We start from the raw sequence: 142,657 nt of genomic DNA, 5'->3' as shown, positions 1-142,657 counted from the left end.
TCTACGTCACCCAGGATGGACAGACAAGCACTAGATGTTGAATGTCCAGACCCCTCAATTGGTGGCATGCTAGGGAGAAAATACATCATTTACAAAGTTCTGGATTGTGAGACACAAAATACTAAGAATTAGAGTATGGAACTTAACTTTTGAGCAGCTTCAGGTGTCATCAGAGACCTCCTCTCTCGGCCATGAAGACATGGGAGAAGACAGATCCACAGTGACAGCCGCCCTTGTCCACCTAAACTGTTCTGGAAGATAGTTCAGAGCCGGCGCCAAATTTGGAAAGAGTTCTTTCTATTTCCAAGGACAAAGAACTGTTTCCAGCCTGGCACCAACAATCTCTGTCCCCACGCATGAAAGACGTGGGGACAGAGATAGAGAGAAAGGAGGTTAGGGAACTTGTATGAACTGTAGCTCAAATGAACAGGATCAGCTATAAAGCTGAAAAATATGGTTGATTGATTTTTTCCTACGCAACTGATCATGTAACTATGGTAGAATTGAAAAGATGGCGAGAAATTGCAAGGCTGAGAAGAATAGAAACATAGACCTGGAGATCCTGGACGAGGGTGGCAGTAGAAGCAGAATCTCAGCAGCAGCAGCACTGAGCTTGATCCAGGATGAAGTGGCTGAGCGCTCTCCTCTACGTCACCCAGGATGGACAGACAAGCACTCGATGTTGAATGTCCAGACCCCTTCGGTTGGTGGCATGCAAGGAACGAAATACAGCATTTACAAAGTTCTGGATTGTGAGACACAAAATCACCAGAACAAAAGTATGGAACTTAACTTTTGAGCAGCTTCAGGTGTCATCAGAGACCTCCTCTCTCAGCCATGAAGACATGGGAGAAGACAGATCCACAGTGACAGCCGCCCTTGTCCACCTAAACTGTTCTGGGAGCTAGTTCAGAGCTGGTGCCAAATTTGGAAAGAGTTCTTTCTATTTCCAAGGTCAAAGAACTGGTTCCAGCCTGGCACCAATAATCTCTGTCCCCACGCATGAAAGACGTGGGGACAGAGACAGAAAGAAAGGAGGTTAGGGAACTTGTATGAACTGTAGCTCAAATGAACAGGATCAGCTATAAAGCTGAAAAATATGGTTGATTGATTTTTTCCTACGCAACTGATCATGTAACTATGGTAGAATTTAAAAGATGGCAAGGAATTGCTAGGTTGAGAAGAATAGAAACATAGACCTGGAGATCCAGGAGGAGGGTGGCAGTAGAAGGAAAGTCTCAGAAGCAGCAGCACTCGGCTTGATCCAGGATGAAGTGGTTGAGCGCTCTCCTCTATGAAACCCAGGATGGACAGACAAGCATTACATGTTGAATGTCCAGACCCCCTCAGTCGGTGGCATGCAAGGGAGGAAATACAGCATTTACAAAGTTCTGGATTGTGAGACACAAAATCACCAGAACAAAATTATGGAACTTAACTTTTGAGCAGCTTCAGGTGTCATCAGAGACCTCCTCTCTCAGCCATGAAGACATGGGAGAAGACAGATCCACAGTGACAGCCGCCCTTGTCCACCTAAACTGTTCTGGGAGCTAGTTCAGAGCTGGTACCAAATTTGGAAAGAGTTCTTTCTATTTCCAAGGTCAAAGAACTGGTTCCAGCCTGGCACCAATAATCTCTGTCCCCACGCATGAAAGACGTGGGGACAGAGACAGAAAGAAAGGAGGTTAGGGAACTTGTATGAACTGTAGCTCAAATGAACAGGATCAGCTATAAAGCTGTGCAACATGGTTAATAGATTTTTTTCCCTACAACTGATCATGTAACTATGGTAGAATTGAAAAGATGGCTAGGAATTGAAAAGGCTGAGAAGAATAGAAACATAGACCTGGAGATCCTGGACGAGGGTGGCAGTAAAAGCAGAGTCTCAGCAGCAGCAGCACTGAGCTTGATCCAGGATGAAGTGGCTGAGCGCTCTCCTCTACGTCACCCAGGATGGACAGACAAGCACTAGATGTTGAATGTCCAGACCCCCTCAATTGGTGGCATGCTAGGGAGAAAATACATCATTTACAAAGTTCTGGATTGTGAGACACAAAATACTAAGAATTAGAGTATGGAACTTAACTTTTGAGCAGCTTCAGGTGTCATCAGAGACCTCCTCTCTCGGCCATGAAGACATGGGAGAAGACAGATCCACAGTGACAGCCGCCCTTGTCCACCTAAACTGTTCTGGAAGATAGTTCAGAGCCGGCGCCAAATTTGGAAAGAGTTCTTTCTATTTCCAAGGACAAAGAACTGTTTCCAGCCTGACACCAACAATCTCTCATACAAGTTCCCTAACCTCCTTTCTCTCTATCTCTGTCCCCACGTCTTTCATGCGTGGGGACAGAGATAGAGAGAAAGGAGGTTAGGGAACTTGTATGAACTGTAGCTCAAATGAAAAAGATCAGCTATAAAGCTGAAAAATATGGTTGATTGATTTTTTCCTACGCAACTGATCATGTAACTATGGTAGGATTGAAAAGATGGCGAGAAATTGCAAGGCTGAGAAGAATAGAAACATAGACCTGGAGATCCTGGACGAGGGTGGCAGTAGAAGCAGAATCTCAGCAGCAGCAGCACTGAGCTTGATCCAGGATGAAGTGGCTGAGCGCTCTCCTCTACGTCACCCAGGATGGATAGACAAGCACTCGATGTTGAATGTCCAGACCCCTTCGGTTGGTGGCATGCAAGGGAAAAAATACAGCATTTACAAAGTTCTGGATTGTGAGACACAAAATCAAAGGAACAAAAGTATGGAACTTAACTTTTGAGCAGCTTCAGGTGTCATCAGAGACCTCCTCTCTCAGCCATGAAGACATGGGAGAAGACAGATCCACAGTGACAGCCGCCCTTGTCCACCTAAACTGTTCTGGGAGCTAGTTCAGAGCTGGTGCCAAATTTGGAAAGAGTTCTTTCTATTTCCAAGGTCAAAGAACTGGTTCCAGCCTGGCACCAATAATCTCTGTCCCCACGCATGAAAGACGTGGGGACAGAGATAGAGAGAAAGGAGGTTAGGGAACTTGTATGAACTGTAGCTCAAATGAACAGGATCAGCTATAAAGCTGAAAAATATGGTTGATTGATTTTTTCCTACGCAACTGATCATGGAACTATGGTAGAATTGAAAAGATGGCTAGTAATTTCTAGGTTGAGAAGAATAGAAACATAGACCTGGAGATTCAGGAGGAGGGTGGCAGTAGAAGGACAGTCTCAGCAGCAGCAGCACTGAGCTTGTTCCAGGATGAAGTGGCTGAGCGCTCTCCTCTACGTCACCCAGGATGGACAGACAAGCACTCGATGTTGAATGTCCAGACCGCTTCAGTTGGTGGCATGCAAGGGAGGAAATACAGCATTTACAAAGTTCTGGATTGTGAGACACAAAATTACCAGAACAAAAGTATGGAACTTAACTTTTGAGCAGCTTCAGGTGTCATCAGAGACCTCCTCTCTCGGCCATGAAGACATGGGAGAAGACAGATCCACAGTGACAGCCGCCCTTGTCCACCTAAACTGTTCTGGGAGCTAGTTCAGAGCCGGCGCCAAAGGTGGAAACAGTGCTTTCTATTTCCAAGGTCAAAGAACTGGTTCCAGCCTGGCACCAACAATCTCTGTCCCCACGCATGAAAGACGTGGGGACAGAGATAGAGAGAAAGGAGGTTAGGGAACTTGTATGAACTGTAGCTCAAATGAACAGGATCAGCTATAAAGCTGAAAAATATGGTTGATTGATTTTTTCCTACGCAACTGATCATGGAACTATGGTCGAATTGAAAAGATGGCTAGGAATTGCAAGGCTGAGAAGAATAGAAACATAGACCTGGAGATCCAGGAGGAGGCTGGCAGTAGAAGGAAAGTCTCAGCAGCAGCAGCACTGAGCTTGTTCCAGGATTAAGTGGCTGAGCGCTCTCCTCTACGTCACCCAGGATGGACAGACAAGCACTCGATGTTGAATGTCCAGACCTCCTCAATTGGTTGCATGCTAGGGAGAAAATACAGCATTTACAAAGTTCTGGATGGTGAGACACAAAATCACCAGAACAAAAGTATGGAACTTAACTTTTGAGCAGCTTCAGGTGTCATCAGAGACCTCCTCTCTCGGCCATGAAGACATGGGAGAAGACAGATCCACAGTGACAGCCGCCCTTGTCCACCTAAACTGTTCTGGGAGCTAGTTCAGAGCCGGCGCCAAAGTTGGAAACAGTGCTTTCTATTTCCAAGGTCAAAGAACTGGTTCCAGCCTGGCACCAACAATCTCTGTCCCCACGCATGAAAGACGTGGGGACAGAGATAGAGAGAAAGGAGGTTAGGGAACTTGTATGAACTGTAGCTCAAATGAACAGGATCAGCTATAAAGCTGAAAAATATGGTTGATTGATTTTTTCCTACGCAACTGATCATGTAACTATGGTCGAATTTAAAAGATGGCTAGGAATTTCTAGGTTGAGAAGAATAGAAACATAGACCTGGAGATCCAGGAGGAGGGTGGCAGTAGAAGGAAAGTCTCAGCAGCAGCAGCACTGAGCTTGTTCCAGGATGAAGTGGCTGAGCGCTCTCCTCTACGTCACCCAGGATGGACAGACAAGCACTCGATGTTGAATGTCCAGACCTCCTCAATTGGTGGCATGCTAGGGAGAAAATACAGCATTTACAAAGTTCTGGATGGTGAGACACAAAATCACCAGAACAAAAGTATGGAACTTAACTTTTGAGCAGCTTCAGGTGTCATCAGAGACCTCCTCTCTCGGCCATGAAGACATGGGAGAAGACAGATCCACAGTGACAGCCGCCCTTGTCCACCTAAACTGTTCTGGGAGCTAGTTCAGAGCCGGCGCCAAAGTTGGAAACAGTGCTTTCTATTTCCAAGGTCAAAGAACTGGTTCCAGCCTGGCACCAACAATCTCTGTCCCCACGCATGAAAGACGTGGGGACAGAGATAGAGAGAAAGGAGGTTAGGGAACTTGTATGAACTGTAGCTCAAATGAACAGGATCAGCTATAAAGCTGAAAAATATGGTTGATTGATTTTTTCCTACGCAACTGATCATGGAACTATGGTCGAATTGAAAAGATGGCTAGGAATTGCAAGGCTGAGAAGAATAGAAACATAGACCTGGAGATCCTGGACGGGGTGGCAGTAGAAGCAGAGTCTCAGCAGCAGCAACACTGAGCTTGATCCAGGATGAAGTGGCTGAGCGCTCTCCTCTACGTCACCCAGGATGGACAGACAAGCACTCGATGTTGAATGTCCAGACCTCCTCAGTTGGTGGCATGCAAGGGAGGAAATACAGCATTTACAAAGTTCTGGATTGTGAGACACAAAATCACCAGAACAAAAGTATGGAACTTAACTTTTGAGCAGCTTCAGGTGTCATCAGAGACCTCCTCTCTCGGCCATGAAGACATGGGAGAAGACAGATCCACAGTGACAGCCGCCCTTGTCCACCTAAACTGTTCTGGGAGCTAGTTCAGAGCCGGCGCCAAAGTTGGAAACAGTGCTTTCTATTTCCAAGGTCAAAGAACTGGTTCCAACCTGGCACCAAAAATCTCTGTCCCCACGCATGAAAGACGTGGGGACAGAGATAGAGAGAAAGGAGGTTAGGGAACTTGTATGAACTGTAGCTCAAATGAACAGGATCAGCTATAAAGCTGAAAAATATGGTTGATTGATTTTTTCCTACGCAACTGATCATGGAACTATGGTAGAATTGAAAAGATGGCTAGTAATTTCTAGGTTGAGAAGAATAGAAACATAGACCTGGAGATTCAGGAGGAGGGTGGCAGTAGAAGGAAAGTCTCAGCAGCAGCAGCACTGAGCTTGTTCCAGGATGAAGTGGCTGAGCGCTCTCCTCTACGTCACCCAGGATGGACAGACAAGCACTCGATGTTGAATGTCCAGACCGCTTCAGTTGGTGGCATGCAAGGGAGGAAATACAGCATTTACAAAGTTCTGGATTGTGAGACACAAAATTACCAGAACAAAAGTATGGAACTTAACTTTTGAGCAGCTTCAGGTGTCATCAGAGACCTCCTCTCTCGGCCATGAAGACATGGGAGAAGACAGATCCACAGTGACAGCCGCCCTTGTCCACCTAAACTGTTCTGGGAGCTAGTTCAAAGCCGGCGCCAAAGTTGGAAACAGTGCTTTCTATTTCCAAGGTCAAAGAACTGGTTCCAGCCTGGCACCAACAATCTCTGTCCCCACGCATGAAAGACGTGGGGACAGAGATAGAGAGAAAGGAGGTTAGGGAACTTGTATGAACTGTAGCTCAAATGAACAGGATCAGCTATAAAGCTGAAAAATATGGTTGATTGATTTTTTCCTACGCAACTGATCATGGAACTATGGTCGAATTGAAAAGATGGCTAGGAATTGCAAGGCTGAGAAGAATAGAAACATAGACCTGGAGATCCAGGAGGAGGCTGGCAGTAGAAGGAAAGTCTCAGCAGCAGCAGCACTGAGCTTGTTCCAGGATTAAGTGGCTGAGCGCTCTCCTCTACGTCACCCAGGATGGACAGACAAGCACTCGATGTTGAATGTCCAGACCTCCTCAATTGGTGGCATGCTAGGGAGAAAATACAGCATTTACAAAGTTCTGGATGGTGAGACACAAAATCACCAGAACAAAAGTATGGAACTTAACTTTTGAGCAGCTTCAGGTGTCATCAGAGACCTCCTCTCTCGGCCATGAAGACATGGGAGAAGACAGATCCACAGTGACAGCCGCCCTTGTCCACCTAAACTGTTCTGGGAGCTAGTTCAGAGCCGGCGCCAAAGTTGGAAACAGTGCTTTCTATTTCCAAGGTCAAAGAACTGGTTCCAGCCTGGAACAAACAATCTCTGTCCCCACGCATGAAAGACGTGGGGACAGAGATAGAGAGAAAGGAGGTTAGGGAACTTGTATGAACTGTAGCTCAAATGAACAGGATCAGCTATAAAGCTAAAAAATATGGTTGATTGATTTTTTCCTACGCAACTGATCATGGAACTATGGTAGAATTTAAAAGATGGCTAGGAATTTCTAGGTTGAGAAGAATAGAAACATAGACCTGGAGATCCAGGACGAGGGTGGCAGTAGAAGGAAAGTCTCAGCAGCAGCAGCACTGAGCTTGTTCCAGGATGAAGTGGCTGAGCGCTCTCCTCTACGTCACCCAGGATGGACAGACAAGCACTCGATGTTGAATGTCCAGACCTCCTCAGTTGGTGGCATGCTAGGGAGAAAATACAGCATTTACAAAGTTCTGGATTGTGAGACACAAAATCACCAGAACAAAAGTATGGAACTTAACTTTTGAGCAGCTTCAGGTGTCATCAGAGACCTCCTCTCTCGGCCATGAAGACATGGGAGAAGACAGATCCATAGTGACAGCCGCCCTTGTCCACCTAAACTGTTCTGGGAGCTAGTTCAGAGCCGGCGCCAAAGTTGGAAACAGTGCTTTCTATTTCCAAGGTCAAAGAACTGGTTCCAGCCTGGCACCAACAATCTCTGTCCCCACGCATGAAAGACGTGGGGACAGAGATAGAGAGAAAGGAGGTTAGGGAACTTGTATGAACTGTAGCTCAAATGAACAGGATCAGCTATAAAGCTGAAAAATATGGTTGATTGATTTTTTCCTACGCAACTGATCATGTAACTATGGTAGAATTTAAAAGATGGCTAGGAATTTCTAGGTTGAGAAGAATAGAAACATAGACCTGGAGATCCAGGAGGAGGGTGGCAGTAGAAGGAAAGTCTCAGCAGCAGCAGCACTGAGCTTGTTCCAGGATGAAGTGGCTGAGCGCTCTCCTCTACGTCACCCAGGATGGACAGACAAGCACTCGATGTTGAATGTCCAGACCTCCTCAATTGGTGGCATGCTAGGGAGAAAATACAGCATTTACAAAGTTCTGGATGGTGAGACACAAAATCACCAGAACAAAAGTATGGGACTTAACTTTTGAGCAGCTTCAGGTGTCATCAGAGACCTCCTCTCTCGGCCATGGAGACATGGGAGAAGACAGATCCACAGTGACAGCCGCCCTTGTCCACCTAAACTGTTCTGGGAGCTAGTTCAGAGCCGGCGCCAAAGTTGGAAACAGTGCTTTCTATTTCCAAGGTCAAAGAACTGGTTCCAGCCTGGCACCAACAATCTCTGTCCCCACGCATGAAAGACGTGGGGACAGAGATAGAGAGAAAGGAGGTTAGGGAACTTGTATGAACTGTAGCTCAAATGAACAGGATCAGCTATAAAGCTGAAAAATATGGTTGATTGATTTTTTCCTACGCAACTGATCATGGAACTATGGTCGAATTGAAAAGATGGCTAGGAATTGCAAGGCTGAGAAGAATAGAAACATAGACCTGGAGATCCAGGAGGAGGCTGGCAGTAGAAGGAAAGTCTCAGCAGCAGCAGCACTGAGCTTGTTCCAGGATGAAGTGGCTGAGCGCTCTCCTCTACGTCACCCAGGATGGACAGACAAGCACTCGATGTTGAATGTCCAGACCTCCTCAATTGGTGGCATGCTAGGGAGAAAATACAGCATTTACAAAGTTCTGGATGGTGAGACACAAAATCACCAGAACAAAAGTATGGAACTTAACTTTTGAGCAGCTTCAGGTGTCATCAGAGACCTCCTCTCTCGGCCATGAAGACATGGGAGAAGACAGATCCACAGTGACAGCCGCCCTTGTCCACCTAAACTGTTCTGGGAGCTAGTTCAGAGCCGGCGCCAAAGTTGGAAACAGTGCTTTCTATTTCCAAGGTCAAAGAACTGGTTCCAGCCTGGCACCAACAATCTCTGTCCCCACGCATGAAAGACGTGGGGACAGAGATAGAGAGAAAGGAGGTTAGGGAACTTGTATGAACTGTAGCTCAAATGAACAGGATCAGCTATAAAGCTGAAAAATATGGTTGATTGATTTTTTCCTACGCAACTGATCATGTAACTATGGTAGAATTTAAAAGATGGCTAGGAATTTCTAGGTTGAGAAGAATAGAAACATAGACCTGGAGATCCAGGAGGAGGGTGGCAGTAGAAGGAAAGTCTCAGCAGCAGCAGCACTGAGCTTGTTCCAGGATGAAGTGGCTGAGCGCTCTCCTCTACGTCACCCAGGATGGACAGACAAGCACTCGATGTTGAATGTCCAGACCTCCTCAATTGGTGGCATGCTAGGGAGAAAATACAGCATTTACAAAGTTCTGGATGGTGAGACACAAAATTACCAGAACAAAAGTATGGAACTTAACTTTTGAGCAGCTTCAGGTGTCATCAGAGACCTCCTCTCTCGGCCATGAAGACATGGGAGAAGACAGATCCACAGTGACAGCCGCCCTTGTCCACCTAAACTGTTCTGGGAGCTAGTTCAGAGCCGGCGCCAAAGTTGGAAACAGTGCTTTCTATTTCCAAGGTCAAAGAACTGGTTCCAGCCTGGCACCAACAATCTCTGTCCCCACGCATGAAAGACGTGGGGACAGAGATAGAGAGAAAGGAGGTTAGGGAACTTGTATGAACTGTAGCTCAAATGAACAGGATCAGCTATAAAGCTGAAAAATATGGTTGATTGATTTTTTCCTACGCAACTGATCATGGAACTATGGTCGAATTAAAAAGATGGCTAGGAATTGCAAGGCTGAGAAGAATAGAAACATAGACCTGGAGATCCAGGAGGAGGCTGGCAGTAGAAGGAAAGTCTCAGCAGCAGCAGCACTGAGCTTGATCCAGGATGAAGTGGCTGAGCGCTCTCCTCTACGTCACCCAGGATGGACAGACAAGCACTCGATGTTGAATGTCCAGACCTCCTCAGTTGGTGGCATGCAAGGGAGGAAATACAGCATTTACAAAGTTCTGGATGGTGAGACACAAAATCACCAGAACAAAAGTATGGAACTTAACTTTTGAGCAGCTTCAGGTGTCATCAGAGACCTCCTCTCTCGGCCATGAAGACATGGGAGAAGACAGATCCACAGTGACAGCCGCCCTTGTCCACCTAAACTGTTCTGGGAGCTAGTTCAGAGCCGGCGCCAAAGTTGGAAACAGTGCTTTCTATTTCCAAGGTCAAAGACCTGGTTCCAACCTGACACCAACAATCTCTGTCCCCACGCATGAAAGACGTGGGGACAGAGATAGAGAGAAAGGAGGTTAGGGAACTTGTATGAACTGTAGCTCAAATGAACAGGATCAGCTATAAAGCTGAAAAATATGGTTGATTGATTTTTTCCTACGCAACTGATCATGTAACTATGGTCGAATTGAAAAGTTGGCTAGGAATTGCAAGGCTGAGAAGAATAGAAACATAGACCTGGAGATCCAGGAGGAGGCTGGCAGTAGAAGGAAAGTCTCAGCAGCAGCAGCACTGAGCTGGTTCCAGGATGAAGTGGCTGAGCGCTCTCCTCTACGTCACCCAGGATGGACAGACAAGCACTCGATGTTGAATGTCCAGACCTCCTCAGTTTGTGGCATGCAAGGGAGGAAATACAGCATTTACAAATTTCTGGATTGTGAGACACAAAATCACCAGAACAAAAGTATGGAACTTAACTTTTGAGCAGCTTCAGGTGTCATCAGAGACCTCCTCTCTCGGCCATGAAGACATGGGAGAAGACAGATCCACAGTGACAGCCGCCCTTGTCCACCTAAACTGTTCTGGGAGCTAGTTCAGAGCCGGCGCCAAAGTTGGAAACAGTGCTTTCTATTTCCAAGGTCAAAGAACTGGTTCCAGCCTGGCACCAACAATCTCTTTCCCCACGCATGAAAGATGTGGGGACAGAGATAGAGAGAAAGGAGGTTAGGGAACTTGTATGAACTGTAGCTCAAATGAACAGGATCAGCTATAAAGCTGAAAAATATGGTTGATTGATTTTTTCCTACGCAACTGATCATGGAACTATGGTCGAATTGAAAAGATGGCTAGGAATTGCAAGGCTGAGAAGAATAGAAACATAGACCTGGAGATCCTGGACGGGGTGGCAGTAGAAGCAGAGTCTCAGCAGCAGCAACACTGAGCTTGATCCAGGATGAAGTGGCTGAGCGCTCTCCTCTACGTCACCCAGGATGGACAGACAAGCACTCGATGTTGAATGTCCAGACCTCCTCAGTTGGTGGCATGCAAGGGAGGAAATACAGCATTTACAAAGTTCTGGATTGTGAGACACAAAATCACCAGAACAAAAGTATGGAACTTAACTTTTGAGCAGCTTCAGGTGTCATCAGAGACCTCCTCTCTCGGCCATGAAGACATGGGAGAAGACAGATCCACAGTGACAGCCGCCCTTGTCCACCTAAACTGTTCTGGGAGCTAGTTCAGAGCCGGCGCCAAAGTTGGAAACAGTGCTTTCTATTTCCAAGGTCAAAGAACTGGTTCCAACCTGGCACCAAAAATCTCTGTCCCCACGCATGAAAGACGTGGGGACAGAGATAGAGAGAAAGGAGGTTAGGGAACTTGTATGAACTGTAGCTCAAATGAACAGGATCAGCTATAAAGCTGAAAAATATGGTTGATTGATTTTTTCCTACGCAACTGATCATGGAACTATGGTAGAATTGAAAAGATGGCTAGTAATTTCTAGGTTGAGAAGAATAGAAACATAGACCTGGAGATTCAGGAGGAGGGTGGCAGTAGAAGGAAAGTCTCAGCAGCAGCAGCACTGAGCTTGTTCCAGGATGAAGTGGCTGAGCGCTCTCCTCTACGTCACCCAGGATGGACAGACAAGCACTCGATGTTGAATGTCCAGACCGCTTCAGTTGGTGGCATGCAAGGGAGGAAATACAGCATTTACAAAGTTCTGGATTGTGAGACACAAAATTACCAGAACAAAAGTATGGAACTTAACTTTTGAGCAGCTTCAGGTGTCATCAGAGACCTCCTCTCTCGGCCATGAAGACATGGGAGAAGACAGATCCACAGTGACAGCCGCCCTTGTCCACCTAAACTGTTCTGGGAGCTAGTTCAGAGCCGGCGCCAAAGTTGGAAACAGTGCTTTCTATTTCCAAGGTCAAAGAACTGGTTCCAGCCTGGCACCAACAATCTCTGTCCCCACGCATGAAAGACGTGGGGACAGAGATAGAGAGAAAGGAGGTTAGGGAACTTGTATGAACTGTAGCTCAAATGAACAGGATCAGCTATAAAGCTGAAAAATATGGTTGATTGATTTTTTCCTACGCAACTGATCATGTAACTATGGTCGAATTGAAAAGTTGGCTAGGAATTGCAAGGCTGAGAAGAATAGAAACATAGACCTGGAGATCCTGGACGGGGTGACAGTAGAAGCAGAGTCTCAGCAGCAGCAGCACTGAGCTTGTTCCAGGATGAAGTGGCTGAGCGCTCTCCTCTACGTCACCCAGGATGGACAGACAAGCACTCGATGTTGAATGTCCAGACCTCCTCAGTTGGTGGCATGCAAGGGAGGAAATACAGCATTTACAAAGTTCTGGATGGTGAGACACAAAATCACCAGAACAAAAGTATGGAACTTAACTTTTGAGCAGCTTCAGGTGTCATCAGAGACCTCCTCTCTCGGCCATGAAGACATGGGAGAAGACAGATCCACAGTGACAGCCGCCCTTGTCCACCTAAACTGTTCTGGGAGCTAGTTCAGAGCCGGCGCCAAAGTTGGAAACAGTGCTTTCTATTTCCAAGGTCAAAGAACTGGTTCCAGCCTGGCACCAACAATCTCTGTCCCCACGCATGAAAGACGTGGGGACAGAGATAGAGAGAAAGGAGGTTAGGGAACTTGTATGAACTGTAGCTCAAATGAACAGGATCAGCTATAAAGCTGAAAAATATGGTTGATTGATTTTTTCCTACGCAACTGATCATGGAACTATGGTCGAATTGAAAAGTTGGCTAGGAATTGCAAGGCTGAGAAGAATAGAAACATAGACCTGGAGATCCTGGACGGGGTGACAGTTGAAGCAGAGTCTCAGCAGCAGCAGCACTGAGCTTGTTCCAGGATGAAGTGGCTGAGCGCTCTCCTCTACGTCACCCAGGATGGACAGACAAGCACTCGATGTTGAATGTCCAGACCTCCTCAGTTGGTGGCATGCAAGGGAGGAAATACAGCATTTACAAAGTTCTGGATTGTGAAACACAAAATCACCAGAACAAAAGTATGGAACTTAACTTTTGAGCAGCTTCAGGTGTCATCAGAGACCTCCTCTCTCGGCCATAAAGACATGGGAGAAGACAGATCCACAGTGACAGCCGCCCTTGTCCACCTAAACTGTTCTGGGAGCTAGTTCAGAGCCGGCGCCAAAGTTGGAAACAGTGCTTTCTATTTCCAAGGTCAAAGAACTGGTTCCAGCCTGGCACCAACAATCTCTGTCCCCACGCATGAAAGACGTGGGGACAGAGATAGAGAGAAAGGAGGTTAGGGAACTTGTATGAACTGTAGCTCAAATGAACAGGATCAGCTATAAAGCTGAAAAATATGGTTGATTGATTTTTTCCTACGCAACTGATCATGGAACTATGGTCGAATTGAAAAGATGGCTAGGAATTGCAAGGCTGAGAAGAATAGAAACATAGACCTGGAGATCCTGGACGGGGTGGCAGTAGAAGGAGAGTCTCAGCAGCAGCAACACTGAGCTTGATCCAGGATGAAGTGGCTGAGCGCTCTCCTCTACGTCACCCAGGATGGACAGACAAGCACTCGATGTTGAATGTCCAGACCTCCTCAGTTGGTGGCATGCAAGGGAGGAAATACAGCATTTACAAAGTTCTGGATTGTGAGACACAAAATCACCAGAACAAAAGTATGGAACTTAACTTTTGAGCAGCTTCAGGTGTCATCAGAGACCTCCTCTCTCGGCCATGAAGACATGGGAGAAGACAGATCCACAGTGACAGCCGCCCTTGTCCACCTAAACTGTTCTGGGAGCTAGTTCAGAGCCGGCGCCAAAGTTGGAAACAGTGCTTTCTATTTCCAAGGTCAAAGAACTGGTTCCAACCTGGCACCAAAAATCTCTGTCCCCACGCATGAAAGACGTGGGGACAGAGATAGAGAGAAAGGAGGTTAGGGAACTTGTATGAACTGTAGCTCAAATGAACAGGATCAGCTATAAAGCTGAAAAATATGGTTGATTGATTTTTTCCTACGCAACTGATCATGGAACTATGGTAGAATTGAAAAGATGGCTAGTAATTTCTAGGTTGAGAAGAATAGAAACATAGACCTGGAGATTCAGGAGGAGGGTGGCAGTAGAAGGAAAGTCTCAGCAGCAGCAGCACTGAGCTTGTTCCAGGATGAAGTGGCTGAGCGCTCTCCTCTACGTCACCCAGGATGGACAGACAAGCACTCGATGTTGAATGTCCAGACCGCTTCAGTTGGTGGCATGCAAGGGAGGAAATACAGCATTTACAAAGTTCTGGATTGTGAGACACAAAATTACCAGAACAAAAGTATGGAACTTAACTTTTGAGCAGCTTCAGGTGTCATCAGAGACCTCCTCTCTCGGCCATGAAGACATGGGAGAAGACAGATCCACAGTGACAGCCGCCCTTGTCCACCTAAACTGTTCTGGGAGCTAGTTCAGAGCCGGCGCCAAAGTTGGAAACAGTGCTTTCTATTTCCAAGGTCAAAGAACTGGTTCCAGCCTGGCACCAACAATCTCTGTCCCCACGCATGAAAGACGTGGGGACAGAGATAGAGAGAAAGGAGGTTAGGGAACTTGTATGAACTGTAGCTCAAATGAACAGGATCAGCTATAAAGCTGAAAAATATGGTTGATTGATTTTTTCCTACGCAACTGATCATGGAACTATGGTCGAATTGAAAAGATGGCTAGGAATTGCAAGGCTGAGAAGAATAGAAACATAGACCTGGAGATCCAGGAGGAGGCTGGCAGTAGAAGGAAAGTCTCAGCAGCAGCAGCACTGAGCTTGATCCAGGATGAAGTGGCTGAGCGCTCTCCTCTACGTCACCCAGGATGGAAAGACAAGCACTCGATGTTGAATGTCCAGACCTCCTCAATTGGTGGCATGCTAGGGAGAAAATACAGCATTTACAAAGTTCTGGATGGTGAGACACAAAATCACCAGAACAAAAGTATGGAACTTAACTTTTGAGCAGCTTCAGGTGTCATCAGAGACCTCCTCTCTCGGCCATGAAGACATGGGAGAAGACAGATCCACAGTGACAGCCGCCCTTGTCCACCTAAACTGTTCTGGGAGCTAGTTCAGAGCCGGCGCCAAAGTTGGAAACAGTGCTTTCTATTTCCAAGGTCAAAGAACTGGTTCCAGCCTGGCACCAACAATCTCTGTCCCCACGCATGAAAGACGTGGGGACAGAGATAGAGAGAAAGGAGGTTAGGGAGCTTGTATGAACTGTAGCTCAAATGAACAGGATCAGCTATAAAGCTGAAAAATATGGTTGATTGATTTTTTCCTACGCAACTGATCATGTAACTATGGTAGAATTTAAAAGATGGCTAGGAATTTCTAGGTTGAGAAGAATAGAAACATAGACCTGGAGATCCAGGAGGAGGCTGGCAGTAGAAGGAAAGTCTCAGCAGCAGCAGCACTGAGCTTGTTCCAGGATGAAGTGGCTGAGCGCTCTCCTCTACGTCACCCAGGATGGACAGACAAGCACTCGATGTTGAATGTCCAGACCTCCTCAATTGGTGGCATGCTAGGGAGAAAATACAGCATTTACAAAGTTCTGGATTGTGAGACACAAAATCACCAGAACAAAAGTATGGGACTTAACTTTTGAGCAGCTTCAGGTGTCATCAGAGACCTCCTCTCTCGGCCATGGAGACATGGGAGAAGACAGATCCACAGTGACAGCCGCCCTTGTCCACCTAAACTGTTCTGGGAGCTAGTTCAGAGCCGGCGCCAAAGTTGGAAACAGTGCTTTCTATTTCCAAGGTCAAAGAACTGGTTCCAGCCTGGCACCAACAATCTCTGTCCCCACGCATGAAAGACGTGGGGACAGAGATAGAGAGAAAGGAGGTTAGGGAACTTGTATGAACTGTAGCTCAAATGAACAGGATCAGCTATAAAGCTGAAAAATATGGTTGATTGATTTTTTCCTACGCAACTGATCATGTAACTATGGTAGAATTTAAAAGATGGCTAGGAATTTCTAGGTTGAGAAGAATAGAAACATAGACCTGGAGATCCAGGAGGAGGGTGGCAGTAGAAGGAAAGTCTCAGCAGCAGCAGCACTGAGCTTGTTCCAGGATGAAGTGGCTGAGCGCTCTCCTCTACGTCACCCAGGATGGACAGACAAGCACTCGATGTTGAATGTCCAGACCTCCTCAATTGGTGGCATGCTAGGGAGAAAATACAGCATTTACAAAGTTCTGGATGGTGAGACACAAAATCACCAGAACAAAAGTATGGGACTTAACTTTTGAGCAGCTTCAGGTGTCATCAGAGACCTCCTCTCTCGGCCATGGAGACATGGGAGAAGACAGATCCACAGTGACAGCCGCCCTTGTCCACCTAAACTGTTCTGGGAGCTAGTTCAGAGCCGGCGCCAAAGTTGGAAACAGTGCTTTCTATTTCCAAGGTCAAAGAACTGGTTCCAGCCTGGCACCAACAATCTCTGTCCCCACGCATGAAAGACGTGGGGACAGAGATAGAGAGAAAGGAGGTTAGGGAACTTGTATGAACTGTAGCTCAAATGAACAGGATCAGCTATAAAGCTGAAAAATATGGTTGATTGATTTTTTCCTACGCAACTGATCATGGAACTATGGTCGAATTGAAAAGATGGCTAGGAATTGCAAGGCTGAGAAGAATAGAAACATAGACCTGGAGATCCAGGAGGAGGCTGGCAGTAGAAGGAAAGTCTCAGCAGCAGCAGCACTGAGCTTGTTCCAGGATGAAGTGGCTGAGCGCTCTCCTCTACGTCACCCAGGATGGACAGACAAGCACTCGATGTTGAATGTCCAGACCTCCTCAATTGGTGGCATGCTAGGGAGAAAATACAGCATTTACAAAGTTCTGGATGGTGAGACAAAAAATCACCAGAACAAAAGTATGGAACTTAACTTTTGAGCAGCTTCAGGTGTCATCAGAGACCTCCTCTCTCGGCCATGAAGACATGGGAGAAGACAGATCCACAGTGACAGCCGCCCTTGTCCACCTAAACTGTTCTGGGAGCTAGTTCAGAGCCGGCGCCAAAGTTGGAAACAGTGCTTTCTATTTCCAAGGTCAAAGAACTGGTTCCAGCCTGGCACCAACAATCTCTGTCCCCACGCATGAAAGACGTGGGGACAGAGATAGAGAGAAAGGAGGTTAGGGAACTTGTATGAACTGTAGCTCAAATGAACAGGATCAGCTATAAAGCTGAAAAATATGGTTGATTGATTTTTTCCTACGCAACTGATCATGTAACTATGGTCGAATTGAAAAGTTGGCTAGGAATTGCAAGGCTGAGAAGAATAGAAACATAGACCTGGAGATCCTGGACGGGGTGACAGTTGAAGCAGAGTCTCAGCAGCAGCAGCACTGAGCTTGTTCCAGGATGAAGTGGCTGAGCGCTCTCCTCTACGTCACCCAGGATGGACAGACAAGCACTCGATGTTGAATGTCCAGACCTCCTCAGTTGGTGGCATGCAAGGGAGGAAATACAGCATTTACAAAGTTCTGGATTGTGAAACACAAAATCACCAGAACAAAAGTATGGAACTTAACTTTTGAGCAGCTTCAGGTGTCATCAGAGACCTCCTCTCTCGGCCATAAAGACATGGGAGAAGACAGATCCACAGTGACAGCCGCCCTTGTCCACCTAAACTGTTCTGGGAGCTAGTTCAGAGCCGGCGCCAAAGTTGGAAACAGTGCTTTCTATTTCCAAGGTCAAAGAACTGGTTCCAGCCTGGCACCAACAATCTCTGTCCCCACGCATGAAAGACGTGGGGACAGAGATAGAGAGAAAGGAGGTTAGGGAACTTGTATGAACTGTAGCTCAAATGAACAGGATCAGCTATAAAGCTGAAAAATATGGTTGATTGATTTTTTCCTACGCAACTGATCATGGAACTATGGTCGAATTGAAAAGATGGCTAGGAATTGCAAGGCTGAGAAGAATAGAAACATAGACCTGGAGATCCTGGACGGGGTGGCAGTAGAAGCAGAGTCTCAGCAGCAGCAACACTGAGCTTGATCCAGGATGAAGTGGCTGAGCGCTCTCCTCTACGTCACCCAGGATGGACAGACAAGCACTCGATGTTGAATGTCCAGACCGCTTCAGTTGGTGGCATGCAAGGGAGGAAATACAGCATTTACAAAGTTCTGGATTGTGAGACACAAAATCACCAGAACAAAAGTATGGAACTTAACTTTTGAGCAGCTTCAGGTGTCATCAGAGACCTCCTCTCTCGGCCATGAAGACATGGGAGAAGACAGATCCACAGTGACAGCCGCCCTTGTCCACCTAAACTGTTCTGGGAGCTAGTTCAGAGCCGGCGCCAAAGTTGGAAACAGTGCTTTCTATTTCCAAGGTCAAAGAACTGGTTCCAACCTGGCACCAAAAATCTCTGTCCCCACGCATGAAAGACGTGGGGACAGAGATAGAGAGAAAGGAGGTTAGGGAACTTGTATGAACTGTAGCTCAAATGAACAGGATCAGCTATAAAGCTGAAAAATATGGTTGATTGATTTTTTCCTACGCAACTGATCATGTAACTATGGTAGAATTGAAAAGATGGCTAGTAATTTCTAGGTTGAGAAGAATAGAAACATAGACCTGGAGATTCAGGAGGAGGGTGGCAGTAGAAGGAAAGTCTCAGCAGCAGCAGCACTGAGCTTGTTCCAGGATGAAGTGGCTGAGCGCTCTCCTCTACGTCACCCAGGATGGACAGACAAGCACTCGATGTTGAATGTCCAGACCGCTTCAGTTGGTGGCATGTAAGGGAGGAAATACAGCATTTACAAAGTTCTGGATTGTGAGACACAAAATTACCAGAACAAAAGTATGGAACTTAACTTTTGAGCAGCTTCAGGTGTCATCAGAGACCTCCTCTCTCGGCCATGAAGACATGGGAGAAGACAGATCCACAGTGACAGCCGCCCTTGTCCACCTAAACTGTTCTGGGAGCTAGTTCAGAGCCGGCGCCAAAGTTGGAAACAGTGCTTTCTATTTCCAAGGTCAAAGAACTGGTTCCAGCCTGGCACCAACAATCTCTGTCCCCACGCATGAAAGACGTGGGGACAGAGATAGAGAGAAAGGAGGTTAGGGAACTTGTATGAACTGTAGCTCAAATGAACAGGATCAGCTATAAAGCTGAAAAATATGGTTGATTGATTTTTTCCTACGCAACTGATCATGGAACTATGGTCGAATTGAAAAGATGGCTAGGAATTGCAAGGCTGAGAAGAATAGAAACATAGACCTGGAGATCCAGGAGGAGGCTGGCAGTAGAAGGAAAGTCTCAGCAGCAGCAGCACTGAGCTTGATCCAGGATGAAGTGGCTGAGCGCTCTCCTCTACGTCACCCAGGATGGAAAGACAAGCACTCGATGTTGAATGTCCAGACCTCCTCAATTGGTGGCATGCTAGGGAGAAAATACAGCATTTACAAAGTTCTGGATGGTGAGACACAAAATCACCAGAACAAAAGTATGGAACTTAACTTTTGAGCAGCTTCAGGTGTCATCAGAGACCTCCTCTCTCGGCCATGAAGACATGGGAGAAGACAGATCCACAGTGACAGCCGCCCTTGTCCACCTAAACTGTTCTGGGAGCTAGTTCAGAGCCGGCGCCAAAGTTGGAAACAGTGCTTTTTATTTCCAAGGTCAAAGAACTGGTTCCAGCCTGGCACCAACAATCTCTGTCCCCACGCATGAAAGACGTGGGGACAGAGATAGAGAGAAAGGAGGTTAGGGAACTTGTATGAACTGTAGCTCAAATGAACAGGATCAGCTATAAAGCTGAAAAATATGGTTGATTGATTTTTTCCTACGCAACTGATCATGGAACTATGGTCGAATTGAAAAGATGGCTAGGAATTGCAAGGCTGAGAAGAATAGAAACATAGACCTGGAGATCCAGGAGGAGGCTGGCAGTAGAAGGAAAGTCTCAGCAGCAGCAGCACTGAGCTTGTTCCAGGATGAAGTGGCTGAGCGCTCTCCTCTACGTCACCCAGGATGGACAGACAAGCACTCGATGTTGAATGTCCAGACCTCCTCAATTGGTGGCATGCTAGGGAGAAAATACAGCATTTACAAAGTTCTGGATGGTGAGACACAAAATCACCAGAACAAAAGTATGGAACTTAACTTTTGAGCAGCTTCAGGTGTCATCAGAGACCTCCTCTCTCGGCCATGAAGACATGGGAGAAGACAGATCCACAGTGACAGCCGCCCTTGTCCACCTAAACTGTTCTGGGAGCTAGTTCAGAGCCGGCGCCAAAGTTGGAAACAGTGCTTTCTATTTCCAAGGTCAAAGAACTGGTTCCAGCCTGGCACCAACAATCTCTGTCCCCACGCATGAAAGACGTGGGGACAGAGATAGAGAGAAAGGAGGTTAGGGAACTTGTATGAACTGTAGCTCAAATGAACAGGATCAGCTATAAAGCTGAAAAATATGGTTGATTGATTTTTTCCTACGCAACTGATCATGGAACTATGGTAGAATTTAAAAGATGGCTAGGAATTTCTAGGTTGAGAAGAATAGAAACATAGACCTGGAGATCCAGGAGGAGGGTGGCAGTAGAAGGAAAGTCTCAGCAGCAGCAGCACTGAGCTTGTTCCAGGATGAAGTGGCTGAGCGCTCTCCTCTACGTCACCCAGGATGGACAGACAAGCACTCGATGTTGAATGTCCAGACCTCCTCAATTGGTGGCATGCTAGGGAGAAAATACAGCATTTACAAAGTTCTGGATGGTGAGACACAAAATCAAAGGAACAAAAGTATGGAACTTAACTTTTGAGCAGCTTCAGGTGTCATCAGAGACCTCCTCTCTCGGCCATGAAGACATGGGAGAAGACAGATCCACAGTGACAGCCGCCCTTGTCCACCTAAACTGTTCTGGGAGCTAGTTCAGAGCCGGCGCCAAAGTTGGAAACAGTGCTTTCTATTTCCAAGGTCAAAGAACTGGTTCCAGCCTGGCACCAACAATCTCTGTCCCCACGCATGAAAGACGTGGGGACAGAGATAGAGAGAAAGGAGGTTAGGGAACTTGTATGAACTGTAGCTCAAATGAACAGGATCAGCTATAAAGCTGAAAAATATGGTTGATTGATTTTTTCCTACGCAACTGATCATGGAACTATGGTCGAATTGAAAAGTTGGCTAGGAATTGCAAGGCTGAGAAGAATAGAAACATAGACCTGGAGATCCAGGAGGAGGCTGGCAGTAGAAGGAAAGTCTCAGCAGCAGCAGCACTGAGCTTGTTCCAGGATGAAGTGGCTGAGCGCTCTCCTCTACGTCACCCAGGATGGACAGACAAGCACTCGATGTTGAATGTCCAGACCGCTTCAGTTGGTGGCATGCAAGGGAGGAAATACAGCATTTACAAAGTTCTGGATTGTGAGACACAAAATCACCAGAACAAAAGTATGGAACTTAACTTTTGAGCAGCTTCAGGTGTCATCAGAGACCTCCTCTCTCGGCCATGAAGACATGGGAGAAGACAGATCCACAGTGACAGCCGCCCTTGTCCACCTAAACTGTTCTGGGAGCTAGTTCAGAGCCGGCGCCAAAGTTGGAAACAGTGCTTTCTATTTCCAAGGTCAAAGAACTGGTTCCAGCCTGGCACCAACAATCTCTGTCCCCACGCATGAAAGACGTGGGGACAGAGATAGAGAGAAAGGAGGTTAGGGAACTTGTATGAACTGTAGCTCAAATGAACAGGATCAGCTATAAAGCTGAAAAATATGGTTGATTGATTTTTTCCTACGCAACTGATCATGGAACTATGGTAGAATTGAAAAGATGGCTAGTAATTTCTAGGTTGAGAAGAATAGAAACATAGACCTGGAGATTCAGGAGGAGGGTGGCAGTAGAAGGAAAGTCTCAGCAGCAGCAGCACTGAGCTTGTTCCAGGATGAATTGGCTGAGCGCTCTCCTCTACGTCACCCAGGATGGACAGACAAGCACTCGATGTTGAATGTCCAGACCGCTTCAGTTGGTGGCATGCAAGGGAGGAAATACAGCATTTACAAAGTTCTGGATTGTGAGACACAAAATTACCAGAACAAAAGTATGGAACTTAACTTTTGAGCAGCTTCAGGTGTCATCAGAGACCTCCTCTCTCGGCCATGAAGACATGGGAGAAGACAGATCCACAGTGACAGCCGCCCTTGTCCACCTAAACTGTTCTGGGAGCTAGTTCAGAGCCGGCGCCAAAGTTGGAAACAGTGCTTTCTATTTCCAAGGTCAAAGAACTGGTTCCAGCCTGGCACCAACAATCTCTGTCCCCACGCATGAAAGACGTGGGGACAGAGATAGAGAGAAAGGAGGTTAGGGAACTTGTATGAACTGTAGCTCAAATGAACAGGATCAGCTATAAAGCTGAAAAATATGGTTGATTGATTTTTTCCTACGCAACTGATCATGGAACTATGGTCGAATTGAAAAGATGGCTAGGAATTGCAAGGCTGAGAAGAATAGAAACATAGACCTGGAGATCCAGGAGGAGGCTGGCAGTAGAAGGAAAGTCTCAGCAGCAGCAGCACTGAGCTTGTTCCAGGATGAAGTGGCTGAGCGCTCTCCTCTACGTCACCCAGGATGGACAGACAAGCACTCGATGTTGAATGTCCAGACCTCCTCAATTGGTGGCATGCTAGGGAGAAAATACAGCATTTACAAAGTTCTGGATGGTGAGACACAAAATCACCAGAACAAAAGTATGGAACTTAACTTTTGAGCAGCTTCAGGTGTCATCAGAGACCTCCTCTCTCGGCCATGAAGACATGGGAGAAGACAGATCCACAGTGACAGCCGCCCTTGTCCACCTAAACTGTTCTGGGAGCTAGTTCAGAGCCGGCGCCAAAGTTGGAAACAGTGCTTTCTATTTCCAAGGTCAAAGAACTGGTTCCAGCCTGGCACCAACAATCTCTGTCCCCACGCATGAAAGACGTGGGGACAGAGATAGAGAGAAAGGAGGTTAGGGAACTTGTATGAACTGTAGCTCAAATGAACAGGATCAGCTATAAAGCTGAAAAATATGGTTGATTGATTTTTTCCTACGCAACTGATCATGGAACTATGGTCGAATTGAAAAGTTGGCTAGGAATTGCAAGGCTGAGAAGAATAGAAACATAGACCTGGAGATCCAGGAGGAGGCTGGCAGTAGAAGGAAAGTCTCAGCAGCAGCAGCACTGAGCTTGTTCCAGGATGAAGTGGCTGAGCGCTCTCCTCTACGTCACCCAGGATGGACAGACAAGCACTCGATGTTGAATGTCCAGACCGCTTCAGTTGGTGGCATGCAAGGGAGGAAATACAGCATTTACAAAGTTCTGGATTGTGAGACACAAAATCACCAGAACAAAAGTATGGAACTTAACTTTTGAGCAGCTTCAGGTGTCATCAGAGACCTCCTCTCTCGGCCATGAAGACATGGGAGAAGACAGATCCACAGTGACAGCCGCCCTTGTCCACCTAAACTGTTCTGGGAGCTAGTTCAGAGCCGGCGCCAAAGTTGGAAACAGTGCTTTCTATTTCCAAGGTCAAAGAACTGGTTCCAGCCTGGCACCAACAATCTCTGTCCCCACGCATGAAAGACGTGGGGACAGAGATAGAGAGAAAGGAGGTTAGGGAACTTGTATGAACTGTAGCTCAAATGAACAGGATCAGCTATAAAGCTGAAAAATAAGGTTGATTGATTTTTTCCTACGCAACTGATCATGGAACTATGGTCGAATTGAAAAGATGGCTAGGAATTGCAAGGCTGAGAAGAATAGAAACATAGACCTGGAGATCCTGGACGGGGTGGCAGTAGAAGCAGAGTCTCAGCAGCAGCAACACTGAGCTTGATCCAGGATGAAGTGGCTGAGCGCTCTCCTCTACGTCACCCAGGATGGACAGACAAGCACTCGATGTTGAATGTCCAGACCTCCTCAGTTGGTGGCATGCAAGGGAGGAAATACAGCATTTACAAAGTTCTGGATTGTGAGACACAAAATCACCAGAACAAAAGTATGGAACTTAACTTTTGAGCAGCTTCAGGTGTCATCAGAGACCTCCTCTCTCGGCCATGAAGACATGGGAGAAGACAGATCCACAGTGACAGCCGCCCTTGTCCACCTAAACTGTTCTGGGAGCTAGTTCAGAGCCGGCGCCAAAGTTGGAAACAGTGCTTTCTATTTCCAAGGTCAAAGAACTGGTTCCAGCCTGGCACCAACAATCTCTGTCCCCACGCATGAAAGACGTGGGGACAGAGATAGAGAGAAAGGAGGTTAGGGAACTTGTATGAACTGTAGCTCAAATGAACAGGATCAGCTATAAAGCTGAAAAATATGGTTGATTGATTTTTTCCTACGCAACTGATCATGTAACTATGGTAGAATTGAAAAGATGGCTAGTAATTTCTAGGTTGAGAAGAATAGAAACATATACCTGGAGATTCAGGAGGAGGGTGGCAGTAGAAGGAAAGTCTCAGCAGCAGCAGCACTGAGCTTGTTCCAGGATGAAGTGGCTGAGCGCTCTCCTCTACGTCACCCAGGATGGACAGACAAGCACTCGATGTTGAATGTCCAGACCGCTTCAGTTGGTGGCATGCAAGGGAGGAAATACAGCATTTACAAAGTTCTGGATTGTGAGACACAAAATTACCAGAACAAAAGTATGGAACTTAACTTTTGAGCAGCTTCAGGTGTCATCAGAGACCTCCTCTCTCGGCCATGAAGACATGGGAGAAGACAGATCCACAGTGACAGCCGCCCTTGTCCACCTAAACTGTTCTGGGAGCTAGTTCAGAGCCGGCGCCAAAGTTGGAAACAGTGCTTTCTATTTCCAAGGTCAAAGAACTGGTTCCAGCCTGGCACCAACAATCTCTGTCCCCACGCATGAAAGACGTGGGGACAGAGATAGAGAGAAAGGAGGTTAGGGAACTTGTATGAACTGTAGCTCAAATGAACAGGATCAGCTATAAAGCTGAAAAATATGGTTGATTGATTTTTTCCTACGCAACTGATCATGGAACTATGGTCGAATTGAAAAGATGGCTAGGAATTGCAAGGCTGAGAAGAATAGAAACATAGACCTGGAGATCCTGGACGGGGTGGCAGTAGAAGCAGAGTCTCAGCAGCAGCAACACTGAGCTTGATCCAGGATGAAGTGGCTGAGCGCTCTCCTCTACGTCACCCAGGATGGACAGACAAGCACTCGATGTTGAATGTCCAGACCTCCTCAGTTGGTGGCATGCAAGGGAGGAAATACAGCATTTACAAAGTTCTGGATTGTGAGACACAAAATTACCAGAACAAAAGTATGGAACTTAACTTTTGAGCAGCTTCAGGTGTCATCAGAGACCTCCTCTCTCGGCCATGAAGACATGGGAGAAGACAGATCCACAGTGACAGCCGCCCTTGTCCACCTAAACTGTTCTGGGAGCTAGTTCAGAGCCGGCGCCAAAGTTGGAAACAGTGCTTTCTATTTCCAAGGTCAAAGAACTGGTTCCAGCCTGGCACCAACAATCTCTGTCCCCACGCATGAAAGACATGGGGACAGAGACAGAAAGAAAGGAGGTTAGGGAACTTGTATGAACTGTAGCTCAAATGAACAGGATCAGCTATAAAGCTGAAAAATATGGTTGATTGATTTTTTTCCTACGCAACTGATCGTGTAACTATGGTCGAATTGAAAAGTTGGCTAGGAATTGCAAGGCTGAGAAGAATAGAAACATAGACCTGGAGATCCAGGAGGAGGCTGGCAGTAGAAGGAAAGTCTCAGCAGCAGCAGCACTGAGCTTGTTCCAGGATGAAGTGGCTGAGCGCTCTCCTCTACGTCACCCAGGATGGACAGACAAGCACTCGATGTTGAATGTCCAGACCTCCTCAATTGGTGGCATGCTAGGGAGAAAATACAGCATTTACAAAGTTCTGGATGGTGAGACACAAAATCACCAGAACAAAAGTATGGAACTTAACTTTTGAGCAGCTTCAGGTGTCATCAGAGACCTCCTCTCTCGGCCATGAAGACATGGGAGAAGACAGATCCACAGTGACAGCCGCCCTTGTCCACCTAAACTGTTCTGGGAGCTAGTTCAGAGCCGGCGCCAAAGTTGGAAACAGTGCTTTCTATTTCCAAGGTCAAAGAACTGGTTCCAGCCTGGCACCAACAATCTCTGTCCCCACGCATGAAAGACGTGGGGACAGAGATAGAGAGAAAGGAGGTTAGGGAACTTGTATGAACTGTAGCTCAAATGAACAGGATCAGCTATAAAGCTGAAAAATATGGTTGATTGATTTTTTCCTACGCAACTGATCATGGAACTATGGTCGAATTGAAAAGATGGCTAGGAATTGCAAGGCTGAGAAGAATAGAAACATAGACCTGGAGATCCTGGACGGGGTGGCAGTAGAAGCAGAGTCTCAGCAGCAGCAGCACTGAGCTTGTTCCAGGATGAAGTGGCTGAGCGCTCTCCTCTACGTCACCCAGGATGGACAGACAAGCACTCAATGTTGAATGTCCAGACCGCTTCAGTTGGTGGCATGCAAGGGAGGAAATACAGCATTTACAAAGTTCTGGATTGTGAGACACAAAATTACCAGAACAAAAGTATGGAACTTAACTTTTGAGCAGCTTCAGGTGTCATCAGAGACCTCCTCTCTCGGCCATGAAGACATGGGAGAAGACAGATCCACAGTGACAGCCGCCCTTGTCCACCTAAACTGTTCTGGGAGCTAGTTCAGAGCCGGCGCCAAAGTTGGAAACAGTTCTTTCTATTTCCAAGGACAAAGAACTGGTTCCAGCCTGGCACCAACAATCTCTGTCCCCACGCATGAAAGATGTGGGGACAGAGACAGAAAGAAAGGAGGTTAGGGAACTTGTATGAACTGTAGCTCAAATGAACAGGATCAGCTATAAAGCTGTGCAACATGGTTAATAGATTTTTTTCCCTACAACTGATCATGTAACTATGGTAGAATTGAAAAGATGGCTAGGAATTGGTAGGCTGAGAAGAATAGAAACATAGACCTGGAGATTCCTGAAGAGGGAAGCAGTAGAAGCAGCATCTCAGCAGCAGCAGCACTGAGCTTGATCCAGGATGAAGTGGCTGAGCGCTCTCTTATACATCTCTTCAAAATTCCGCTCGGTGATGTGTCATTCTGTGATCACATACATGACTGAGTTGTTTGATCTGCTTTGATCCCTGGGTTCTGATTGAAATCACTGATTTTCCTCTCGTGATCTTCGTCTTAAAGTTCTTTCTTTGATCTGGCTTTGATTCAGAAACCGAGATTGTGTGTCCGGGCAGAGTAGGGACAGCAAATATGATTGCATTCATGAAGTAGGGGCCGAGTGGGAGGTACGATATCCTTCATCACTGTGCTTGACAGTGGGCCTGTCATATACTGTATAAAATCGTCAGCAGTTTGCTCACATATTAAGTTGTTCTCTTCTTTTGTGTACAAAAATAAAGTAAAACCACAATAACTGATTATTGTGATACAGTATCAATTGAAGTATATTCGCTCATCATTTCGGTGTTTGTTTGTTTCACGTTGGCATCTGAAACCAAAAATGTTGGGTACATTTTTAACAAAGGTTGAAATTCAAAGTCGGAATAACAGAAAACGAATAAATACAGAGACGTATGCTTTTGTCTTTAAATCTGGTAAATGTACTTTAGGCCATTGAAAGGTCATTGGAACTTCACAAGCTTTATTTTTAGGAAAGGGTTTTTCAGGTCCTTCATTGGTCAGATTAAGAGGACATCTCTCGTGTTGCAGCAGCAAAAGGAACAACAAATCATAAATCATTATTTATTTGAAAAGGGCAGCACAGTGGTGTAGTGGTCAGCACTGTCGCCTCACAACAAGAAGGTTCTGGGTTTGAGCCCCGGCTCCAGCACAGGATCTTTCTGTGTGGAGTCTCCATGTTCATGTGTTTTGACCTTCAGGGCCACTGTAGTCTCTGGCACAATTTCCAAGGCAGAAAGGGAATAAAAGAAAACTTAAAGAGGTAAATTAGCTCCAGCAACACTTGAATTTAATCAACTTTGTTAGGACGAGGTGTTTCTGCCTTAATCAGGGTCCTCATTTATATGGATATGTGTACTGTTTTTGGGCTGAAATAAAACCTCATGGATGCAACCAATTATAAACAGCCATATATATCAATAGATCACCTGTTCAAGTAAGCAATCACTTCAAATCATCCACCAGGATTCAGACAGGATGGGGGTCCGGGTGGGGCTGTTGAAACTCTACCTGGGAGATGGACTGGAGCAGCTGGACAAGCGTCACGTAAATCAGTCAAGCGCTCCCAGTTGTCGCCAGTAATTCCGGAAAGGGGGTGGAATAATTTCAAAATAAGAGAGCCAACGAAACGCAGGAACTACATTTCAGACAGTTCAGAATGAGAATCAGCTTTTTGACAAGTATGAGTGTACTTACAAAGAATTTGTCTCCAGTTTCTTGCTCTCAATGTAAACTATAACAATGTGGTTTGAAAGTTCCAATCTCGGCTCCTTTTCTTGGCACAAGTGTTTTTGGTCATTGGATTTGAACATCTGCTAACAACTGGAAAACAAACTGTACCGATATTATGGCGGCAATGCACAACGACTGTGGCTCTGTTGCTGCCGTGGCTCAACAATTAGGAGCAGTGGTTTCACACTTCAATTAGGAGTAGTGGTTTCACACTTCTCTATCAATGTCAAAGTCTACATGAACAAAACACTGACTTGCTCCTAGTGGTTAGGTCAGCCGATTGCTTTCCGCTATGGATGTGTGTGAGTGTCTGTGAGTGTGTGTGTGTGTGGGGGGGGGGGGGGGGTGTATGAGCACATTTTAAGGAGCTTCAGACTGAGGTGCAACACGCATGCTATGTTTTCCGTTCTTTATTCAGCCTCTGGTTTAGACACGGTTTGATTAGGGACGAGAATAGAGAAACACAACTGTTAGAAAATCTATATGGTTAACTAGAATATCATCATTCTACTCTTCTTAGCTTATAAACTCCTTTTATCAAAGCTGGTATATTTAGTTTTTTTTCTTTCAGGTGGTCATTACAAAAGAAAATGATGTCCTGTGTTTCTGTGGTTGACACTGAAAAGAAAGTTATGTAATGTGATTTAAGAGAGGAAACAAATGTTAGGGGCAATGTTTTCAAACTAACTCTCAGAGGTAATACAACAGCAGAAAACCAGGACGCCTACCTTTTTTTCAAACTTAAATTTTACCCGGAATTAATAAAGGAATCTGCAAAACAACACCAAAAAAATGTGGAGAATAACGGAGAATTGCTAATGGCGTCTATGGCTATTATTCCTTCCCGGGTGTGCGTTCTGAAGTGTGTAGTTTACGTACTTTATTATGAAATGTATAACCGGAAATTGATTAATAATCGTTCCTCTTGGCGTTTTCCCACCATGTTTCCTTTTACTTTAGCGCAGTGAGAAGTGGAATTGTGTTGAGAGAGTTTAGACTGTGAACCTGTAAAGAGAGGGGTTCTAGATTTAGAGAATTTATTAAAAGTCGTTCCCCAGTCAAGCACCAATCAATATATAGGCATTGAATAAAAAAGAGGCGGCGAAGTGTCAGTATGAGACTATTTAGTGTGCGTGCGCGCGCGTGCGTTCGTGCGTGTGTGTGTGAGAGGGATTATAATGATGCGTGTTATGCGGAGCGCAGTTTCGTGACGCGTTCAGTCGGGATGTGCGGCGGGGAGCAGTGAGCGTCAACCAGCGTGGACATTCAGCGGCAGCGTTTATTTGGCGCTTCATCAGGAAGAGAAGCGGATCCGCATCACGGGAGATCTTTATTTTCACCAGCGGTCCGTTACCGTTGCAGAGTGAAAATCAGCGATGCGCACCAGTGAACAAAGGATTTCGGGGGAAACGGTCAAAAACATCAGCTGCGATTGAATCCTGACACCTCGACACGTTTCGTCTCTCCCGGCTGAACTTGCCAGTGTTCGGCTTTCATGCCCTTTCTGCGGCTGGGAACGTCAGGCTGAAGCACCGGGCTCCTCTGAAGCTGGAGCTGCGGGAATCGTCTGTGTGGATCGCGCTCATGTGGATGGAGAGAGGAGCGGAGTCCGAAATGTGACATTTTTTGTGTGTGTGTTTGTGTGTGTGTCCTCTCTCCATCATACCTGACAGCTGTGCTCTCCATTCGCTCTCCATTTGTTTTCATCGATTAAGGTACGTGCTACTCAACATTTATCAGATCCAATCGATAGGCTATAGGTCGATGACTGCATGTGAGGGGGAGTTTGTGTCTGAATAGGTTTGTTTATTTGATGCATTTCCTATGTGACGGAGGTGGAAGTTGCATCACTGACAGCAGAAATGTCGATGCACCAAAAGCAAATGTGTACGAAGCAGAAAGAACGTGCCGTGTAGATTTGGAGTACTGGCAAATATGGCCTTGACCTCGAGGGACATTACGCTAAACTAAAAACAGACCATGTGGGAACTGTAGGGTTTTTTTTCTCTCTCTCTCAAGGATAGTTAACCTCGCCTCCATTTTTATCCCAAAATATCATTTCAGGAGTGTCAGTCACACCTCCATTCTTTAGAGGTTGGATGTCATTCTTTATTTTTGGATCTCTCTCTCTCTCTCTCTCTCTGTCTCTCTCTCTCACACACACACAAACACACACGTACGCATACACACACCTCTGTAACAATGGTCTTACTGCTGGTCCCTCAAACAAACACACTCTTCTGGAATCCCCTAGGGACCCTCCCATGTGGTTGGCATTGTCAAGAGAGAGGGGGGTGCTGGAAAAAAAAGAGGAAAAAAGGGGGGGAAAATAGCATTCTTTTAACGTGTGTTTGCATTAAACTGCTCCTTAGGTCAGCTAAAACCAAGGGTGTCCCCCTTTAGTTGATGGGTCCCTCCCACACTGGCCTCATAACAAGAGGAGCACCACTGGAAAGGTTCAAGTCAGCAAGAAACTGGACTCAAATTCCCACTTGAGTCCAATTAGAGAAAGGAAATTTATATGGACATGGACGTCAATAGATGCATTGAGTTTCTGTTTGTTAATAGATAGAAGACAATACATGCGCCACCCCTCTGTCGGTGCACTACTTGTGTACTCTGAGAGCTCCGGAGCCTATTTTGGAGCTCTGTATTTTCCATTATTGGACCATATTAAGTAGAGTGGAGCTGTTTATTGTCAGGCTGCACCACTTTCAGGAGTTAGTTTGCTTCCTCTTGGGAGAAGATGATGCTACTTCAGGGCTGATGCCATATGTACCTTGTTTGGATTATTGTGTGTGTGTGTGTGTATGTGTGTGTGTGTGTATGTGTGTGTGTGTGTATGTGTGTGTGTGTGTATATATATATGTGTGTGTGTGTGTGTGTGTGTATGTGTGTATATATGTGTGTGTGTGTGTGTGTTTGTGGGCTATTTATGTACACATGACACACTGAGATGTTGGAGATGCAGTGTGGTTTTCACATACATGGGAACTTCCCTTATCCTCCCTCAAATGTGCATTGGTGTTCATATGCCCACCCCTCCTTTTCTATCTCTCTCTCTCTCTCTCTCTCTCTCTCTCTCTCTCTCTCTCTCTCTCTCACACACACACACACACACACATGCACAGACATGCACACACAAACATTCACACTCCAGACACAAGGCTTGCTCTAATTCTTCCTTTGCACATCCTGCTGTGCCTTGTGTCTCTTCCGTGCACTGCTCCTCTGATTACTATCACGCCGTCGAACCAAATCTGATACCACGGCTTATAAGATGCTTATTCATGTCGCATGCATGAAAATACATGACTACGGAGGACTGTGGTTAAATGATGCATTCACACCTGACCAGATCATGTGGATGTTGGAAGAGGACGGAAAAAGGGGTAGACCGAGGTGGGAGGGTTGTGATTAAACATTGGCACTGTTAATTGCCAAGTCAATTAGCATATGGTCTTGCTGTGAGCCCCAGTCACATGGTAATGAGGCCTAATTAGGATGGCTAGAGATATGTGAAGAGGCAAGGGGAAATATTTCACCATCACGTTCTCCATGCTGACATTTATGGGCACCAGGGCAGTGAATGGACTCACCCTTCACTCTCATCCAAGTTCTGTCTTTGTTTTACCTAAAGCTTCCTCTCCAGCTCACCCTAACCTCAAATGCGCTGTCCTCCTCTTCATTTCTTTACCGTCCTTTTATCTGCCACAACCAGCTGCAGGGGGATTGGTGGAGGTTAAGGAATGCTAGGCAGACAGATCAAATGATGCAATGCACTTTATGGGTGTTATGCATCTTTGTTAAAAAAAAAAAAGTGATAAATCAAGGGTGATAAATGTATTGCTTCAAATATGCTCAGAAACTACTGGAAATTGCAAATCTCACCTATAATTCAATGGTAATTGTTTTTATGAAGATCCAGCTGTAGCTTTTCACATAACCCAGGAAACACAAAACGATCACTGGCAATAAATCTCTGCATCCTTTCTGTCTGACGGCAAACAAATGAAATTTGCTGCGACAACAAATAGCATGCGTTAGAACAGAGTAGTAAAGTGATTGTAAATATATTTTCACTGTAAGTCTGTGCAAAGGATACATTAAAATTCCACTGTGTTTGCTGCCGTTCAGCTGTGATACTGAATTTGTTTCATCCGGATCAGAGAATTTTTTTATCTCAGGAACAGACTTGAAAGTCACATTTAAATTGGCTGTGCCTTTGCAATTTTCTGCGTGGGAGGTTTTGGACTCCAGCTGAGGGTCCATTTCTGTAAAGTCAGGATATCAGGACTTACAAAAACTTTGTGTAATGTCAAAGTGTTTTTGAATGAGAGTGAGAAACATGTTCCTCCAGGCAAAATGTCAGAAATGTAAAACCAGTGTCAGAGAGGTATTATGGACTGGTACTGAGTGTGTTTGGAGACTGTTTTGAGAGCTTGAGACAGAAGTTGCGAAGGATAGAACACCAGTCTTGATGCTCCCAATTAGAAACTTGGCTTTTACAGCATATGAAGCTTTTTTCTTTTTAGAAGTTGTTTTTAATCCAAAATAAGTCTGCATACAGTTAGACAGCGCATCAGTTGGGGTTAATTCAACATGACTGTTATCTTACATAAGCCCAGCTGCTGATGTAAGATGTACGTCTGTGGACTGACAAAAATAAGAGGTCTAGTAGCTTTAGAAGAGACAGCAAACTGAAGTCCCGCAAGTGCCTCGCTCACCTCAATAACTAGATCAGTGTGTTCTACAAGTTCAAACCCTACACACGCTCATCATGCCTTCCCTCAGTTATTATCCCAGTAGTCGAAATTAAACAGAAGGTGAAATAAAAATGAGAATTGAAGCAAGTCATCAAAATGCAATAATCCTCCCAATTATCACCATGGTAATTAGACGGCATCTGGTTCTGTGCGATGATAATTACAGGAGGTGGTAATTGTATGGGGGGGGGGGGGGGGGGGCTTGCTAGATTTCAGCATCCAGCCTAGAGCAGATTTGAATGACTGCAGTGCTGCACATTTGCACTCTCACGCCTGTTTTCTTGTTGTGTGTCAGCAGCAGAAGCAGCGCTATAAGGAAGGCACGCTGCATACTTTCCACTTTGTGTGAGAATGTGCTGCCGTCTCACACACACACACACACACACACACACACACACACACACACACACACACATGTGCGCGCGCACACACACACACAGAAGCATGCATTAAACATGGCACCAGACAGAATGGCATATTGACATGCATAGACCCAGCACACATGGGGCGTAGTGCCAGCCTGTGTATAATACACAGCATGTATGAGTGCAGCATGAATGCATGTGCAGAATCCAAAATAAGATGGACTCCTCAGTGTCAGCAGGCTGCTTGGCACTCGTGAAGATGATGTCTGAGAAACAGCAGCCATGCAGCAGAACTGGCAGGAGCTGGATCCTTCAGTTACATAAGATGCACAACAAGAATTGAAGGGGGGGGGGGCATGAAAAGAGGAAAGAAGCCAAAATGGAAGGAAGAGGGGTGTGTTTGTGATTCGTTGACAGTGGTAAAATGAGGGAGAAAACGTGTGGAGAAGAGGGTGAGGCGCGTCTTTCACAGCACATCCTCAAATGTAGCAGAGAGATGAGAGTGCTCTGGCTGCTCTGGTGGAGAGGAGGTACTGAAATCCTAAAGAATAGAGGATTTTAAAATGAAGAGGGGACAGAAATGGTAGAAACATGTATGACAGAGGGATGGGTGACATGTCTCACGTCACAAATATGGAGGGAAGACGATTTGACTTTGTGGCATGTGTGCTGTAGGTGTGTGTTATGTCATGCATGTTTATGTGAGCTTGAACTGCATGCATATGATTGTGTGTGTGTGTGTGTGTGTGCACGTGTGTGTGCACGCGCGCGCATTGCCAGTGGCAGCTCTCTGTGTGCATCCTTCAGCTTTCACTTCACCAGTCTGCTAAATCACACTCCAAAAAGCAGCCAGAGAAACCATCTGTGCATGGAAGAGTGACAGGGTGAGAGGGTGAGTGAGTGAAAAAGTGCTCCGTTCTTTCCGTCTCTTGTTGTGAGTGTGGTTTTACAGGCTCAGTCATTAGAGGTTGACAAAGAAGGCGGTGAAGACAAGCCAAAAAAAAGGATACAAAAAGACTGAGGAGGAGCTGTCTACTCAGCTTATTGTGGATGAGTGAGCCCTCTCTTGTCTTCTTTCCCTTTTGTTTAGGTCCTGTAATTTTGTGATGGGCTGTAACCATGGTTATCAGGGGCTCACCAGAAAAACAACACATTCTTTCAAATGTTTTTGACTCCTGTGTAGGTTTGAATGTTAATGTCAGGTGTTGCGTCCGGATCCATCACTGTGTTGTTGTTGTTTTTGTGGTGATTCATCCCTCTATAACACTGATTGATGTTAATTTAGACTAACCAGAGGCTATCGCCACTGCCGCTGCTGCAACAAGGAGGGAAGGACATGGCAGGAAACGATGGGAACTAGTCTGAAATCACGGCAGGAAACAAGGGAGCAAAAATTTTAGTAATGAGGAGGCGTGAAGAGCAATTTTGGAGGGTGTAAATCTCTGAAGGCTACATGAAAGGGCTCTGAACAAATGAATATGCACAAACCACACATTTATATGCATACATGCATTTTTCCACTGTTTTGCCCCCTGGGCTCCTGAAGAAAGTTGTAAACAACTGCTACCTTCACATTTTCAAGAGCGAAAGAGAGAGAGAGAGAGAGAGAGAGAGAGATGGGGACGGATAAATTAAAACCGTGTAAACTACCGGGTGGGCTAACTATGAAGTCAGTATGTGCTGGTGTACGTTTCGGAGAAGATTTGCATCGATCCCAAATTGCTACAGTACCCTCACATACAAATTTGTTCTTAGCCATTAATTTTGCTCCCTGTCTGTTAGACTAAATTGAAAATTGATAAGTCCTATCTATAGTGCTAAAGAAAAAAATTCTACTTAAAAATATTTCATGAATGAGGCCCAATTTTCTTTTTGGGATATGATCTCTTGCCAATGTAATAGATGATTTGGTTAGAAGCTCAAGGAAAATTTTAGTGGAAAAGTAAAATCTTCTGATGTTAAAATACTAGGTAGAGTTTACCATAATCAAGAAGAGTGGGTGCACTATCCAGATAGTAAATCGGTGGAATTATCCTTCTGTATGTCCCTGTTTTCTTCAACTTGAAGAAAATCTAGGGTTATGGAGTATCGAGGGGTTTGCTGCAGCCTGACTCTGCTTGCCCCATTTAAGCTACATGCTGGAGGGACTGTGTTGTGACCTGTGGCCCTGGCTGGTGTGTATTTAAACCTTCCACTCTTCCCTCATGGCCTGGCTACGCATGTCTCCCTGACTTAGTGGCATTTAGAGAAAATATGAAGCTGAGGGTTGCCAGTAACCCGTGCGTATTACATAAATTAGTCTATTTGTGGAGATTTACAAGTAAAAAAAACTACAGTGAGTTTTGAAGTCATCTGAAATAAACAATCAGGCTTCAAGTGTGTGTGCGTGTGCGTGTGCGTGTGTGTGTGTGTGTGTGTGTCCTGCTCTGTGTGTGGAAACGGATAATTGAAAACAATAAGTCAGCTTGGAAAGAATTCTGAAAGCTCATACAGTCAACAGTAACCTGGCAAAAAACAAACAAACAAGTGTGTTTGTGTGGTGGCTTGGAGAACAGATTATTCCAGCGAAGACGCAAATAAAAAGGGAGTGTGTATGTGTGTCTGACAGTTGTGATGAATAAAGGAAAAGGTAGACTGGGACAACATTGATTATGCACAAGTGTTTGTGTTGCAGGCTGTGTATTTGGGCGCATTGTATAATACATTGTCTGAGTGCGAGCTAGATGCCCTGAGATGCCAGATAGTGAGTAGAACTGCTTGTACCCATGAGTAGCCTTCTTTGTATCTCTGCTTTTTCATAAAAATATGCATGATGCTGCAGCTTTGAGCCTGTCAGTGCTCTTGAAAGCAGCTCACAGGCCGAACCTGGCCAAATCCTACAGCTGACATTGTAGAAAAATGGGCAGGGCCTCTGACTCCTTACTTCTTTGTAAATGACCTTAAGGTAGCTGTTCTATTTTTTGCCATGCACCCTAAGGTTGGGGCCAGAGGGCCACTCACTCAGTAAATCATTGAGTCACTTACTCACTGGCGGGGAGGAGATGCTAAGTGATGTGTAGTCAAATGAAGCACAAGGATTGGATGATTTTAGCGATTACGCGGCCCCCCGATGATGTCACAGACCATCGTCTCTGTCTGTCATTTCAGCTGTTCGCCCATCATCCATGAGTGCCGAGGCAGTAGTGACTGACAGACTGAGATGTAATAGTGCAAGACCTCTCACAGTGCGAGATGACAGGATAAAAGACTGAGATGAAAGTGACACTAGCGATGATTACCGTCACCCAGATGATGTCGCAGTCAGTGTGACTGAGATGAAATTTATGACTGCCTGAATAGCTTTGATGTTCTGTGACATTATCTGGGTATCTGAGATCAGAAGCCTGATAGGACAGTAATGATTCTGCACAGTTGTGATGCTATTTGTCTGCAGGCCACATTAGATTTGGATGACATCCCAAAATTTGTTCTAGCAATATTAATCAATTATTTTTGGATTTGTTGGTAAATGTGTGTTGGATATTTGAGAGACAAAATAAAAGCTTAAAAGCCTTAATTATGTTCTAAAGGGGCAGGGCTCTTTCTGCTTTTTACACAGGATGTGTGTGTTTTTTGTTTGGAAAGCTGCAGTCATTTAGCTGCATGAACTACTGTCCTTTGTTTCCTTCTAAAACTCAGCAGTGCTCGATTGTGTGTATTGTCACTCCGAGGCGGATTACTGTGGGAATGACTGACAGCTCAGTATTATTACAAAGATTTACGACCTGAACCGCTCACTTTGCTTTCTTTTTCTCTCCCCACGCTCTACAAACCTTTGGATTTCTCCATTTTTGTCAGAGATGGCATTCCTGCCGGTCTTCCTCATGCTGCTGCTAACTGTGACCCATCGTGCCAGCAGTCAAGACTCCGAGGATTCTGAGGCTCTCCCCAGGGGCTGCGGCTGGGGCCTGGTGCGACCCTATACCCTCCTCTGTGACCTGGACTCCATATGGGGTGTGGCTGTTGAGTCGGTGGCCGCTGGTGGGGCATTGGCTGCCATCTTGCTAGCCTTAGTCCTGCTGTGTCGTTTACACCATGTCAGCGAGGCTGAGAAGCGCAGTGGTGTGGGACCCATCCTCCTGCTTCTCCTGGGCATCCTTGGCTTGTTTGGCTTGAGCTTTGCTTACCTGATTGAACAGGACGAGTCCTTATGTCTGCTCCGCAGGGCCCTGTGGGGCCTCCTTTTTGCTGTTTGCTTCTCCTGCTTGCTGGTCCAGGGAGTTCGTCTGCGCAGGCTGGGTCGGGAGCGTCGGAGCCCTGGGGGCTGTGCCCTAACAGGCCTAGCGCTGGGTTTGAGTGCCGTGCAGGGCATCATTGCTGCAGAGTGGCTACTTCTGACCGTGCTGAGGGAGGGACGAGCTGCCTGTCAGTACCTGCCTCTGGACTTCTCACTAGCCTGCAGCTATGTGCTCGCCCTCCTACTGGCCGCCTTGACTGCGGCCTCCCTGGCCCTGTGTGGAAAGACTCGTCAGTGGCGCTGCAATGCCATTTGGTTGCTGGTGACCTGCCTGCTGTCTCTGATGCTGTGGGTGGCCTGGGTGGGCTTCTATCTGTACGGCAACGCCTGGTTGGGGAGGTCCCCAGACTGGAACGACCCAGCACTAGCCATTGCTTTAGTGGCTCAGGGCTGGCTCCTGCTGATCTTCCATGCCATTCCTGAATCCCATATCTGCCTGAAACCACCACCTCAGCCCACTGCCCCAGATTACTTCGACACCTCTCAAAACTCCACACGGATGAGGGAGACAAGTTTTGATGAAGATATCCCCCTCTCTCACCGGCAGTTTGTTGAGAACCAGGGCTATGGATACAACGATGAGAACACTGCAGGTACATTACAAGCAATATTTCAGAGCGGACAGGTGTAATATGTGTGGGCAGGCTGTAGGTGGAATGTAGGCCAAAGTGAGTAATACAACACCAGGAAAAATTTGTATGTGTTGCTCAAAATAAATACAAGAGGAAATATCTGTGGTGCAGAATTACACAGCAAGTGTTTTTCTCTTCGAGTCAGACTGATGTGGTGAATCATGGTGAGTAATCACGGTCCATATCTTTTCCACGCTAGGCTTGAGGAGTGGTAGCGGCGCTGGGCAACATAACAGTAATACTGGTGCCAGGCCCAGCGCACCCTTCCGCAGCAACGTCTACCAGCCCACCGAGATGACCATGATCCTGAACGGGGGAGCGGTGAGTACATCCTCCCAGTCACAGGTACACTCCGCTTACATGCCGCTCTCTCATTCGACGACCCCGACGAGACTGCATGCACATTTGTGCGTTCCAGCCATCATTGCACAAGAATGAGGGAGAGGTGTGAGTGTTTGTGCACGTGTGCACTACGCGTCCGCATGTTCCTGTGTGTATACTGTAATTTATAGCCATATGCATGGGTGGGTTTGTATCAAATTGTCACTCATCTGACATTGATTTGTGTATTTGCTGTTGAGAAAGACCCTTCATGTGCTCCTGTGCGTGTTGTTGGACTGTAAGACCCTTCATTATGCGGGATGAATGGCCACTCTGGCTGGCACAGGTGAAGCGGTCACTGTGTTACGAATTTAGCTGCCACACAAGCCCCAAACACTGCGTCACACACTACCAGAGGCGACAATGCTTACTGACTGTCAGATCATGTGTTGTAACTATTCTTGGAGATTGCAAATAACATTTTCCCTCATGTTAATGGAGCTGCCCCGCATAACATTTTAGTAGTTGAATAGTTAGCTTGAGCTGTCTTTGCCATTATCTTTGGATCTGTTGGAATGGCAAATTTTATTTTGGTATGACTCCCATTCTAGGGGAAATTATTTCCTTAAAATGTTCCATATAAAACAAAAAGAGTTATTAAGAGTTAGAACATAGTTTAATATGTACATGTTCAAAAATATGTTAAATAATCATTTTTGTCTGTTTTCTCCACCAAAAATCTGAAAATTTAATTCTGCTCCATATCCATCTTCAAAAAACACAGAATACATAATTCTGCAAATGTTTCCAACTATAATGTAAGTGCTAGATACAAGATGACTTAGGTACTCAACAGTCAATTCTATTTTCTGTCTTCAAGTTTCCGCATCACAATTGTGTAAATTGTATACTGGATCATGTGATGTAGTCAACACCCATTAAACTCAGAGAAACACACTCTTTGTAGGTCAACCAACCACCTTGAAGGATGAAGAAGAGAAACACATTTTAAAATGGATTTCAATGGAAAATAAAACAAATTGAAAGAATAAAAGCACAATACATGGCAGAGGTGTGAGACGCAAGTCTAAGGTGGATAACAGTCTTCGATGTAAGCTTTGAGTTAACGGAACTTTTTTTTTTTTTTAAATGCACTCTCTTTTTCTCCCCAAGAGATTAGACTGAAACTACCTTAATGCTTGTCTGGGCAACACTCAGCCATTAGCCTGTTTGCTTAGCTTAGCATTGAGACTAAAAAAAAGGAAAAAGCAGGAAACATCAAGCCTGACTCCATCATAAGACAACAAAACACAGTTCATTAGCTTGTGAGTCTTAGAAGTGAGAAGAAAAACATTTTGCAGGCAAAACAGAGCATAAATGATCGGTACGCCTTGTTAAAGATTGAGTGACTTGGGGCATGTGTGTTTACAAAGCCGATGCACCTACTGTTTGCATGCATGTAAAGATCAAAAATGTGAAATTAGAGCTGCAACAGTTATATTGTATTATAGATTATAGGAAAATTATTTTGCAACTGCTTGGATGAATGAATAATATGTTTTAATTTGTCATGAAGAGTCCTTTTTTCCTCTCAATTACTCACATTTAGAAGTCTTTAACTGACAAAAATGTTGTTTTCCCCCCTTTGCATAACTTCTTGGTGACTCCATCACACAGAAAATACCAGATATATAATTTTAGCTTGGAACTAATGGAGACTGATGACTAACAGCAAAACTTTCCCAAACATCCATTTAGAGACTCTCAAAACATCATGTGATACAATCTAATACTAAAACCAAACTTGAACATTTGTAGTTTGGCAACCAGCTGATTGTGCGGGTTAATGCTTAACAGGGAGTTTGTTTGTTTTAAGCTCAAATCAAAGTGCTTGTGGGTTACTAAATTCAAGAGCTGGATAAAGAAGATGAGGAATATGCTGACATGCTGGATGATGCACCGTTTGTAATCCAAAGTGTTGCTGTTGTAAGTAGTCGATCTCTATTAGATTCAAGCAAAAAAAAAAAAAAAAAATGCGGCTGACATTTTCTGACCTCTAGATTCACCAAGAAGTCATGTAGGAGGGAAAACTTGCTTCTTGACTTCAAGAAATCTAAACTGTGAGTCATTAAAAGGCAAATTACACTTCTTGGGTGAAGTTGACTCAAGCAAAAAAAAAAAAAAAGAAGAAAAGAAAGACAGTTCAAGTTCCTCAAAATGTGAGAATTTAAAGTGTTACTTCACTCATAAATGTCTATTTTGTCTTTCAAGTCTTTCTAAATAGGTGTCTTAATTTTTAACCGCTGTGTCACTTCTTTGTGACTCCAGTTGACACAAAGAGACAGCACTTACACTTAGGTTGACGCTAATGCTGCTCCATGGCCTCCAACTACGAGCAACTCAATACCCCACAAAATCAACTGTTTAAAAACTCTCAAGTCTATCATCTGGTGTAACTCACATCCAGCAGTTCGCTGCGTAATTAAAAAGATTGCAACCTCTTACGCTTCCATTTCAGCCCTACAGTGAGCTGAGCTACAAAATGGAGGTGCTATAGTCGGTTCATTATTAGCGCAAATCTAATTGTTTATTGGTTTCGAGCACACAACTGGATAAAGAAGATGTGGATTATAACAAACGATCCACTTCAGAGTTTTTGAACTGAGGTTTGTGGGCAGTTTTGCTCTTGATTGTAGTTGGTGGCTGTGGGTGCTATTAGGTTCTAACTGAATATACTTGGCCGCATGCTGGAGTGAAAATTCACTGTTTACGTGAAGTATTGCATCTATGTTGGATTTAAAGATATCTCATGATCAAAATAAGTGCGAATTGCAGCTCTAAAGAGGAAACATCTACTTCATAAAGACTTCATTTGTTTCCATTTCCTCCCCCTACAGGTACCCTCCGCCCCTCCTACCTACACGGGGAGACAGTTGTGGTGAACAAAGGAATCAGAAAGCGGAAGTGAGGTAGAAAATGAAGAGAAGAAGAGTGTTGGGAGGGTGAGGAGAAGAAGGGTTCGGAATTAGGGGCCTACCTGGTTGGAATGAACTTTTCATGTGATGGTGGCGGGGCCCTTCACTATGTGTACAGATTTGGGACTTAAACTGTGTGCCAATCAACTACTGTATGAGCGTGTGTGAGACTGAGAGAAAGTAGCGCATGGAGGACAGAGCTAAAGTCTTCTAAAGCTCGTCTAGCACACAACTCTGTAAAAAACAAAAACAAACAAAAAAAACAACTTGAAATGTGACCAGCAAGTAGCAAAACAAAACAGACGCTGACTCAAGATCTGAAAATGTCGACATGCAGTATTCTTTTTGTTTAATTTGCTCTCCTGAGACTACAGCACTGTAAGCATCCTTGAAAACTGTGAACTCTATCGCTTTCTTCTGCTATATCTCTCTTCCTGCCAGTCGGGATGTCTTTTCCGCTGCTGCTCATGCATTGGCGATCGAGTGGAAACATTTGGCTCTGTCCTCCATCCAACCACAGCGTAGCTGAAACAGAGCACATGGGCGAGTGTACAGCCACCCTCGTAAAAATAATCCAGCCTCTGTGGGTGCTTATGTACAGAATATGGGAGAGCGTGTGTGTATATCCCCAAAACCTCAAGAAACCCATCCCTTTTTTAGACTGTTACCCCCAAAACCTCTGGCCTTTTCATCCACCTTTCCCTCGTTCTAAATCAGTTTTCAGCATTTCTCTGCACCGCCTGTGAATATAACACATAACTCCTCTCAGCTTGCCTCATCCTCCCACCTGCATGGACACAAAAATATGAAACAGACTGAAGCCCGATGTGCGATAAAGCAATGAAGTTCCTGTTACCACAAATGCAGCCTGGAGCACCTGAACAGAGGGATGGCAAGCTGCTAATGAACTGCTGTGAAGATGCGCCATGTGTAGAATGAGGATTCTTATTGGATGAGGGGGGCGTCAGTCACCAATGTGGAGGCGCTGGTTCATGAATCTAGGTCAGACTGCTGTGCTCTCCCACATCTCCAGTGGCCACTGGCGGTTTGAACCAGCCAGGAGAAGCTGTCACTTCATCTCAGTAGGAAACAGAGCGAGGAGATGAAACCTTCTCCTTGTCTGCGTTACGAGTGGGCACGTGAGTTTATATGTGTGTCAGGAGAAAAATTAAGTCGCGCTTGCTTTCTGGTGCTAAATTCCTCTATTTCCCCTGCACAACATCCCAGTGACACAGAAGTACAGAACAGATCCAGCTGTCAAACTGTGGGTGACGGATGATATTCAGAGTGGCGCCGGGTGTGTGTGGAGATATCCTAGAGCCTTAGAACGATCAGATTTACAGTGCAAGGTAGAAAGAGGGAGATCAAAAATAAGCTCAGGATAGGAGGAGGGACATTGGGGCGGGGGGGGGGGGGTAGCAAGAGATGGTCCAAGGGGAGTCAAATGTGACAAGTGAAATCTCTGCGACTTCCCTCAGTCAGCCTCCGAGCTGTGTGAGAAAATGGCTACCCAGTCCATTTATGTGTGTGTTGATGTGTGTGCGTGTGTGTGTGTGTGTGTGGGGGGGGGGGGGGGGCGGCTGTGGCTGCTTTGTGTGGCCTTTATTTGGTGAAGCGTCTCTGCCTCCTCCTAGTCCTCCTCCCGTGGTCGGCTAGCTTAAGTCCCCATGTCAAGCAGCAGGACTCATGTTTCACTGGAGTGTCAGTTTCACACTCTTTCCCTTCATCGTGTCTGCAGCTCTCTCTCTCTCTCACCTGAGAGGCTGTGTACATAGTAGTGCTGTAAAGCTTTGCTTGCTTGTTTACTTTCTCTCTTTTTGTTTTCTTTTTTTTTTTTTTTACTGTAGGGTTTAGCCACCAGACCCACTGGTGAACTGACAAGTGCAAACTGTTTTTATCAGATTTTTTTTAAATGGTTTTAACTGGTTTGCTTGTTGATAAATTTATTTTTCCTTTTTTTTTCTAGAATTTAAAAAAAATTGTTTGCCAGCGCTAGATATGCCCCTATTTTTTATTTCTTTTCTTCTTTTTTTTTAAGTTCAAAGAACACAATTCTCAGTCAAGACAATGGTCCACTTTTTGCTGTAAAAATTACGGGGATACAAAGATACTTATTTTTTATTTTTTCAGAAAAAATGGCTGTGAATAATGTCTAGCACTTCATGCAGTAAACTATGAATTACGTGATATTTTATCATAAAGAGCAGGGCAGGGAGGGCTGAATAAACCTCAAGCCCACCAACAGTCACAGTGGTGACCCAACAGTAACACTTGACTAAGAAAGGGTAAGCACCACTTCTCGCCCGCTGCTGTATGTTTATGTCTTACCCAGTGGCTGTTCTAAAATAGGACTGTACACGACAGGCCTGCTCCATGCCCAAAGAGAGCTTGCCCTGCTACGTCAGGCTCTGTCTGGGTGAACAGATACAAGCTTTAGGCCCTGGAACTGTGTGTCATTTCCCAGGAAGAAGTGACCTCAGGGTTTTGGAAGGTCAACATCACCAAGACAAAGCTTTGAAGACTCAACAGTCGGAGTTGAGGGGGAATGTTTCAATACTTGTGATGTTTTCACTCAATGTGGAGTACAGAAAAAAAAAAATTAATAATAATGTGTGACTTCGTAGACTTTGCACTTGTCAACTACCTATCTGTGCATGCTTATCACCATTTCTACATGTAAGACCTTTCTCAGACGTACTTTTGAATACTAACTATTTATGTAAAGGTCATGTGACAGCAATCCTAATTTCTGTGTATATCAGATGACACACTTGATGTCTGTGCTTTCTTTCACACAAAAGAGAGCTGGTTCTTTAAGGAAGCAACAGGGGATATGGTCCAAAATGATTCCCCATAAAGGAACGACTAAATGCTATCATTACTGGACCTAATAATAAATGTTGTTGAAGACTTGAGGGGGGTTAAAGAGAATCTTCCACCTGATATCATCTCTGTGTTTAAAATCAAATAGGCTGTGGTGACATTTGCACAAAATTTCTATGTTAAGTTTGTCATCCCTGGGCAGCCTGTTGAACACACATCCTCCCTGGGTTTGACACGTCCTTGCCTGTCCTCTCCTGATTTGTCTTTCCTTCAGACTGTTCCATTAGGACAGCTGACGGGGGTGATATTGGTTTTCACAGCTGTGACTGTGCAGTGACGCAGCATGCCTATGTATAGAACTTGATTCCCCTGATTAGAAAAAAAATATATATTAAAAAAACAGTTAACTCTTTCTGTAACCCATTCAGGAAAAAAAAAAAATTCAATAAAAGTGTCATGTTTAGTTAAATTTTCTTGGATGTGGCTTTGTTTTTTTTGTTTGTTTGTTTTTTGTTCCCCCTCATCGATGAATCCTGATGATGTTCCAGATTAGCATGAGATTCAAGCTTCATTCAGCTCGGAAATTGGAATTCCAGTTGGGAGATTTCTGACTTCCAACATCATTGCCTGTTTCCTCTCCCGTTCAGCTTTATGGTGAATGAGCACGAACAAGTTGGTTCCACTGGGTGTAACTGTGAATGAGCACAGAGCAGCAAGTGTTTTGGTTTACTTTTAGCCCAAATCAAAGTGTTTGTGGATTACTAAACACAGTTGGATAAAGAAGATGTGTGTTTTACTGGATCATGTGATTGACAGTTTGTAAAGAGACGTTTTTGCACATTTTTGCTGTTGTTGGTAGTCGGTGGTTATGTTGCACCCTTAGCTTCAAGCTAAATACGCGTGGCTGGCTCTTTCTGCATTCTGGAGTCGCAGAGAAGTTTCGCAGCAGTGATGAAAAAAAAAAAAAGGTCTTTGTGAGCTCGAGGCACCATTTGTGAGTACTCAAAAGGCAGAATAGGTGCAGTGCGTCACATTCAGGTGACGCATTGCTTTAAACATCTTTGATGTTGCTTGTAACATTGATACCCACGTTTTCAGAAAGTCACTGTTCATTCATTTTTCCTAACTCAAATTTGTATTTTTTTCAAGCTTCTGCGCTGTCTTGAATGCGGCATGTATCTGATCTTATAGGCTGCCAACACTATTGATATTTGAGAGTTATGAATCTTGTACTGAAATATATTTATGTAGCTGTATCCCTCAGTTTAGGTCAGGGGTTCTCAAAGTCTGACAGTGTATACGTCCCCCAGGCAAAGACTTGCTTAAGGCTCATCTCACCCTCACTTACTTCCTGGTCGCCCAGGATCTTGATCATGTTATCCGATCCCATAGATACTCTCATATCGTGCCAAGGTAGCCTAATATTGCTATTTGTAACTTAAGATGAAATGTAATACATGAAAGCGGTCCATCCACACGGAGAGGACAAACAGTACAATCCCCAAAAAGCACCACATCATCCGAAACATAGTCGGGCTCATTTACCTAATGTCCTTTTGATAACTCCTCGCACCCTCAGAGGGATCAAACCTTCGCCGTGGTGACCTGGCGTCATCGGAACAATTCCATGATCTATTCAATTGTTCTTCAACTTCAGTTTTATCATCCAATTAAATTTAATCACAATCCTTCCACAAGATTTTGATTTATCTTGCTGACAAATGAACCAACATTGGTGGTCACATGACTTTTCCAGAGGTAATAACAAGAGGGCACTCGAAGACAAACTAAGCTTGTAAAATAACGCCATATTCAATATGGTAAATGGATCCGCCCCGACATTCTTGGCTTCTTTCTACACGCCTTCACCAAGTTTAGAAAAAGCAGTTTTCTTTCAAGTCAAAGTGAATAAACCAACAACAACAACAACAAATTTGTAGTTGTTGTAGTAATTATTCCATACTGAAACTAGAAGCTGTTCTGAGAGGTGACGTTTATCGTCTCGTGGGCTGACAAATGCTGCCAAATCTTTCTTTTTTTTCACTATGCTGAACAAATCCTTCCCCAAATTCGATGGGTTGGTCCTTGACACATGCTAGGCCAAATGTAACTTTGCTTCCCCTTTGCAGGTTTCAGTTTTAAGAGACCTTTAGTTAGTTCAGCCAGAAACATTCTACATGTCTAAGAGGTTTTGGACAGTGTTTAGCAGGCTATTTCCTCTTTGCAGGTGAGGACAGGGATCAAATGTTTTACCCTCCAATCCAGGGACATCTATCTGTTATCATGTTCACTTTCAGCCTGGAATCACAGCCCAGAACCAGTTGTCATCTGGCTTTACTCGGCCAGCCGGGTGAGTCCACTCCCTGCAAACACTGCTGCGATCCAGTTTCAGTCAGTCCCAGCACTGCCAGACTCTGAGGAGCTGGATCAGATGTCCCCAAAATGAAATGGGCTCTTTTATCACAGCCAAGTGGCAGCTGTCCTCCGGGCAGCTGCATACCTGCAAAAGGAGATACATGAGCCTCCTCATGGCTGACAGTGAAGCGGTGTGCATCAGTGACGGGGACGGTCAGGAAAGCCGTCCATCACCGAACACCCTCACTGGGAGCAAAGCATCAGGTACGATGGGTTCAAGGAGCATTAGGAATAAACCAGGAGTGTACTTCATTCACTCATTTATTTGACACAGGCAGCAAAGAACCACAAGGCTGGCTGCGTAGCGCGCACTCTTTCAAGGGTAAACAACATATTTACATCCCAACAACATTCAAGCCACACAAATGAGGAAATATATCTTTTAGGTCAGATTTCACAAGAGCTGGAAGATATTAAACATCCCATTTTTCCTGCTCTGTCAGATGTTTGTCACCCACCAATGGCGGTTTAAAAAAAAAAAAACTCTTTATCTTCTGTTTCCCTGACAGGGTAATTTCCTTCCTGCACACACAGTCACCTTCCCCTCCGGCCTGAATTCCTGACTTGAATGGAAACGCTGCATCCATTTTTTGCAAAGCGATATGTAAAGCTCAGGAGAAAGGAAACAACAAGTCAAGGAAATAGGATTATTTATCAGCTAGAACTGCTAGGAGGAAATATTTAGTATTCAAGAGGTTTGACTCCTGACAATATGGCATGTGAACCGTACGATACGGTGTGAATTTGTTGGGTGACATTCATGATGAGAAGTGATCCATATAAAGGCAAATAAAAGCAATCAACTAATTAGACACGAGTATCAGAGCATAAATCCCTGCCTGCCTGCGTCCAATTGGTTACAAGCATTTTAATGGCTTGTTTGACTGATCGCTAACATCAACCTAAAAGAGTTTAATAGCCTTGAAACTAAAGAGCACTAATGATATCAGTTATTAGCACCACCGCTCGAGCTAACATTAAGTGACGGAGACACTGCCACCACAGGTTTGTCACCAGGCGAGAAATTGGTCAGCGATGGTGTGGAAGTCATTTCCTCCATGCCTTGCAGGCCGGGGGTCAGCCACTCACAGCCATCGGGGGTTATCTGGGTGGTGGGGGTGTGGACCACGGTGCTCTGGGGGGTGGGAGACACCACCTGGATGGACACATCGGAGATTCCCGGCTGGGGGCTTCCTGCAGGATCTGTGACAGCCACGCCCCCTGAAGACAAACAACATCTGCATCCTCAACAAGAATGGCTCCATTGTTTCTGTATCGTTTTAAATTTACAGACAATGTTATTTCAATGACACTCACTGAAATATCACACTTTACTTTTAAAAATTAAAAAAAAACAACTTCCTAATAAGACATTAAAGGCACGCGGTATTGTGGGCCAGCTCCTGAGACGGCAGCCCAGTTAAAGTATTTCTGAAGGTTAGCGATTCCCAGATAGAACTGACAGAAAACATCTAAGCTGAAGAACAATGTGACTGATGATTCAGGCCCTTTCACTCAGCTGTGTCACGGTGGGAATATTACACTGTTGTGGAAAAATACGAGAAGGGGCAACAGATCTTTCTGTTCCAGAACTCTATTCAAATCTATTTAACTATTTGACTGCTCTTCTGCCACCCAATGGTGATATAGCTTCTGATTGATTTTCATAGTTGACGATGCGGCAAAACAGAGTCGTAGAAAATTCTCCAACCAAGATATGGTAATTTTAACCTTTGGAGAATAAATACAACTTTTTAAGTGAGAAATTGGTGAGCCAGACTCAATTAGAGCAACTAAACAGGACGAGGAGATTTCTCCTCTGACTAGATTGGGCATGTGATGACATCACATGGTTAATTAACACTGACTGGTCGAAGGAACTTGTCTGTCAAGCCAAGCCCTCCTCTCATCATCTCATAGTGGTTTTAGGAAGGAGGGGATCCAGATGTAGCTGCAGAGCTCAATTCTCAGCTTGCAGTCGGCTGTCTCATCAGGCTAGGGGACAATGGGCCAGCTCAACTGTGCAAACTTTAAAACACTTTGTTTTTATAGATTAAGTTTTTGACATGAATGCCTTATTTTGCCAACTACAGTAAAATCCCAAGGTTGGTGTTGCAGATCTCTGCCCGGCCTGTGACACTTGCTCACTGAGACAGCTGCGGGGTTTTTATAGCGGCTTCTTGTTACCTGCTGGTAAAAAGTTTCGACATTTGTCCGTTTACACCACAACTGCAGCCAAAACCAAAGTTTAATTGTTTGATTGACATTTTTACAACTAACTCTGATAATTTCGTAAAACGTGCACGTAAGAGTTTATTACTTTTTGAGGTGCAAGAATGCAGCACTTTTAAATACACGTCCTGTTAGAGATAAACTGATGAGTATATTAAAATACAAGCAAGTTGTTCCCAGAGTTCGATATCATAACGTTAATGAGAAGTTAATATAACCGATGTCAGCATAAATCACCCTGTTGATAACCCTTATTACTGTCATTATCACTGGAAGGAAATGTGTTTTTCGAAGTGAGCCAACTTCTAAGGAATCAGCGTCTCATGGCAAACATCTAACGTGTCACGCTCCAGTCAAGGACAGTCGTGTGATTGATGAGCTGCTGAGAGCTGCACCTGTTCATGATCCGTGACCTTTTTACCTCGAAGTATCGGTGTGTTTGTTTGCCCTCTGGGTCACTTTGCTCTTATTGTTTTTCTCAACATCTCTGATTAATTCTCCTATCAGACTGTGAAATGTGAAAATGACACACTTGATGGCCACCTCAAGTACAAATGCAGCTGTTGTTGGATCAACTTCAAAAGGGAGGGGCTTCCCTAAATAATCTGTCCTTCTTTCTTAGACACCCTTTCACTAACCCCCCCCCCCCCCCCCCCCAATCTCAAGCACGGATCATTCATTTTAGCACCAGGTGGGATTTGCTACATCAGAAAATGTTACAAGTCAACAAACTGCTCCCCTCCTGCGTCTACATCACGCTCTCATTCCCGCACAGATGCAGTTGAAGGGTCATAAAATGGCCTGAGGGCATCAGTCTGGGTACAAACACTTCACGCACACACAGACACAAGCACGAGCATACACAGACACAAGCACACACACGCACAAACACACACGCCCTCTACTAGAATGTCTGGTCAGCAGTCATGGTGCAGCAGGGGTAACAGGCAGCAGCAGCAATGGCAGCGGACGGGGACTCGTCACGCTGCCACGGCTGCAGCGAGCGCCTTTGTTGTGAGGAATGTGTCAGTGCTGAAACATCCTGCACTTATGACTGTGTTGTTCGCCGCTCTTGTATGACAACAAAGGTGCTTGGTCCTGTTTTTTGTGTTTATTGGCTCTACGTTCATTTAAAGTAGCTTTTTTTTTTTTTTTTTACATGAATGCCGGATCACATGACTAGCTGGATCGCAACACTCTTGAGTCTCAGCTACCATGTTTCAAATGGGCAGTGTGTGTGTGTGTGTGTGTGTGAGTGTGTGTGAGTGTGTGTGTATGTCTATGTGTGTGAATGTGCGTGCATGCCTGTGTATGTGTAATGTGTCTCCCAAAGTTTTGTTTTTCTCCTTGAGCTCTAATTCCATGTCAGTCACACTGAATATTGGCCTGCATTCTCAGCTGTTCCACTTCATAGCACTACACACACACACACACACACACACACATACAAAAACGCACAGACATTTTGTCAATTTTTTCCTCTATCTTCATCTATCTGGTCTGTCTTCTTTTTCTACACGTCTCCCCCCCGTCCCCTTCTCTTGTCTGTCTTAAAAAAACACACCCTGAGCCCTGCAGACATTTTCTTTTGCTGTTTCACTTGTTATCAACTCCCCCCCCCCCGCTCTCCTCCAGCCTCTTTCTTTCTCCGACTCATCACTGCCCTCATTCTTTCTCTGTGTCACCACTCAGAATTCTCATGGCTCTTCTTTAACTTCAAAGGCAGTTTTGAGATGAATACTGTATCCCTGCAGAGTGTGTGTGTGTGTGTGTGTGTGTGTGTGTGTGTGTGTGAGTGTGTGTGTGTGTGTGTGTGTGTGTGTGTGAGTGTGAGTGTGACTATATTAGTGTGTATGTGTACCAGCACCATACAGTTTGCCTTCCAGTTTGTGTGTGTTGGCGTCTCACTGGCCTATCAGCAGCTGTTGTCACAGGACAAAATTCAAGATCAATGGTGTTATGTTGCCAGCATGACTAGAGTCTGGCATTCAGTGATACCGTGTGTGTGTGTGTATGTGTGTGTGCTGTTACCTCCACTCTCTTGCCCAGCAATGTCACTCGTCTCTCTAAGTTCTTTTTGCCACTGGCGCAGCTCCTGCACATCTGGGCGTGCCCTGACCTATAAAAACACATGCACACACACATGCGCATGCACAAGCAGTCCTGTCACATAAAAAAAACATTATCAATAAATCAATTATGTTGTGGGCTCTATTTAAAGCATGCTTATTATTAGATACTATATTGTTCTGTTACATCCTCCCGTGGTCTCTCCTGCCAATTCAACATGCCGAAGTCAACCGCTGACAAGAGCCAACAAGAGCCAACAGTGCACCCAGCAAAAACTGAGGACAGCAAACAACCAACGACTGCCCCACATGGGCTTGATGTGTCCACTGCCTTCCAGTGGAAGTAAAAATTTCCAAGTTCCAAGTTGCATATTTCACCTGGAACCTCCCCTGAGGTTGAACTTCCAACCCAGAAATTAGTGATCCCTGGTGAACCCCAATGTCCGGTCGAAATGGTTGTAAATACACAGCATTTAGTGCTTTAATGTCACACATAGTGTACACAATAATGCGTAAAGTGTTGTTATCAACTGGTATTACCAACAGCCGAAGCCTCAACAATGTTTTTTTTTTTTTTCCACCCTTCAACTGGAATGTGGTCAACTTAAGTGTGACATCACCCCCCAAGTTCTAATGTAAAACAAACCAGGGCATTCAAATGTAAAATGTTATTTACTGTATATATTTCTAAACTCAGGTAAAACTGTTAAGGCACTGACTCCACGTTTGTTCATCCCCCTATCTCTTACATACTCTATTCTCTGACGTTCCTCTCCCACATTGACTGTCTTCTAAGTGCCTGGCTGTGTTCTTGCTATTAGCAGCAAGCTCACCAGATACGACGGAGCCTGGGAACGGGCAGAGGAACTTGGGTGTCACAGTGCTGCACCAACCCCTCTGCTGATGGGAGCGTTCCATAGAAATGGAAATGAGGGTTGAGGGTCAGAAGGGGTGAGGGGAGGGGAGGGGAGGGGAGGGGAGGGGGTGGGGGAGGGGTGCGTTCTGAGTCTGTCATGTTTGCTCAACATCGTTTGTGTACGTTTGTCTCTGTGTGGCCATTTCTACTCTACGCTGCTTTTGACCCTTCAGAAAGCTCCACTCCTCCTTCTGTTATTGTCAGGTAGTCATAATTGACGGAACTATCTAATGAGTTCGAAGCGAAGTAAAATCTGGTCAACTGGACGTAAGTTTATCTTGAAGACGTTTCACCTCTCATCCGAGAGGCTTCTTCAGTTCTAGTGAAGAGTGTGGAAACTCCAGCTTATAAACCTATGTGGGAGTGGTCAGTGCTATTGTGGTGGAAATGACCCTCCCGAGACTCACCTGGCCTCTCCAAACGACAGTCGTTGTGCGGTGTCAGGGAGTTTCAGGGGTGGTCGTTGGGGGGTTTCACCGACCACTCAGATGCTAATGGGCTGTGCTGGCATCAGCCGTTCCACATGGGTCTTTCAGCTGAACTCTTTGGGGAAGTTTTGAAAGGACTTGGTTGTAAATAGGAGAAAGGAAATGTCGCAGTCCACCTCCTCTGTTCAAAGATGGTTTCTCTATCCTGACGTGGATGGCTTCTTTAACTCCTCTTTCAAACCATCTGTCCTCTCTGTCGAGAATTTGGACATGGTCGTCCTGGAAGGAGTGGCTTTCCTCCTTGAGGTGGAGGAAAACCGCTGAGTCCTGTCCTCCAGAGTTGGCTCTTCTATGTTGGGCCATGCGCTTGTTGAGGGGCTGTTTGGTTTCCCCTATGTAGAGATCCGTGCAGGCCTCACTGCACGGATCTCTACATAGGGGAAACCAAACAGCCCCTCAACAAGCGCATGGCCCAACATAGAAGAGCCAACTCTGGAGGACAGGACTCAGCGGTTTTCCTCCACCTCAAGGAGGAAAGCCACTCCTTCCAGGACGACCATGTCCAAATTCTCGACAGAGAGGACAGATGGTTTGAAAGAGGAGTTAAAGAAGCCATCCACGTCAGGATAGAGAAACCATCTTTGAACAGAGGAGGTGGACTGCGACATTTCCTTTCTCCTATTTACAACCAAGTCCTTTCAAAACTTCCCCAAAGAGTTCAGCTGAAAGACCCATGTGGAACGGCTGATGCCAGCACAGCCCATTAGCATCTGAGTGGTCGGTGAAACCCCCCAACGACCACCCCTGAAACTCCCTGACACCGCACAACGACTGTCGTTTGGAGAGGCCAGGTGAGTCTCGGGAGGGTCATTTCCACCACAATAGCACTGACCACTCCCACATAGGTTTATAAGCTGGAGTTTCCACACTCTTCACTAGAACTGAAGAAGCCTCTCGGATGAGAGGTGAAACGTCTTCAAGATAAACTTACGTCCAGTTGACCAGATTTTACTTCGCTTCGATCTACGATGACCTGGATGAATGAGAACCTACACAGATATCTAATGAGTGTGTGCACACACACTACCTGTCATGCGCGCACACACACACACAAAAACAGTTTTTTTCCCAGTTCTTTGAAAGATTACCTTTTTAATATACAAGCTTTGAGCAGGATGCTGACAGTTTGTGTGTGATAGTGTGGAGACAAAAAGCTGAGTTGAATTAGGGTTTGTGTGAGTGTTTGTGTGTGTGTGTGTGTGTGTGTGTGTGTGTGTGTGTGTGTGTGTGTGTGAGCGAGTGTTTTGAAGCCTGTCTGTGTGCATCAGCACTGCTGTTTAACAGGGAGAGGTATTGTTTTGACTGTATTCATGAAGCCAGGCCAGGCCTTGGTGTGTTTGTGATGGTATACACACTCTGTGTGAGCAAATATCCTCTTTGAAAAAAAAAATTTTTTTTTTTAATACAATATCTTTCTGGGTTGAATCTCGGAGTCTACTTTCCATGTCACAGCACATGACAGAGTCTGTTTCACTGTGAAAGTGAGTCCACCTCTCACGCTGGGTGTGCCTATGAGGGCCAGGGGTTTTAAGTGTTGTTGCCTGTGCAAACATTAGGAAACATGACATAAAACAAAAAAACTTGCATGTTAGAAATTATATTTTCCTAAGTCGAGACATCAACATTAATGCATGCAAGTGATTTAAACTGTGCACAGTAGCCCCCCCTTCCCCTCTCACACACACTTCAGTGCCACTGCACCTTTCAAGCAGCCGTCCTTTTATGCGAAGCAGCCTGAGACTGAGCTCCTCTCCCAGTCTCACACTCCGCAGAAGCAGCACAATGGCTTCTGTTTGGAGGAACAGGCCGACAGCCTGCTCAATCCTCCCTTCACACCCACCCATCAATCAGCTTTTTGTTGACTAATGCATTGGTCAAATTTTAAGTGACCAAGCGACCTGTGAATTGATTTCCTGTACACTCAGGCACAGTGAAATAACTCCATCCTTCTTTGTAAATACAAACAATAACAACAAAATTACAGAGGAAGATGGAGGCCTGTCACGCCCTGATCATCCTCCTAATTCTCAGACAGCGTGTCCTGCAGACAGCGGAGCCGACGGCCACTTAAAGGTCCTGAGTGCATGTGACATATTTTCTGCATGAGTGTCACTGCACGTGGACAAACGATTAATCCATCATGGACCATTCAGCCGGAACCACAGACCTAATTCTGCTGTTGACTACACAGATATCTGGGTGTCAGTATGTGTGTGTGTGTGTGTGTGTGTGTGTGTGTGTGTGTGTGTGTGTGTGTGTGTGTGTGCGCGCACACGCATGTGTGTGAGTGTGTGAGATCATCTCAGCTACTTCTTTAGTTCATGTCAAGTGGGATACCAATCAAGCCTCACAGCGCTCCACTGTGAGGCTCCAACAACTAGTGAGGAGCATCTTCATCAGAAGACTCACAATTTAATTATATCATTATTTAATAGCTAAAATATAATTGTCTACAATAACAAAGTATCAAATGTATGAAGAGAATATAATATAATATAACGTTGCCCCAGAGACTACTGGCTTTGTAAATAAAGGTTCTGATATGTCAGCGTTGTGTTCAGAATTTGATTCAGCTGCCCCCAGGTGGCCAAAAATGGTTGTTGCAGGTTTACTATCATCATTACTAGTAAGAAAAATAGTGGTAAGAAAGAATAAAATTAAACATTTTATAATTGCAACAACCAGATAAGTGATCAATTCATATATTAACACTATGAAAACACCAGTATTTACACATTTAAACTCAGCTAAGCTACAAAAAAAATACAAAAACATGCATATATCAATAAAGCGGTGGGAAAACAGAGATGCATCGTGATCTTAAGATGATTTCATCATGGAAAAAATCAGCTGAAATTTCTAACTCCGATTGTTGACATCAGCATCATCGCTTGCTTGACAGTGGGGCAGTGTGTATATGTGTGTGTCTGCAATGGCACAAAATATGCAAGTAAATTCCACAATTCCCCATAAATTTTGTTAGCAGAGTGGTTGCTAACTAGAAGCTAAATGTGACTACAGAGGCTGCAGCTCATGTCATCAAGCCTCATTACGCCGGAACACGTAGAAGAAAGAAGAGACGCTCAGTTGTGTTGATGTTGAAGTCATGCGTTTGTCGTGTTCTATTATAGCCTCGCTTTTTAGATCTGCTGCTTGAATTTAGAATTCAGAAGTTGCTACCTTGCAGGTTCACCTACAAAGACTATACGTGTGCAGCACCACCAACAGATGATGCTAGTGGAGAACCCAGAAAAAAAAATCTCAGCCAGTTATGATCACTTACTTAGACAAACTTGTGTTTTATAAATGTGTTTTTGCAAAGCATATGAATACACATGTATATTAGATGTTGGTTGGCAGAATGAAAGCGAATTAAACCTTTCATTTGTCCTATCTGCTCCACATGTATCTCAGAAACCGTGCGCAAAACCTGAGGCGGGAAACACGTCTGGTTCCTTCTGCCTCTGTGCATTATTAACAGCGTTGCGTATTTATTCCTCAGTGCTGACAACTTCGTTTGCTATTTTTGTGTGTGCCTACTAAGAAGACATTTGCCAGCTGTCTTGTAGGGGCTGACTTGTTTGAATGTCAGTCAGTTGAGTGCACGGAGCCAAAATGACCAACAAAAACACACCAGCACAGAACGACCACTGACACTTCTCTGACGTCAGTAGGGCTTGATGCACTGGGATGTGATTTAGTATGCAGGGATAGGTCAGACAGTGCAGCGCTACAGGCAAGACAATGCTAACAACGGAGTGTGTGTGTGTGTGTGTATCTGCTCAATAAACTTGTGAATTACAGGGAGACAGTGGTATGATGAAAGCCTTCTTCTCTTCCACTCCTGATATTGACAGTCAAACTGTTTTGAGTATTTATTGTGGAGTAGCTACATTAACTCATCTGACCAGCCCTCAGAGAGCACCAGAGGTCTTTATGATCAGCTGAGTGTGTGTATGTGTGTGTGTGAGTGTGTGCGCATATACAAGTATGTGTGCATTACAAAAGCAGCCATGGATGAATGGATTAGAGTTGGGCTAAGGCACACAGTGTAGAGAAGATTATGTAACATGTTTAGACGTAGCAGCGCTTCATAGTTCTACGTGAGTGAAACTAGAGACAATCGCATTATCTGGGTCATGGATGTGATGTGCGTACGTGAAGTAGCTCCCCTCTTCTTCTTTAGTGTTTCGATGGAGAATAATGATGCTGTGTGTGTGTGTGTGTGTGTGTGTGTGTGTGTTTTACAATTCCAATTTACAGAGACCCTCCCTCCTTCCTATCCCTCAGTCTGTCTTTCTTACAGACACCCTCTGCAGTCAGCGCTACGTCACACAGGTTATATAACACAGTGTAAGAGTGAGGGGGAAAGGGGGGGGATGATGGGAACATAGTGTATTGATAAAAGTCGGGGTGTACAGTTTGCATACAATGCATATAATCTTAATATTGTACTGCTATAATTGTGCTGTAATATTTAATATCATTGAGCTAAACCGCAGTGGGTTTTTGTTTTTTTTTGCATTCATACAGTAAATCCCATAATCCTATTATAGTCTCATAAAATATTCCTAATTTAAAATCTCACACTCGGGCAGATTTGATTAAAACACATCTTAGTTTTAGCTTTTTGGATATTAAATCTGTGTGCTGAGATACCAGAGAGAGAATTATTATGTATATTCTCACATCATACGGCTGATGCTCTCGTGTCTGCCTGCACTGTACCTGCTGTTGAAGGAGCAGCAGCCATGACACAGTGCAGCGCCTGCCAGGACTTTGCCTCAGTGCCAGCTACTCCCCCCCAAAAATATCTGTGTATCTTGAATAAATGATGATCCTCCGTGTCAACCTTGCGCTCTGATTGGACGGCGTTCACAGCCTCCCCGAGCTTCTCCTTCTTCTCTTTGCCTACTCATTACAGATGTTGCCAAGGCTGCATTTCTCTACATCTTTCCAGATTCATAAACCGAGACCACTTTGCAGCATCAGCTTGTCTCTCTGCTTCTTTCATCTCTTTTTCTCTTCATCCATCTATCCGTGCAAAAATCTCCCAAACACGGCCCAAGCTTCCTCCTTCCACATATATCATCTCATCCTACATCTCTCCAGCTCAGGGCTGTGTGTCTCTTGGGGTGCCAGGCTGCAGTGATATCAAGAGGCCATCCTGAGTTTCTCTCAGCCCAGGGTAAACACAGTCATCTGGCTCACTGCTGCCCCCTGCAGGCTGCAGAGGCTAATTAGATTTTGTGTTGTTTTGGGGGAGGAAAAAAAAAGAAGGATGTGTTGCCCCCTGCTGGTACTGTAATAGCCCAAATCTGGATAAGTAAACACGTTAAACAAATCTTTTTATGCCCACGTGCACATTCATGTGCAAACACAGGACATAATTGTTCTTGACAGCACAGCTGCGATCCAAACCCCCCCATCCCCCAGAGAAAGGAGGGACGAGAAACAAAAGAAAATAAGAGCTTCTTTTAGAGGCAACCAAAAACACGACTGCTGTTTAACACTGTAGGAGGCCAGCTTTGACTGTGTGTGAGGCAGTTATTGTGTGGACGAAGCTGCTGTTTGCCTCTGCCAGTGTCTGCGTGCGCCTATTTATATCACAACACCCACACCGGAAGGAATTAAGCGCGGCATGACTGATGACATAATCAAGCTGCTGAATGAAATTGCTGTCTCTGTTGAAGAGTTGCGGAATTGGATTATATACGACAAGATCGCACAGAGGGCCAAAGCACTGCACAAGGGTGTGCACGCACGCACGCACGCACTCTCACACACACACACACACACACACACACACACACTATCTTCAAACCACGCTATTTTTTAGCGCCTCCAATTTTCCCCCTCTGTACTCTCAGTCCTGGCCCTGGTCGAGTGGTATTACACACAGTTGAAGATTGCCGCTAGTGTTGTCTACTGTACCTTGTAGCCCCTCCAGAAAGCCTGGATGAGAAGAGCAGCCTGATCGTCACTCAGCAGCAGATACAGAGGGATGGGGGGCCGGGGACTGAGGGCCGGGACAGATTACAGGCAAGACAGGAGGGAGAGTGTGTCATTTCATCTGCATTCAAAACGCATCACGTGTCCTGCGAGTTTGCATTGTGTGATGTCAAAGTCTAGTTTTTGTATGATGACAACCTCCAGGAAGGAACCCATTCCCACAGGAAATGAATTTTTTTTACACTTTGATTTACTCCTTCCCAATTGGTCGACCTGATTCAACTTAAATGTGATCAGACCCATCTTTAGAACTAGCTAATGTTACTGTGAGGACTGAGAGTTTTACGTGTGTGTGTGTGTGTGTGTGTGTGTGTGTGTGTGTGTGTGTGTGTGTGTGTGTGTGTGCGTCAGATGACACTCACTGCATGCTGAGCCAGTCCTTGACGAAGGGTATATCATGGAAGTTCACTGGTTTCTGCCCTCGCCTGCGGGGATTATGGCTGAAGAGAACATAACCACATGATGCACAGTCTTTAACACACGGTTAAAATACGACTTGTGAGAGAATTCATGCAGTGAGGTGAGATGGGTCATTCTCTCTACTGGGGCCCTTACTTGTAGAGCCACTCAGTGAGAAAGTCACATGGGTTGAATGCTGTTATTTTCCCCTGGAAAAACAAAAAACAAAGAAAGAGTGATGTAAAACACAGTGCTGAAAAAGAAAGTATTCTGATAAGTTACAAAACTAAAAGTAGAATTGCCGCTATATAAAAATACTACATCTCAAGTAAAGGCTCTGCACTCATAGTAAAAGTATGGCCGGTTCTGGTTAGATGACCCAATGATTGACAGAATAACAGACAAAGGCTCTGGGATGACAGAACTTTGGAGATGACAGACAGGATTGCAGATAGCTTTGATGCTGTCTGTTTTTGAATGGTGATCACAGCAGGGCAAGAAAGAGATCAAAGAGCACCTTTAGAACCTGAGATCAAAGTAAGAGATTGTCAGGGAGTTGTTGTGATGTCATAAAAACCATGGCCCTGCCCCTCAAACAACCAGCACTGCAATACTGAGTAAGAAGTTTAATATTTACTTCTACAATGAACTGCAAAGTATGGTGACAGAACATTCAAACCCAGTATAGTGCAAGAACCAAATTATGGCAGCGGATGACAGTGTGACAGGGATTTGTGTGGCATATTTCAACATAAACAGCAAGTTTTAAACCCATCTGTGGTCTTTATGGTATTTGATTTTGACATGGATGTATCTGAATCTCATATCTCAGACCTGGAGACAACCCTGCTCCCGGGCTTCTTCAAGCAAAGCCTCCAATCCAGGCAGCAACACCGGAAACACTCTCTGTTCCATGAACCGTGTGACTGGATCTGACACACAGACATACACACATCAGGAGAACGCAGACATTTGTGAGATCCCTGCAAGCCAAAGTGCATTAATCTTACGCTGATGTGGAGGAGGGGAGGTTGTGTCAGTTGCTGCCAGAGGAGTTTCTCCACACAGGAAGTGGCCAGTGAGAGCATGGCGGTGCACTAGAGGGTCAAGGTCGGTCAGAGGATCATCACCCATGAACACCTAATGAAACCATTGTTCTTATTAGTTTAGTGGATGACATACAACAGGCCTGACTAGACAGCTGTGGCCCACAACTGACCTCGACTGCAGCGGGTCCAGGTCCTGCAGAGGGGTGTGTCCTCTGCTGAGTGTTCCTGGTACTCTTGTCCATCCAGACGGCATCAGGAGGACTTGGCATCTCGGCTTCATATTCTCCAGAAAACATTGAATAAAAAAAGGAAATAGCTAAACCTTTCAAAATTCTCAAAAGCTAACAAGTGCATGTCATCTTACCTTCACACGCTTCCTGCCAAAGGGATTTTTTTGCTCCGATTATTTTTGCCATTATTCTCTAAATACTTAAGTCCGCAGTTGGATTCGCCGCTGTTTCGATGTCTTCTGATTAACGTCAGAATTCTTTATAAAGGAAATAAACGCATGGCACGCATTTTAGTTTGTAGTTACCAGAAGCTCAGTGGTTGCTAAGGAAGTATGCTGCGTTCAATAAAATTCGTAAACAATCTTGAGTACAAAAAGTTTAAACGTGTCACCGAAACATCAGAGCTTCGATTTCTGACTGCATAAACATTTCACCACTCTGAATATATTAAATTGTAGACTAACAGCTCAGAGACATAAAATCCAAGGCATCTGTGTCCGTATCCCCCGTGACTGATGTCGAAATTCTAAGGGCTCCCCAAATTTCCGAGGAATCTTGAACGCTTCAATATCTATATTTGTAATGCGCATGCCTGTGTCTGTTAGCCTGTCTTCCTTTAACGATATACATTTTGTTTGGGATGATTTTGTGATTAAATGTTGTTGTACTCACAAGAAAAGTAGCATACGGAGTCCTGGACATCCACCCCGCCGCAGCGCCATTTCTTTTTTTGAGCAAAATGAGTTCTGCACTTCAGCACAGGAGACAAAACACCGCGAGAAACATGAGCAGCAGCGCGAGCGGAGTTCCCGCAGAGGGGAGTCGTCTCCACTAGAGGCTAGAGACAGAGGCACAACCGATTAATCAATAAACAATTTAACGAAATTGTATCGGTGACGGCCTACCCGGATCAAATCACAGGAATAGTACAATATTTAAAAAGTTGTTTTTTGTGTGTCAAAATAACACTTTGAATTCAATATCGTGTAGCAGGATACATGTCCCGCCTGCACATCCTTTTATAGTCCTTAGAAAATATATTTTGAGACAGAGTTCTACATTTGATTTTTTTTTTTAAATCGAATTAAAACGTGTAAATCATTTGCCCAATCTGAGCAAATGTTCGGTGCCATTTAATCCAATTGTGCACATTAACCACCAGAGGGCGGCAGTTAACTGCAACCAAAACTTTACAACCTCTTAGTTTTTTTTTTTAAATTTACTTTTTAAATATGGCATGTGAAATATCTGTATCTCAAATAAATGTGCAAACCTGATAGGATTTTGCTAAACCTGTGAAAGACTTTTCTAAAACTGACATGCCATTTCAAATTAATAAGCAACAAAACCACAGTCCATTTAATTTTCTTACAAATATTCCCAAACAATAAGATGAAAGTCTGATTATGATTGTTATCCAGCAAAAGGTCTTCAAAATTAAAATCTTTATTGGAATATATTCCAAAGCCGTTAAGTCATCTCATGACTGAACAAAAATAGCCATTTATCTTTAAAAAAAAAAAGGAAAAAAAATGTCCCAAGATTATTCCAAAATGTACTGAAGAGCTTTTGACAAAATATACATTGCAATATCTTGAAGTCACTAATTGACTTGTTAATAAATAATACTGTGAAAAACATTTTGTACATAACATTTAGACTTCCCCTTATTTGCAACCAAAACTGACGACTACTCTCACCCTTATTTATTTTTTAAAACAAATTGTGAGGCCCTTTTCCACAAAAATATTTGACAAGTTGGTGCATCCTCTAACATCACCCCCTGTAACAAGAAAAGAAAAAGAAAAAACAAAACAAAAACACAAACAGAACCGTAGAAATAATATAATAATGATGGATGCATCTTTTTATAAAGCAACATTGATAAAAGCAGATACAAAGGACCAACTATCGACAATAAAATATACAGATTACATTCCTTCAAGGTATCAGATCGAGGGATCCTGAGCAATAGACAGACCCCTCTTGATAGGAACGAGAATAAACAAAACAAAACTTGTAGTGTAATTTTATTAATTACCACTCGGATTGCCAATTTGAGATCCGGAACAGGATTCAAACTCGCAAAAAAATTCTAAATCCATGTCAAAAGTACGGTTCAGTGAAAGTCACATGCTGGAATTAACCTTGGGGGTCCATCCATAAGCATACAAATATTCTGTCTATGCTGTTTAATGTACAGAGAGAAGAGCCTATTAATCCTCCAGTCACACAGAGCTCAGGCCAGTGGTTATATAGTGTCGCTGCGGGATTAAAGGATGACTTGCATCAAGCCTCAACTTGACAAAAACATTCAGAGCCTGGTCACGGGCAGCGTGTGCGCAGTTTCCAAAAAAAAAAAGAAAGAAAAAGAAATAAAATATTATGGCTGTATGGGTGGGTGATGTCTTCGAAGTTACAGCTGCCCAAATAGCTCAATTAGTCGTTGCAGCGACTTGACAAGATGCAGCGCTTTTGATGCTAGGAACAATGGACTTAGGGAAATTCAATGTTTAATTACAGATAATAATAATAATTAAAAAAAACAACAACAAACAAGCCAGGATGAGAGGAAATGGTGGAGATGAGTTGAACCCCCCATCTTGAGTGTCCACCTTCCTTCAGAAGTGCAAGAGGGGGATGGATTTGTCTGCTCAGTGGAGTCTTGTGCCCTTCATGGGCTGATTCAGTGCAAGAGGTGTCTTACCAAAAAAAAAAAACCCAACAGGAGGCGGGGGACTTCTTCTGTGTTCCTCAATGTTCTCCATACTTCCCTGTAATCCCTTCAGTCAAAACAAAACACGAGTCCATGTTTCAGTCTGGCCACATTCTCTGACAGTCCGCGTCTTTCACTTCTCGTACAACATCCACAAGTGTCCCTCTGTTTTTGAAGAAGATGGCGAGAGCTATGTACAGATAGTAGGGTGGTGTTGAGTAATGGGTGCTTCACTGAGGCCGCGGATCTCCGTGGACTCTGAAGCGATAGAGGCAGGTGTACTCTGGGTGCCCCCAGTTAGACAGCACCCGCACCTCGATGATCTGGAAGGCCTTGTCGTTGTGCTCCTGAAAAAGAAAACGTGATCACTCAGCGAATGCTGGCAGACACAGAAGCAGGGTTTTACAGACTAATGTGAGTGTCTAAATTACCATAACAGGGAAGGTTTGCAGTGACTCCCCATCTTCCTGGTATGTGTACTGCCCAAGCAGCTTCCCCTCCTCTTGGTACTCATCATCTAGACCCTGTGGATGATAAGGCACCAGAAAAAAATGTCATCAATTCTTGATGTTCGCATTCCATCATCATGTGTCTGATTCTGATAATGTGTCTTACGAAGACAGTGAAGTTGCGAGGAGCGCTGGTGATGTTTCCAGTCGGGGACAGGGATTTAGGGATGTGTTCCACGCCGAAGGATGTAGGCAAGATCCTCAATGTAAGCCGGATCACTAGATAACCCTGGGAACCTTTGAACGCCCAGCAGTTACCTGGGTACACGTCAGGCTGAAGGGGGAAGCGGTAATATATACATGTTTAATGACACCTCTCCAAGCTTAGTGGATGAAATAGTTCTGTCTCAAAGAGGAGCTCACCTGGATGACAACACGTGGAGACTGGGAGAAGTACCAGAGGGGCAGGCCAAACAGACTCATCAGGGCTGTCTTGGTCTCATACGTCTCAGAGCAGCGGGTGCTGAGGATGCTGCCACCTGAACGCACACCGACATGTTAGATGGGAATCTAAGCATCAGAAGAACTGAAAGGCCCCTGCTCACAACCAATCCATCCATTAATCAACGGGAGACAATGACAACGGGTACATCGGCGCCAACGCTGGCTGTGAAATGAATCTCTCATGTCGGTCACCAGACTGCTCAAGAACAGCAGAGAGTTTACAGTTAATACCCTGCTGTCCCTTAGCCTGGCTAATGCTTGCATGCTCGTTACATAAGAGACATACATTAAAGCAAAGTACTCAGTTATGAAAAAGCGAGCTTGCTAATCCCCCCCCCCCCCACACACACACACACATACACACACACACACACACTAGTGTTAAGTGACTTGCATCAAGGCTGGTGAAGGGGATTTCTTACCTCCAGACTCCAGGGCGTAGTCCACCAGACCCGTCCGATCCTGGGAGTAGAGCTTCAGGGCATTCTGGACAATCAGCTTCACTTGCTGGCATAGAGATTCCCACATATCAGATATCCCCACATAAGGGCCATGCAATGGAAGATGATGTTAATGTTGACAGTAGAAAATATGACCATTACCTCCTCTGACAGTCCCTCTGTAGAAGCAGTTCTCTGGACAGTCCCAGTCACGGTCTGGACAATGGTTTTTGCTTGGGACTCTGCCTCACCCAGGGTCTGAGCTCGGTTAAGCTCCAGCTGCATGGACACATTCCTCAGGATGCTCAGCTCCAGTGAGGCCAGCGAGGCCTGTAGGTCTGATGTGGTAGTGTAGCGCTGAGACAGCCAGTGGATTAGAGACTCGGGCAACTCGGCCTGCTCCTCTCCTGACCCGCTGCTGCCAAAGAACAGAGCCTGCATCTCCTTACGGACCCGGGAGGACACCTGGGTGCTGATCTGGAAAGAGGATTCATAGAAGTGATAAAAGACGTGGTGTGGAAACCTAGAACAGTCATAACAATTACGATATTTCTGTTACTTACAGTCTCTTGCAGAGAGTCCAGCTGTTCACACTTGCCCTTACACCCCACAACACCCTGCAGGTCCTGCCTGATTTTACCCAACTCCATCTCAAGCCGGTGCACCTCTGCTAGCAGAGCGTCGTGGTCCTCCTGCTTCACACTGACACTGACAGAACAACAGAATACACCCATGAGATGCCATAATTGTGACGAAGTTCCTGAGAAAAATGTGAAAAAAGAAAGCAACTGCCATTGTGTGGTTGTTGGTACCTGAGGGGAGCTGAGTCCTCAGCCCGAGTGAGCACCTCCTTCTCCATTTGCTCTTTCTCGTGCTCATAATGCTGCTGCTTCTGGTGCAACCCCTACGACACAGGGCCACACAACTGTTACAGTTGTAGCAAAGACAATAAGAAATGTTCACCTTCACTTTCACAAATGTTCACAAGGAAAGATGAAGAAGCAGCAGCAGAGTCCTACAACAAGCGCTTGTGGCCTGTCAGCGATTCTTGGCTAAACACTCGTGTTGATATTCAAGAGCTCCCATCTTATCTGATCCCATCATTCCTCATCAGTCTGAGATGGTCTGAATTTTCTTTGACATCATTGTCTCCCAGGTTGTGTTACATGTATCGCCATCTCTTACAATTTCAATAGTCTGTGTTTGTTAAAAAATATATATATCAGTCTCCATGCTGTCAATAGCTGCTAATGTTTTATTTTTAAATGTTTGTATCCTCATTCTGTGCTTTTATTTTATATGTTAAAATTAAAATTGTTACATTTCACTTGTCTGCCTTTGAAACTCATCCCAAAATGTTTCTCACCAATTATTCTCAAGAACAATAATTAAACTAAAACTAACAAACGAAGCATTAAATCTACAGTACCTCAGTCTTGGCAGCCAAAGTGTTGAGCATCAACTCCAAATCAGCCAGTCGTGCCGTCTGAGTCTCTTGGTGCAGTTTTACTTGCTCTGCACTCTGGAAAGAGGAAAAATAATTTGTGTTAAATATAGAGGTAAAACATCCCATTTGAACAGTGAGGGCAGCATCATCACTCTACCTGCACCATGCTTGTCTTCTCCTGCTCCAGCTGTCCCTGCAGCAGGCTCAGCCTCTGCTCCAGCAGTGAGGACACCCATAGACCCAAGCTCTCCCTGTCTGTCTCCGTGTGGAGCTTCTCCTTCAGGGTGTTGTAGAGAACCATTATGTCAGTGTGATGCTGCTCCTGCTTCTGGTCACTCTGGTGAAGTTGTTCCCACAGCAAGGATAACTGGCGCTCTAAACGTTCAAGGCGTTCCAAATCTACACTGGAGACCCCCGCTGAGGGAAGGATGGGCTGAGGAGAGGAACAGAGGGGTGGAAATGACTCCTGGGAATGAGCTGCAGCTAGCTGTTCAAAGGGCATTTTGATCACTCTAGTGCTACTCGCTGCGTTACTGCAGTATCTCACCGGTGCCTGGGTGTGTGTGTGGATGGCTACGGTCGGATCCAGGGGGGTCTCAGTTGCGGGGATGGGGACAGAGGCAGGAATTGGAGCAGAGGCTGGCAGCAAAGTAGACAAGTAGGTGAAGGCAGACGCAGCCCGCCACTCTGTCAGGTTAATGGTGGGGAGGTAGGCAAGCAGGGCAGCAGTGGACGGACCCCACAACCAAAGAGCTGCAGGTAGAGAACAGACCACTGAGTTTCAGCCGCACACGTCAGCTCGTAGGTCAAACATTGCTAATGAAGGCGAGGGGTGGGGTTCACCCTGGACAGGTCACCAGTCCATCACAGGGCCAACACATAGAGACAGACAACCATTCACACTCACAGTCACACCTACGGTCAATTTAGAGTATCAATCAGCCTCGTCCCCTCTTGATGTCTTTGGACTGTGGGAGGAAGCTGGAGTACCAGAGAGAACCCACGCAGGCACAGTGAGAACATGCAGACTCCACACAGAAAGATCCGGTGCTCGAGCCTGGGTCGAACCCGGAACCTTCTTGCTGTGAGGTGACAGTGCTGACCACTGCACCACCGTGCCACCACTAATGAATTTAATGAATCGGAATTAATCCAACTACACAAAACTAATCATTTCCATCAGCTGTAAAGCTATAAAAACAATATTCACATCATATAACAGCACACTGTGACAGGGCTGAGTCGATGCATCATATCACATCATGGGTCTAATCAGCCTCTGTGGGTGAGGGGCGCACCACTAAAAAGAGAAGCATGCTCTGCTGCTGTTAGTGAGTGAAAACAGGGCTGTTCATTAGAAGCCCAGAAAGGCTGACCTGAATGTTGCACTTGATTTTCAGAGGATGCCCTGGGGAGGTGTGCCGGTTTTTGGAAATCTACTGCTTCACGTCTCTTTCTATGACCACTAAATGGGTTGCACCAGTGACAACGAACGTGAGAGGAACTCCACACTTTACCAACTCACCGAAGAAGAGCAAAAAGGGTAGAAGAAGCAGCAGGAGCTTCCAGAGGTTGGGAAGGCATCTGAAACAGAGTCACACGCAGGTTAGGTGTATAAACACGACTGACAGGAGTGCGTGCAGCTCCTTGTGAAGAAGAAGAAAAACAAAACTTAAATGAATGTAAAATAACTTCCAACTATCAAACCATGATTCTTTCATTAAATGGGGCTCTCACCGTGTCAGAAAGAAGACGTTGAGGATAGACATGAGAGACACCAGCTGGTACCATCCTTTGGCGAGTAACCACAGAAGACCCTGGCCTGCCTTGACTAGAGATGGATTATTCACACAGATGGAGAGGAGGAACGTGATCAGAACATGATGCCTTGGAAAAAAGCAGATGAGAATATTTTTTTTCCCGAGATGAGGGGAACAGGTTTCCCATACCTGGAGCTCCCAGAATAATCCAGAGCACTGACAGCATCTTCTGAGCCACCGTCACAACTCCTGATCCCACCGCTTTACCTGCTCTAGCCACACAGTAGCCCGGCTGGAGGATGCAGTAACCTGGAAGACCAAAGAATAGCACAAATGAACAAACTACCGACAAACTGCTGAAGAGCTAAACGTCATCTCAATGTTAGAGAAGTGCAGGTCAACCTGTGTAAGCTAGGAGGCTCCATAGCGCCCCCACCAGGCGCCGAGGCCTGGACGACTGTGTGGGGAGGACGGTGTGTGTCATGGAGTACTGCTTCCCTTTACAGTCATCACCTAAACCAACATAATGGCAGGCAAACAGAAATACAAACGCAACGGATGCATGAATGGACACATTAAGATGTAAACATTAAAAAAAAAAGAAATAAACCAAATAATGCGGCAAAAAAGGAAATTTAAAATAGAACAAAATAAACCCGCAAAACTAAACTGTTACTATCAAAAGCAAAATACAAAGGCATGCATGATTCACATGTGTGTGTATGTGTGATGACACAACATGGAAGCTAAATGTGTGACTTTGCAGACATCAACAGCTGTGAGAAAAATGCTTTTATGGTCATTTTCTAATTATAAATGTGATTCTGGTCATCACTGTAAAAAGAATTTTTTGTTTTTGTATGAACATAACAAAACAAAAACAAAACAACCTAAAACCAGCAGCTTGTCGATCTATTTTTTGTGTAGAGATCACCTATAATGTGGAGCCACGGCGTTAAACCTGTCCCGTTGACGTGAGAAAGACGTGATTGAAAGAAGCATCTGCTGTTAGCAGAGCTCAACAGGCTGCTGACCAACCAGTTCACATAACCTCTGCTGCTGGACCCAGCACAGGTCACGCATATGATTAACTCTGTCAATCATGGCCACCAGCAGAAAACATGCTGCTATAGAAAGACTGAACATGTGTGTGTGTGTGTGTGTGTGTGTGTGTGTGTGTGTTTGCACGCTTACACAGGGAACCATTGAGATGAAGATGCGACGTGTCTTCAGTCATCAGATGCTTCACATTCATGCTTCCACAGAAACTTGAGTGAGCTGCAACATACCGAAAAACACATTTTATTTGCTGCGTGAAAGTGAAACTGTCTTCATGACAATGTGATGACAGAGGAGCTCTGCTGTTATAAAGAAAATGAAAAGCCTTTAAAATCGGAATCAGTGACGATTGAATCCATATGCAGCTGTCAAGAGCAAGAGAGCAAACACTCTGCTGCATGCAAAGAGGCTGCAGCAAACTGAGTGTACCGACTGCATACCTGAGTTGAGGAACTGGAAAATTAAGATGTTAATTAAGGAGAGAGTATCTTTTCAGGGAGCAACACTGGGAAAGCTTGATGAAATAGAAAGAGAGAGAGATGCAGAGGGAGTTCTTCAGATATCAGACAGTTGAACGCATTTGTCCTAAAACAAGATTTAAAGAGCGTAGGAAGGAGACAAAGTTGGTAAGAAAAGTTTCTTCACTGAGGAGCAGCAGAAGAGGTCACTGAGGTCAGAGCTGGGACCCTTGGCCTTTGCCCTTGTGTATCAAAAAAGAGGGAGGGGGTACCTTGTTCTTCATAGCCATTAGCCCTGCTGCCCATCATCCTGTGAAGGGTGCGTTGCTTTAACAGCCACAGTTGGGACAAACAGGAGGACACCGTTTGTCTCATGGAATCCGAAATTGACGTGAGGAAACCTGGTGACACACCCGCCCCCATACAAGTGGTCAAAACACATACGACTTGTTCCTTACAACACACACACACTTAACCACAAAATTAAAGAGGACACAAAGACAATGACAAGAAATAGATGCATCCCCTCAACAACAGCCTGAAGAGGAAAAGGACCTGAGAGGAGGAAAAGCATGGCTCAGCCAGAAACCTGAACAGTGATGAAGAAAAGATTGCTGAGGCAGAAATAAATGAGTCTAAAATATGAAATCTTTCGTGGTCTTCAAGACCTTTGAGACTCTGAGCTGAGAGACTCTGGAATAACTGCGAACCCCCCCCAAGACAGAGGATAAGAAGACGGATGGGTGATGAGTGAAGAGTACATGTATATATCTCTTTTTATGTACCTTTTCCTTGTGGGTTCCTGACCCTTGAGCCCAGCCAGAGCACACTGCTGTATAGCAAGGTGACAAAGGACACTATGGGGGCCAGGGCTCGCTTGCTGAGGCGCACACACGTATTAGACATTGACATCAGGACACCTGGAGAAACACACCACTACTTATTATACTCTCATAATAATAAAAAAAAGGATTCGTCGGGGACACTTTATACTTCCAGGCATTTCAAAAGTTAAATATACTATATTTCTGTCTCACCTGTCTTGTTCCTCCGACTCCTGTCTCTGGTGTAAATGCTTGTGAAAGGTGATGATGAGCATGAGAGCGCATCACTGGAAGCTTCTGCAGCCTGAGAGTGTGACATTGATGAAGAGCAGTCTTTACATATATAACCGTTGACAAGGGTGGTGTGGGACTTCGAGGCGCTGGCGTCACCGTTGACGCTTGATGAACTGTGTTCAGTGCAGGAAGTCCGCCCTGAGAGTGAGTGAGTGAGTGAGTGAGATAGTGAGAGAGAGAGAGAGAGAGAGAGAAATGTTTACAATATTAATCATATATGTAGATTAAAGTTGCTAATGAGTGAATATCCACTGTTGGAAATATCAAGTATGACATTTCAAAATGCTCATGCATCTTTAAAACTTTGCAAAAACATGTTTTGCAATTAGTGCTGGAAAGCAATCTTCTAACAACTGACCCCAGAGTCCATCACCGGAAGTGGAGGTGGTGGTTGTGGTGATGATGGTGCGCTGTCTCAGGCGGGATTCGTCTGAGCAGGCGGTGAGCAGAGATGCAGCAGACGTAGCGCTGCTCTCCTGAATGCTGCTGCTGGTAATTGGGGTGCTAACAGCAGAGAAGGAGAGGTTTTTCCTCGGTGTGGCAATTTGGCTCAGGGATAAAGACGTGGATTTGGAACTGGACTGCTGCTTCCTGCTCCGCAGTGTCCTGTGAGAACAGAGGCAGGAAACATAAAGAAGTGTTACTTTTGCGTGTGTGGAGCTGACAGAGGCACGTTGACCTAAAAGATACATAGCACCATGCTCAGACATCCATGAACAGATGACAAGCAGACATTTACACTACGTTAAGCCAACATGTGCTTCCATTATTCGTCTCACCGTGTCTCTGTCCAAGTGCTGGAGTAGCCGCTGTTGCTGTGGTTCTGGGTGTAATCATCTAGATTCTCATCGTCATAGTGACCGTTCCTGGCCTGCAGGCGCAGGCTCCGCCGTGACATCCTGGGTGACTCGTACACAGGAGCAATGTGGTGTTCTTTCTCAAACTCTAATGCTGCTGTAGAGTAGCTGGAGCTGAGAGGGACAGAAGGGAGGAGCAAGTGAAGAGTGGAACAGAAGAAGAGGAGGCCGAGTTAGAGAGAAATACATGCGAAAATGATACAAAAGACCTTCAAACTTCCTAAAATCAGGAAATAGGCATTTCTACTGATTTGTGCATCATCTTCAACATGTCGCCTTCTCAGCCATTTTCCCAGAAAAAAATTTAAAAAATAAAAAAATCATACAAAAACAAACAGTCCATTCAGAGGGAACACAAAACTGTCATGCTGTTGTTGACTGCAGCTGGCACTGAGCCTGACAGGAAGTGAGTCACTCACAAGGGAGAGGGACAACAAGACAACAGAATAGGCACAGTATGGCTTTTTTAGCCAAATCACAGAGGGGAAAAAAAGCCAAATAAACAACACAAAGAATGCAAGTAGGATATGAATAAAATTTACTCCTCTTGCTGTCGTACAATAAAAGCCAGCAGTGAGTGAAAACACACCATGAATGTTGTCAATTTTAACATCGCAGTGCATTGGGCAGCTGTGACTCACGCGGCCACACCCACCTGGCAGGGTACTGAGGACATGCAGAGCCAAGGACAACATTCTGCCAAATAGGCAACAGGGCAGCAGTTGTGAAATACCCCGTTACCATTACAAAATCTATTTATCATCCTTCTTTCCTGGTGCATGGAACTAAAAAGTTTGGATTCATGAAGCCAAAGATCCACTGTAAGAGTTGGTAGACAAGCACAGAACAAAGTACCATCACTTGGTTTAACTAGAGACTGTTCGCATTTTTCGGGGGAAACTTCAGCTAACTTCATGCTAAATTATCAACACAAAATACTTTAACAGAGCTGCAGAAGCAAACTACTTTATTATGCTACATTTTAGTATCATAGTTTCACAACTGTATCAAACCTGGTGGCACCTCAGGGGGGAGCTAAACACATGACATGGTTTATTTGAGTTGTTTGTGAAGTTACAATCTCTTAAACAGGAAGGCAGTGTCAATAAGACAAAGTTGCCTTCAAAATAAAAGCCTCACGACAAAAACAGGAAGCGAGGCAAAATACACAAACTGCATGCAACCAATACAGTTGAGGACAAGTGTTAAAACATCAACTGGGTTATCTACACCAATCCCTATCCATCAAAATCATTATATTACTGTTCCAAGGCACACAAAAAAACAGTGGCTTTTATTTGAACTCTATGATCTGAGCTAAAATGTCCTGACCAAGCTGTACCTTCCCAGCATGAGGATAAACAAGGGCAAACAGAATGACTTATTTTACCTGTTTCAGAGGGACAGACTACAGGGACGTTCCCCGTAAAAAAAACAAAACAAAAACAGACTTTAACTCATGACAAACAGAGCAGAATCTACTGTGTACTAGCGCTCTACGGGCCTCGCCCGCCCGGCTCTAAACCTTGAGGATTACACACTCCTGCTGAGAGCCAATTATGTGCTTTCGAGCTTGGTCTGCACCCTGCTTGCTGCTCCAACTGGCTCTCCTGTGAACACAAGATCAGGGCACGACCCTTGTCTCTATATTCCGTCCGTCTAACTCAGAGCTCACTTCCAATGATGAACAAGAACTAGAGCGTTTGTATACCTGCACACTTATTATAGCTACATACAGTTAGGCCCAGAAATATTTGGACAGTGGCACAATCTTCATGATTTGGGCTCTGCATGCCACAACATTGGATTTGAAATATAACAACTACAACGGAATTGAAGTGCAGACTTTAAGGTTCAATTCACGGTGTTGAACAAAAATATATGATTAAACGTGTAGGAATTGTAGCTATTTTTATACGAATGCTCCTCATTTCAGGGGCTCAAAAGTAATTGGACAAAGAAACGTGACCCTTAGTAAAATGTTACTTTTGAATATTAAGTTGAGAATCCTTTGCAGACAATGACTGCCTGAAGTCTGGAACCCATGGACATCACCATACGCTGGGTTTCCTCCTTGGTGTTGCTTTGCCAGGCCTTTACTGCAGCTGTCTGCAGTCCTTGCTAGTTTATGGGTCGTTCTGCCTTAAGTTTTGTCTTGAGCAAGTTAAATGTATGCTCAATAGTGTTGAGATCTGTGATTGACTCGGCCATTGCTGAATATTCCACTTCTTTGCTTTAAAAAACTCCTGCGTTGCTTTTGCAGTATGTTTTGGATCATTGTCCATCTGTACTGTGAAGCACCGTCCAATCAACTTTGCTGCATTTGGCTGAAGCTGAGCAGAAAGTCTATCCCTATACACTTCAGAATTCAGCCAGATGCTTCTGCGTTTTGTCACATCATCAATTAACACAAGTGACTCAGCACCATTGGAAGCTATGCATGCCCATGCCATCACACTGCCTCCACCATATTTTACAGAAGATGTGGTGTGCTTTGGCTCATGAGCTGTTCCAATTCTTCTCCAAACTTTCTTCTTTCCATCATTCTGGTACAGGTTGATCTTAGTCTCTTCTGTCCAAAGAATGCAGTTCCAGAACTGGGCTGGCTTCTCCAGGTGTTTTTTGGCAAAGTCAATTCTGGCCTTTCTACTTTTGAGGCTGATTAATGGTTTGCACCTTGTGGTGAATCCTTTCCTTTGTATTTACTCTCATGAAGTCTTCTCTTCATGGTAGACGAAGATACTGACGCACCTACTTCCTGGAGAGTGTTCTTCACTTGAGTGGATGTTGTGAAGGGGTTTTTCTTCACAATGGAAAGGATTCTGCGATCATCCACCACCGAAGTCTTCCATGGACGTCCAGGCCTTTTTGAATTCCCAAGCTCACCAGTGCACTCTTTTTCTCAGAATGTACCAAACTGTTGATTTGGCCACTCCTAACATTTCTGCTCTCTCTCTGATGGGGTGCTTCTTTTTTTCAGCCTCAGGATGGTCTGTTTCACCTCCACTGAGAGCTCCTTTGACCGCATGTTGTGTGTTCACAGCAACAGCTTCCAAATGCAAACGCCACACACGGAATCAACTCCAGACCTTTTAACTGCTTAACTGATGACATGTTAATGAGGGAAGAGCCCATGCAGCTTTATTTATTTATTTTTTTTTTGCAGGCTTCTGAGTCAATTGTCCAATTACAACCCTTGAAAAAGAGGTGGCTACATATTAAAGAGCTGTAATTCCTAAACCCTTGCTCCAATTTGGATGTGAATACTCTCAAATTACAGCTGAGAGTCTGCACTTTAAGTCCCTATTGATTATACAACTGTATCCTGAATATGTTTTCGTGAACAGCAAAAATAATAAAACTTGTGTCACTGTCCAAATATTTCTGGGCCTAATTGTATCACAGTTTCACCAAGACTAGCCTTCTGCCTCTAGGACCAGGAAGAGTAAACATTAACCAATCTGTCAGTGTGTGTGTGTGTGTGTGTGTGTGTGTGTGTGTGTGTGTGTGTGTGTGTGTGTGTGTGTCTGTGTCTGTGTGTGAGACAAGCAAAAATGATTTACATGGTGACATCACCAAGCTCACTAACTCATGTAGTTTGTCTGGTATGAACAGGAATGGCATTACTTTTAAATTCCCCTGGCACAACTGACAGCATTTCTGCTCAAATGCTACACAGCAGCAGGATAAAGATGCAAGGATATTTGCTCTCTTCTCAGGGACAAATCAGCAGTGTGGAAACAGCTGAAACCAACTGAAACCAACTAAAGACCCGAGATGTTCTATCCCACTGAGAAACACCTCATTGGAACCTGTGCTCCCGGTCAGAACAGCAAAGTCAAAAATGAGGGTCAATGCTCTCTGGTGGTTTCTCAAGCAACGAGCTGCTGTGTGAGTTTTACCGCTGGACAGAAAACGAAGAAAAGATCCAAATGTCATGCATGCACTCGGAGAAGGAGACATAGCCGCAGCCAAAAGACCTGGTTAACCTGCTCAGATCAGTGAGAAGTGCCAGCACCTTCATATGAATATAAATGTGAATTTCAAATCATAGAAAACTAGCTAGAGTTTGGGTTTAACCAGTTTTAACTAGCTTTGAATGTACTGTGTTTGAAATGTGAAGGGAAATAATCAAAAACAAATAATAGGAATGTAGACTAATATCTCAGTCCCCACAAATAATCAGCAGATCATTGGACTCATATGTATTATTCCAATGATTAGAGAAGGAGGAGCCTATAAAAAAGAAATTGCAAAAGTTGCGAATTGTGAAAGTTTTAACACAACAAAACTTAGAGAAATACCTGAAAGATCGTGATCACAATGATAATATGAAACTCTAGCAGCCAACACACACACGTTTCTCAAGCTGATGTATTTTACAAGAACAAAATCACATCTAATCCTTTGGTGTGCTTAGGTCACAGGCCCTCATAGCAGCAGTGTAGGTCATGCTGGCATGTTATGTACATGCGAGAGTACATGTACAACTTTTATCAGTTCGTTGCATCAGAGAACAATGATCCAGTATTCAATGGTGATGTCACTCAGACTCCCAACTGGCACTGCGTGAAGGGCGGGGCAGGACAGGGTGTGTCTGAGAAAGGAAACTAACTTGTCTGTCTACAGCCTACAGTCAGGCACAGTCCATGAATCCATCAGCCGGCTCTCCCTGGCAACACTTGAACCGCAAGATTCAGAACAAGACTTTAGAAGATTATTTTAGATTATGGACTCCACTGCACTACGTGTGACTGTTGTACCAGCACCAGAAGAAGATGCACAAACTAAAACCATGTTTAAAAGCTTCCACTCACACTCCGTCTGTTCAGAGGCTGCAAGCAAGTTGCATGAGTGTAAAATCTTTCCAGGTGCTCTGGTTATCCAAATGGATGGTGCACAGCTGAACCGGATGCTCCCACAGCCCACATCGGGGATATAGATAGAGACGGACACGGTGAAGACACAGATAAAGACACAGACACACTCGGTGTAGAGAAAGATGTTGCTTTCCATCCCAACACTCAGCTTCCTGGAATCTCTCCTTACATAACACTAAGCTTTGATAGTCTTCCCACCCCCAGCAGGCGCAGGAAGCTTTCTTACGATGCGCAGCAACACTAAGAATCAGCTCAGACCAGATTGTTTCTTTCACTACATTCCATTTTGCTTTTAGCATGTAGCAGATATTCACATCAAGAGTAGCAGTGCAGTGAGTGAGCAGAAAGGGCTCAGATCAAATCATTCCACATAACCTGCAATAAACAGAAGAGCTTCGGGAACAATGATCACTAAAAATTAGTTATTGATTGCATATGAAGCTAAGGTTGCCGCAATAAATCAATTCAGTCCATTTTCTTGTTGGAGAAGTAGTCTTACCTGCTAAAAAATGGAACTGATTAATCCAGAAAGTAACTAACAGATTATTTCGAAAATACGTGTTCGTTTGCAGAATTCTACATACAGGCATCAAAGTAAATCCCGTCCATGTTTAAAGTGGAAGAGCAGGAAGAAAAAAGCGAACATTACTGCAAGGAGCATGTGAGTCCGACTGGATCACAGCCATTCATCCAGGTGTAAATGCTACATGATAAATTGTTTATATGTGAGAGAAGGAATCTGCCTGTGGGGTGGAAGAACCACTACTGCGCCTAACTGGCACATCGAGACAATGCAGCCTGGAGTCAACAAGAACTTCCATTTTTCCTCCACAGGGCGAGGTTCACTGAAACTGCTAAAACCACAGCAGCTAAACCAGCTCATCATCTTTTTCTTTTTTCAAAATCACAAAGCTTTAGTTGAATCTCCACTAGCACCTTGGGTTGCCAGCCACTCTGCTACTGACTGATTTGCATATATTTTGCAAAAGAAAAAAATGTAAACAATGTACAAAGGGGAGGGAGAGAGAGAGAGAGAGAGAGAGAGCGAGAGAGAGAATATACACACAGATGTACATGTAAAACTACATAAGAATCAAGGTTGCACCCAACAGCTAATTTTTAATCACATAAAAATGTCTAAACTGTAAAAAAAAATATCAATATGGTTTGCTGCAATATTTGAACAACAATGAAAAAACTTAAGAGATCAAAATCCTTCCTGTGGCATGCAGATGAGTAGCCTTCCAGTTAAGACACGTAGCACAAAGTCGGACAGTCTACAGGTCAATTCTGGCCAATTTTGCAGCAGGTTACAGCCCCCTCCTCAAACAAGTTTCACCCCACCTTTCAGAGCGTTTAGCAGTCGGATAATGACTCTACTACTTTTGTAGAACAATCTGGGAGGACTTTAATCAATAGAATCAATTCCCAAGCCTCTAAATCTATCTCAACCTTAATCTTAAACTCAACCTCAACCCTAAACCCGAGTCTAAACCCTCAAACCGAGCTCTGAAGTTGTCTCAGAAAGCAAGGAATAATCAGAATGCCCTCACCAGGATGGCTTAAAACTCAAGCCACACAAGTGCAACACACACACACACACACACACACACACACACACACACACACACACACACACACACACACACACACACCATAGAAACCACATGGATTGTAAATCTCAGTGTCAAAACCACAAGTGTGGCCAATATGCCAGAAGGGCTACACACACACTTTCACACACAATCTCACATACACAGAACACACAAGTTTACAAAAAGAAGGGATGTGTGTTTTAATGGAAATATAAAAGTTAGAGGAAAACACTTGCTTTTCAAATAAAAGTAACAAAGATTGTTGTCCTAAAAAGACTCCATTTTAATCTTGACACCTATGAAAATCCTCAAGCGAAACATGAAAATATTCCATCAGATGTGTGCAGGCTTCTGGAAATGGTTGCTGTGCATTTTTGTCATATCTTCTCATTTTATCATCCTGTTAATTTAGCACAAAAATAAAACGACTTCTTTTATATGCCCTGTGTCTTTTACTTGTGATAACTACTTTGGGGTGGTAAGAAAAGTGCTATATAAATGTAATGTTATTTTTACTATGTATGACTTCTTTTACCACCAGCAGCTTTGTGACACCCACCATGTTTGGTGGAGACTGTTTTGCATCATCGTCTCAAAGGACAACACACAGTGTTAATAAATGGGACAGTGAGCACCACACCGACTGAATCCAAATCTGATCACTGCCTGCAGGAAACGAGCGTAGAGACTTGGGGACTCTAATTTGTCTGAAATGTACAGACTATTTTGTTTCCCAGCCGTTTACTTGATGCTCCTCCCCATCGAGACCGTGTTTACTGCAATTACACTGCACTCAATTATTCTGTGAAATTCAGCTGCGAGAGCCTCTGGTAATCTTTGGGAGATAAATACCAAATCAGAGCATAAACACAGAGCACACTCCATCCTTCTGTTCCCTAAAACTGCTACAGAGCGGAAAAAGTCGTCTCTCCCCTGAGATGCGGGGGTCTATATTTACTAGAGGCCAGGAAGTAGAAGTACGCTAACGAGAGCCTTTGGATTTCCATCCCTGGGTGGGTTTTATTTGGCACCAATTAGGATCATTCCATCCCATCCTCATTTTCCCCTCCCACACTCTCCTTCTGCCCCTCTCTCTCTCGCCACACTATATCATAACAGTGTGCCATTTCATGTTGCTATGACGACTCCTCCAAACAGCCTCCTGGTTCAGTAGCAGAGTCTGGACTTATACACCATTTCCAACAGACAGATGCCGTTCACAAAAGAACACAAGCCTGGCGCACACAGAAATGCAAACGCTTCTGTCGTCAACATATGCCTCGCGCGCCCACAAGAAGACGTGCAAGCTTTAGAACATTCGCCAGGGTTTATTTTCATCGTAGTAGTGAAAGCTCGAAAAGCGGTTAACAGTCGTGACTTTAAACTCTCACGAGGTTGCACAGCAGGGGCCACAACAAGTATTCCAACAAAAGAGGGCCGCTTCAAAATTCAACTGTACTGGTTTGGAAAAAGAGATGCTGTCACAATGATGTGCAACAGAACTGAGACCAAAAGAAATCTGTTAGCTTCCCAAATGTGAAAGGAGGGATGCTGATGACTCATGGTTGTACTTGTTCATTTGCCCGCTTAAGTCTCTTTATTATTATCATTTAGTTTTTCTGCATTTCTTTCATATCTTCCGTGGAAAGTGACAGGGACTCTTCATCTAGTACATCAGCTGTCGAGCACAGATTCTCCTAATTTCAAGTCACTCAATGGCGTCGGATCGTTTCGTTCTAAATGAACCAAGAGTATCCCTGAATCGTATCGATAACCACGAATTGTGATACAAATCGAATGGTCGTTAAAACGAATCGTTACATCCCTACTATTTAAAGACTTCACATTTTGAGGTAATTTAAACAAAATTACTTTTTAAATTGAAATGGTTGGAAAGTATTAAGTATTATCGCTTGTCTGATCACTACTGCTGTTATCCAACTGTCCCAGGAGGGGGACTGGGGGGTTGAGGACACCAGGGGCCCCACTGACCCACTTCCAGCATCATAAAATATGAAGGGTCTGTGTGAGTAAACACACAGCTCACACATGCCCGTTTTCAGCGAGCAAGTCGTCGAGGCTGAACCAAAGAGAACCTCTGCACCGCTTTGATTGTTGTAGTGAGCGAAAAACATTGAGAGCTTTTATTTGCATGCCTGTATGGGAGCTGAACGAGGACTCGGAATGCTAACCCATTTAATCCACATGAGAGCGTTTCCATCAACGCAGAGAAGCATAAATCTCCGCCTACTTCACTCCGGGGCTGAGTGTCTTACTGTTTTGTCCAGTTAACTGTATGTTCTTTTTTTGTTGTTGTCTGGAACGTTTTGCCAGCAACAACGCATTTTACCCTTCTGAAGAACTGCTGAAAATGAGTATTTCCAACAACAAAAAACAAACATATGATGACTTGCCCTTACGCCATTGCCTGCTGGACAGCCTGACACGCACCTCCCTGGAACTGGAACTGCGGCCCCATTCTAAAAGGCTGCTAGCACCCGCAACTTTCAACCTTCTCGCTGCGATGGGACAAATGTTAATCGTAATAATAACAATTCATTCCAGTGACCCTGCATACAAATTGACACCATAGTCATTTAAACTGGTCTTTTATGATGAATGAAAATGCTTTCCCTCTAATATCGCAATATTTAGTCAAAACAATGACACTTCGATTTTAATTTTAATCTTTTGACTTTTTTTTAGATATCAAGCTGGTGCAGCCCTGCTTTGACTCTTGTATTCGCAACAAACAGGCAATAGAGAGTCAATGTAAAGTTTTGCAGTGTTTGCTACAAGAGTGAGCAGCTTCGAGGTGAAGTGAAACCTCCCACTTCTCCCATGAAGGCCTTGTAAGTCTATTTATCAAAGTGCTTTCTCCCACGGTAATTACAGTATTAATCACAGTAACACGGGGTTGCTGCTGGTCTAGGCTGTAACAGTCTCTCTCTTGTGTGTGTGTGTGTGTGTGTGTGCGCGTGCGAGTGTATGGAACCAGAACGTAGTTGGCTGGCATCATGCCTCTTTCTTTCTTTCGGACCATTTCAAGGCCACAAGCTTGTCACTGCTCTTTTGAGGTTTGACAACAGATGGGCCAACGGTTTCTGTCACCTGACTCCCTCTGTGGCTCTACGGTTCTCCCTTTCAGGCACACAATGAGCTAAAAGACTCTGGGTTGATGTGTGTGAACTCTGAATCAGCTAATACAAATGATTAACATTCTAATATTAACCCAACATGTACAGAGACACACAGAAGCCCTGGGTTAACGCTTCACAGGCCAATAAAAGCCAGCAATCTGTCAACTGGCTTGTCGGAGAGCATAAACTATTAGTGTAATCTTGGGATCAAGGCCGCCGTTGTGACTGGGAGGTTCGTTAATAGCTCCTCAGCTGACCACAGAGGAACACGGTTAGCTTGTTTTACCTCAGCAGTGGGACTCCTTGTGTGCACTACGCAGCCGACATGATACACAGAGAAAGTGAAACAATCTGTGTTCCTGTGAATTTTGTAGGTCAGTCACACCCCTAAATGTTGCTTCATCAGTTCAGAAGCTGGTGCTGAGTCTCTCTTTTTTTTTTTGCTGCATCATTGTCAAAAAAGCCAAACAGGATGAGATGCCATGATTTTAAAGCAGGACTTTACCCCCCCCCCACCCTCCACACACACACACACACACACACACACACACAAAAAGACTACTTTGGTTTTCCAAGTACTCACAACAAATAGGTGTCTTGAGCAGCATTACATCGTTGTGACAGCAGAATGCAGAAAGAGTCAGCCACGTATATATTTGCCTGTAACCTAATGGCTGCTGTAGGCTGACAACAACAAAACTGCCAACCCCCCCCCCCCCAAATTTTTTTTAAATGTCTGTTTACCAACTCTCAAAACGGATTACAGAGCATACGGCTGGATAGAAGATATTGCTAACACTGGACGATGCACCCACGAGTGTAAACAGACAGTTGTTGCTGTAATTAGCCATCAGTCCACATTAGCATCAAGCTAATATATGTGGCTGCGTTTGAGTCAAAAAAGTGATGCGAGAAGGGAAAAAAATATTTTTGAGCTCAAGCTCAAGGATTTCAGAGGCAAAATCTGCTTTTTAAAAAGGTGAAATATTGTTCACAAATTATTATTGTGAAGTTTTGATTCTGGACTCAAAAATCAGCATAATGATGGTAGAGAACAACTCGGAGTGGCGTGGCTCGTGACTGTTCACATCACCTTCATTCTGCTCAGGACCTGATTGCTCCATATTTAGCCAAACTCCTTTAAAGCAAAATTTAGCACAAGCACCCGAAAGGTGCAGACAGCTGTGAATCAACAGCAGGTATGCACCTGGTTGAGTTTCCATCCACAAATTTTAATGCGAGAAATGGAGATATTTTATAAAAAGAAGAAAAAAGAAAAGTCCCCCCCGCCCCCCGAATAAACCCTGAGGTAACATTAGCGAATCTTTATCTTAGCAGGGTATTTCAAAACAATTCCAACTTGTCCAGCCGAAGGCAACTCCACAAGACCTCTCCATTTTAGGGTTGTCTTCTACCATCTGTTACAGCCATGTACACTGCCCATACCGCCACCTTCTACCTCTAACCAGTTGATGGAAACACTGCTGAAAGTGCATTTCCGTGTCTTCAAATCAACAGCTTAAAAAAACATTTGAATGGAAATACAAATAGCAATGTGCAAATAATTAAGCTACAATATTTGTATTGGTGAAGTATTTAACAAGTCTGACAGGTCGAGCGTGAGCCTCAAGTGGGCTGCTGAACAGAATCTAGCATGGTGGTAGTACCGGCTCAGGCTTTGTAAGGTGTCATCAAGAAAAACAGTTAGCTGGTGCTCCAACTCTCAGCGTAGTTGAGTGGAATATCTTAAGTGTCTTCAGTGACATTCAAGCTCCCCACTTGCATCCAACAGGCTATAATTCTCACTGCACTTCAATGCCATTCCCACAGGTGCCAACACATTCAACATGGCGTACCCACATGCATGTCACCACAGCCTGAACCTGTCGAGTTAAATGGAAACCAGCACAACACACTGAGACCTGCCGGTTTTCACTCTTCTGCAAAACACTGCTGTAAAACATAATAACAGTTCAAATTCGTAGCCTCAGTCATGCAATAACTCTTCCTTTCCCTAAAGCCAGAAATAGAGTAAAAAGCCATATTTCATTTCCTGACCTACGCGCCACCTTTCCGCCGATAGCAGCGGTGACATTACTGAAGACAGTAACATTCCTTCACATGCTCAGACCTTCCTGGTGAAGTGGCAACCACGCCCTCGCCTTGAGGAGCGTTAGAGACAATGTACACACAGGAAGGAGGGGCAAGACGGGAGAGACTCGTGTTACAGAGATGGTATGTGCCTAAGTGTCTGTGGGTCCGGAGTTTAGAGCAAAGTAAAATGGGGTATTGTGACTCCACTATTTAAGAAAATTAACTGCACTTTGTTTATACCCTGTGGAAGACTCGCTGATTCCCCACACATACCAACTGAATCATGAGGCTGAGTCATCAAACCACAACCACATTTTAAGGGGAAAAGAACTTCTGGAAGTTACAGAAAAACATACAACAAAAACAAAACACAATGTACAAAAAAAAAAAAGAGACTATATCCGACTCTAGTGATTGCATTCATAATTCACTTCTTATATAATAGGGAAGCTAATGATCACAATTATGAATCAGCTGAGAGAAAGACAGCCGCGCAAACCTGCAGAGTCACTAAACACAAATCGAGGGGAGGTCCGTCAAGTCTTTAAAAGCTCTGCAAAAGTGGGAAGCAAAAAGGTGCAGAACCAGTTCAGACGCAGTGAGTGCAAAGTCACCTCGGGATCATTTGGCACCTAGAAAACCTACTAATACACGACTTAACGGACAACACTGAACCACAAACTCAAATCAATCAAAGCAACAAAGCATGTGATGAGGTCCAATTATGCTCCAGGACATGAAGCCGTTGATTAAATACAGCGGGGACAACTACATTACATTCTAAGTGAATTCTCTGAGCTTCCGGGAGCCACACGTGACAGTAACTGAGATGCCTAGCTGTTGAGACGCTGCAGCGCCAAGGTCTCACCTGAGAGAGTAGGTATAGCCGGTGTTCTCCGGGGCACACTGTGGTGGCATGTACGTGTGCAGCTGAGAAAAATCCATGGTCATTCTTCTTTGTTTAGACTGTAAGAATCAAGGATGCAAAAGGATAGCACGCTATAAGCCAAAGCTGACATGTTAGGGGGTGGGGGGTTAATGAGCGCACACACACACAAACACTGTCATGTTCAGCATGTCTCTCTGTGTTAAACGTGTTGTAATGCAGAGAAGTACGTTCTGCCTCAGCGTTAATGCCTCTTTCCAAATTCTCAATTCACTGGGCTGCTCTCCAAGATAGCACTAGTTTCTGCCTCGCTCTCACAAACAGACCCCCCCACCCCCCAAAAGAACACAACAACGCTACTCTGATTCTGCCTTTGGCCAAACCTCTTCCTGCATCTTGGCTCCGGCTGGTTGTTGACAGAGGACACCAGTGAGGGAGGCAGCAACGAATAACTTGTCCTTTCTTCCCTTGTCAGGCTGGTAGAGACCGGACGGAGCAACTGATGGTCCCCTCGCTCGCTCGCTCGCTCGCTCTCTCTCTCTCTAGGTTTCTCTCTGTTTCGCTCTGAGCAGGCTCCTGCCAGGGCAGCTACTCTCCCACTGTGGCTGCTTGTGTGAGCGCCACACACAGAAAAAAGCAGTATTATGAAACAGAGGGGTGGGGCTGAGGTTAAGGCAACGGGCGGGAAACAACTGGCCTGAAGGTTCTGCCTCTCACATTCAAACCTGCCTTATGTTGACAGGCCGCACAAACACGTTAGCGTAAATAATTAGCAGCGGTTAAATGAGTACATGTATGATCAACATATACAAACTCTCTAAAATGACAAAGTCAGACTGTTTGATCAAACAAGTATTTCTGGTCCTAACAGGCTAATTAACGAGTGCCGTAGGATTCATTATAGAACTGCAAAAAGCAAGTGTATGTCAAGCAGTACTGCACAAATGCTATTACTTTTATTTAGTAAAAGTTTGCTATTGCTGATAATTTAGTTAAAAAGAAAACCTTAAGGAAAGAGCACTGCACAAATGTTTGTTTTGCATCTTCATGCTTTTATATGTATTTTCTTATATGTATTAATACAATTCAACAATATAACTGGTGTGACAGCAGTAATTGTTTTAGTATGTACTGCTGAGGACATCTCTGTCTTAAATTTTATGATATTACTAAGAAGAAGAACATTATTAAGATAGAGGCAGGTGTCAGGTTTTCCTCTTTTCTCTCCTTTTTGTTGACTGAAACCGTAGAATTAATGAGAAAATTGAATAAGGATTGAATGTCATCTTATAAAATGAGCAAATAAACTAGAATGAGAGAGAGAGAGAGAGAGAGAGAGACAGAGACAGAGAGAGAGAAAGAAAGAAAGAAAGCGAGTATTCTCTTTCAGGGGTTTTCAAAGTCTGGGATGGTTTCCCTCACACACACCGCCCGTGCTAGTATGTATAGTTTAGCCCCTAGACGCCTGCATTACAGTCGCCCTCAAACCTTTGAACCGAGAGTCACCTCCGAAAAATATCAAGTGCTCCAAGTACAACCACTATGAGCAGAGCTAAAAATATCAGTGAGGAGCCACACGCCAGCCAATCAGAAGGAGACAAGAAACACACACACACACACCGGTATGTGCTCATGACTGTGAACCAGTTTCAACTGCGTGTGTCGGCCTGGTGAAATCTGAGGATAAAATAAAAAGACCCATTTGTTGCCAATTAGGGGTCCATATTTATCGATGTAGATCTGTGGACAGATGTGTTGATCACTGATGAAACACAGAGGAAAGCGCTGCCTCTGGTTCTTCTGTGGAGCATAGCAGAAGTGCGTGTTCATGGAGGCCGAGGATCGCTGCTATTAAAGGATCATTATCATATCATGTGATACCACTGACAGTCACCTACTAACACCAGCTTCATGTTGCCGTTTTACAGAACTTAAGAGCCAAACGCATGAGAACAGTCTGTCCCGAGTCCGTTAGAAGTTTGGACTCCTAAAAGTTAAAAAAAAAAAAGAAAAAAGAGTCGAACCCTCTGAAACTCCAGCATCACGTCAGCGTATCAGCTAACATACATGTAGGCGGTCCCACACTATGTCCTTTGATGACATCATACCCTTTCACCTCCATTCACTGAGCTTCCCCTAAAGACCACACTCACACTTTACAAATATCGATACGGTTTGTCCTCCAGCTCAAGCAGCCCTCTGCTCTCTGGGCCATTAACCAGACCTCCCTCAGATCCAGGACCAGAACCACCTCTCATCTCGGGAGAGCAAACACAGAACTGATGCAACAGCTCAGAGCCATGAAACCAGACGCTTTTCCTAAAATCCACCACTAAAGTCTCCAACCAGTAATTGTAATCATGTTTCAAATCCAAACCCCAAAGTCTTCAAGCTGAAAAGACGGATAAGCAGGAACAAATATCTCTGTGTGTGTGTGTGTGGGGGGGGGGGTGGCTACTTTAATAAATCCAGGATTAGTTTTTGACCCATGGACTTCTGCTATGATGCTACATGAACATTCTGCAGCTATAAAACTAGAGAGGAGAATAATGGATACTTTACATTAGCATTAGCATTCAGGAGACAGGCTGAACATGATCAGACCACGCTGGCAGCACACACACACACACACACACATATCACTACAGTGTAAACATGCGACACACATTTCCCATCCGACACCTGCATGTGTCGCACATCTGTTTTGCACGCTACTCCACGCCAACCACCTGCCGCCAACTGTCCTCAGGCTAGTGCGCGTATGTCCAAACTACTCGGCAGCGTAATCAAATCGACAACAACTACAAATAGAGTAGGAGCAGATGACATATAAGCCCGTAAGATTCTCACGTCGCTCGGTGCTAATTTTAGACGCCATGTATGTAGACGGCGCCGCCACTCACAGCCTTGCGCAAAGACGCAGAATTTCATTTTTGAACATTCAGGCGCAATTAACGCTTCCATGTTATTGAGGGACAATTCTAGCAGTCGGATTCGGTGTATAAAAACAAAACGTATTCGATAGTAAGAGCAGATCTGTGAGGAGGTCGGCTCTGGGAATGAGGCCCGAGATTGCGGTCGTTGTCAAAACAGTTGCGGGTAACAGGAGCACAGCGAAGACACGAATCTGTCGGGATGAAACGAAAACGGCAAATCCGCGACAGAAACGTGTCGCTTGGAGTGTTTGCTGATGAATACGGTTGCATGACAACTTGCCCGTATGCTTGGAGTCCATATATGTTTTCATTCTGAAACGAGCAAAAGAAGATCCACACTAGTCCCTTAGGGGAGGACGCGTAACTTCTGCCAGTAATCCGGACACACGGGAATCTTGCGGTAATCTTTCGCTGCGCACTGACAGCTCTCCAACGTTGGTTTTCGTATGCAAAGACACAAAAGTTTACAAGTAGCTGGTGTTGTGTTATGCTAGTGCACGACAAGCAGGAGTTCCAAAATGGCTTCCCTGGCGTAACAAAGCCAGAAGGATCGCCGAGCTGATCCTCCCACTCCCGGCCTGCCGTCTATTGTCGGTCAGGACGCGCTCTTTAAATCTATTGGAGGAAAACCGCACCGCTGCAGCGGCATGCTCCCACCACACAGTCCCGACAGCTGCTGGGGCTGCGAGCATAAAGAAGACTCACACCATTGTTGGTGTGACACCGAAGCCCCCCACCTCAGAACCGCAGAGCACCAGGCAGTCTGGACACGGCGGATATTGGCGTGTTTTAGCTGTCGAGCATCATGCAGAGTCATGAAAGCAGGGGGAGACAGAAGCGTGATTTAGTCCATATTGAAACAATTTCAGTTGTTTCAATACGTGTATGCAAGTGTGCCTTAAGTAGTGTGTGTGTGTGTAAATATATGTACCGTACATACACACTGTGTATATGTACACACATCTTATCTTGCCTTCGATGTCCCTCTGCAGAATGCTATTCCATAAATGTAGGCATGTACTAGTGAAGCCTTTAAATATATACTACAGTATATGCTGATACTTCCTCTTGCAGTATAATCGACACATTCGTGCCAAATACTGATATTTTAATTAGAAAAAAATATTTAAATCACCTGTGAAACTCACTTTTTAAGAACTTGTTTAAAAAATTGAAAGACAGAAAGAAAGAAAGAAAGAACTGACCAAGAAGCACTAAGGACAGTAAAAACCTGCAGCCCTGGCAACACAAAGTAGCAACACTGCTCACCGAAAATATGTTAATTTAGATACAATCTAATGAGTTAAACATGCAAATGAGGGAATTCAGGCTCCCAGCCCCCCCCCCCCCCAAAAAAAGATCACGACCTTCGACCTTCACTACGTCAAACTGTCGTTATCATTTCCCCACAGAAATTAGATCAATTCTTACCATAAAATGAAGAAATATGATTAGAAGATCAAAGGCCGACCACTCGGCCAAATCAAATCTCCTTTCCAGTCAAATCCAGATCAGGAATAATCAGAGTGCTAAAACCCTCACTAAGTCCCAGAACCCAAAACAGAGACAAGTTTAAAAATGACCAGAGAGCTGGACACGTGACTCGTCATCGCTGGGTGCGCAACTCCAGCGCGAATCGTTTCGAAGAGTAAATTTAACGTGGACAGAGAGAAAATGTAGGATGAGAGGAGATTTTCAGACAAGACGTTACTCCAAAAACTAGAGTTTCCTGCTGTCTTTATAAAAAAAAAAAAACACAAAAACAACAGCAATTAAAAAAAAAAAAACAAGCAAGTTGACAACGACACAGAGATTGGAAGAACATACAGCTGAGGTAGAACTTATCAGCACCATGGTGAGCCACTTCCTTAGTGTCAATGTGGTGCAAATAGATTTCCATCCTTTTATATCCACTTTCACAGAAGAAAGGTAGGTTTAACAACCTCTCAATCTGTTCCTCCTCCAGTTACCAATCTCGGGAATATTTTTAATTCTACAGAAATTCAGATACCAGTGTATTTCTTTGGCTTTTTGTTGTTGTCTAATTTAATTTGTATTGTCAAGATCGAATGTTTTCTAAAGATCGATTTTTGTTTTGAAAAAAAATCGAATTGCAATAATAATAATCGAATTATCATGATTCTCATTTTCAATGAATAACATTAAAATGATCAAAGCATGATTTTTGAGTGCATCTATATTAAATAGGGATCTTTTAAGTTGTGGAATAAGAAACAATTGATTAAAAAATGATATTTGGATACACCTTGAACATCAACTAAATATTGCACCTTCATGCAGTTTGAAAATTGCAGCATTTTCATTTAAATTCGACGGATTATGCTGCCCTACTGTGTGCACAGCACAATCATGTTTGGATGTCATGAATTACATCACGGCAAAAAACCAAAACCAAAACCAACGACCATTAAATACACACTTACAGATGTGTATTGTTCCAGAATCAGGGGCGCCTACGTTCTCGACAGCTGACTGTAGGAGGTTCCTCACAGACGCGTTTGAGCGAGGCGCCACCTGCTGGACAACATGTACTTCACCGACTTTTGTAACCAAACGTGAACTTTAGAAGTCGGGTATCAGACCGTACCCAGCTACCCGCCCTGTTTCAGATTACACGTCCAACAGAACACACACGTTCATTGTCAAACCTCCACGCAGACTTCTAGCTTCCTCTTTAAGGGCAGAGCGCGGAGGGACGAGAGCCCAGAGTCTGAATCTTCTCACATGTGCAGTTTCACTTCCTGGCAATGCACCAAAACCCCCGTAGAAAACCTTTTCACACGGAATTCAAGAAACTCTCCGTTGCAGGGTAATGACAACACCGCTACGCACCATGGACCCATTTCAGCGCGTTTAACACACCTGAGTTTGTGTCGAGCTTTAACACACATAGACGGTATGTAGTCGTTATGTGTAAGAATGAATTTGCGTCACTCACTCACATGCTGACTTGACTGCCGACCGGCGTTTCGTCTCTATCATGGAGTCATAGAAACGTCTACTTCTGGTCCAAACTTCACCGACTGCAAAAGAGGACCTGCTTCTAACGTTCGCCTTTCCCGCACACGGTCACATTTTCCGCTCACAACCGCTGCGTCACACCACGCCTCATTCCAAATATGGTAAAAATGACCATATATAGGCTACATTTAGCTGACAGTGGCATAGAACAGCGCCACATAGTGGCTTCTAATTTAAAAATAAATCCCCTGCTTTAAACTTACCAAGCTGTCTCTCTATTATATATTAATGTATTGATTTATGACCAAAAGAGACCACTAGTTTAAGTAGCCCCTCAGGCATGTCAGTAAAAGTGAGCACCACCTGTTTAATGTGACATAGTGTTTGTTTTGTAATCTTTGTGCTCTTTACCTCTGAGGTGGTCTTGTGTTCTTTTTGCTGTCTCCGTTTCATGAAGTCCCTAAACCTCAAAGAGAGTTATATATATTGACTCCTGACATCAGAGACCAAACACAGCTCAGTGTGCGAGCACGTTCCTCATAAAGGCAGAGAAAACCTGAAAAACGGGTCATATGTGGAATGATGATGATGACAATGATGATGTCATCCTATTGTTCCAGAGGTCATGTGATCATATTATGTGTCAGAGAGGATCCCGTGCACAAATAGCTGCTTTTATTTGACGTCTCCTCAGGTGGAGAAAGCTGTTAGTTCTCTGGGCTTGTGGCTGGTCTTCTTTCTCACCAACAATGAAAACTATACTGTTTGTCATGAGCTGCTGCTGCTTTCTTCCTGTGTTGACTGAAGACGTGGATCGCCGTAAGTTCAAACAAATTCCGCCTGACATGTTTTGGTCTTTGTGTTATTTTTGATAGCTTTGATTTCTGTTAACTGTTTGACAGACATCTACTGCGAAAGTTGCCTGGCAACAGCAAAAGGTAAAGAGGAGACATCAAAAATGTTACACAGAACTATAATAACTATCATTTGCTCATTATTTGGATCTGTACTCAGAGGAGTGTCAACAGAGTGAATATATTCCTACTGCCCTCTAGAGGTTGAGGAGGCCCTGAAGGACGCTCCAGCTGGGGGCAGACACACCCTAGTTGAGACCCTCCTTAGTGGGGATGTGTGTGAGAAACTGCCGTCCGGCAAACATTTCTCTAAAGACAAAATCGCATCCGCCTGCCTGCACCTGTTAGGTACGGTCAGGATGTCAGAGGGTTGTGCATGGTATTTTCTTTTTCTTTTTTTTTTTACACTCAGATTAATGATTTATTCTCTAATCTTGGCTCAGAATCTCACCACAACCAGTTCCACGCTGCTTTGGTGGCTAAAAACCCAAAGCACCTGGATATCGTTCTGTGCTACGAGCAGTCCAGAGCGTGTGTCGGGGTCAAACGTCAGTCTTTTGAGGTAGGCAATAAGTACAGTGTCTTACAACTAATACCCATTATGAATTGTGACATTGTTTAATGTTCAATCTTTGCAACAGGATTCCAAACTCCCCTTTACAGAGAGGGACATCGATGCGCTTCTGCATGACAACAAGGAGCGCTTGCGCATCTCTCAGCCTGTACATTCAGGTTCATCTGTGCACTCAAAAGATGAGATGTGAAAATTGTGTGACTGACTATTGAAGGTTTGTTGTTATGATGTTCTGTTTTTTTTTTAAATTTTATTTCATTGTCAGTTTAATAAACACATAACTGAAATATGGAGAAAAGCAGCGTCACAATTTTCCAAGAAACAAAGTCCAAGGATATCTGTCCGCCATATTTTATGGTAAAGCCCCTTTATTTAGGAATGTGTTTAATGTGACTACAATACGGTGTTCATCGGAAAAAAACATTTAAAATCGAGGCCACAAGACTGACCATTGAGGTGAGGAGGGATGCTTTTCATGACTCTTTTGTGGTGCATTTTTCCCCATAAAATGACTCACATATTGCAGGGTCAGAACGTTGGACCCCATGGCACTAAAAAGACTGAAAGCAGTTTTGGTTAGCAGCACTTACTTCCATGATGAACTTATCCATCCATCCATCCATCCATCCATCCATCCTCTACAGTTTATCCTGTTAAGGGTTGCTGGGGGGGGGGGGGGGTGGAGCCTATCCCAACATCCTTCAGGTGAGAGGCAGGGTTCACTCTAGACGGATCCCCAGTCCATCACAGGGCCAACACATATGGACAGACAACCATTCACACTCACAGTCACACCCACGGTCAATTTAGAGTATCAATCAGCCTCGTCCCCTCTTGATGTCTTTGGACTGTGGGAGGAAGCTGGAGTACCAGAGAGAACCCACACAGGAACAGGGAGAACATGCAGACTCCACACAGAAAGATCCCGTGATGGAGCCGGGACTTGAACCCTGAACCCTCTTGCTGTGAGGCGACAGTGCTGACCACTGCACCACCGTGCCGCCCCCAAACTGGAATATCAAACTCTGTTTGGACCTCAGACACCCCCCCCCCCCCCACACACACACACACACACACACACACACACAGCCTCTCAACCGTTACACACTTGAGCTTTCTGTGGCAATGTTTGTTGATGATTGTATTTTGGTTTGGTAATCTGGAATACACAAGGACAATATTGGAGCAGCGTAGGGCTCACGGTGGTACATGGAGGGTTTCTGGTTTGATCCCTTTTTCAAAGTGTCCTTGAGCAAGATACTGGACCATCACACCATGTGTGAATGAACCAGTGACCGAGGCAACCCTGATGTATAAATACAGTCGATTTGCTATTTAAAACATCAGGCAATAAAAAGATTTACAGAGCATCTGCTTTGTCACCACCTCTTTAAATCTTGAAGCAGAATACAATGACAAACCTAAGATTAAGTTAGATTTCTGCACATGACGTCCGAAATGAACGTGTTTTACTAACACCGGCGCAGCATATATTCCAGAAATAGCAATGCTGCAGGATGCAGTGACCAAGATTACGTTTGCATGTCATGAACAACGGAATTATAATTAATTTTAATCCGTCACAAATGAGAGGATTTTTAAAGGCGAGCTAACCAAGGGACCCGTTCCATTTCTCCAACCCTACCACCCTTCAGTGTCTTCTAGTCCAGAACTCCCTTTAAATAATGTCAGCGTACCAGTCCGGAAACATTGAGAAATAGAGGAAATCAGATTAATTTATCTATTTATATGTGATTTCAACTATTTAGAATCAACTACCACCATGAAGTTTATATCGCTCAGGTCGCCGAAACTATATTGGAACGCGACCCGCCCGCTGTTGCTAGGAGGCGCTGTTGGAGCCCGGAAGAGTTGATGGGGATGACGGTGATGATGGACAACCGAGATTGAGAGAGGGGGGGAAAAAAACCCCGCAAGATTTCTCTTCGCCGGTTTTCTGTTCCTCAGCTAAATTTTGTCGTTTCTCAAAGGAGGCGAGAAGCAGGGGAAAGAGAGGAGACGTCACCTTTTTCTGGATTTGAGGGTAAGAAATGGTAGCGAAGGGGCGGGCACATCTGGACTGAGTGGCTTCAGTAGATGCAGTAATATCACACATACCGATAAATAATATATTTGAACCTAAATCTAACTTAATAGCTGCTTATGAAAAAAGAAAACCACCCTCTTTTACTAGGCTGTGACATTCATGCTAAATGGGGGGGGGGGGGGGGGCTGTAGCCGACTGGACCTCCAGCATCATCGTGAGGACACCACTTTGAATTAAATCTGTATTATTATGATGCTTTAAATCTGCAGAGTGTGTGAGAATTCTAAAGATCACAAAGCCTGTTCGTTTTAACTTGACCTACAACAGCCTCGCTAACGCCCCTCCATGTCAGCCCGTCAGATATCGATTATTAAACACACGGTTCTCTCTCCAACTGTGCACACGGAAGTGGAAGTCAGTCCCCAGCAAGGTCTGCTGGAGAGGAATGGCAGGAATGTGATGAGTCTGATAAAGCCACTAAGAGCAGACAGGCCCTCCTTTGTTGCAGGCAATTTGTCCTGCTTTTCTACTTATGATCCTAGATGCTCCCCCCCCCCCCCCTCTCTCTCTCTCACACACACTCACACACACACCCCTGGACAGTTGACATCGAACTCCTCACTTTTATTTTAAACAGCTTGATGACGGACGAGGCTACATGGTGTGTATTCCCTGTTGTACGAGTGGATGTGTGGGGGTCCAGAGATGGAAAGCTACGAGGAGTTCTGTCTGCGGAGTCTGGCCCTACTGCAGGAGGAAGGGAAATTCAAGAAGGCGACACGCGAGCCATGGAAGGCTTCTTCTGTCATCCGCTTCCACGGAAGAGCAGTGCTTTCACCTCTGGTATGGAAGGAAGAAACAGATATGAGGATCTGGTGTTTGTGCGTTGCTTCAAGGTTTGGTCGGTTTCCATTAGAGAGGCTTTATATCCGTGACAACTCCTACTGTGAGTTTCCTCTTTGCATAGTGACAGAAAACACAACTCACGCATTTGGGTCACCATGTAACAATGTCAAGAATGTGAATGATGACTTTTTGAGAGGCGCAGAAATCTAAAACCACACACTGACGAGCAGATCAGCAGTTGGCAGCAGAAAGACGGAGAAGAGAAGTGATGATGAGAAACATGGAGTTTGGTGTTAGTCTGGAGAATCTACCTGCTGCTGACATGGGTTCTCAAGAAGAGCCAAATGATAAAGAGGAAGGCGTTTGATTTGATGATTTCTCCTCCAGTCACATGAATGTCAACAACAGTGTAAGAGATTGCAGTTTTTATTAAAGTTCCTAAATGGAGGGGAAAGAAATCACAAGCACACTTCAGAAAATACATTTTGTACCTTTAGAACTTGATAATAAAGACAGGGTTCATCCGAAGTTTAGACAGTGGCTTTTAAACATGCGTCTCCACTCGTGTTTCATACTCACAACCGCTGGGTGAAACCACAAATCCTAATATCTGACATGAAGCAATCCTGCTGTTGTTTTCCTCTCTGCATGAAAGTAAGACAAAAAAACAACAACATCTTGATCAAAACACAAACAAAAGTTAATATGAGTTACATTGGTAGCAGCGATTCTGATTTGATGATAAAGGGTTTGAGACTGAGTATTTTCAAGAGCTGTTTGAGTAGAGTAAAAACTGTGTGTGTGTGTGTATGTGTGTGTGTGTGTATGTGCGTGCATGTGTGTGTGTGTTTTCATTTTCCAGTTGAATGCCGAGCAGCGGCGTGAGATGGTGGAGCATAGACGGAGGGCGGTCCAGCTGCAAGTGGACCGGCAGAGCCACCAGAAGAGCAAGCTTTTGGTCCAGGTTCGAGACATCCTGGATGGAGTCCAGGCGAGTAACGCTAGATGATAACCCAATACATGGTTTGTAAAATACATGTGAAAATGTAACGGGCTTCCAAAAAAAACATACATTTTACTTGTATCCTACAACAAAACTGACTCTTCAAGTCTTCAGTCCAACAAACAGTTCAACAGCAGTTACGGATCACTGGCATTCAATCGAGTACAGAAACACCTTGGAAGTGAATGATATATTTACAGAAAGCACAAAGGAAACAAGTAATTTACTTCTCTACTGCAGTAGATTTACTAAATTCCCTTTAAAAATCACTAGTAGTAATATACACCAACGATATTTTCTGGCATAGAAAATACATATTTGTGTATTTTTGGAGCCTAATGGTTTAAAATTTGGGCGGCACGGTGGTGCAGTGGTTCGCGCTGTTGTCTCACAGCAAGAAGGTTCCCATTTGAGCCCCGGCTGTGTGGTTACTTGATGCTCTAAATTGACCGTAGGTGTGGCTGTGAGTGTGAATGGTTGTCTGTCTCGATGTGTTGGTCCTGTGATGGACTGGTGACCTGTCCAGGGTGAACCCTGCCTCTCGCCTGAAGGCTGCTGGGATAGGCTCCACCCCCCCCCCCCATGACCCTTAATAGGATAAGCAGTAGAAAATGGATGGATGGTTTAAAATTTCCAAAGGTAACAGAAAACCAATTTTGTCCATCCATCCATCGTCATCTTCCGCTTATTCCTTACCAGTAAGGGTCGCTGGGGGGCTGGAGCCTATTCCAGCATCTACGGTGAGAGGCGGGGTTCACCCTGGACAGGTCACCAGTCCATCACAGGGCCAACACATAGAGACAGACAACCATTCACTCTCACAGCCACACCCACGGTCAATTTAGAGTATCAATCAGCCTCGTCCCCTCTTGATGTCTTTGGACTGTGGGAGGAAGCTGGAGTACCAGAGAGAACCCACACAGGAACAGGAGAACATGCAGACTCCTCACAGAAAGATCCCGTGCTGGAGCCTGGGTCGAACCCGGAACCTTCTTGCTGTGAGGCGACAGTGCTGACCACTGCACCACCGTGCCTTCCCAATTTTGTCATTAAGTCCAATTTTAGTCATACATGTATCTGGTAGTACCCATTTTTTAACATAAAACCCGAGTCTCTTTGGATTCAGGTCATGTTTTCATCGTCTTTGATGCTACATTGGATTGGCTTGAAGTTTATATTCGATAGCAGAAATCAAACATGAAAGTAAATGTATGAGATGCTTTTGGATCTCAGAATAGAGATTCCCTCTGTTTTAGGAGATAACACTATGTGATATTATTTAGATATTTGACATAAAAGGGATATTTTTATCTTTATTATCCATGTTGAATGGCTGTATATCAAGTATCGCGATGCGTATCAGGTATTGTGGCACGCATCATGATACCCTGCCCCACAATCTTCAGGGATATTTGCAGACTTGAAGCCGAGTTGTCCGACTCAACACTTTTCCTGGATGGCTCTATTTTTAACCTCGTAATGTTTTTGTGTTTTGTCTCACTCAAAGTCATGGCGTTCAAAGGCAAATTTGCTCTGGCCGACTTTGAATGAAGGTTCCAGGTTGAATGAGAGGATTTTTGGTCAAGATTTATATTTAAGTCAGAAGCGATGAGCTCGAGTCTCATAAGGGTTAGTCCCAATTTTATACTCAATGTTTGATTCAGAAAAAAAAATCATTTTATTCTCAATGTGTGAATTTATCTAATTCTATACGACCGAATGCAACATATGTGTTGTTCTCCCTCCGATACCAGATGCAGCTGTGCTTCTCCCCAGAAGACCTGCAACATCCACGTCATTTTAGGTGTTGTTTATTGCTTGAAGAAACATTAGTAGAGAAGACATAAGCAGGTCATTTTACACAGGAGCCAAAGATCTGAGCTTTTTAATATTTTTTTTTAATTCGAAGGCTCGTTATTGTTATATTTTGATTGTTAATCATTAGCCCTTTCTATGTCCGAACAGGCTCATAAAGTATCAAGTGGAGAGGCTGAGGAGGTGCCCGGTTCTAGATCTGCAACACTCAGCGGTTACACCCTGGTCACTGACTCACCCGAACTGTCCAGAGAGTCTAGATTTGGGCTCCAGACAAGTGATCATCCTGCTGCCTCTTCACCTGATGCCCTCATCCTCAATGGCTACAAAGCAGTGGAGGAAGTGAAGGTGGCTAGGGAGGAGAAGAATAAGGAGGAAGAGGAGGAGGACATTAGTTTGGACAGCCTTCTTAAGCGATCACGGGAGTATGTGAGGAGAGAGCAGAGTCAGCATGAGTCAAAGGTCACCCAGGTCACCACCCCCACAGCCCCGTCTGAGACTGGCTCAAAGGAGAATAAAACTTGCAGTCCCATCTCTGGTGTTGAGTTTGGATTCAGTTTGCACCATAGTCCCATTGGCCCACCTCAGACTCAGATCCAGCATCAAACCCTGTATGACCCCAAACCCCAACAGTCTGGCTTGCCTAGTCTACCTGATCAGTATATTCGTCTGCCCAGTCCAGAGTCCAGCATCAATCCTCACGCACAGAGACGCAGACCCCGCCCAGTTTCTACAGGGAACATCCACATCACATTCCCCATTGGCCCAGCTGATCTTATTCCCCGAAGCCCAGGAAGGTCAGGGGAGGGTGCCAGCATGGCAGAACGGGGAGACGCTCCTCCTGGAGCCACCAGATCTCCTGATCAGTGGGGCTCAATAAGTAGTAACGGTGCTGGTAGTCTGAGCAGGAATGGCACACGTAGATCCAGCCACTGTGGTTCCAGTCCAGTACAGGAAATCTGTATCCCTGTCAGCTCCTCGGGGCCAAGCCTGATGGGACACCACGACCATATGACTTCAGCTTTTCGCCGGCGCTGTCACACCTTGGACAGTCAATCGCAGACCTACCAGTCCGTAATCGATCATATAGACCGCAGTCAGGAAAGGGTACCTCGCTTCATGGCAGGAGTTACACGGCTGGGCCCGAGTCGTCGAAGCCCCACAGCCCCTTTGAATCGCTCATATGATGTAGAGAATCCCTCACCCTCGCTACTGAGACCACATGTGACCCCTGAGTCCGTTCAGGTCAAACTGAGAGTGGAGCCTGATAGTCCTCAAGTGCCGTATACAGCAAATGTCCTCAGAAATGCAGCTGAGGCGCATGCAAGCAAAACAGGTAGGTCTCTACATCTGGATACACCATATTGAAGCAGCTCAGGATCTTAAGGAACATGACAACTTTTTGGAAATCCGCTGATTTACTGTCCTCCCCAGAACCAGGAGCGAGATGCCTTCTGTTCTCGTACATAAGGGAGCAGGGGCCCACAGAGACCATAAGGCTCTTCATTTTGTTTAGTGTTATGAATGGTAGAGGGGGAGCAGGTTCCTCTGTCCACTCAGCTTCCAAAACCTGGAGTTTCCTCTCTGATATGGTAATAGTTAAAGTTCGGGATATTGGTTTGGTTTCATTCGCTCTTACAAAGTCGGCCATGTTTAGGAGCAAGTCTCCTTGCTCCCCTGCTGCGCGCAGAGGAGAGAAGGTCATCTTTCTTCTTGTCTGGCTCTGGAGAACACAGACGTGAATAAACGTACAAAACAGAACATTAGTGTGTTCATGTACAAATATGTTATTATTAGCACTTCAATTACCATCACTCCCATTTATATTTCATCATCTCAATGAAATATAAAGGAAAGTGAGATGAAATGCTAGAACGTTTTGCAGGCATAAGATAAATGTTTTTGTGCGTGTGTTTACACCAACAGAGGAGTCGCAGAGGCGAGCACAGGCCCTGGAAGACATGCAGCGGTGTCTGGAGGAGGAGCACGCCTTGCAGATGTCACTGCTCCTGGCTGAGCAGGAGAAAGAGCAACACTGCCTCCGCCTGGTCAGTGAATGGAATCCCAAAATATCTACTATGAATAGAATTAAATACTAAAAAAGATTTGTTTTTCAATGTAGAATCTTATGAGTTATAGGAAAAAAAGCTAAAGAAAAGCAGTTCTTTGGTTGCAACGCAGCATTGATTCTCTGGTACAGTTGATTGATTGCTGTATCTCTCTTCACCAATTGATGGCTGCGTGTGGTTGTTTAATTGTAGACACGACTGATATGAAAAAATACTGAAGTTTGTGTGTGTGTGTGTGTGTGTGTGTGTGTGTGTGTGTGTGTGTGTGTGTGTGTTTAGAAGCTTGAGGAGACAGAGAGAAGACTGAAGGAGCAGGAGTGTGTGCGGCCGCTGAGCGGAGATACTAGCAGGTGGAACCGCCAGCTTGTGGGTGACAGCAGTCACGTTGGGAGCCCCTCCTGCCCGGGACTGAGCCCCGCCCACACACCGGCTGAACGATCACCAGGACACAGCATAGGTATCCAATCTATACCTATTGACAAAAAGCTGCATGGACCGTTAGATGAGTCTGAACGATGTATGTCTGCCACATACTTCTCTTGTAAATTGAGGTATTTCTGTATAAAGTATCCCTACATCTTTATTGTCAATATCTCAAACATAGTAAAAACAAAATTGTTTTTACGGGTACCCACTACAGTAATGTTCAGTTATATTATTCTAAAATACTTGCACATCTTCAAACGTTTGCAATCAAAATCCTTTTTCTAAAAAAACGTTTTTATTACAGACAATGACGGCTAGAGAGTAACTTGTTCTCAATGAACAAGCAGCTTCTGCGATGTTAGTGCAGGTTAGATTTACTGTAAGTGACCAAATATATCTCTTTACATCTCTCCAGGTTTTCCCAGTCCTGCCAATTCTAGTGTGTCTGCTCCTCCCGTCTATCTGTGGGGGTCCACTTGGGCAGCTAACAGACCACGCGCCAGGCTAAGTCTGGTGAGGATGTCCTAGAAGACCGGACGGAGTCAATGGCCTGTATTCCTTGACCTTCTATGTTCCTATCTTCACATTTTGTTGTGTTCCCAGGTTCTGACAGCGGAACAACAAAGAGCGCTGTGCCGGATCGGTGCTATTATTCGCGGTTTCCTCACACGCAGGTTGCTCAAAACAGAAAAAGTCAAACAGCTGTGTCAGACCATTGTGGTGAGATTAAAAATCTCCCATTCACAAATATAAACAAAAATATGTGAACGGTCAAAAACAATGACATTTTCTCATGTGACAATCTTGGACATCAGTGTGTTTTTACCAATATGTTCTGAATGGGTGTGTACTCAGGATACACAGGAGGTCATCCGCTCATTCCAGACTGAAGCTCCGCAGAAGAGAAGCATCTTTTCAGCACAAGATCTCTCCCTGCAGGAGAGAGTTCGAGCTCAGGTACAAATGTGCAGTAACTGTTGACAGACAGCAGAGGGCCATCTCTCTTTAGTTTTTGTTAAAATGTTCCCTCTGACTGTAAGAAAGACTGTGTGTATGTCTCCTGTCCTGCAGTTACGTGCAGCCCTTTATGACATCCATGAAATCTTCTTCAAAATGCCTCTGGCGGATCGATTAGCATTGCTTCAGCAGGATAGAGAGCTCCGTGCAGAGAGGAGGCTACGAGACATGGTAACCTGAAATGATGGACCAGGGTCTTTCTTTAGAGAGGGGTCCAAAAAGAGATCTTTTTTGAGTATTAACAGATTATAAATAAATGCGGGGCCTCATGGTGTAAATATCGGTACTGCTATTTTAAACCTAAACTGTGTGTCTGTACCGATGGCGTTAAATCTGCAGGAGAAGGCCAAGTTCCCCAAGGAGAGAGGGGGTCTCTCTGCTGCCACGCAGAGATCTCTGGATAGGAAAAAGAGGTAACTTGTGGTTTCAAAGCATTATTTAGTGAATGGGATCATTTTCTCAGTTGAGTTGTATTTTTATGGAATTGTCCTTTTCCAGGGTGGGCGAATCCCCCGCGCAGGCTAGAAAGATGCAGCAGAAGCCAAAAAGTCCTACTACCAACAGGTGGTACTTTGCACAGACAGGAAAAAAAAGAAGAAGAAAGAAACACAGCTTTCCTGTGTTGTGTTATATTTCTCCATGTGGTCACGTGTTATAAAAGCTGTTCTCTTTATTTTTCAGGGCCCTGAAGTCAAGCCAAGGCCCAAAAACTTCCCTTGCAGGCCAACTGAACCGCCAGGGGTGAGTTGTACCGCCTCATGCAACACAGATCAGTACCAGTTGCGCTTTAGCAACTTACACAACAGTGAACTATGATTCCAACACAGTTTCAGCAAAGTCTCACTCAAAGCAGTGGTCTAAAGAAACAAATGTATTCAGCTTTTAAGCATTGCTTCCCCCCAAAAAGTGAAATTTGCCTTTCTAGAACTCACATTTAGGTGTATTAATCTCACGGACATTCTTCTCCCCTCAGTGTGACTTGTTGTTGACTCCAAAGTCAGACAAAAACACTACTTCAGGCACGATGCTCATGAAGAACTGAGTTGAGCCTAAATGTTCTCATTCAGTGTTTGTGGACTAGTGGGGAGCATAGTACTGCATAAATAACACTTATTAGTAGTCAGTCGCCATTGCCTTCAAAATAAAACTTTTTTGGTGGTGTTTTGTGAATTCTGGATACGCCAAATCATGCTTTTTGAGAGAAGTATGGCTTTAACTGCTAATTTTTCAAAAGCCATAAGAGAATGACTTTTGGCTGTTTCCTCTCAGGAGCTGGTACAGAAAAACCCCCGAGGAGAGAGTGAGGCGCTTAGACAACCTGAGGAAGCAACACTCTCTGGGTTAACAGGTGACTCGACCGGTCAACTTGAGTTGGAATCTTTTGAAGAGAAACCTTCGACCTCTGAAACACCCATATCAGCGCTGCTAACAAGATTGTTGTCTTTAAGGTGTCCTCTGATATTCAGATGATTGTAATCACTAGCACACTTTAGCTCACTGCTGTGTTCTCTTCACAGTGCCGTCGGTTTCAACTGTCCTACCTTACTAATTGATTGTTCTTCACATGTAGCTGGAGTATTTGATGAGCAGGCAGCTTTTATGCTCTCGCTCTCTCTCTTTTTTTTTTTAGTGAGCAAGTAACTGTACATTATTGCAAGCTACTAGTTGACCGGCGCTAAAAAGAAAATTTCAACTGTGCCTACAAACTATGCCTTTACCATCTGTACTCACTTCCTGTGTTCATCAACATGTGGTTCTTGTTGCTGTAAGTGACTCGACAACATTATAACTGAGTAGTACAAATCATTTAACTGAATATGACTACTTTTAAGAGTATTGTTTTAATGTTATGTTTGAAGGGCTTTGAGTACCAATACTGTTTTTACTTTTATTTATTTAGTGGTGCCGTATTTCGTTTTTGTACATACAAGACGTTTCTGCGTGTCTGAATATTTAATTGAAAACGTGACTTGTGTTTTATATCACGGAAATAAAACCTGAAATTATAATCTGAAGCGATTCATGATTATATATTTAGTTTGGAGCTCAGTCTCTAAACAAGTTTTACTGTTGAATTTGCCAGAAGCTGCACCCTGTGTCTCATAGATGAGCGTGAAATGAAACTTATGAAAGGATGACGGTGAAATGGAGAAATGAAACAGAAAGGAGACATGTTTTTCTTGCCAGTAAGCTGGGTGTGGTTTTCTTTCTTGGAATTCTCCAGATGGGGGTCCGTTTTGATTAATCTGCTGTTGATACCAAAGACCAGGATGTGTGCACACAACAAGATTACAGTTTAGTGGCTCCTCTAAAATTCTCAAAAGAGGAACAGAAAAAAGAAGAGGGATCTATGTTTCTGTCTTTGTGTTATTTAATTCTTGGGGTTTTTTTTTGTGTTGCAATGACAAGCTCTATAAGTGAGACTCTGAAATTGTTTATTGATATTACACCTGGGAGTGTCTTGTGGGATCGTGAGGACATAAAGATAATTCCAGAAATGGACTGGAATGACAGACAGTTGTTACCTGACTCTGAACTCCAAACATTCAGTCACATCAGGAAGTTCCAGCCACTCTGTGGGCTGCCCATAAGTATGATGTTGGCTTGATCCAAAACTGTGTACCAGTAAAATCTCATCACAGGCCAAGACAAAGCAAATATCCACTCAAATGTGAAGCTATTAAAAGAATAACACCTATTTTCAATTCTCTTCCTGAAGCAGGAATCATTGTGCCTTGTTAAAGTTCTCCTGTGTGCACGCCAATATTTCCCGTGAAGAAGGTCAGAGAAGCGGTTCTGTGTTGAACATTTCACTGTGGTACTCCGCTATGATTCTAAAAAATGACGCCTCACAAGACACACACAATGCTGGCTAAATCATCAAGTGGGCCACGAAATTGGGTGGATCTGTGAATTTATGACAGTAAGACAACGCACTTCCGTGGAAGAGCGTGGAAATGTCGACCACGCCATGCTTCCCATCAGCACAGCCAACTGAGACAAAGGTCTTCGGCTGGGATTAGTTCACCCTTCAGTCACGATGCTGACTTTCCTCAGTGGCTCTCACTGTTGAAGGCAGTTGGAAACCCCAGACAAACATAAATACACAAACAAAAATGACATCTACTTCCACAAAAAAAGAAAATTTAATCAGGTTTATTGTACCATTGAAGTACCATCAAATACATACAAATCAGAAGAGACAGGCTTTTCTGTATCTGTAAACTCGTACAGAGCAAACCCCCCCCCCCCTTTATATAACAGCAGAGAAACTCATCTATGACCTGAAACTCAGCGTTGCAAATGATTGGAATTTCAGTACAGCCACCAAGTTTTAAATGGATCAGATTTACATCAAGAAAAGTGAACAACACACAAAGACATTTCCCATTTTAGAGAGAATATGTGTTCATGTCGACGAGTAAGAAGCCACTTGATTATGAAAGTAAGTTTATAGATTTCAACACACATGGAAAACACTGAATCTGCAGGAAGCAACAATCAGTAATTTAGCAACACCCTTAGAAAACCACACACACACTCTCACTCTTTTCCCCAAACACCAGAGAAAACACGTTCTTCAACAAGCAAGTTATTTAAACTACGATGCAAAATATGGAATAGTAAAAAAAAAACAAAACAAAAGAAACTCAAACTGGTTGAGATCAAATCCTGCAGCCTCAAGTCCATCATCTTCAGCCCACGAGATGGTTATCAGGCTTGTGCTGTTTTCTCCACTGAAGGAACCTGCACAGCTGACCAGAGATAAATGGCAGGATTGCAGTTGAGCTCTCTCACCATTCGTGACTGAACTTTTGTCTCAGTAAGAAAAGATCGTGAGTAGAGAGGTGAACATCAGTTATGGTGCTTGATTGTGGATATTTGATTTGTCTGAACTCTACCTGTTATATCAAGGCGGCAGGTGTGGCCTAGCTGTTGGGGTGGATCGGTGTTGATGAGAAACATCGAGATTATTCACAACATCAGAGCACTTTTGGGAAAATTTTGAGGGCATTTGAGTAAAACACTTACGTTCCTAGATTTGGGTTTTCAATCAGGGCCTCGTAGTGCACTTTCAGCACCTCAAACTCTTGTTTAACATCTACAAAAACCAAAAGAACAAACACATTTTAAAAATCAAGTAAACTGTTAATTCAAACATTCAAATTTCACAATAAAAGCAGCAGTGAGCCTGAAAATGGTTTCCAAGTCAGAACTATCCTCTCTTTCTTCTGAGTACGACTCCTTTTTCCTTCCTCTGATGCTGTTTCCACTTCGACACCAATGCAGCTACACATGGTGGTTTCACGTGTGTGTGTGTGTGTGTGTGTGTGTGTGTGTGTGTGTGTGTGTGTGTGTGTGTGAACCATGGACAGCACAAAGAAAAGAGGCACACCTGTAAATTCAAGTTGTTTAAGGATGACTTCAACTTTTTAATGGGAGTTATAAAGGAATGGGGTATGCTTTTGGAAGTCTGCGGGGTCAATTTTCCACTGAGGTGGGGGTCCCACCAACAACGAACTAATAAACATAAAAAAACGATATGCCAAGACAAAGATGGCTATGCTGGTGGCTGACAATAACATCCTTTAACCAATTACATCAACAAGGAAGTGAGGACATGTTTCTGAACTCTGATATTGTGTAGCACTTCTTGTGGGAGAACACAGGTAACTCTTGAAGTGAAAGGTAAGCTTAAAGGTGCAATGGACGACACTTATGCCTTGTTTTCAATACATTGTGGTCTATTGCACCTTTAACATTGTACATTTTCTAAGTCTCTGAAACGCTTTGGTTTGAAAATCTCCCCTAATTTTGGGGTCACGAGGATGGCAAGCACATAGTCCACAGATCCAGCAGCACATGCAATGCAACATATCGCACGAAACCAAATGCCGTTGTCTACTACTGGACCAACCCTGATCCAGAGCCAAACGTGGGTTTCTACACACACACACACACACACACACACACACACACACACACACACACACACACACACACACACACACACACACCTCTCCAAGTATGAGACTGTCTTGAGGGATCAGCACATACTGCTGTAGCATCCCACTTTCTCATCTCACCACCAGCACAAAACAAAAAACAACATCTGGGTGTTTCCAGTCATTTCCGTACGTTGATGTTAGACGCTCTCCTTACCTGGAAATGAGTCATTAGTTTTCAGTGACAGTTCAATTGATTCCTCCATGGTATCCTTTATTTCCCTCAGGATTTCCTCCTATTTCAAAATCATAATTCATCAGACAGACTAACATTGGGTTTGTTAGAAAAAAAAAATATTTATACATCAATTAGAAATAAATAAAAATAATGACGACTACTACTACGACTGTCAATCCTGTTTTGTATCTTGAAGTGGACCAGACCTTCAAGTGCATCATCATCTTCAACATGTCTTTCTTGGCCTTCTCAAACATGGTGTTCTTTGACCTCCTCACATGGTCCTTGAGAATGTCCCTCATTTTTTCCAGGGTACCAGGTCCTTGTACTTTTTCTGCTTCTACAAAAAAAAAATTGGAAAACTTTTTATGCATAATCCTGATGAATGTAAATTATTACAGTGTCAGATTACATTTGGGTTCTATAATAGAAAAAAATATTGATGTGATTATAAATCTTGTGCAAATAAACAAATTAACCGACCAGGCAGACGGGTTAACCAAGCACAGATCTGTAGCTCTGTGGTTATGAGACTGAGTTGATCTAATGAGTCTAGCTCACAGCACCGCAGCTGGCATTCACTGGCATTCTCTCAGCAGTTTAAGAGCCTGTGACTGCAGTTCAAAATATTTCTGAGTCACAACTCAAATGTTCTACTTTTTCCACTATTTGATGCATTCAAACTACGCACAAGTGAACAGAGACAGTTTTGGGAGCCTGACAATAGGAGACTGTGAGGGCCCTGTTTCAGAAATCCATGGAACCAGGCGGTTGAAATACCTGGGAAAAATGAAAAACTGTGGAGGAATTGACATACGTGACCAAAGTCATTTGCACCGGCTTGTGCCATGTGTAAGATAGGACCCTCTGTTCTGAATAACAAACACGCAGGGTTAGCCAATCCATGTGCTCAGTTTGTTAATCTGTTACATTGTTGTATCAATAATATTTATTATCTGTTAGCACTGATGTCATTTTTTTTTACCAAGAGTTTTATCATGAGTTTTTTCTTACCTTCATAGCATTCAGCCATGGTTTCTGCAATTGTCTTCAGCAGAACTCTGTAGATCTCTTTCTTACGCTCCTTGATTAATTTGTTCATTTTGGACTTGATTTTGGCTTCCTTAGAGAGATAATGGAACATATTACTCACCACATTCCTAGACAGGGTAGAGATAATTCTAGTAAGCCTCCTCATTTGTTGTGGCTGTATATGGAAGATATTGTATTTAATATGCTAACATTTGTTCCATAGTGTCAATATGTGGAAGTGTACATATCAGTGTGTTAAGAGCTTCACAAATGGGATCAAATTCTTGTTTTGTGGAATCTTCTTAAAATGACAAATTGTATTTGGAACAAGTTGGCACTCAACCAGCTCTATTTAAGAGGAGATCTGTGCAAAGACCTCATGTTTTTACCCCATTTTCCTTCCCTGGCCTTTACTTTGCAGGAAATTGAAATGATGTGAAAATGGTGCTAAGGATCACAACAGCCCACTTTCACCCTTAAACCCTAAATATTAAAAGGTTTCCAGGCAAAATCTTTGCATGATAGATTTGGTTTTGTTGCACTGAAAAGCGCTATATAAAATTGAGTCCATTTACCATTGAAAGCAGTGGCCACTGTGGTTCTTGTATTTGTAATCTCATTCTTTCAATCCCTGCCCAAAGCTTGTTCACATAGCTGAGTGATGTGACACCCATCAACTCTCACAGTGCAGCTCATATTCAGGAGCATTTCCTTGGTTCTTGAGCATTTATGATGACAATTAGGTCATGTTACATAACACATCTATACTGATAAGCTTCTTGCATGTTTACAGAAATTCTGGAGGTTTTTTAGTGGGTATAGGGGGTCACATTAAGTAGACCACTGATCCAGCCCTACACAGGTGTGGATCGGTTGTGTTTCACAAAGTGATGTTTCGAGAAAAGTTAACGGGCGTAAACTAGCTCAGGTACCTGTACTGTCCCTTTAAATGTCCCTAACATGGGCTAACATTTCAATAATACCCCTTTCACACTGAAAAACGTGTGTCAAAGCGGGTTTTTGTGCCATGTTTGCTCGGCGTTGGGGCGCATTCAGGCTTCCAGCAGATGCAAGTCTGAGCTCCCGCTATGAAGGCTGCACGGCTGTGTTTTTCTTTCTCGTACTTCATCGCGCTGACAACGTCGTCATTACACAAAAAATGCCGCTCAACATCCGGGTCACTTGGCAAGTTGGTCAATGCAAGGTGAAATGCAGAGTGGACCCTTTCAGAGTGCCCAAACACCTGCGGTCACCCACGTTTTTGGTGCAGTGTGAAAGGGGCTTAATTGAATGCTGAATAAGATGGTACAAATATTTTACCTCTGTTTTTAGAAACAACAGTTTCAGTTCAAATCTGTTGTCCTGATGAATCATTTCATCAATGTCAAGTGAGAATGTATTGAGGTCCCTGTTGAACAGTCCGCTTTCTGCGTTGTTTCTGAAAAAAAAAAAAAAAAAGACAGTTAAGCCAGATAATAGTGACAAATTGGTATTGATGGAGTATTTAAATGTCATACGGGAAAATCTTCTTGAATATCCTATCAATGCTCTCAGTCAGGTGGATTGCTAATTTCCCATTGAGGTCAATGTTTCTGGGTTTGTAGATGCCACGGTTCTTAAATGTACACTTTAATATCCTGTAGAAACCACGTTCTTCTCTATGTGTCTGAAATATGAAACAGAAGTACTTTAAATGGGCCCACACACACATATATGTATATGAAGTACATTTACTTTTTGATATATTTAATATTCAAATACTTACAGGAGATAAGACGGCCTCCAAATCCTGTTCACATGACTCCTTTGATTTTTCAACCCCCTCACTGAGACCTCTTCCTAGCTCCTCACGTGCCTCATCCATGGGTTTACTGACTCTGGCAAGCTCACGACACAGTCTCTCTTCAAGGTCTTTGCACACTTCATCATTTCTCTCAGCCTGAAAAAAAACAGCACAATACATTATTTAGGTTCTGCCCACTCGGTGACACATCTGATGTGAAAACAACTCTGGCAATTGGAAGTTCCATTTTGAGTAACATGAAATTACTGGTGACCATAGTCAAGTGTATTCTAGGGGCCAGAGTGGGCGACGTCCAGTCAAATTTAAAACTAATGGCTAAATGTAAACGTAAATTCGATAAAATCGTTATTCACATTGACGATAATGGCATCCGACTATGACAGTCGGAGGTCCCAAAAATTAATATTGAGTTGGTGTGTACATTTGTGAAGATGATGTCAGACTCCGTAGTGTTCTCTGGACCCCTGCCTAATCGGACCAGCGAACACGTTAAGCCGCACGTCATTGTTCAACCGCTGGCTATCGAGGTGGTGTCCAGAAACACAAGTGGGCTTCATAGATAATTGGAAAACTTTCTGGGGGAGACCTCTGATTAGGAGAGACAGCATTCATCCCACATTGGACGGAGCTGCTCTCATCTCTAGAAATATGGCCCAGTTTATTAAAGAACCAAAACCCTGACAACCCAGGGTTCAGACCAGGAAGCAGAGCTGCCTTCTTACACGCTTCTTTGCATGTCCACCAGGGCAGTTACCCACCCAAAACTACATAGAGACTGTGTCTGCCCCCCCTCCACGTCAGTTTATTCACTCAAATTCTACTTGGAGTGGAAGAGTCAATCAGAAAAAACGAATCAAAATTAACATAACCACTGGGCGGCATGGCTCAGGGGTAGAGTGGCCGTCTAGCAACAAAAGGGTCGCTGGTTCGATCCCCGACCCCAGTGACCATGTCAAAACAGATAGTCATCGTTATAGGGGACTTCAATATTCATGTGGATGTTGATAATAAAAGTATGGGGACTGCATTTATCTCTCTTCTAGTTCTCAAAACAAATAGCCATTGTTAAGGCGTGTTCACACCAAACGCAACGCAAATTTTCACGTCGCTGTGTTCACGCAAATTTGATCACTGAATAATTTGATTTTATTCACGTCATTCGCGCAAACTTTTTTCCCCCGCAAGGAGAATTTATTTCTGCCATGTATTTCTATCAACAACCATGGATGACCTAACAGCCGTTGTGGGCTTGTATCTGTTGTGGAAGTCCCAGATATGGCAGAAAACCCAACGCCGCTGTATCTGGATCCATGACACAATCTGGAGGCGCACCCAGCTGGGTGAATTTCACCGCATTCTCCGGGAACTGCGCTTGGACGACGGCTGTTTCCAGCAGTACTTCAGGTTGAAAAGGGCCCAGTTCAATGACCTGTTGGCAAGGATCGGTGCCAGGATATCACGGATGGACACCAACTACAGGCGCCAGGACCGTTGAAATGACTTCACTGACGCCAGGGGAACCTCAGCGCTTGTAGCCTCTCTTGACACAACGTCACGCAAATTTTTCGTGCAAGTTGAGCCGCGAATACATGAACTTTGAGGCGTGAAGTTCAGCTGCAGGTTGGGGTGGTGGGCATTGCACGGAATACAACGCTTGACTTTGCAGCAAGAGGTGGTGTTCAGGTCCATTTGGAACCACTTTACACATTTCAAAACTTTTACAAAAATGAACACTGTTTTTTTACCTTGAGCTTAGCTTTTTTTGTGTTTATACCAATAGACCTTAACTGTTCCAGCAAAAGGGTAATGTATGTATGTTATATAATACATGAATATAGCAATGTATCTTTATGTTGATTACCTGAAATATTTGTATCGCATCATGAATTAATGGCAAAAAGGAGAGCGGAAGAGGAAGGAAGGAAAAAAGTTTTAATTTAATTTATTGTCTGAAAGAGTGAAGAGGGAAAAAAATGGAATGGCCTTTTTCTATTCGTTGATATCTTTATATCCTTTAATGTGGCATCTTCACTACCTACATTTGCTATTATTATTATTATTATTTTATGATTATTAAATTCATGATTTGCTCTCATTAAAACTGTGCACACTCACAAAGATATTACTCACAGCACTGCAGAAATTACTCACATAAACCAAGTAACTGTCCTGTTCTCAAAAACAAACGGAAATCTTGGCTTTAATAACTACATCTTACCACTTCCGCACAGCCAGCTCCTTGAATCAGAGAGAGGATCCCGTAAGCCCCAGAGATGTAGTTTGTTGTCTCTGAATGACGATCATGAAGATTTTGCAGAATTTCCTGAAGCTTGGGTATTTCTGGAAAACATAGAATAAAAAAAATTGCATCTTTGATTAAAAAAAAATGATCTGAACAAACAAGTATCTCTTCTTGTTTCAATTCAGTAAAAAAATGAATGTGTTCCATTTATTTGAGCCATGACATTTTATGCAAGGAATAGGTAGGTAGGTTCCTCCTACCATTGTCGGGCATAGCTTGACCTTGTGCTTTTAGAAAGGCTGTTGAGCTCACTATGAACACTTGGAGGTCATCAAAGTATCCCTGGAAAGAAGGTTTGATAAAAAAAACAACAACAACAACAACAAAAAACACTTACATTTGCAGTTGTAGTGGTTGTTGAAGTCCATATTGTGTGTAAATAGTGATGTAAAATTCACCTGAGTGGCGTTTCTTCTTTGGAATTCTTTTTTGACTGCTTCCTTGACCTCCATGTTTCTCTCAGACATGAAATCAGGAGCCTGCTCCATGGAACTATCAGAACATATTTGGTACCCTTGAACTCTTCAGCAATGACTGAAACCTCACATTTTAATATTTCATTCAATGTATATATGTACACGTACGCAAGTGAATGTAGATTTTAGGTGAAGTATTGCTTCGACATGGATCTCTAAATTTGGGAACATTCTTTGTGTGAAAGTCACCTTTTGTCAGCACATAAAAAGTCACAACTCTTTAACTCTTAAAAAATGGAAGCAAAAGATAAGTGTTGTGTTTATATACACCTGTCAGAGTCCTACGACCTGGATGTTATACTTATATATATACTGTGTGTCTTTAATTGCTTACCGTTCTTCTGGATCTCCAGTCACATCTGACTTAGTGCAGATGAAGTCGATCTGCTGACACTGTCCCCCATTTCCCATGAAGCGACAGGCAGTTTCTAAAATCTCCCAGGGTTCTTTTGCTATCACTGCTCCATTCATTTCAGCCGTAATCCACACTGAAGAACAACATGCAACAAACTGAGGGAAAAATTACAAAGATTATCAGGATTTTAAAGTTGGTGCTTTTATAATGTGGTTTTCCATTTAATTAAGTAAAATAGAGAAATCTATATAAAATGATACATGATGTACCTTTTTCCACATTTTATCTCTGCTCTTGTTGCTATCCCCATTGCCAGGGAGATCCACAAGAGTGACATACTTTAGAAGATTATTATTCGGGACCCTGATGGTAACACATTTCACTAGTGGCCAATACCACCTCTCCACCGCGCGATTGGCTCCCTCATCTGACTCACTTCTTGTGAATCTCAATAATTTTTCAGACAGGTCTTCAGCCTGAAAAAAACAAAAAACAAAACATACAACTGCTTTTATTATCTGCATTTACAGAGCAATCATTAAACTATAGTGTTACTTTAAATTCAAAAATACTCCACTGTGTGACAAATAAAAGGCTGTCTATGAGGCGATATTTAACATACTGTTTCACAGTCTTTTATACACTTCTTCTGTGACCGAGAAAATTCAGGAATTTCTTTCTGGAAGTGTTTGTTGTTCACGAGTTCTTCAGCAGATTTTTTTCCCCAATCTTCACCATGAAGTGCTTTCAGCTTAGTCTCAATGTCACAGTTCTCCAGACTTTCTGGATCATTCATTTCCCTCAAAAAGAGCCACTCGTCCAACTCTTCTTTCCACTCCTACAAAAAGATTTACAGCAAACTTTACATAATTCAGTGAAATCAGTTTCAATTCTAGATGAAACTATTTCCTCAGTCATCCTGAAGTGTACCTGCAGTTATTCTTAAAATAGCTTAATGTCAACAATCTGTTTATTTTACCTTTTCAGTAATGAACTCAATGTCTGCTTCATACTTTGGGTTGTCAATGTTAGACTCCACCTTGATCACAGTTGAGGTACACCCACTGACCTTCCCAGTGGGTAAAAGATTTTTTTCTCCAATGATGGCATTGATCAGTGAGCTCTTTCCAGATCCTGTTTTGCCAAAAAGACCAACCACTTCCCGCTTGTCTGTATTCAAATCACAGATTTTTTTCCTGTTGTTGGAATTCAAAGAACAGATACTTAGAAATCAAGGAAAAAACATTGAATACAACAACCACACATTAAATCAGGATTTCATTCCAGGGCAAATACAAATTTCACATATCACTATTTACTATGGACTGGTGACCCGTCCAGGGTGTACCCCGCATATCCAGTGTCAGCTGGGATAGGCTGTAGCCCCCCTTTGACCCGAAACAGGATAAGCGGTCAAGAAAATAGATGGATGGATGGATATATCATTAGATATCATCAGATGAGAGAGCGAGAGAGAGAGAGGGGGGGGGGATGTCTTTTATAGTCGCACCATTTAACAGCTGTATCAAAGTGAGCTCTGAAAATCATGAGTCAGATACGGTCACACAACAAGAGAGTAGTTCCACAGCTCCACTATTTTACAGGAGAGTCCAATTAGATGAGCTATTTTTTTTAAACACAACTGAGGGTCAAAGGGAAGCAAAAACCCCACTGGGTAAGCAACAGGCAGGGGAAAAGTAGAAATGGTTCTGGTCTGAAATACTCACTTCAGAAAGTTGTTGACCTTTGTGATGTTTTGTTGGTTTATTTTTTTTGGGACATTTTTCATGATTGCTTTCACCTCAGACAGTACATCTGCTTCTGTCAATATAAACAACAAACAGGAGTTGTGCACAAGTGTATTCAAGAGGAGGCCCGTAAATGCATGTAAAGATGGACAATGAAATGATTCCTCAAAATGAAGGTAACAGATCTCGATCGTGCTGTGATGGCAGGCAGCAATGAAGTTGAAAATAGTTGTCAGACACGCATCAAATAAATCCCTCCCAATTCCTTCCTGGTGAATGTTCATGAGTTAAGGATTTATTTTCATCTTATCCTGTAATTATCTATCTATCTATCTATCTATCTTATATACACATTATGAATATACACATATACACACATACAGTATATACGTACACACACACACATACATATCTATATCTCTATATATATCTTTGTCTGTCTGTCTATCTATACACACACAATATGTGCTCCAGTTAATAGAGGAATATGGTGTTCATTGACATGGATTCAATAAGAGAAAATTCATTATTGTGTCATTGTGCTCAGCAGGCACAATAATATAATCCCTCAAGCACTGTTGACTACATCAGCACGAGATTTATTTTGACGCACTTGTTGTTCCCTGTAAGAACATACAGGTAGCAGGTGGGATGGTATTGACAGTGGCTGACGTATATTAGCTGATCGATCCCTGGGAGTATGGGCCGAGACTTTTATTGACTGATCAGTTTGATGGCTGAGACACTGCAGACCACAGGTTCAGGCATAAAGATTATGAGGTGATAGATTTATTGCCATTTTCATTAATTAGATAAAACCTTTCACCATAGATAAATTGGTATAAATACCTGACTGCCTTCGAAGTTGTCCTTTTGCTGCTGGTGGCATCATGTTGGGCTCCTCCTTAGGATCTGGCCTTCTCTGTCCTTTCGATTTTTGAAAGTCAATAGAGAATGTTATTCACATCTCACACAATAAAAAAAAGAAATATTACCACCTTGAAAACATCAATGAACACATCTTGTAATTCAAAATGCCTTGCAACTCACTGTGACAGCAGGTGGCACTGGTGGATGGCCCAACCTGAGAATCAACAGGTTTCTCAGATAGTTTAAAGAATAAACAAAATTCTTTTGGTGATTATGTTTTACAACAATTTAATGCCTTAAATAGAGTGGCAGTTTTTATTAAGTGCTCTGAATTTCAGCATTTCCACCTGATCAGAGTCAACTGCATTTCCCTGATGATATTACAGATAAAAAATATAAAACTTCAACTACAATGTAATGTGACATGTAACGTTTAAGAGACAAAAACTGTCAGAAGGCATGAAGTTCCCAGTCATAATGAATCTAATTAACTTACTTGAACAGCTGATTCTGGAGAGTTTTCCTCTCTCTGAAAACAGAAATTAGTTGTCAGTGGAGAACAATAGCAATCAGTAAATCAGAATTTATTTATTCATAAAGCACTTTTTATGCAATGCAAACTCATTTTCTTTCCGACAGCAGTGATATTTATAAGATAAAATCAAATGTGTAAAGAACTTCACATTGCACCTTTAACTGGGTGAGATACTTTTTGAATTTTGTCCTTGGTCCAGCTTTAGGAATCAATTCATCTATGTCTCCATCTTCAAGATCCAAAAAACTCTCTTTGTCAATTTCCTGATCTGTAATAAAAAATATTCAGTTGAATTGTAATGCAATGTAAAATATGTCTCAATAATATAAAAGCACAACTTTTAGTATGAGTACGTGTCCACCCCTAATGGCTGCTGGGCTGCCATCCAGTTTTGTTTAGTGTTGCAGGTGCCATGCAGCTGTGGTGGGGTGGTTATTATTGAGACACCTGGGCCAGTTTTCTCATGGACTTAACTCTCTTTGAGTTTCAGTCATCCAGGTGCCACTGATTGTCAGCTTTCTCCAGGTAGTCTGTGTGATATTACCAGCCACTGACTGTTTAAAAAAAAGTAATTTGTAATTTCTTTCCACCTCTTTTCTTTGGTTGGGCTTCAGCCAGCCATGACAGTTGTTGATCGTATTTCCTCTTTCTGCGATTGTATTTATCAGTATTATATCACATCCATGTTGCCTGATAACTGTGAACAGCACAACACAACAATTCAAACACAATTTACCTTCAAATGTTGGTATCAAATTCGTGAGACCCCACTCTTTTAATTTATTGAGAACAAAATCATCCATGGTCACGTTGAGCAACTGAAAGATAAACAATAATTTGAATGTTTAATTCTTGGTTGCTGCTTGACATTTTTCGAGCATAAGGGTCAGTCACATGTGGATGAAGACAAGATTGAAATTATAATGACAGAAAACAAACTCAGTACAAGCCTCACACCTTAGCTAGGAATGTTGTTACCTGTGGGGAGGTGGTAAGTCAAAAACAGATTGAACAAAGCAAAGTATTCCATCAGAGCTGCAGCTATCGATTCTTTTAGTAATCTTAATGTTATTCTGGTGATAAATCGATTAATTGGATCAGAAGTATCGTCGTCGTCTTCCTCCTCTGCTTTATCCAGTGGGTCTGGGTCGCGGGGGCAGCAGTCTCAGCAAGGAAGCCCAGACTGTGCTCTCCTCAGCTACTTCCACCAGCTCTTCCGGGGGAATCCCGAGGCGTTCCCAGGCCAGCTGAGAGATATAATCCCTCCAGCGTGTCCTGGGTCGGCCTCGGAGCATCCTCCCAGTTAGGCATGCCTGGAACACCTCCCGAGGGAGGTGTTCCAGGCATGCCGAACCACCTCAACTGACTCCTCTCAACATGGAGGAGCAGCGGCTCTACTCTGAGCCCCTCCCTAATGACTGAGCTTCTCACCCTGTCTCTAAGGGAGAGCCCAGCCACCCTGCGGAGGAAACTCATTTCAGCAGCTTGTATTCGCAATCTCGTTCTTTCGGTCATTACCCAGAGCTCATGACCATAGGTGAGGGTTGGAACATAGATTGACCGGTAAATCGAGAGCCTCGCCTTCTGGCTAAGCTCCCTCTTCACCACAACGGACTTGTTTAGCACCCCCATCACTGCGGACGCCGCCGCAATCTGCCTGTCAATCTCCCGCTCCATCCTACCCTCACTCGTAAACAAGACCCCGAGATACTTAAACTCCTCCACCTGAGGTAGGACCTCCCCCGACCTGGAGTGTGCAAAATTTGTCCTCGAGGAATTTTAGTCATTGAAATATTTGAATTGCTTGAGGAATTATTTCAGCCCTGATTGGAATAAACCTGCCCTTTTGTCTCCACCCAATCTGTGTATGTACATTTGTGTCCACCTCTTCTGTTCCTGACAAAAGCTCCTAAATAAAATGCAGCCGCCAGAATACTCACCAGGTCTAAGAAATCTTGTCATATCACACCAATACTTGCTGTCCTACATTGGTTACCTGTTACTTTCAGGATCCAGTACAAGTTATTTCTGTTCACTTACAAGGTTATCCACGGCTCTGCTCCCAGCTACATCTGTGACCTCATCCACCATCATCTGCGGTCAGCTAGCCTTCTTAACGTAGGCCTGAGGTTACACCCTCTCCGGGGCTCTATTATTTTCCATTTGTTCAGCTAGATGGTCTTCTTATTTATTGCTGGTGAAAATGCACTTGCACCCTATGTCGGACAGCCTCTGTCACAAAGCTATGGCTTTGACAAATGATGTTGTTTTTGTGTTGTGTCGGTGATATCAGTCACCTGACTGTTCTGTTTTATCTGTTTTTATTGTAAAGCGCTCTGTATATTAGTACTGTGAAGAGTGCTATACAAATAAAATTGTACTTACTTTACTTACTTATTAAATATGTTTCTCAGCTTTCTCTTGTTTTCATTGTGGTATGTTTCACTTAACAAATCAAGATCAACATAACTGATCAGGTTATTAATACAAAATAGCACAGAAGGCTTCTGTGACGTATGTTACTGTTCAACTACAGCTTAGTAGTTGTTAATCTAAAGCGTTCACAGAAGTAAGAAGCCTACTTACCTTTTGTTGGTTCCTCTCAATGCTACGACTCATCTGGTGTGTAAACTGAGCTGAGTTTCTCAGTCATATAAACCTTTTTGGTTGTCTCCTCCTCTGACCCGCCTACTCTGCTCCGCCTTTCAAGGAGGTTTGGCACCCGAAAATCCAGGAAAAAAAAATTATCAGGCCATTGAGTTTGAAATTCACATTCCCCACAAGGGATAATAAAGTAGTCTGAATATTGAATTTTTTTTTTTATAAAAGTGTAGTTCGTGACGCTTTGCACCATGAAAGGTTGTGCTACACCACCTAAAATCCCTCACACGTCATTGTACTGAAGAGTCAGACTGGACAGAGGTTATTGTGCTGCTTCAGTGACTCCTACTGGTTGTTTGGACATCCAGATTCCTGCTTGTCACAGATGAGAAGACAAACTGTCTTTTATGCCACCCATTCAAGGTTTTGAGAAGACCAACCCGCAAAATATAGTAGTCACTCACTCCTTGTGCTCATCTCCAGCAGCTTTTCACATGTTTGACCACTGAGCAACAAACACAGTTGTACTGAAGAATAAGACTGGATCGAGGTTTTTGTGCTGGTTCCATGACTCATACCAGTTTAGACATCTTCACTGAAGTACAGTCATGGAACAGCAACATTCCTGTTTATCCCAGGGGAGAAGAGGAACTGTGTTTCATCCTGCCCGTTCAAGTTGAGAAGACCCCCCCCCCCCCCCCCAAAAAAAACAAAACATCATGTAGGCGTTAAATACAAGAGGTGCAAGGGACTTCTGTTGCTTCTCAAGTTTCAGATGCCATCTAGTGGTCATATAAGCACAGGACAGCTGTTTGGGTTGCATGACATGTAGTAGAGACTGGACCATGAGCTGATGCAGTCGGTCATATTATTTTATTTGCATGCTTGACTTGTGCACTGATATGAATGTGGAAGAATCATTTCAATTCAGGAGGAGAATATTTTTTTTAGAAAGTACAGGTTTGATACAGACGATGCTGTGGAGGATCGAATGATGCCACAGTGCTTCTGTGAGAATAGAAGAACCATGTATTGTACTGAATTTTTACAACACAGAACCAATGACAGTTGACAGTTATATAGTGTGTGAATTACAAGCTTTACAAGATTTGGTCTTATATTTATGTTAAAAATCAATTTTGTGCTCCATTGACCAGTCAGCCAGTCAACACGTTCAAAAACAGCATGCGCAATGTCTTATTATGTGAGTGCTTCTTGTAATGAACACCAGAGAGCAGCAGAAGTCCATTCAATTATTTATCCCCACATTATGCATGCAAAAATTGAACAGAAAATAATAACAGCTTGAAAAAATGACTGACATTGTATCACTGTGGTCAGATACTGTGAAATAATTGACCATGCACTCATCATGTAAACAGTAAGATGACTCAATACCTCCCATAAGAAGGAGGATTATAACCAGTAACTTTGATTAATCCTCGTTTTCTTACATGGTTTTACCTTTCTTTTTAAATCTTTATCTATGTATTCTGTATGAACTTGGGCCGTTCATAGAGTTGATATGTCATACATATATATACACACACTCACACATATACATATATATATATACACACATATATATATATACACATATATATACACACATATATATATATACACACATATATATATATACACACACACACACACATATATATATATATATATACATATATATATATATATATATATATATATATGTTACAGGTCTCAGATTGAGACTCTGTATGCAGATAATGTTTCCTGTAAAACAGGAAAATTAAGAATCATATATATATATATATATATATATATATATATATATATATATATATATATATATATATATATATATATGCAAATAATGACACAGCAAGAAATCTATCTCTCTCTCTCACCCTCTCTTACCTGGATCTTGTTCCAATCTCAGCTGACCAAACCTCTCCATGACCCTGGCCAGTAGTGACAGCTTATCCCAGCCTCTGGAACACCACAACATCCCAGAGCCTGCCAAACAAGAGCTCCTTCAAAACCAGGTTGTTACAAAGACAGTAGCAGGCAGACATACCAGGTCTCAGCGGGACACGACTCTGCTCCCAACCACCCATGTGTGCCCTGCTCACCTCAGGATAACAACTTCTCTATTCTCCGCTTGTTTACTTCACTTTACATCTTTTCTATTGAGTTAAAGTCATGCCAAAACCTCACAAACACCCAAAACATGTTTTACTCACACCCATGATTCACAAACAAACTCAATGTGATTTGCAAATACAAAACATCATTCACAATCTAATGCATTTTGTTTTGCAAATAAGAAACCTACCTAACTTACAAAGACATCATACTTCAGAAACAAATACAGCATGTTTTACACATACAAAGAAACATATTTCTTCAATTACAGAAAAATATCCTTCAAGTACAAACTCAAATCTTTCAAGAACAAAAAAAAAAATCCTTCAAGTACAAAAGATTTTAATGCATGTTGTATTTGTTGGATAGGTACGGTTCTTCTTTGCAAAACAAAATGTATTTGTTTGTGAATGTTTTGTAGTTGCCAAACACACTGTTTGTCTGTGAATCATTGGGCGTGAGTAAAACATGTTCTGTGTGCTTGTGAGGTTTTGGCATGATTTTAATTCCATACATTTCCCCTCATTCCCCTCATCTATTTTAGAGTAATATTGAGCTGTAGGTTTGTGGTCTGGATGTGACAATTAACGCACAATAAAATGTCATTGGGGAGTCGAATAAGTGAGAGCCATGTTATGACGTGCTTCTGTTCATGTATATTAAATCACACTCTACAAGATCTGCACCATTATGATTAATGCTGCATTGTTAATCATCACCTATATCATAAGTCAATCAAAGCAATAATCCACACACAGACATGAAGACGCACATCTGCACTCAAGCACAGCTAACTTTAGCAGCTGGAGTGCAAGTCTGTCTTCAGTGTCCTTGTCAATTTTAGATAATGAGTGGGTATATCTTCAAAATGGGCACAAATGTGTGCTTTGAACCAATGATAAACTGAAAATATTTTGGTGGCCAACGTTCAAGGTCATCATGCTTAGGTGTGTTGGGCATTTAAAAAAAAATCCCTTGTTGAAAAGACAAATTCAAAGCTCATATGGGAAACTAGTAAATAGGTTAAAGCCTGTGATGCTGCATTTCTAGCTGATATCAAAATATGAAGTCTTTGTGGAAACAGTTTTAAGTAAAACATCCTTTCTATCTTGCACCTCTGTGTTTTCACCTTTAGATATTTTGCTTTAAGTACACTGCTGATATTTACCAATAGAAATAATGCCCTCCTTGCTCTTTTCTTTATAGTTTTGTTTTCATTTTGGCTTTTCTTTCAGGGTTATTTGTACATGAATCCCTCATGCAAGATCTACCTTGCAGAAATCATCACTCTTTCCTCAGAAATTCAAGCCCTTCTCTTCCAGCCGTGTTGTCAGTCATATCTGCAGCCACTGTGTGTGCGCACATGCGTTCTGGCATATGGAGTTTATCAGTGCTCTAGCAGTGGGGAAACACTTCCTTTGGCAAAAAAAGCAGTGGTGCTAGTGATACTGTTCATGATAATAGGAGGGAAGACAGGCCTCTGCCCAATGTAAAGCGGTTGGATTAACTTTGTAGACATAAATCCAAAAAAGATCCAAGTGGACTGGCAGTGTCTCAGAGGATTGGGAAACACTGTGGAGGATGCCAAAGTTAGACATGGATAGGATAATACTTGAAGAAACAGGCCATCTTTCTGGGAAATACTCTTACTGCCCTCCATTTTTTTAGAGCCAGGGCAAGCGGTTCATGACTCAGCTCATGGTGAACACGTTGAAACCATGCTAACTATTGAATACGCCACAGAGGTTGTGACACAGCTGATCTGGCCGAATCTGTGATTCAGTGTGCAGTGGATTAGGCTAGAGGAGGTCCCTGCTGGTGGTCCACGCTGACTGTGCTGAGTATAATTTGGCTTCCCATTCACAGCATTTACATCAGGTGCCATTATGTTCTTAATGGGTCCCTTTAATAAGTTTCTCTCTGGTAGGTATCCAGATAAGTATTCATATACTATATATTAAGTATGTGTTTAAGTATTTAGCACAGATTTACTTTCTCCAGGAAGACTACCTACAGCACAGTCCTTCGAAAACGCGTCGTCAAATGTGACAATAAGACTATAAAAAGGCAAAAAGGTCAAACTACAGAATGTATTTTGCAACCGATGGCTCGTTTCCCTCATGTGTATGGTACATTTGGACCTTAACTGAGCCATTTATAAACAAATTATCAAGGAACAAAAGAATAACCAGAAGTAAATAAAGTTTAGCTAGCCACCTATGGCCGTTAGCAACATGATCCTTGCTACTCCAGACACATTATCATGATGAGCACGAATGATGAAGCTGAGTTAGTTTCCCAATAATGTCTAGAGTATGAGTGGGGGTTTTGACCGTTACCAACCTGTTTCAATGAGGAAAAATGGAGGGCTTGGAGTTTTCACTGTCCTCCCCTCTCAGACTCTCATAAACTGAGGAAGCAAGTGTGCACGAGACGATTAACGCACTCCCACGGTCCACTGCTCCCCCTTGTGGCAGGCCTCCTAAAAGACACTAATAAAGGAAAGAGCTCACACTGACAAGAAGTAAAAGCGACAGTATACTTTTGGATGTCACACATTTCCAAAAAAGTTCCTTCAAAAGAACGGAGGGATGATAGAGGAGGCTGAGATCTTGATAATCAAGGTCGCACAGAGTATTTCCTCCTGCTAGAGGAAGGACTGTTACCTGGTAACCAAACATAATCACACATCCATGATACATTTGAGAGAAAAAAATGAGAGACCCTGCCTTCTTTCTCTCTCGTCTCACTCTTTATTTCAGACCATAAAAGGCAGGGATGTTGTGTGATGGATGGCAGCAGAGCTTGAGAGCTGTGGTGCCACTCGACGAGGTCCCTGCAGCTTCTCCTTTCAGCCCCATTCACAGATGACAGCAAGGGGGAACCCCCTCTCCTAGTGAGCAAAAACACCACATCCTGCCTGCTAGCCCACCTCCCTGGTCCTCAGATCCAGACCTAGTAACGCCACTGTATTTTTATGGTGTTCCACAAACCGCTCCTTAGCAACCGGACCAAAGGCTCCTCCAGGAGGCCCGTGTCCCTCATAGCGCATCTAAAAATCAACTCCAATCTTCAAGGGAGAGATTCGAATCTTTGGTGGACCTTAGTGCTCAGTGCATGGTGCTTTAAATATACTTTAATTAATGCTCGCATGCTCTGATACGACCCCCGTTAGAGGCATGCTATGGGTTTTCCCCCAAGCACCAATAGCAGGAAGGGAGTTTTTCATCTCATTTCTTACTCTGCAGTTAAAATACCTTTTCCACTTCTACAGGTCCAGCCCACTGTATATCATAAAGTATAATTAGGTGGGATAAATGGACTTTATAACACTTTATACTTGAGAGAAAACATGCAGTCTTATAGATTTCAATATGGATTCAACACCTCTTCACACCAATAAATCTCAGTGGGTGTGATGTGTACACTGTTGACAGCCTGGGTTTCAGTGAGTGGAAAACAAAGTACTAAACACACAGGCAAGGATAGGCACACACACTTTTACGAATGTTGATGGCGCCAAGGCAGTCTCATGAGTCTCTGGGATCCTAGGAAAGTTACTAAAGGTTCTCTTTCCTTCCACGCTCTTCTTCCATCCCCTCCCTCCTACCCACATCTCTCTCCACTTGTAGCCCTGAGATGATCCCCATGAATACAGACCAATTCTTTCTCTCTCCCATGCATGTCATGTTTGGTCCCTTTTGACATAATCTCTACAAAGATAGTCTTTATTTCTAGAGTGCAATCAGAATCCAAACACATCACCATGCTACCACCACAACGTCATGTGTGGCTCGAATTCAGTCTTTCAGCATGTGTCCGCAGCATGAGAGTTCAGAGGACGGACTCATCTGCCGTCAGGCGTGGTGAGACGACTTCCACGTCGCTTTCTGCCGCCTGTAATCTCCTCTCTCACCCCAACCAACATGGCTTCATATGTGGCTTAGTGCAACACCGCACAGTTACAGTCATTCAAGAGTACACTTTTAATGTTCTCTCGCAATGGCTGCTTTTAGATTTTGTTATCTGCTGTGGAGTTGATACTGTGGAGTCTGTGCTGCACTAAAACAAAATTGCTTGGCTGCTGAGGAAAGAAACAGAGTGGATTAATGTGGCTTGATTATTGCAGAGACAAGGTTCTGACTTCCTGTGGTTGGCAGGGCATTAGCTCTCATATTGCATTGCACGGTTGTAACTTATCTGGTCTATATACTCCTTTATTATGACGAACTTCAAGTCTGATTCACTGATCTTAGAAACGCTTTCATTGCAATAGACAACATATCTTTTCATGGCTTTATGGCATGTACGTTAAAGCCTGAAATGATCTGGCCTCTCTTGCAGTCAATCCCTATTGTCTTGCCTCCCATTCTTTATTCCATCTCTCCTTCGTCACTCTGGGTTGGGGTTTTTGATTTCCTTAAATCTGCTGAGGAGGAATTTTAATTTGTACTGGGCTCAAGAGAGTGTGACGGTGATCAGGGGGAAAGAAACAGGTGCTGAGGAGTAGAGTTCCCTCCTCCACGCTTTGGAAACAGAGACGATTGACCGTGCAGCTTAGTCCTGAGACATGTTTTAGTTAACCCTTTACATCCATAAATGCATGCACACAGTTGGAGCTGTTCACCTTGGATGAACTTTGGCGCATGGTTATATCAAATTCAACAAATACAAATTACATACAAGGTGGCGACTCCGAGGTAGAGAGGCTGTCTAGCAACTGAGGGGTCCCTAGTTCGACCCTTAATGGATAAGTGGCATCGAAAATGGATGGATGGATGGATAAATTACATATATATAACTGACAATATCTTTTTAAACCACTGATTATTTTCAGGCTGCAACTCTCTTATTCCCTTTATCGATTAGTCCGTTGAATATTTTCATACTCAGTCAATGAATTTCATTTTCCCAGACTGTGACACGTATCAAGTCATTGCTTTTTGCCTTCAAACAGTCCAAGTAAAAATCCAAAGACTTTTCTTTTTCTGTCATAAATGACAAGCATGATATATTTATGAGTCTGGAAGCTGTAAATGTGTGACTAAGATGGAAACTATTCATCAGTTATTGAAAAAAAAAAAAGCGGATTACCGTTCTTTTAATTGATTAATTTTTCCGGCCCGGCATTATTTAAAAAAAAAAATTATTTATTTTTTACTGTGCACAACTCTGATGACAAGGACACATAGTTTATGGTCCCCACCGTGCAGCTCATCCACCAGGCTCTCCTCCTCACAATGAAATACTTCCCTGGATTTATGTAGCTGCCTCAATGAGTTTTCATGAGTGATGGTTTTATTAAGCTTCTCTTTTGGCACATAGATAGGTGGAAGAAGGGATTAGAGTGAAGGGAGGAGTGAAAGAGAGAGAGAGAGAGAGACCCCAATTTTCCTCTTGCACATCTTTTTATGTGACACATTATTGAATGTTATTAAAAGAGTTAGTCAAAACATTCTTTAATGGCAATGGAACAAGTTTTTTAATATTAGCAGTGGTAGCGAAGCAAAGTATTTAAGAAGACCATTCATGCCATGACCTTTTCTCCTCCCTCTCTCTTGTCATTCCCTCCCTCCTGTCGTTAACACAGAAAACAAATCCAAATTCATTCGGGGTGGGAAAACATAAACGTAGACATGTGGAACTTTACTGCTGAATGAGCACACAAAAGACAAAGTGTTAGATTTTTGAGCTCTCAGAGAAATCCTTGTTTAATAGACAAGACCATGTTTGTGTTCATGTTGGGTTTATTTTCAACTTTCCAATCTTCCTGGTAAATGTTGTAGGAACTATTACATCTTGCTGTGAAGCTGCTAACTATTGAGGTCACACACAATATTGACAGACAAATAGAAACGCAGACACACAAATGTCTGTGTGTATGTGTGTGCGTTTGCGTGTGTGTGTGTGTGTGTGTGTGTGTGTATGTGTGTGCAGGCTCATATCTTATTTAACATTCTATCCTGTGCTTGTGTGGCTGTGTTAACAGTGATTTAATTTAAAAAAATCAAGTGCTGTTTGTCATGAGAGCAAAAGAAATGAAATGTAAAGTGACTTGGAAAATATTCAGCAGCTGATACACGCCATGACCTACAGATGGCGTAAGATTACAAGTCATGACAAAAAAAAAATCTCTCCCTTAGAGTGTTTGTACCAAGTGTGTGTGTATTTGTACCAAACGCAGACACACAAATGTGTGTGTGTGTGTGTGTGGGGGGGGGGGGGGGGGGGGCTGACTCGCAGTCTGAAAAGCATTGACTTGATAATCGTACAAATCTTCATTGTTTTGAAGAAATTATTGGCAACCACTTTGTTAACCAAATATATCTTCTTGTGTCTTAGTTTTCTGCAGTAGAAATACACTAAATGTGTTCTGTTTTATTTTCTGTAAAACACAGGTCAGACAAATCAAAACACATCAAGAAAATCAACTATTGATTGATCAATATTGTATATAATCGTTTCTGCCCTCAGAGGCAAAAAATGAAGCACAAGTGTTTGTGCATGTATATATCATACACACTGGCTCCTTATGGTGGACTAGACTGCACACATCTATCTATTCTCTATATTTACAGCAACTTCAGTGACTGGCAGCTGATTTTTTTTCTACATGTGTAAACATATTAAAGCTATATCTGACTGTGGGAGCTCCTCTCCGTCAGTTTGACTATACAGCAGCAGTGTTAGTGCCGGTCTGACTGGCCTCACTGGCATCCTCCCTCTGGTTTCTTCACAAACAGAAAAAGACTTTGAGGAAGAGCAGCTGATTGATTCAGTTTCCACGCTTCCCTTTTGCTGAAGGGAGGCTGGGGAAGTCCGGAGGTGCACGGGGACCTGACTGGAAAACTAAACATGACAGCGCCAGAGGAAGGTATGGTACCGTTAAAGGGTGGAGGGTCTGGGCTGCATCCATGTACAAGTTCCTTTCCCAAATTCTAATTTTAAAAAATGACTCCAGAACAACTAGAGGTTAGTGTCAATATTTACTGGGCCAGCTTATCTGTTATCATGCAGGGAACCTGTTTGAGCACATTTGAAGCACAAGAGGACGCAAGTGATAATGCAACACACACATACTGATGCACACTGAGGGAAACCTAGATGTTTCCACCCACCTGCCCCCCCCAACATGTTTTACAGCTTTGAATGTTTCTGGTGCATCATGAGAGTATCAGGTGTTATCGCATCAAACCAGGATTTAAGCCCAATATCTCAAACTATTTCATTTCACTGCTATGCATCTATTTCCACGAGGTTTCCATCAAATTTCTGGCCCATGTAGGTTTGACTTTTCTGATTTTCTGCCTTGACGGGAAGATTTGAGTTTAACCAGAAACATGAAAAGGTTGACACACAAGAGAAGGTACTTGGGTGTCTAGATTACATATTTCCTCGATTGCTGACTTGTCATGACATGAAAAACTCTCATAAGGGCAGCGAAGCTGTAAGCTCTTGTCAGGTGTTTGCAGGTGGGGTACACCTGAGTCATAAATTGCAGCAGATGACCCCGCTGCACCAGCCAGGGGATCCAAAATAAAAGCTAAATGGAGGTATTGCAGATAAAGAGATAGCGGGAGGGCACACACATGCTGTCATGTCCGTCAAGTTTCTGTTGATTTCTGCACATTTTATGTTTTATGTCTTGTCCTTCTTGTTTTATTTTGTAATTACTAATCCTTTGTCACCATTCCAGAGTCACTTCCTGCACACCTTCCCACCGTCTTGTCACACCTGCTTCCTGATTGTTCTCCCCACCTGTTTCCCATCTTCCCTGATTATCTCTTGAATTTAACCTTGTGCATCCACAAGTTTTTAGGGGCCGAAGAAGACGTCCGCGGTGCATTGTGGGCCATAGGCTGCTCCGTAGGATGCACCTGAACCGACCTACAAAGTGGGCGTGTTTAGGCTGGAATTTAGATTGCGAATTTGGTCGGTACTCGCGCCAGTTGTGGTTTCGGACAGCCTATGACCTACTCTGCGACCTACGATCCGACCTACTTGGCAATTCGGACGCAGTCTCTTAGGTTAGTAGTGACCAACTTGGCAACTTGCAATTGCCAAGTAGGTCGGATCGTAGGTCGCAGAGTACATCGTAGGCTTTCCAAAACCACAACTGGCCCGAGTAGCGACCTACTTCGCAACGTAAATTCCAGCCTAAACACGCCCACATTGTAGGTCGGTTCAGGTGCATCCTACGGAGCTACCTTCGGACGCAGCCTAAGAGACACAAGTGCTACGTCCGACTTGCCAAGTAGGTCGGATCGTAGGTCGTAGGCTGTCCGAAACCACAACTGGCACGAGTACCGACCAAATTCCAGACTAAACACGGCAACATTGTAGGTCGGTTCAGGTGCATCCTACGGAGCAACCCATGGCCCACAATGCACCGCGGACTTCTTCTTCGGCCCCTAAAAACTTGTGGATGCGCAAGCCAAGTTTGCGCCACCAACAGTCTTCCATTCGTATGCAACATGAACATTTATAGTCATTGTTGATGACTAAAGGTGTGTTCACACCAAACGCAAAACGGTGTGAACACACCTTTACAGGTGTGTTACTGTGCTTAATAATAGAGAATGAGTGAAAGATGTGTTCAGAGTGGAGTGCAGTACAACAGCCAGGCCAGCAGGTGGGGCTTTCGTTGGTGCTGTCTACCTATTTGCGGTATCTGTGCTCTGCCAGCAGAGGTCGTGCTTCACCACCAATTTTCTAGGGTGTCTGAATGGTGCCGCCGTATTTAGGTTAATAGGAGTAGGCTGTAGCGGTAGGTCGTAGCAGTAGGACGTAGGTTGCCACTTGGCAATTCAGACGCAGCCTTACTGTCTCGTCACCAGTTCGTTGTACTTCATGGTCCTTGTCCCCGCAGTCCCTCATAGTATTTGTCATAGTCACAGACACAGTCTGCTTGTGTTCGATCTTGCTTGTTTTGGTTTTTTTCCAAACATGCTGCTTTTGCCCCTCGACCCTTGGTTACCTTTACCTGCACCCCTGGACTGACTACCTGTGTACCAAGCCCTGACTGGAATAAACTCACCCTTTTGTCTCTACCTGGTTTGTGTATGTGCATTTGTGTCCTCCTGTTCTGTGTGTGGTGTTCTTGACCAGTGCATACACACACAGTGGGGCCTGTTTCAAAGTATTTTTTTCAGTATACTCAATCTTGCCCCTAAGGATGCTGCATATCATAAATTATGACATTGAAAATAACAAAAAGAAAATCTTGGGCCAGAAAATTGCTCCTAACAAAGTGTTTCTTCGTTTGACTCAAACACAATGTGCCTGTTGGACAGACAACATTTGAATGACAGGCTTGAATAGTTTTGCCGGCCTGTAGAGGGGGTTATTTGGCAACGATGGATAAGCCTGGTGGCTCCAAGCCAAATGTATGAACCTATTGAAGTATATTCAAGCTTTAATTTAGCCCTGCCAAGAAATATTTTTTGAAAAAAAAAAAAAAAAAAAACTTAAGAGGAAAAACAGAAAAAGACACAGAGGGAAAGACTTGCCAATGGAGAGGTTTTATGCACACAGAAGCAGCCAGTGAGAGCAGAAGCCTCCGCAGGCCTCAACGTTGGACAGTTCCCAAGAGAGAAATGCACACAGTTATCATGTTTCTTCTTGTAGTTTGTTACACAACTACCTGAACTTGTCAGTAGCTTTTTCCCTCATCTGGATGACAGGTTCAAAGAGGTCACATATCTTAAGTATAAGCCTGAATGATTATAAAAATGTGTGCAAGATCACGCCACCTATCTCTTTGTCAGTTGCTGAAACAATTTTTTAGGTGTTTTTAGAATTGAACCAACACAGCAAAACGTTTAACTGAGCTGTAGTTTTCCATCTCCCTGTAAATGTTCTTTTCTGTGCCTCATCTTCTATGTCAAGAGTGTCACTGGCGTCCCGCAGGGTCGAGTGTAGGGTCACGTCAGTGTGGTGCCAAGTGTCCTGGTGTCTCCATTGCTGTGAAGCCATACCAACATGTGTTTACATGGAATTTATACACACACACACACACACACACACACACACACAAACACGCACACACACACACACACACACACACACACACGCACACACACACACACACACACACACACACACACACACACTGTTATGTGGCATGCCTTTCAGGGATTGTGGACTTTAATCATCACTCAAGTGGGGATTAAGATATGTGTAGAAAAATGTCATGATTGATACTAATACAGAGGAAAGGGGATCTTTTCTCTTTCAAAATAAAACTTAACACAGTTTTTCTGTTTGTTTGTTTGTGTTTTTGCTTGCTTGAATTTGACTTTGAGAGAAATCCTGTATCACTTCTCTCAGATGAGGGAAGCATTGCTGCAAAATGAGAGATAAAAACAACTGAAATGCTGAGCAGAGTGTACAAAAAGTTACCTCTTGCTGATCATGTTGATGCATGTTTCGCATCACACTAGAGAAAAAGTGGTAGATGAGGAGTGAGGAGCAAAGCCTCGGTGGATAAGGGGCATTATCTCTCCTGCTGTCTATATCTTTCACTCTGTCCTGCCCTCTCCTCGCCTTTCTGCTCTTTGATTTTCCTTTTCCTCTGTTTGCTGAAAGAGTTGACTGTGCTACGCTCAGCAAGTGCTTCAAATGAGCATGTGTGCCGTGTATTGTTCCCCTTCTCCCTCAATATGATGAGAAAAGCTTGAAATAACAATGTCTGGGGGCAGAGCGAGACCCCTCAGATCTCTGTTTCATCTCTTGTCTCTGTTCTCGTCTCTCCAGATGTTGAAGATGCTCTCTGCAGATCTGCTGCAGGTGTGGGCCCTTTTGACCCTGTCCGGGACAAACTGTACACTTATCCCTGTACATGCACACACACACACACACACACACACACACACACACACACACACACACACACACACACACACACACACACACACACAAAGATGGGAACCTCAATGTGTGAACACCCACACAAAAAAAAATCCTGCACAAGCATGGAAATGAAGTAGGAAGCCATCTGCAAAACAAAGTATGCAGTGTGCTCAGTTCCTGCTGTCAAGACCTGAAAACTCACATCACATTCAGATTATTTCAATGCAGATGGCATAGGAAGAAACAGAACAGAAACAAAAACACTCAATATGGTGAACAAACACGCAGGCGCATAAGGAGAGGACAAATCTATGAACACCGTGCAGCTCTGTGGACAGGATTATCACAGGATCTAACCTTCTGACCTTTAGGAGGTCATGTGTGAGGCGCAGGCTGCAGCCGCTAGCCCCACTAACACCAGAATGTCTGACGTGTCTGGAATCTTCGCAGCACCGCTCAGCCTGTCTATGCAGCAAAAAGCTTGATGACCTTCCTTGAGGAAGAGCCTATGGGGACAAATTTTTAAAAATGATGGTGAGATGGGAAAGTTAACATACTACGATCAAGACATAACCTCTATCCAACAATCGTTAGTGCATCCTCAAATAATTTATTTGCGAAGACTGTGAAATGCAATGATTTAGAATGATTTTTCACAAAAAGAAAATCCCCAAAAAGTCATGATCAGCAGTTTTACTATCATATCAAGCTCTTCAGATCCTTCGCAGAACAACTCACCTTGTGTTCTCTCGTGTTCCACATAATTTGGGTACTAGTGTAATGTGTGTAGCATATGTATGCAATATATAACAGCCATATGTGAGACCTGATGGGGTGGAATGAGGAATAAGCACACAAAAAGTGGAAGATTCACTCGGGGATGGTGTGTGTGTGTGTGTGTGTGTGTGTGTGGGGGGGGGGGGCTGTTCTCCTGACTCCCATCCTTCACCTTGGTCTGATGTGAATATCTCTATGTTTATTAAATATCAAAATGCTTATTTAGGCAGGAGCTGATTGGAGAGAGCTCTCTGGGTTAGATTATATCACCAGTAATTTATCTGATCCGTTCCATCTATTTTCTCCTGCTGTGCATGTCACACAGGTGGCTGCCCCATTAGTGTCTCATAGATACTATTAAATAGTTGGAGAATGATTTGGGCTTGAGTCATTGTTTATATTGTCAGTTGACCTCACAAGTTAAACTGGCTGGTGGGGAGTCACCGTCTCTGCGGACTACACTGCTTGATATCCCTCCTCTGCTTTACCATCAGTGCCACAAAAATCTCTGCTCTTTGTGTGTGTGGTTGCATGCATTTGTATGCGTTTAGCATGTGTTTCTATGTGCGCGAGGAAGCACTTGCTTGTGTGTATTTGGACATAATTGTGTGTGTATATATCTAACTGTGTTTTTGCAGGAGCTTGTGCCGGCCGCAATCACTTTTGATGGATATCTACTCTGGCTTGGGAGAGCTGAACGTTTTCCAGTGGGTGACTCATGGGGCTTCTGACGGATGCCTGTACCAATTTACTGCTACTGCCACTGCATGTTCCCCACCCCGTGAGTGTGTGTGTGTGTGTGTGTGTGTGTGTGTGTGTGTGTGAGTGTGTGTGTGTGTGTGTGTGTGTGTTTGAGTCTATGAATAAGTGTCCTGTGCATTTGCTGGTTGTGGTTGTAGTTTCCAACTCCTGCTTTTGGACTTTCCACTCTACTCTTGGACAGCAGAAGAGTAGTGTAAAGGGAAAGTGGGGCGACTAAAGTTCTGTAATAGCACTGTACACACACACACACACACACACACACACACACACACACACACACACTACATTAACTGAAATGTATAAAAAAAACGGGGTTTTCCAGGTGACTGATCACATTATCCTTTTGTCAGATTAAAAAGAGGGGATTGAAATTCCTAATCTTCTCAAAGATAAATGTGCTTTATAAAGGTTACATAACCTCACTATAGATACCCATGCATGGCGATAACAATAATGATGAATCACCAGATGAAGCCGTGGGTCTATAGGTCCCCCACGTCAAGTGTCGTGTATTGAACTTTTGAACTTCTGTTACCTGCAGTGCATTACCTGGAAATGCTTGCTCGGGTTGCATTCATTCATTAGCTCGGCAAATAGTGCACTTCAGAAGCTGTTCCCACTTTTCAGTATCTCCTGCCAAGACTTCAAAGGATCAGACGCTCAGCACTAATCTCTGTTATGTATATCCAGAACAAATATGATTGATTAAAGGTAAGTTGCGCTGTGATATAAAGTGTTTTTCTACACAGGAAATGGATACCTTATCAGAGCTATAATGTGATATCAATTCATCAAATTCAGCTAAAGGTAACATGAGATGATTTGTCTGTTTCAGGAGGTGAAAGCTGAGTTGTCTAAACTTTTAGGCCTGTGCAAAATCCTGACTAATTGCAGTCAGTCTGTGTGTGTGTGTGTGTGTGTGTGTGTGCGTGCTTGTGTGTGTGTGTGTGTGTGTGTGTGTGTGTGTGTGTGTGTGTGAGGGAGAGAGAGACAGACAGACAGACAGACAGACAGACAGACAGACAAAGAGATGGACTTAAAACCAGATAATATGGACCTGCATGTGCAATCGGGGTCAAAAGCTGTGTCCACAATTGGTAAAACCTCAAATCAAAACATTAATGAACCAGAATTATTTCATATTTTTGACTCGAGAGTCCTGGCCTGAAGACTTCTACAAACTGAATTAAAAGTCATAGTCATGCACCACCCAGTGGTCACCCAGCAACATATATTAGTGAGTTTACTCAGGCGTATCCTGTAAATGCAGGAAGTGAATTTGCACCTGTGTTCCCACTCATCTGCTCTTTCTTTCAGAAAGCAAATATGATCAGGTTTGACCTTCTAGCTCTATGGAACAACCACACTGTGAGATGCATAGGGGTGCGAGGGTCCACTCATTATTGTTTGCAGCTTCAGTTAGGGCCCCAAGCATGAAAGTGCTATCTAAATACAACCTGAGGTACTTCTCTGTATAAAGGTAGTTATTTTTGCCTTAATCACTTTTGTAGACTCTAATCCAATTGAATCTAATTAAGTCTGAATGAAAGAATGCAAATAGTATCATCAGTCAAGTGAAAATGAGAACACGTAATTCAGATTCCCACAGACAACATAGCGATCCATCAAACACATTCCAAAAAACCCAAGATCTGAGTAATTTCTTCCTGCTTCAAAGAAAAGTCTAGCGCGAGCCTGTGCTGCCAGGAGGACATGACAATGACAATCATTCAGAGATCGTAGATACGCAGCTCACATCCAGATGCAGCATATTCTACATCTGCAAACCCTGTTTAAATAGCACTAAGAGAAAGAGTAACATTTCAATAATTTGACATATGTGACCACCGGTCAGCATCTAGTTTCCCTGTTCATTCCCTCCGTCTAGATGTTGCTAACCCTGATGTGAGCTTTTTGTCTTTTATCAAATATCATCCCTCAGCAGAGATCTAACTTCTGGCTACTCTCTCTCTCTGTTTTCATCCCTTCCTCATCAGTAAGCAAAGAGGCCACTGTGACTTCTGTCTTCATCACATGCTATTCTGGGCTGAGGTTACCCAGGACATCATGTGGCTTTACCCAAATTTAGCAGCCCACAGCATGCCTGAGTTAAATCATCTGTGTTTGTTATGCAAATAATAAATATTCATTAATGGTTCTTCCACAGTTCCTCAGATTCTTCCTCATTATTTTGTGTCAGCTCTGTAATCTCTTAAGGGATTTCATCCTTCTGGATTTCTAGAAATAATCCTAAACTAATATTGACATGTGCTAAAGAAGTGCGCCTGCGGTGGTAGACTTGGACCAGAGGGCTGTGAAGAGGGTCTTGGAGCCAAGGCCAAACCGCGCGGCTACACAGAGAAGAGAGGGCGGCCAGCGGAACAACGGCGCATCAAAGACACCAAACTGAACCACCATCCTTGTCTCCACTGCTCTCCACTTCTCACACTCATACTCTATTTTCAGAAAGACCAACATGAGGGCAAACAGCAAAGCACCCATTATTGTTGTTATCATTTCACAAACAGCAATTTTCCTGGCCAAAACAAATTCTACAGACACTGGTATATGATGGGTATGCATGGAAATGCACGGGCACTTAAGCGTGTGTTTACAGCTACATTTTTAAGCTGCACACACTTGTTTATAGTCTCGGTGTGTTTACCCATGCTGGTTTAACTCACGGAGAGTCATAATCTATCACTTTTACTGTAGCCAGTGGGTCCAGAGCCCCTAGCTGCTCTGCCCAGTGCTGTGCCTCAGCCAGGGATGGACTTGGCTGGGCATGGTGGCTCTGGGCTCTGGTCCCATCCTCACATTGAGGTGATGAAGGAGGTCTCTGTTCCGCCCTCCACCCATAGCCACAGAAGTGAGGAGGCACCCAGGGGACATCCTGACTGGCGTCTGACGCCGCATTCACACAGCTGACAAGACCCATGTTGGCTTCTCTCAAAGTGATGGTGCCAGCGTGTCTTGCCCGCTACTGCCCACGGCAACCCTGTCTTCATGTGAAGTGTTCCACAACCACGACAACATCGGCAGGTTAGCATTTCCCATTTCTATCACTTCACTCTGGGAGTGAGCATGTTTCTGAAAAAAATATCTGTGCCGCTGGAGGAAAAAGGATGCAAGAGATGGTCTTGTTGGTTTTCATGACGGCCTGAATGATTGTTTACTCTTGAAGATTTTTTAGCCCCTGTACTACATTTCACCACCCCCTTTTATTAAGAGAAGAAGAAGGCACCTCTGATCACTTTACCTCTCTTTTAAACAGTCAGTCCCATCAGCCCAAATCTCAATCCTCAGAATAGGGTCATGCATGTTTTGATAACAAAGCAGAAAGGTTTAATTTTGCCAGCCTGCCCAGGTGCTGGTGAATAGGGAGCTATGACAATAGGCCATTAAATGAATAGAGCATCAAAGCTTCCCCCGGTGAGCGGTGATGGTTGAGGGTCCCAGGCATGAGGGTAGGGCCTCCTGCTTCAGAGAGCAATTTGTGAGTGAAAAGCACCATCATACAGGTTCACCCTGCTTTGATTTAAGCCTTTCATTAAGTGCAGAAGTGGCGCTGATGTCAGCTGCATGTCACCGATCATTGGCCAGCAGACACAAAGCATATGGGTAACCAGGTATTTTCTAAGTGCTGATTTGGGATTTTGGTTGAAATTTTACCGAACAACTAAAGAGCTGCAGCGAAAGAGGGGGGTAAAAAAGGTTTCTTTTTCCCTTTTCAGACGTTAAAAGAAACATCCAATACATCCACATGGCTACGGCAGCCTGCCACCTGTTTCATGGGAAAGCAATGTTCAAGACAAGGCTTCTCAAATCTGAGGGGGTTTAAAGAGCGAAAAGAAATACAGAAGAATGGAAAAGCATTTAGGTTGAGCACGCCAGGCGCATACCGAAGCTTGGCTCAGAGATTCCAAAGAGAAGCTGATGGAAGGGAGCCAGGCTGCCTCACATGGGAGGGGAGGAGATGTGAAAGAGAGGACAGAGGAAGATGGAGTAAGACGGGAAGAGAGTATGAGAGGGGGCCGATGGTTGCAGGTGGCATTAAAGAGATATTCACTTAAATCAGGAATCTGCAGGACGCTGATGGACAAGGGACAGTGAGTGATGGAGAAAGGAAGGAGGAAAGGAGTGACAAAGATAAAGGGAATTGCTTAGGGAGCGTTACAGCTGGAGTATATCAACATCCCCCAACCCTGCTAACCCCTGCCTGCCTTTGGCTTGCCCGTGTGCCCCTGGGAACAAGTGTCACTGTGCTAGCACCCCAAAATATGAGAGAAAGGCATGAAAGCATGAAACGGATTGTTGACCTTGGCTGTTCACGGAGACTTTGAGAGCAGACAGTAGCAAAGCACCGCCTTACAAGGATTGATAGCTCAGGGAGATGCAAAGAGACAACCATGCCACAAGTGGTTTGTCATGTTTGTCTCAGCGCACTCACCATACTTTTATCCCACACACACGTTACCATCCTGACTCCAGGGTCCCAGACTCTCAGACCAGACTCACTGCACGTGTTGAGAACAAGTGAGCCTCTTTGTTCACTGATAAATCCATCCTTCAGTTCAGAGAGTCTCTGGAAGAGAGATGGATGAAGACACTTTGTACCTTGAAGAGAGATGGAGGGGAAATGAACTGATGTGACCAGGAGATAGCAGATCGGAGGGGATACACTATTATCAGAGGGGGGGGCAGAGATAAGCAATGAAGTCCACAACAGAGGAGAAAAAAGGAGCAGAAACACTCAAGATTAATTTAGGATTAATTTAGTCCAGGCCAGAGAAATAGCAGCTGCATTTTCCGGAGAGAGACACATCGGCATCACAGGCCAGATTACTGTCTCCACTGCCTCTCAGCTGGACCCTTCTTACAACCAACAACCGAGATGCCTGGTAACCCAGGCTGTGAGGAGGGTGGGGCAGGGTCAAAGGTTGGGAGTTATAGGGCTGACAGACAAGAGAGATTGATGCCCATTGACAAAACCTGAGCCCTACTCAGTCTCAGCAGTAGCCCTGCCTGCTCCTCAGGGGCTCCGGGGTGGATAAGGGGGATACAGATACGACCCCAACCCCTTCTCATCCCCAGAGACTCACACATTGACGGCCCCCTACTCACCTAAATATGCCACTTTCCTGTACTGTCGTGTTTGATCATGTCCTAAACTGTAAGAAGCAGCAGAGAAAGGCCTCAGTAAAAGGAGAACTCTGACATATATTTTGTTACATCCAGCCATGAATTCCTGCGGGGTGGCATGCTGAGTTACTTACATCAGTATCTTCTTTTTAAAAAGCTATTTTTATTGAAAGGCTTTCTCCTTATCTTAATGTTTACTTTCAATCTTCACATTTTTTAAAAATGTTCCTTATCCAATTAGTTTTTTTTAATCATCAACTTTCAATTCTACAACTCTTTTATCCCTAATGCCTTTTTATTCATACTTGCATTTTTTATTACTTGAAATTGTAAAGCACTTTTTGACAGCATTTCCAATAAATGCAAACGGATGCACTGTAACAGATGATGTTACCAAGGACAAAATTTCTTTGAGCAGAACAGGCCAGAAAAAAAGAAAGTAGATTTTCAATTGTTTGTTTTGATGTTAGTTTATTGTAGCACTTCCTGTTATAGAAAAGAGTCAACGAGAAGTGCAGGACTTGTAACATTGACCGCCGCTGTGAGTGCAGATCATTTACTCTCTCCTCTCTCCTTACATGAAGTCATTCATTTGGAACGTGACAGCGTTGCTGAACCCGCCGGAGAGAGCATGAATGCCTGCTATACTGTCTGCAGATATGTACAAAGTTGTCAAGTTTCATTTGCTGGATCCGTCAAATGAAAAAGTGTGTTTCTATGTGTTTGTGCAGAGTTGAAGATGTGAATTAAAGCCATTGAAGAGTCTTCACATCTGAACATGCAGTCATTGAGGAAACATTGTTTGTTACGTAATGAACATTTTTCATATTTAAACTGACAGTCAGCTGTCTTTAAAAATCTATTTTGCTTGTTTTCTTCATATTTGACAACGAAATGAATCAGGTCATTTCACTGTGTGCCATCAAATCAACATGCTTGCTTTCTTAACATTTAAAAAACATGTTTTTGAAAAAGGCAGTTAGCATATACATTATACATGATGAGTAAAATATTAAACATCCATCCATCCATTTTCTATCTCTCATCCTGTTAAGGGCCGTGGGGGGGGGGGGGGGGGGGTCACTAGTCCATCTCAGGGCCAACACATAGAGACAGACAACCATGCACTCTCACAGTCACACCTACAGTCAATTTAGAGTATCAATCAGCCTCGTCCCCTCTTGATGTCTTTGGACTGTGGGAGGAAGCTGGAGTACCAGAGAGAACCCACACAGGAACAGAAAGAACATGGAGACTCACACAGAAAGATCCTGTGCTGGAGCCGGGGCTCGAACTCGGAACCTTCTTGCTGTGAGGCGACGGTGCTGACCGCTGCACCACCGTGCCGCCAATATATTAAACAGATTTGATAAATATATAACATATGTTTCAGGACATTACTGTATATGAATAAATACAATCCCACAATTTGACTTATGTTGCCTCTGATTTCTTGTTAGAGATAAAAACAAATTCAGTCATTCAAAAATGATCTGAATGAAAGTGACCATAATAATGAATGAAACACTACATAAATGTTTAGTTACAATTGTACTTTTATTGAACATAAAACATGACTTATGCATGCAAATTCAGTCCCTTTTAATGAATTGTAAAAACTTATTTTTCAGCTTCCAGGGTTAATCAACATACAAATGTATGTAACAAACAAAATTGGCAGTTTACAAAAAAAGAAAAAGCTTGACATTGCATGACCTTGTACACAACATTATTTCTGAGAGAACAACAACAGTAACAAAAACAGGAACATCATAAAGGATCAAATTTAGGCCTAAAGGCAGCAACAAGAATATACAACAGAGAATATCTGAAAATTTGATATGAAAAAGGTGAAATCAAACATGGAGGAAATATATATACAAAACAGACCAAATCGTTGATAATGACAGTGTAGGGGATAAGATAGAAGAAGTAGGAAGAGGTTTGTATTCTGTATGTGATTATAGGCGAGTTGATTTATAGCTGAATGAAAGACTTCCCTGGAGCATCTGTGGTTGAGTTTAACTGATCAGAACAAGGTGAGGATGAGGTGTTAACAGAGAATCAGTGGCTGTTTGAAGCCACACCAGGAGGTCATGTTCACATCCCTGGACACTTCCACTCTGTTTCCTCCATTGATTGTGGATGTTTATCACATTAGGGAGAGGTCAAGGAGGGGGTCGAGTCAGGGAAGGACTAGTGGGCTGCCACCCTGCACCCTGACTGTTGATCCTATCCAGAGCCTGAGCAGTTGCACAAAAACCTGTTTAACAGGTACAGAGGGAGTACTGTACATGCCTGTGATTGAAGAATGATTGAGAATAAGGAAAGACAAGGCTTCAAATTTCCCAACTAGAAATGTTCTGTTCCCAGACTGTCCAGGGGATATCTCCACTGGTGTAAAGAACGTAATTCCTGGATGATCACTGTGTTCTTTAAAAGTTGGGGGGGCTATTTGGCAGAACAGTCAGGATGTTCTGGGAATTGGTTTAAAGATTATTGGAGGGGAACAACTGTCAAGTATTCTCTTCAGGTCCTGGGGCCTGGAGGGAACATCCTATATATAAATACTGTAATAAAATGGAACGCCTTCTTCAAGTCTTAAACTGAACTTCATGAGTATTTTGTTTAGAAAAGTCACGTTCAAAGTGCTCTATAGGTTTGGAACATTTGTCACCTTCAGAGAACCTCTGGAGAACTTTAGGCCCCCAGAATGTCCCCTCTTTTGTGGGTTACACCTATCTTTTAACTTCTTCAGTGACCTGCCCATGCTTCACTCCTCCTCTATAATTTGCTGCATCAGCCTGGTCTCAGAACAGCAAGACTCTCATGAGGAGCTTTCATCTCCAGACAGAGGCCTAGTTCAGGACCTTTGTCTATGAGCTGGGCCTTGGCTTTGCCTCGCCTGGGGCACAGAGACATCCCTCTCATGAATGACAGGGCTGGGACCTCCCCTGCCTCCCCATTTGACCTCTTGGTTGGCCTAATTGTATGTAATGCCAGTGTCATGCCCCACCCAACTCCAGCAGGCCCCCGGGCTGTCTTGGCGAGGCCCAGCGGCTACAGAGACCAATTATTCCCTTATTGTTGACACAGACAACCTGACAGTCTCCCTCCCACATAACTCCTGTCCTCCCATGTACTCCTGTGTCTCTCTGTCTCCATCCCATCTTTTTTCAGGACCACCAAGGTGTCTGCAGGACCTAATGCACACATGCCTTTTTTTTAATGCTGTGCTGGCAGGATCCTTTCTGTTCTCCTCACGCTTACTGCATACCAGCAAAGAGAGCCATTAACAATGCTGCCTCAAGGCACGACCGTGATGGAAGGGTGCAAAGAGGTCGAAGGTCACCCACGGTGGAGGCAAAGCCATTTGTTTACTTCTTGACCCATAACAACTTATACAATCATAACAATAAGAAGAAGGAGAAGCTATGTTACACAATAACTCCCAATAAGCCAATACAACCAATGATTATCAAGCACCAAAAACATTAAGCATAATGATTTATTTCACTAAAACAGTTGATAGGAAGAAACAGTGTCGAGTGAAGGTCACTGTAAATTGCTTTTGATCCTGAGCCCCAGATGGATACCAAGTTGTCAGTTTTGGCATTGGCAGAGACAGTGGTGAAAGAGAACTTCATGATCACACACTGATGAGAACGGGAGCGTTGCCAAGTGCTGAGGGCGCCTCTGCGAGTGTGTGCGTACACAGTATACATGTTGACGGGAGTGTCAAGGTCTTTAAATTAATGAAATAAATACAAATTCCCCCCAGGTAAGTAGCAGTGCAGTCCAACAACAGCTGTGTGAGCACAGCCTCTTCTTCCTCCTACTGTCTTTACTCCCTTGAAAGGACTTTTGGACAGTATCTGGAGCCCAGGGAGTTTTAACAAACCTACCTCTGTGTGGACCCACTCAGTGTGGTCTTGACTACCTCTGCTGTCAAACCAAGATGGAGTGTGAGAGTTTTGGTCAACTGATTTTCTCCCTGTTCAGTTGCCCAAAATGTTCACTGCTCGTATGATATGCTCTGTGACAGTTATTGTTCTGCCGGGATACAAGTCCCACCAGGTGTGTAGGATGTGTGTGACAGAGATGATTTAGAACCGTAGATCTGTGCTTTTTAATGAGTTAGAGAGGCCTGCCCCAATGGATGGATAAGTTGGACCCATGGGAGCCATACAGTCTCCTCTAGAGAGGTCCCCGGACTGCCTGACTCTGCCCCAGAGACAGAGCTGCGACTGAGGTGTCGGTTTGGGCTGAGACCAGTCTGTGGTGTGACGAATGGGACACCTGAGCCAAACTGTAACACCGCCAGTGCGGTGGGTCCCCCTAATCACTCTGGCTGCCCAACTACCAGAATCAGATTTCAGATTCCTGGGGGTGTGACGGTAGAGCTCTTGCCCAGTGGAGCTGGGGTGTCTAGTTTGCTTTAACAACAAAAAATGCAGAGACACTCATTCACTTTGCACCCTATAATACTATATACAGCTTGAAAAAAGACAGATGAGCAAATTAACACATGCTAGCACACACACACGAGCACCTTACACTCGAGGCACCTGGGTCCTGTAACTGTGATGAGATTACAGAAACAGTGACAGTCAACCTGGGTCTCAGAATGGATCAGGATCACACTTTACAAGACTAGGCCTCAGCAGATGGTAGACAACTGGAATTTTCTGAAACACGATCACTTACACGCTCGTTGATGCTTTTCCAATAAAGTGAAATATATAGAGAAAATACCAGCTGTTACCCTCCATTCAAACACCAAGCCAGCACTCTTTAAAGCCACCATGCATTGGCATGTTTTAGGAAATAGTATTATTAGTCTCTTACATACACAAAATCCTCATGATCAAATAAACCTCATAAGAAATTGAAATGGACAGTGAATAAACATTGCTCTAAATTTGTCTTTGACAGTTAAAGTTGGCCTACTTTGTGGTTTAAAGAGGGGGATAGGGGAGGGATCGGATATAAGGGGACAGAAGTTAATGCTTGGTGATACAGCAGACTGTTGACACAGCAAACTGTCCATTTACAGTGTTAATTGAACATCTAATATCTTACAGATGGCCAGAGGTGAATCATGTCCTCCTGCACCCTCTTTTTTATTTCGGGAACCATGGTGTTGAGAAAGGAGCAGATGACGGACTGAAGCTTCCCTGTGGCACACGAGACCCACTCCTCCCCTCATCTTTGCCGACATCCACCAACAGCCAAATTTAGGTGAGGGGGGAAAACTACGCAGGGAGATATTTCAGTAAACTCTGTGTCAATAGTTATTCATGCCAAATCAAACTCCATTTGCACTTGTTTCTGTCCTTAATCGCTCATCTAAACAAGCTTGAGGGTTGGTGGGAAAGGAGAAAGAAGGGCAAAGGGGGAGGTGGAAAGGTGAGGAGGCAAGAAAGGGGGAGTGACAGGGTTTTGCCAAAATAAATGCATGAATGCCGTCTTTGACTGACTGGCATCTTTGAAGTGAGCTATAATTGCAGGCCTCTTGTCCAGCAGTGGAGCCTGTGGCAAGCCAGACCCTTGCCACGCTGCGATGTCTGGCTAGAGCTATGAGGAAACGTCATAGCTTAACAATAAACAAAGCCAAGAGGCTGCTATTCACT

General features: G+C 43.8%; 6 protein-coding genes across 18 annotated transcripts; 3 read left to right on the top strand and 3 right to left on the bottom strand.

The window, feature by feature from the left end:
- Nucleotides 1–29,565: 29,565 nt before the first annotated feature.
- gprc5ba (G protein-coupled receptor, class C, group 5, member Ba) lies at nt 29,566–44,746 on the top strand. Of its 2 annotated transcripts, none has more exons than XM_086184015.1 (4): nt 29,566–30,239; nt 37,493–38,524; nt 38,763–38,908; nt 41,782–44,746. In XM_086184015.1, exons 2-4 carry the CDS (start codon nt 37,495–37,497, stop codon nt 41,824–41,826), a joined length of 1,221 nt encoding a protein of 406 aa, XP_086040141.1. In that variant the 5' UTR covers nt 29,566–30,239; nt 37,493–37,494; the 3' UTR covers nt 41,827–44,746. The 2 variants fall into 2 exon arrangements, with proteins under 2 accessions (XP_086040141.1, XP_086040142.1); XM_086184016.1 differs by having other exon boundaries at nt 29,575–30,239; nt 38,763–38,884.
- Nucleotides 44,747–47,151: 2,405 nt separating this feature from the next.
- iqck (IQ motif containing K) lies at nt 47,152–61,303 on the bottom strand. Of its 2 annotated transcripts, none has more exons than XM_086184018.1 (9): nt 61,165–61,303; nt 60,433–60,545; nt 60,224–60,353; nt 60,048–60,145; nt 59,370–59,422; nt 59,177–59,254; nt 58,737–58,821; nt 51,361–51,448; nt 47,152–48,318 (listed from the first exon to the last, which is right to left on the bottom strand). In XM_086184018.1, the coding sequence occupies exons 2-9, from the start codon at nt 60,529–60,531 to the stop codon at nt 48,044–48,046; spliced, it is 906 nt and encodes a 301-aa protein (XP_086040144.1). In that variant the 5' UTR covers nt 60,532–60,545; nt 61,165–61,303; the 3' UTR covers nt 47,152–48,043. The 2 variants fall into 2 exon arrangements, with proteins under 2 accessions (XP_086040144.1, XP_086040143.1); XM_086184017.1 differs by lacking the exon at nt 61,165–61,303 and adding an exon at nt 60,627–60,842 and having other exon boundaries at nt 47,153–48,318.
- A 619-nt stretch (nt 61,304–61,922) lies between these two features.
- sun1b (Sad1 and UNC84 domain containing 1b) lies at nt 61,923–90,320 on the bottom strand. 10 transcript variants are annotated; one of them, XM_086184960.1, is made up of 23 exons: nt 90,225–90,320; nt 83,878–83,975; nt 71,223–71,414; nt 70,802–71,049; nt 70,363–70,581; nt 70,111–70,245; nt 69,598–69,726; nt 69,003–69,086; nt 68,211–68,321; nt 67,998–68,117; nt 67,786–67,879; nt 67,574–67,632; nt 66,596–66,801; nt 66,206–66,481; nt 66,031–66,123; nt 65,414–65,505; nt 65,165–65,309; nt 64,764–65,078; nt 64,584–64,668; nt 64,081–64,196; nt 63,824–63,991; nt 63,640–63,732; nt 61,923–63,555 (listed from the first exon to the last, which is right to left on the bottom strand). In XM_086184960.1, exons 1-23 carry the CDS (start codon nt 90,264–90,266, stop codon nt 63,439–63,441), a joined length of 3,237 nt encoding a protein of 1,078 aa, XP_086041086.1. In that variant the 5' UTR covers nt 90,267–90,320; the 3' UTR covers nt 61,923–63,438. The 10 variants fall into 10 exon arrangements, with proteins under 10 accessions (XP_086041086.1, XP_086041089.1, XP_086041088.1 ...); XM_086184963.1 differs by lacking the exon at nt 90,225–90,320 and adding an exon at nt 89,795–89,900; XM_086184962.1 differs by lacking the exon at nt 90,225–90,320 and adding an exon at nt 87,112–87,415.
- Nucleotides 89,515–91,842, top strand: LOC147245119 (uncharacterized). Of its 2 annotated transcripts, none has more exons than XM_086184970.1 (6): nt 89,515–89,661; nt 90,508–90,632; nt 90,716–90,751; nt 90,869–91,015; nt 91,111–91,229; nt 91,309–91,842. In XM_086184970.1, the coding sequence occupies exons 1-6, from the start codon at nt 89,600–89,602 to the stop codon at nt 91,429–91,431; spliced, it is 612 nt and encodes a 203-aa protein (XP_086041096.1). In that variant the 5' UTR covers nt 89,515–89,599; the 3' UTR covers nt 91,432–91,842. The 2 variants fall into 2 exon arrangements, with proteins under 2 accessions (XP_086041096.1, XP_086041098.1); XM_086184972.1 differs by lacking the exon at nt 89,515–89,661 and adding an exon at nt 89,732–89,748 and having other exon boundaries at nt 91,309–91,840.
- Nucleotides 91,843–93,111: 1,269 nt separating this feature from the next.
- On the top strand, nt 93,112–102,467 carry ccp110 (centriolar coiled-coil protein 110). Its single transcript, XM_086185805.1, has 14 exons — nt 93,112–93,285; nt 93,926–94,131; nt 94,997–95,125; nt 97,103–98,288; nt 98,879–99,000; nt 99,301–99,478; nt 99,863–99,960; nt 100,051–100,167; nt 100,303–100,404; nt 100,519–100,635; nt 100,804–100,877; nt 100,963–101,028; nt 101,146–101,205; nt 101,734–102,467. Exons 2-14 carry the CDS (start codon nt 93,976–93,978, stop codon nt 101,807–101,809), a joined length of 2,481 nt encoding a protein of 826 aa, XP_086041931.1. The 5' UTR covers nt 93,112–93,285; nt 93,926–93,975; the 3' UTR covers nt 101,810–102,467.
- Nucleotides 102,468–103,689: 1,222 nt separating this feature from the next.
- On the bottom strand, nt 103,690–121,962 carry LOC147245117 (nuclear GTPase SLIP-GC-like). Its single transcript, XM_086185572.1, has 25 exons — nt 121,836–121,962; nt 119,265–119,363; nt 117,357–117,472; nt 115,507–115,588; nt 114,926–115,038; nt 114,732–114,764; nt 114,416–114,449; nt 114,215–114,292; nt 113,345–113,438; nt 112,597–112,813; nt 112,240–112,455; nt 111,887–112,093; nt 111,597–111,772; nt 111,185–111,278; nt 110,987–111,068; nt 110,703–110,824; nt 108,446–108,619; nt 108,198–108,346; nt 108,001–108,118; nt 106,663–106,771; nt 105,855–105,988; nt 105,628–105,706; nt 104,497–104,566; nt 104,367–104,397; nt 103,690–104,219 (listed from the first exon to the last, which is right to left on the bottom strand). The coding sequence occupies exons 3-24, from the start codon at nt 117,387–117,389 to the stop codon at nt 104,394–104,396; spliced, it is 2,418 nt and encodes an 805-aa protein (XP_086041698.1). The 5' UTR covers nt 117,390–117,472; nt 119,265–119,363; nt 121,836–121,962; the 3' UTR covers nt 103,690–104,219; nt 104,367–104,393.
- Nucleotides 121,963–142,657: the final 20,695 nt, after the last annotated feature.

Source organism: Aulostomus chinensis, chromosome 18, assembly GCF_037954235.1.
Source record: "Aulostomus chinensis isolate RoL2024-O1b breed Wild chromosome 18, RoL_Achi_v1.0, whole genome shotgun sequence".
NCBI classification, from domain to species: Eukaryota; Metazoa; Chordata; class Actinopteri; order Syngnathiformes; family Aulostomidae; genus Aulostomus; species Aulostomus chinensis.
Note: the sequence above shows the minus strand (reverse complement) of the source record. Positions and strands in the feature narration are given on the sequence as shown.

What these genes read in the sequence shown, in the direction of transcription:
- gprc5ba (XM_086184015.1), top strand. Translation starts at nt 37,495, where the DNA reads ATGGCATTCCTGCCGGTCTTCCTCATGCTGCTGCTAACTGTGACCCAT. An exon ending in CAACGATGAGAACACTGCAG is followed by an intron (nt 38,525 to 38,762) that starts GTACATTACAAG and finishes TTTCCACGCTAG; the next exon opens with GCTTGAGGAGTGGTAGCGGC. An exon ending in GTACATCCTCCCAGTCACAG is followed by an intron (nt 38,909 to 41,781) that starts GTACACTCCGCT and finishes CTCCCCCTACAG; the next exon opens with GTACCCTCCGCCCCTCCTAC.
- iqck (XM_086184017.1), bottom strand. Translation starts at nt 60,678, where the DNA reads ATGGCAAAAATAATCGGAGCAAAAAAATCCCTTTGGCAGGAAGCGTGT. An exon ending in AAGGACTGGCTCAGCATGCA is followed by an intron (nt 58,822 to 59,176) that starts GTGAGTGTCATC and finishes CCCGGCCCTCAG; the next exon opens with TCCCCGGCCCCCCATCCCTC. An exon ending in CTTTCTGGAGGGGCTACAAG is followed by an intron (nt 51,449 to 58,736) that starts GTACAGTAGACA and finishes GTGTTTTTATAG; the next exon opens with GTCAGGGCACGCCCAGATGT.
- LOC147245119 (XM_086184970.1), top strand. Translation starts at nt 89,600, where the DNA reads ATGCACCAAAACCCCCGTAGAAAACCTTTTCACACGGAATTCAAGAAA. An exon ending in CGCCTGCCTGCACCTGTTAG is followed by an intron (nt 91,016 to 91,110) that starts GTACGGTCAGGA and finishes ATCTTGGCTCAG; the next exon opens with AATCTCACCACAACCAGTTC. An exon ending in TCAAACGTCAGTCTTTTGAG is followed by an intron (nt 91,230 to 91,308) that starts GTAGGCAATAAG and finishes TCTTTGCAACAG; the next exon opens with GATTCCAAACTCCCCTTTAC.
- sun1b (XM_086184960.1), bottom strand. Translation starts at nt 90,266, where the DNA reads ATGAAACGGAGACAGCAAAAAGAACACAAGACCACCTCAGAG. An exon ending in TCATCTCAATGGTTCCCTGT is followed by an intron (nt 68,322 to 69,002) that starts GTAAGCGTGCAA and finishes ATGTTGGTTTAG; the next exon opens with GTGATGACTGTAAAGGGAAG. An exon ending in TGGACTCTCTGCAAGAGACT is followed by an intron (nt 65,079 to 65,164) that starts GTAAGTAACAGA and finishes TCCTCTTTCCAG; the next exon opens with ATCAGCACCCAGGTGTCCTC.
- ccp110 (XM_086185805.1), top strand. Translation starts at nt 93,976, where the DNA reads ATGTGTGGGGGTCCAGAGATGGAAAGCTACGAGGAGTTCTGTCTGCGG. An exon ending in AGCTGTGTCAGACCATTGTG is followed by an intron (nt 100,168 to 100,302) that starts GTGAGATTAAAA and finishes GTGTGTACTCAG; the next exon opens with GATACACAGGAGGTCATCCG. An exon ending in AGGAGAGAGTTCGAGCTCAG is followed by an intron (nt 100,405 to 100,518) that starts GTACAAATGTGC and finishes CCTGTCCTGCAG; the next exon opens with TTACGTGCAGCCCTTTATGA.
- LOC147245117 (XM_086185572.1), bottom strand. Translation starts at nt 117,389, where the DNA reads ATGAGTCGTAGCATTGAGAGGAACCAACAAAAG. An exon ending in TTGAGAGGAACCAACAAAAG is followed by an intron (nt 115,589 to 117,356) that starts GTAAGTAGGCTT and finishes TTTATCTTTCAG; the next exon opens with TTGCTCAACGTGACCATGGA. An exon ending in CAGTGCCACCTGCTGTCACA is followed by an intron (nt 114,293 to 114,415) that starts GTGAGTTGCAAG and finishes AAAAATCGAAAG; the next exon opens with GACAGAGAAGGCCAGATCCT.